Raw genomic sequence first — 144,179 nt, forward strand, 5'->3', positions numbered from 1 at the left:
TTGTGGCTTTATTTCATAGCCTTTTTGGCTGATTGGTGACTCTTATTATTATAAATTTAAAAAATGATTCAGTTTTAAAAGGAGCTGGCTAAACAGATTGTGTTGTTGTACAGTGCTTTTTCTTTTGCGGGTGGGGAGCAAAAGTAATATGTAATATAATATATTACTATTGATTCCAAGTAATAAGTAATATATTATTACTTTTTTAAGGAGTGATATGTAATAAGTAACATATTACTCTCCTGACTAATATTGCCCAACACTGGTCCTCAATAATGCTCATTATAAGATGGCACCATTTCTCTAATAAGCCCACAAAAGATAATTGGTTGTTTTCACTGGCTGGTGATCACGGCAGCCCTGGAAAGCAGCCAAGTAATCATGTGCCCGAAAAAGGTTGCCCACCCCTGCTTTAAGTAGAACGACGACCCCTAGATAGGCCTGTCACAATTATTACATAATTGTCTAATCGCAATTATTAGAGATAATTGCAATTATGTTTGCATAGTCATAATCGTTTCCATGTTGAAAGATGTTCACACATTTGCAAATATAAAAAAAAGCAGAAATAGCAGATCTACAAGCTTACAATGCGTCACGAGCTTGTAGATCATCTATTTCTGCTATTTTTACATGTATAAAATTATTGAATATGCCAATAATTTATTTGTATATTTAAGTTATTTATCATATCTGCCATGGGCCATTTCTTTTATTACGAAGCCTAAAAGGCAAACAGAATTTAAATTTGTACTCATTATGTTCCAAATGCTCAATGCCAAACACACAATTAAATCGTTAATCGCAATTATTTGAGTGACAATTAATCGTCAACTTAAATTTGTAATCGTGACAGCCCTACCCCTAGACCCAGAGGGCCGTCTAACGTACGGCATGCTTTTCAAGGTCACGGCCAAACCACCACCTCCCAGGCGACCTTCGACCCACGACCGCTGAATGAACCACTGAACTATGTAGCTCAAGAAGACACCTGCTTTAATAAGCCCTGCATTGCGTGCCAGTGTTGTGGAAGTCCAGCTAAGAAGTGGATCAAGACAGTTAGCGGAAGAGGGGGGGGGGGGGGGGGGACAGGCACAGAGATCAGTGTTGATTTCATTGACTAAAACTATGACGATAAACGTTCGTCGACCTTTTCACTGACGAAAACTAAACAAAAACGAAATAAAAACTAAGCTACTATGACTAAAACTAAGACTAAATATACTGACAATTTATACTGACTAAAATCTTAGTGAGGGACGAGTGGAGAAGAGATCCAGTAGAACTAAAAGACAAGTCATTTTATGTTTGGTTGCGCTTGGGTGTTGCACTCTGAAAATAGCAGATCTAAAAGCTCACAACGCGTCGCGCTGCGACGCGTTGTGAGCTTGTAGATCGGCTATTTTCAGAGTGCAACCAAGTGTAAAATCAGCCATTATGACGCCATCAAGGCACCGGCAAAATATGCCTTTACTAAATCAACTGTAGATTTAGTCGACTAAAATCTTACGATATTTAGTCGACTAAAACTAGACTGAAACTAAAGAAAATTCAGATGACTAAAAATATGACTGAAACTAAACAGAATTTTATTCAAAAAGACTATGACTAAAACTAAATCTAAATGTGCTGTCCAAATCAACACTGGCATGAAGGGGGAGGGGCTTCTCTGTCCACACAGCTGCTCTCTGCTACTGCTGCAGATGACAGCGGGGGAGCTGGCAATGTCATAGTCGGTTAGCGAGCGTGTCATTCTCTATTAGTAGCAAACGGCTCCATTCAACCCCTGTAAAAACTACAGTACTTAGCCTGCAGCACTCAAACTCTCAAAGTAGCATACCGTCGCTGTCGGGTGGAACCAGTTACTTTTCAGGAAATGAGGGGGGGTGGGGGGGAATCAAGTCAAATAAATGTTATTATAGCCAGGCCTGGAAGTGGGTCATTTCAGAGGCAAGGCCACTTGGCCTTTGGTGTTGTCCATTTTTTGAGGGCACAAAAGGCCAAATGCCAGGGCAGAAAGGCCATCAAATGAAACAAGATTTTAGTCCATTGAAAGAATTAACTGAATTTAGGGTTGAGGATTATTTCAATATGTAGACTATCTGCAGTGAAACAAATAGATTATGGTATTTACAATCTGATCCATTGCTCAGCCCTGCACCAATCAAAGTCACTGGATTGGTTTAAAGATGGGGATGATGCAGTCAATTTAAAAATAAAAAAGACTATGAGCTGGATGACTGTAATGTAGTGCTTTGTTCAGACTAGATGATGTCAAAGGCTGATGCAAAATAAAAGCCACCTACTGTCGTTTTATCTATTTGTGGGATGGTCAACAGACCGCCATTGCTTGATGATTGTAGGGAGCTAACTGGATCTGATGTAGTTATTATTTAATCACATGCTCTTGTTAAAGCTTTTCATTTGTTTAAATATTTATGAAGCCGACAGACAGAATGATCCAGATGCAGGTTTGGCATTGTAACGTAGAGGTGAGTTTTTCCAATTCAATGTTGAAACCTAATGGCTCTACAGCAGGGGTCTTTGACAGGGGGCACGGGACCCCCAGGGGGTCCTCAGAGTTACTACAGGGGGGCCGCCAAATCTGTGAGACAGAAATGTTTTTTTTGGCGTGTGTTTTGAACCCTAGCATCCCTATTTGGAGGGGAACATAGCCAAAAATAGCAGATCTACAAGCTCGTAGATCTGCTTAAAGAGGTTTGGTGTAGAGGGGGAAAAGGGCAGACCAAGTACAGTCAAAGGTCAAGTTTACTAAGTATTGAGGGTTTAAGTGGTTAAATGTCTGAAAATACACATTAACATGAATCCAACATATTAATAGAAAAGATAATGTGTAAACAAACAAACAAACAAAAAACATAATTTTACACAACACTGGAGATAATGCTGTCAAACAAGTCTATCAAGCTATCTATGAAATCTATGAAAAAGTTTAATCTGAAACTCAATTTGATACAATATGTAGTGGGGGTCCCTGCTTCATCTCTCTCTCAGCTAGGGGGTCCTTGGCCTGAAAAACGTTGAAGACCCCTGCTCTACCGTAAGGCTAGACATGCAGCGTCTACATGCAGTAAAATGGTTACTTTTCAGGAAACAGGGAAAAAAATAACCTGTGTTCCAATAAATCTATTATTTAGTAACAACTAACAAGAACTTTTCATTGGTTATGTTCATTTATAAAGCCGACAGGCAGACTGTACCACTTTCAACCTGGCATCCCCATTTTTCTATTCTATTCAAAAATATCAGATTTACAAGCTCACGTGTCACGACGTGATGCATCGTGAGCTTTTAGATTGGCTATTTTGCACAACACCTATCATAATGACAATGTATAAAATAATAGGGCATTCATTTATGAGAAAAAAAAAACATAAAAATATGAAATATGGAAATACAAGGTTTCTGCGGGATAGGGACCATTATGCACCCATACATTATGTGCCTATTATAATGCCAACCTCTTGACCACTGCCGCAGCACACAGAAAATGGCTGAGCTGTCAGTATGGAAATTTGCTGAATATCAATGTGAAAGAGGCGTGAAATACAGAGGTCAAAAACTGACGCAACGCAACCCCTTATAAAACACATTTTAAAAGAATAGTGAAATAAATTACATTAAAAGACACATTTTGACACTTCCAAGAGAGGAGAGCAGCCAATGCCATGGGGGGCCTTAAATACAGCCAGGACGTTACCTCTGACTTAACCACAATTGAGTCCTTAATTTCCCCCTATTCTGGGGGAAACGTTAACCAAAAATAGCCGATCTACAAGCTCACAAGAGTGAGTGGTGATGTGGTGTAGAGGGAAAAAAAAAAGAGCAGACCAAGTACATAGGCTACTCCATGTCCAGTTTACTAAGTATATAGAGGGTTTAACTGGTTAAATGACATGGATCCTCAAACTAATTTGAAGGAGAATGTAGCTCAGCTAAAAATAGCGATGGGGGGGGGGGGGGGGGGGCATGCTGTGGTCCCTGGTGTCTCAGCCAGTTAGTGCACAGACCATATGCTCCTTGTGAGTGGCCAGTGGCCAGGTTCAAATCAGATGTCTCCACTCTCTCAGCCCTAGGCTTCCTGTCTCTCTGCCCTCTGCTATCTAAATATAGCATCAAAATGGCAAACTGATTCTCTTTTAAATAAGGATTGGATAAACGATGTGTGAAGTGAAGTAGACGTGGGAACCAGAGTCTGGACTAACAATAAAGGGAGAAAAAGCCCAAAATACTATGAGATGCGTTGTGAGCTTGTAGATCTGCTAATTCAGCTCTTTTTGAAACTCTGTCCAAAACTATTACTTTTCAGGAATAAAAAAAAATCAAAATCAAAAGCAGCAGATCTACAAGCTCAAAACATGTCGCTGCGAGCCGCGTTTCAAGTTTGTAGATCTGCTACTTTTGTGTGACGCTGTAGTATGATCAAGTAGTGCATTCAAATACGATAATCCCCAAAAAGTTTAAATATAGAGATACTGTAGGAGGTTTCAGGCCGACAGCAACGATTAACTTCTTTCTCCTTCACGCTAATGTATCGGTAACATAGGACCACAATGGAAAAATGTCATACATTTGGACTAAAAGGATAACAATAAAGTATTCAATCAATCAATCAATTGGTGTGTACCTGCGCAGAGAACTGCTGGTATTCCTCCGGGAGGATCCAGGAGCGAGGGTAGAAGTTGTACTCCTCTGGGAACAGTTCCTGCATGGTCCTCACGGCACGGCTCAGCGTGATCTTCTTCAGCATGTCGATCATACCTGCAACACATCAAACCACAGTCACAGCAGGGGGTCATGAGTATGCCCATCATAATTACATATACATGCAGACCACAGCAGCCCGCCACTATAAACAAACCTGATACGCCCATATAAGCATATATGGACTGACAGATACATAGATCTCCATACTGTATATGGCCATAAAAGGAACAAGCAAGGACTGACAGATACACAGATCTCCAGTTATGGGCACAAAAGGGACAGAGACAGACGGGTACTCTGACAAAGCCCCCCCTCGATACAAAGCCTAAAAGCGAAACGGAAATGTAATCTTTATTTATACGTTCCAATGTTCAAACAACAATCAATGAAACAATGAAATTCTTTACCACGATTATTTGTATGACAATTAAGCGTCAACAAAAATGTCAACATCATGACAGCCCTAGGGGTGAGAGACAGGGTGGGGGGGGACACAGTCACATACATGTGGATGAGAGACAGGGGGACACAGTCACATAACAGGATATACTGTGCTGTATACAGATATAAAAAACATATTGTCTCCCAAACAAACATGTTTGAGTGCCATCCAACTGACTTCAGTAGATCAGGTCACATTTTAAAATTGGTTACAGTACAGTGAAGCTAGTTTTTTTTCTGGAAATAAATTAATATTCTGTACCTGTTTCTCCCTAGAATAAATCAAAACACAGACACTCATGAAGGGAGCTATAATCTGGGCCACAGTCTTCACAGTGGTGGTTGTGCGTGTGCATACAGAGGTCCACACTCCTTCTTAAAAATACAATAATCTCTGAGGTTACTCAACGCACTGCAGGGTTATTACGATGTCACAAGAAGGCTCGTCAAACAGCTATGCTTAGCAAGACTGACACCAATGCCGTCATATAACCTGAGGGGTACAAGGCAAACTCAAATCACCACCCCACTCAGTGGCGTAAATCTAGTAGGGGGGGGTGCAGAGGGGGCAAACACATGACAACAGTCTTTATAATCTTGTGATCATGCTAGAAGGTCAATAAACTTACATAGGAGCCACACAGTGGAACAACATCCAAACCAGTGTCAAACTGACAACCAATCTGAGGTCTTTTAAGCAGCAGACAGAAGCAGGTCTATTAGAAAAAGGTTCCCCTATAGAGGGTCAGCAGACTAGGGAAAGATAAGGGAGCACTTGTTCGTATGTATGTTCTGTATATTTTAATGTTATGTGTTTTGTAATGTATTGTAACTTGTATTGACTGTTAAATGTGAGAGGACCTCAACGGAAATAAGTCTCAGGACTTTGTGTAAGCCTCGAACCTGCTGTAACCATGTGGTTTTGCTTTTCAAGTAAATCAAATCAAATCAAACAAAAAAACAACAAGGGGTTTTCCAATATTCAACACAACTGAACACCTATGGGATATATTTAGGACTGACGTTTTAGAGAGCGCTCTACGCCACCATCACCAAAATTTAGATTCATCCAGAGTTCCAGAAACGTTGTAAATATCCTTGCCTTGGCAAGTAACACTTTTTGTTGCTTTTTTCTTTAATTTATGTCTGTGGGTGCGTGTGGAGTGGTTCTCAAAATGGGGTTCATGGAACCCCAGGGTTCCTTGAGCGGGTTCCAAATGGACCCTTGCAGGTCTGTAACTCTGAGAGTGTACAAATGGAACCAAATGGGCCCCTTACGGGTCCATTTGGTTTAATTTGTATACTCTCAGAGATATGGGTTTTCCTTAACCCATTCAATCCGAGAACGCATCTATCTGTGTCATTTTAGATTTCTTTGGCTATTCAAAAATAGCAGATATACAAGCTCATAGTGCGGCACAGAGCTTGTAGATCTGCTTTTTTTTTTAATCTTGAAAATGTGTGCAAATCTTTGAAAATATTTGAAAGCGAACATTTGTAGCTCAAATCTTTGTATCTGGGGGGGGGTCCCCTGGAACAAAATATTTTGAGATGGGGGTCGATGGCCAAATACCTATCATTTTGAGGGGTCCTGGACATTAATAAGTTTGAAGGAATTGGATTTAGAAGACATTTGTGGATGCGTTCCCGGATCGAATGGGTTAATCAAGTTTGAGAACCGCCGCTGTAGTGCATCACACTGTAGCAGCAGGTAAAATAATCTAAACACTTAGGGTACCTGGGAACTTGTTGACCTGCCCGGAAACAATGTTCTCGTTGTCATGGAAGGACACTCCGTGCCAGTAGATATCACAGGCTGAACGCCGTCCGAGAGGAAACTGCAGAGGAGTGGGAAACAAACACTTTCAGGACATATATATACAATGGTCATACAATGGTGTGAATAGAAGCAGGGCTCCTGGGCTGAAGGTAAATGGAATGTGTAATGAACCTAGCCACTTAAATCCTCTTATCCTTACCACTTTCCCCCCCCCCCCCCCATCTACTCCAAATATTTTTGCCAAAAATAGCCGATCCACAAGCTTGTAGATTTGCTATTTTTGGGAAAATGTTCTCCCCAGAATATGGATGCTGGGGTGACTACGTGGATAATTTCCTTCCGGTGGTGGCCTGATCGGGCTTATATATTTCAGAGATGTATTGAATCAACATGGCTATCACGCACTACGCTGAAACAACACACTAGTTCTTGTTTCTAAATAAAACCTGTTTAATACAACAACAACAACAAGCTAAATCACCTGATCAGATACATAGAAGAAAAGACATGTTTCAAATCTAATGGTCTGCACTGAGTGCACTCTGTTCCACTGTTACAAAAGCCTAACAGAAATTGTGGCCAGACGATATATGTTGCTCTACAATTTGAAATGAATATGGAATACAGACTCATGAATGACTCGTGTATTTAGCTGCAATTTTCTTGTGAATCATAGTATTTATTTAGTTCTTCTCTGTAATCATCACTGAGCAACAGCTAACCGTGGCTAACCTAAACGTAAACATACTGTAACTGCACTATCCCCACACAACCACCTTATTTACTATTAGTGGTGGAAAGAAACTACGTACATTTACTCAAGTACTGTACTTAAGTACAATTTTTAGGTTGTTTTGCTTTACTTGATTATTTCCAATGTTCAATACATTTACAACTCCACTTTTACTACTCCACTACATCTCAATGGCAAATATTGTACTTTTTACTCCACTGCAATTATTTGAAAACTTTAGTTACTAGTTACTTTGTAGATTTTTGTTATTACAGAACATATGTTAACCACTTCATTCCTTTTTAAACTTTGGCAAATATTTTCAAATATTTTAATACATTTTATACATGATACCCTGTGAAACGGGACATTCTGCATAATGAGTACTTTTACTTTTGGTACTTTAAGTACATTTTGATACCAATACTTTTGTACTTTTACTCAAGTACATTTTTAATTCCGGACTTTTACTTTTAACAGAGTATTTCTACATTGCACGGTTGATACTTGAGTACTTTTTCCACCACTGCTTACTATGCTTGACTTACTGTGACTCAGTGAATCTGAGGACATGGCCAGAGGGTCCTGCCCTCCCTGTGAACCCAGCAGGAGGGCAGTGAGTGTGAGAGAGTGTGTGTGTGTGTGTGTGTGTGTGTGTGTGTGTGTGTGTGTGTGTGTGTGTGTGTGTGTGTGTGTGTGTGTGTGTGTGTGTGTGTGTGTGTGTGTGTGTGTGTGTGTGTGTGTGTGTGTGTGTGTGTGTGTGTGTGTGTGTGTGTGTGTGTGTGTGTGTGCACGCTGCCATAACGAGTAAGAGTAGGGGTCAGTGATATTATAACAAGATTACCAAGAAAGGAAATCCCTGCACAAGTCATGGGATTAAACCACTTAAACTGTAGTTGACCGGAGTCCCACAGGGTACTACAGTAGGTCTGCTCCTTTTTTCCCTTCTCTTCCCTCTACACCAAAACTCTTTGCTGAAAATAGGCAATCTACAAGCTCACCAACACGTTTAGGGTTGGGATCCGGAACCCGAGGATATAACCATAACTCTGAGAGCGTACAAATTTGTGATGCGCGGGCCGACCCGTAGCCCGCAGGTCCCACGGGTTGAACCGTGGGGCGGGCGGACGGGTTATAGATTACGACGCAATTATCGCGGGGCGGGCAAAGCGGGTCAACCCACACCAAAACACACCTTCTCTCTCTTGCTCTCCCTCCCTCTGTCCCCCTCTCTGGAAAGCAATTGAATGGACTTGCTTGTGTGTTTTTTTTTTTTTTTGCGGCTTGCAGGACGGGCTGGGTCTTTGGTTTATATTCATTTTTGCGGGACAGGTTGGGGTGGGTCGGGCTCCCTTGCGGGGCGGGTTATGAAAAAACTTGACCCACGCATGACTAGTACAAATGGAACCAAATTGACCCGTTAGGGTCCATTAGGTTCCATTTGTACATTCTGAGTTACAGACCTGTAAGTGTCCATTCGGAACCCCCTCAAGAAACCCAGAGGATCCATCCCTGTACCTCATGTATTTTTTTGTGTCAATTCGTTGATATAGAAGAAAACTAAAAGTACAGTATATATCATATATCGTCTCTGTCGGGTGGAAACCTCATATGTCCAAAACTGTAACTTTTCAGGATTCAAATTGAAAAGCTTCAAAAGTAGCAGATCTACAAGGTGACGCTGTAAGTCGGGCGTTAATTCAGGAAAAAACACAGACAGTTAGAATATGGAGATAATAGGTTTCTACCCGACAGCAACGATAATATCGTTGTTTTATATATCATATACAAAAACACCTTTGTTTTATATATTATATAAAACACCTTGCTTCTCGATTATTAGGTTAAAAGTCGGTTATTGGTTCTAAACATATTGTGGGTGAGCCCTAGGACAGGACAGGACAGGACATTGCTCAGTATACCAGCACCAAGTTCTGCAGGAGGCGACTGGGTTTTGAATTTGATAGGATGATGATGATGGGGAATTTGAGGAGGGTGAAGACAGCCACGGCTGCAACATGGTGAATTAGTCATAGGAGCTGTAGTTCACCAGTTCAGTGTTCAGTGGGGGGGGGGGATAGGTTGCACCGTTGCAGGAGTCTTGACAAGATGATAACCTTGTACAAGTAACCGATCCATTGAGAGGAAGGGGTCTCTACGGTAATTTGGCCGCTAGTACCTTGTAAATGTTGAGAAGGGGATTATAGGCTTAAGAGCAAACCGTAGTTTAGGGCTGTCACGATTACACATTTAAAGTTGACGATTAATTGTAACACAAAATAATTGCAATTAACGATCTCATTGCGTTTTTGATATTGAACATATGAATACAACTTTAATTTCCGTTTGGTTTTTAGGCTTCATAATCACAAATTGCCCAGGGCAGATATGACAAATAACTTAAATATACAAAGAAATTACCAAGACATTTAAATAATTTTACATTTTAAAGATAATATAGAAATAACGGAAATAGCTGGTCTACAAGCTTTACATCGCTTCCCTACCCTCTGTATAAACCTACGTGCAATTATACAACATACAATATGCTATGCGTTTTTTACACCTTATTATGTGTTTTTTATGTTCTCTTTTCTGATGTGATGTATTGTTGCTTTTCTTTTCTTTTCTGCTTTTTACCTGTGCAGCACTTTGGTCAACTAACGTTGTGTAAAAATGTGCTATATAAATAAAGTTTGATTGATTGATTGATTGATTGATACAACACAGCACAACGTGTTATTTTCTGCTATTTTTGATTATTATTTTTTTCTCATTTTTCTACATGGAAACGATTGACAAATATTTGCGATTATGTAATAATTGTGACAGGCCTAAACCGTAGTAGTTATCTGCCAAATAGAAGGAATTAGGGATTGAGGAAGAATTATATACAGTACTATATTGTTTCTATGGTTGTTTATATCTAACCTTTATATTTTACCATCACTTATAGTACTTATATAATACATTATGATATGACATGATATTTGGTATAGCCTGTAGGAGCCAAGATGTCTCCGCTAGGCTATGGTTTTTAATAGTTTTGTACTTATAACATACTGTAGCCGTTCTGACAAGCTCATGATGCACATCGTCTCTGTAAGGTGGAAACCTCATATGTCCAAAACTGTTACTTCTCAGGATTAAAATTCTAAAATAGCAAAAGTAGCAGATCTACAAGCTCAAAATGCGCCGCTTCGCGCCGCGTTTCGAGCCGTGTTTCGAGCTTGTGGATCTACTACTGTACTTTTGATGCTTTTGTGAGACGCCGTAGAATGATCAAGTAGGGCTTTAATTAACAAAAAAACACAAACAGTTTGAATATGGAGATAAGAGGTTTCTGATATCCCGATATCTTGTGAGGCTGTAAGTGGTTAAAAGAGTGTACGACGTGGAAATAATGATGAAAATATGACTTTTCTGTTGATTTCATCAAAGCTCTTATTATCCAGATGAATGTAAATGATTCTAAAGGATTATGCAATTATAATTGCAATTAGCACAAATAATTGCGATCAGGCGATTATCTAATAACTGTGACAAGGCCTACAATTGAATGCATTTGTAATAAAAGGAAAGCCTGCTTGGCAACCGTTATCTGCTATAAAGATTTCAATGTATAACTGGCTAATCTGATCATGGAAGTATGTCAAATTAATTTAGTTATGCATCTAGGGAATGAAGGCAGGAATAGACCCTTTCATATTGGACATGGGCATTTGACTTCCACTCATTGAGGGGTATGTCAAATTAATTTTGTTAAGTATCTAGGGAATGAATCCAGGAATAGCCCTTTCATATTAGACATGAGCATTTAGACACACACTGAGGGACACACTGTCTTTTTATGCTTGACTGAAGCAGTGAATGCTAGAGGTGTGTGGATAGTTGAGCTGCATCAGCAGCTTTTGGTAGACTGGGTGACATACTGTATAAATTATACAATTTACGCATTTAGCAGACGTCCTTAATCCATTAAGACTGAACGGATCTGTGTCATTTTAAGATTTCTTTGGCAATTTTTTTAAAAATCGTGAACATTTTTGGCAAATCTTTGAATATACATACATGTGTTTCAAAGAGAACATTTTTAACTCTCATCTGTGCTTCTGGGGGTCCCTGGAACAACATATTTTGAGATGGGGTCTGCGGCCAAATACATATCATTGGTGGTCCTTGACATGGAAAGGTTGGAGCACCACTGATATAGCAACATACTGTTAGCTTTTAGAAAACATTTTTAGATATGCATTTGGCCGGACCCCCATCTCAAAATGTTTTGTTCCAGGGACCCTCACTGACGATCCAATTTTTTGTTGTCAAAAAGTGGTTGGCATCATTTAGATATGGTTTAGAATAGATTCAGAGCTTTAGTCGCAACGGGTGAACCTGTTCCCCACCCAACTCTTAGCATTGCTTGGATAAAGTCATGGGATTAGAGTTTTGAGAGTATGTTAATACAATATAACTTATACAATCGGGGTGGTTGTATTTAGTCTCCCTGCTCTTCTATTGAGACATTTAGATCGTGTCAAAGGTCATGTCTCACCTAGACACAGGATCTGACACAAATTTTTACCTGATGGTCAAGATGCATCCCCTGAGCAAGCAGGCAGGCTCTATAAGCTCAATGGTAAAAGATGTCATCACTTGCGCAGGAAACCGGGTTCAAATCCAGGGTAGAAGAGGAAAGTTACATAGTGCAGCTTCAATGGGTAATTTGGACCAGTTATTACATAGGCCAGTTAACATGTTTAAAATGATTTCTCAACAATACTTGGCCAATTCATCATTGCTAAATATACTGTAGTTTGCTTTTCTTAGCATCCTGGCCATTTCTGACAAGTGTGCCGTTGACCGATCTGGTGTTGGTTAGTCTTAGCCTAGATCTTTGGTAACATATGACGAGTTGAAAATCAATAATAAAAGGGATCTTAATTAGTCTCTGTGGGATACTAATTAAGACGCCCAAATTAGTATGTCTTTCCGTGTGTGATACAGATCCTGGATAGCCTCATTCCCTTTGCCCGAAAGACTAATAGACTAATAGCCTATTGGATTAGAGGAGATTATGTCCATTCATTTCCTACTGTTAAGAGAAGGCCATATGCTGAAAGTCAGCTGGCAGCAGATGTCTCTTAAGCTAAAAAGTGCTGTGCCACAGAATCAGCCTCACATTACTAAACTATTCTGGTGGTAAGATACGGAGAGCCACACACATTCTTATTGTTCCATGGGACAAACAAAATAAAATGTAAATCCACATGGACCACCAAATCAAAGATACAACACACTAATCATATTTTGGGTAAAACTATGCCTACAAAGTGGAAACTAGGGCTGGGTAATATGGACTAAGTCAATTTACTTTTACAAAATTTACTTTTTGAATGTCTGTTATAATAATCTGTGATTGTCACGGTGGCACACCAGTGTGCCTCTGCACACAGTTTCAGAACTACTGCCTTAGAGCATGGGTCTTCAACAGGGGGTCCGGGACCCCTAGGGGGTCCTCAGAGTTACTACAGGGGGGCCGCCAAATACTTCTGTGATAGTACTTCATTTTTTTTTTACATTAACCCTAATCCTTATTTTGCACCCTAATCCTTATTTTGAGGGGGAACATTAGCCAAGAAATGGCAGATCTACAAGCTCACAACTCCTCGCGCTAGATCTGCTATTTTCGGCAACGTGGTTTGGTGTAGAGGGAAAAAGGAGAAAACAAAGTACAGAGCCACGGCCAAATTTAGGGTTTAAGTGGTTAAATGTCTGAAATAAACAAAAAACATTCATTCACACAACACTGATAGTCAATGAAGTTGACATTTTATACAATATGTAGTGGGGGGGACCCTGCTTCATCTTTCTCAGCTAAGGGGTCCTTGGGCTGAAAAACGTTGAAGACCCCTGCCTTATAGCATCCAAGGCCTGGCCCTGCACCCTACGTACTAGAGTCAAACCGTTACAATTTGAGGGAGTCCGGCTGGCGTAGAGAGGTGCTGTAAAGCATCCTATCCTCTCACGACCAAGGAGACCGGGGTCCCATTCCTCCATGGTGCCTCCGGGCCTGGCCGGGCTCTCCAACGAACACGATAGACCTGTTTCACAGCAGCCATTTTGACATGAAAAAGTAGGGTAAACACGGGTGCTAGTACCAATGACACTAATTAAGGTTCTATTCCATTCAGGTCAGAGGGTCAGGGGTGCTGCTATGCACCCCTGACCACTTGCAGACCAAGTATGGTAAACACGGGTGCTACCAATGACACTAATTAAGGTTCCATTCCATTCAGGTCAGAGGGTCAGGGGTGCTGCTGCTATGCATGCACTCACTGTAAAGGATCTGCTACACAAAAAACTGGAACGGAAACTTAATTAGTATCATTGGTAATAATGCTGAATTCAAACCAGCAGCGCCGTTTCGCTGCCGTGTTCCCAGAAAGCGGCGAAGTTCAATGCAAAGTCTACGGAGAGAAGCGGCCGCCGCTTTCCCCATTCGCTCGTTGATACCTGTGTTGAGCCTGAAATTTTGAACATGGCTGTTGTGAAAAAAAGGTCTACTGGCTGTGTTCATGGGCCGGAAGCTGTCTGGGGAGGGTGTTCTCTGTCGCTGCACTGGTGACTGCTACAGATTGGTTGGCATGTCGCCTGGTGAACAGGAGCGGCTGGTGAATCCAGAGGATTCACGTGTCAGAGGAGACACGTTCCTCCCCAGGCCAACAGTGGGACAATGCCAGGTCTCTGCTCGACATGTTGAGACAACTTGCTGTGATTTGACACTTTAATACAATTTGAATTGAACAGAGGAGTTAGCAGCTGGAAGCGTTTTGTAGCATAGTTAATTGTTCAAGGGGAATTGGGAAAACAACTAAATAAGAGCGAAATTGTCATTAAAAAACTACTACTATTACTACTACTAATAATAATAATAATACTAATAATAATAATAATAATAATAAATTGTTACAACTTGTGAGAGTATTATCACTTTTCTTATATTATCAGAGAACAACAACATTATTAGTTAATACTTCTTAACCACATTGAATCTATTTTGGGCATATCATTAAAAGCAACCTGTAGAGCTTGTAGATCAGATATTGCCTTACAGCAAACTATGGCTATGGCGACGGCTTAAGTGGTTAAGGGAGCAATATATTCTAACTTGTTGCAGGTGTATCAGGAGGGACAAAGGTGGGTAATGTATAGGGCAGCCGTCTACAGGTCGTGATACAAGATCTGCTCCAATAGGAAGGGTTGGGTGTAAGTATCGCTGCATGGTCGCGGTGATAAAGAGAGGCTTCTTCACAAGTCTCATTGCCTTGCCCTTGAGTATGCCTCATTCATAATGGAGAAGCCCTGTTGATAATGAACGATGGGCAGGTATTAATTGCATCACATTCAAGCTTGCTTTGGGACTGTCCAGATGGCGCTCGCCTTGGCTCAGTTCAGAAAGGGCCCGTATCAATTAGTCAAAGTCTCATGCATGTTTTAAAGCAGTTGCTTTCCATTTAGGGTTAACACAACTTTCAGCCACACGCGGCGGTAATCTTATACATTTTACACCGGGGACTTAACAGTTTAAAGTGACAAGGTTAAAAGTGATTGGGTCAATGTATTTATATGATGCTGGTACAATGGCACCAACATCCTTGGTGTCAGTTTAGTCTATGCAATCTTTCACAAGGGGTCTAGAAGTTGATTTTGACTACCAGCAACACCTGGACATAACCTCGTCTAACCCATTTAAACCGGGAAAGCTTCTGTGTCATATTAGATTTTAGCTTTATATAATATCATTATCAACACACGTTTTTTAGAAAACTCATAGGATTTAGAATAGTGGTTTAGAACAGCGGTTCTCAAGAAATAGCAGATATACAAGTCACTTGCAAGCTTGTACATATGCTATTTTTGACAAATCTTTAAAGTGTTTGAAAACTTTTGAATAATTTAGTTGGGGGGGTCCACGGCCAAATACATATCAATTTGGGGGTCCTTGGCCTGTTTTCGAAGGCATTTGTAGAATCGGCTTCAGGTCTTGTCTTAATGGGGCTTGTTGTGACTTGTAGATCAGCTATTTTCAGCAGAGAGATATGGTATAGAGAGAGAGAAGTAGGGGGACCCAATATAGACCCTTGGGGGACACCGGCCATCAAAGTATATAGGGATTAAGTGGTTGAATAATCTTTATGAAGTGAAAGTCAAAAGTTGTTTAGCGTATAACATAACAGTCTTACAGTTTTACCTCTTTCCATCTCAGCTGCTTGAGGCTAAGCTTCAGCGCCTCCAACGATGTTTTGGCTTTCGAGGTGTCCACCGTCACGGGTCGTCTCCTTCTCGCCAGTTTTGACCCGTCGTCTCGGTGGCCGTCCTTGGCGTCTTTGGGTCTGTGGTAGGGCGCGATGTTCCCATTGGTCTCCGTCTTCCCCTGCAGTATCTTGCCGGTCCCTTTGATGTGCAGCGTCTGCTCATGATGCGTCCCAGATCTGTTCAGATTCTTGCCCACATCCACGTGTGCGGCCTCGGAACCGTGGTGCAAGGCTTGATCGGTTGAGCAGTGTTGTTGTTTGACACAAGCGTTCTTTTCGTCTTTAACTAGTTTGCTACGACTCTTACAGCGCTGCCGGTACGTGATGGAGGCCTTGGAGGCGTCCCTCCGTCCGCCGGCTGTGACGATGACGCCATCGCTCGGAGGGTCCGATGAGACGGATGAAGGCACCTGGTGGTCATCGTCCTCTGCGACCTCCTCTGCTGCATCCTTGCCAGATGATGATTTCATTTGCTCGAGCTGAACGCTGACTTTAACATAATGATCACTCATCATACTCTATGGGACGCACAATTAATCGTTCATCATATCGGTATCAGCCGATATTTTTACTTAGAAAAAATAAAATGCAATATCAGTTAACGTAAACAAGTTGGGAAAAATGTCAAGTAAAAAAATAGACTACATCTTTTACATCTAACCCGTACATTGGAGTTGTTTGAACTAAAGTGCACCAGTAGGCCTAACAAAGCAGGTTAATATGAATGCACTGTTTTTTTAGAAGTCTGCATCTGCATCCAGAATCATGGTTACTGTATAACAGGTGTAAGGTATAAAAAAAAAACAAGCCCTTAGGGCTTTTTGTGTTATCCTTTTAGCACCATTGTATAGTCGTACCATTGGACTATTTGCAAACTGTTAATAAAGTATTTAATCAATCAATCACTGGATTGCAATATCGGTATCAATCGATTTGACCATGCAATTAATCGGTTATTATCAGATATATCGGTCAAAAATGTCAACAATATTTTGCATCCCTACTTCATCATGAATGAAGATCACTGACAGATTGTCACACTAACTCTCTCAGTACTTGTCACTGGGTCCCAGTACTTGTCACTGGGTCTCAGTACTTGTCACTGGGTGCCACTTGTCACTGGGTCTCAGTACTTGTTACTAGGTCTCAGTACTTGTCACTGAGTCTCAGTACTTGTCACTCTCACTCAGTAATCCCAATCCGACGGTGGCAACAAGCCAACATTATCCAGGGAATACTTATCTTGCATTGCCATGCAACAACAAGGTTCTGTTTCTGTTGCTGTAAAAAAACGCGAACAAACAGGTCAGTTCATCATCCCTAAAAACACTGTCAGTGCTGAATGATGACAGGGTGTGGATGGCTGTGCACAGCAGCTACAGTACACACCGGTTGGCATCAATCAAGGCATCATCGAAATAATAAGCAGAGACCAGAGTAGCCTTTAGCGGCTAACTAACTAAACAAGACAGGAGTCGGTCTCAAAGCAAGCAAGAAGCTACTGTCATCATTAGCGCTGTTTGTATTTATTCTCCATTAAAGTTCTTGGAACAATAAGATAGATATCCGTTATGCTACCTGTATGCCAGGGCGTTGTGATGGATGCTGGGTGGTGGTGGTGGTGCTATGGTGGTGTATATCTGCATTGTGTTGATGTGTAGCCAAGAACACACGGCTGAGGAGACGCTCCCCAAAGCCGGCTCTGCGTCGTCGTACGACGGCGTCGCGCGCCGGAAAACAGCAGATCTACAAGCTCACAACGCGTCGCGAGCGCGACGCCTTGTGAGCTTGTAGGTCTGCTGTTTTCTCCCATCGTAAATTAGCCTAGGCATATGCACGCAGCCAATGACAGCCGGGTCTGTCGCTTCACGTCACGGAGGGGACGCCCAATGGGGGACGCCCTGCCTGCCTGCTTCCTTCTTCTTTAATGTTGCTTTACACAACCATAGATATACACAACCACTGAGGAGGTGCATACCGCCACCTACTGTACCCTGTAGGCCCATGCTGGGTTCTATATCAGCTTACCAGTGCAAACTACAGTGTACAATGTGCAGTACAGTGTACAAAATGTGACTACCAGGAAAGTAATTTATTTACTGTAACATACTTTCCCCAGTGTGTGTGTGTGTGTGTGTGTGTGTGTGTGTGTGTGTGTGTGTGTGTGTGTGTGTGTGTGTGTGTGTGTGTGTGTGTGTGTGTGTGTGTGTGTGTGTGTGTGTGTATGTGTTTGATTGATGTAGTTTATTTAGAAAGACATGAGAATAGTACATGACAGTACATAACAGTACAGTACATGGAAGTACAAATTCACAATACAAGGTCTACTAAACTGGAAACTCTCATTAAGCACTAAGCTTGTTTAAGATGAGAACCCCATGCACACAAATCATGATGTCATATAAGAGGCAGACAGATATACACACTATTATACAGAATGTCATACAATCAGCTTTCAGGTTACTGGTATGACGAGAGAAAAAAATATATACACAAAAGAGGAAAATGAAGGAGGGGGGGGGGGTAGGGGGGGGTAGGTTAAGACTTAGACAGGGGCCATTTTCGAATTGCAGTTTTGAAAGTGAGTAGGGTGTGCGTGCGTGCGTGTGTGTGTGATCCCTTTCAAGACATTGTCCATTCTAGCACCCAGACCTTGGGTGCAAATCCTTCTCTCAGTGTATTATCAATGGTCCTCTTCTCTCTTCTCCTTATGACCATTGAAGAATCTCCTGGCCGTGTCCAACACATTCTCCATTCTTTCCCTCTTCCCCTGGAGCCTATTTCCAGTGTTTATAACCATAGCAATGAATCAATGCCAAACAAACATATACCATTCCTTTTTCTCCCCTGGTTCCTGTTGTATAGGCCTACTGCCAACCTTTCATTTCCCCACCTCCAGTATCCAGTGGTGGAAAAAGTACTCACATTTTAATCGTGTAGAATGTAGAAATACTCTGTTACAAGTAAAAGTCTGGAATTCAAATTTTACTTGAGTAAAAGTACAAAAGTATTGGCATCAAAATGTACTCATTATGCAGAATGTCCCATTTCACAAGTTTTTAAATGTCTAAAATGTATACAAATCTTTTGAAAATAGAAGATCTACAAGCTCACGTTGCACCGCAAAGGCGTTGTGAGCTTGTAGATCGGCAATTTTCAAATAGCCAAAGTATATATATAGGGCTGAAGTGGTTAATGTATGTTTTGTAATAATAATCAACAAAGTAACTAAATTTAGTAACTACAGTTTTCAAATAATTGTAGTGGAGTAAAAAGTGCAATATTTGCCTCTGAGATGTACTGGAGTAGTAGTACAAGTATCGAAAAAACTGAGCTACTTTCCACCACTGCCAGGTGCCAGTATCCCCCTATGAAATCAGAAGGCATGTTCACACGTTGGAGGATTGGAGTTTTTTTTGTTTTTTTGTGAATGTGTTTTTTTGTTTTTTGTTTTCTTTCCGGCCTCGTGCCTGTAGCCAAGAGGTCCTCATTCATGGACGTCAGGAACAACTGAGAAAGTTTTTGTTCCAAACAAAACAACCTTGTGATTGCACTAATTAGATCCTTGCTGTACTCTGGCATCATTCTCATTAGTGTAATAATAGGTTGTAGTGTTGTACACCAGTGGTTCTCAAAGTGGGGTCCAAAGCGCTTTACATAGATTGTGCATTACATTCACCCATTCACACACACATTCACACACCGATGGCAGAGGAAACCATGCACTAACCTGCTCATCGGGAGCAATTAGGGGTTCAGCATCTTGCTCAAGGACACTTCGATCACTAACTCTGGGGGAGCCCAGGATCGACCTGGGGCCGCTCTACCGGCCACTCTACCCCTGAGACACTGCCGCCTGTGTCTTGTTTCATCCTGTCCTGTCCTGTCCTGTCCTGTCCTGTCCTGTCCTGTCCTGTCCTGTCCTGTCCTGTCCTGTCCTGTCCTGTCCTGTCCTGTCCTGTCCTGTCCTGTCCTGTCCTGTCCTGTCCTGTCATGTCCTTTCCCGTCCCGTCCCGTCCAGTCCCGTCCCGTCCCGTCCCGTCCCGTCCCGTCCCGTCCCGTCCCGTCCCGTCCCGTCCCGTCCCGTCGTCCTGTCCTGTCCTGTCCTGTCCTGTCCTGTCCTGTCCTGTCCTGTCCTGTCCTGTCATGTCCTTTCCCGTCCCGTCCAGTCCCGTCCCGTCGTCCCGTCCTGTCCTGTCCTGTCCAGACAGTTAAATAATGGTCAAGTCATTGATCTTAAGCTGACTATGAGTTAATTAACTTAATGAACTGAATAATGACATGGGTAGCTGTTGAAATTAATTAACATGTATGCCAAAAGGATGGCAGGCCTGTAGCCTACTTTGCTGGCATGATTAATGGCATGATGATGACACCAATAATGTTCTAAATAGACAATTAGGGCAGCAAACACAATCAAACATGCACACCAACAAACTAACAGAGACATAAATATCTAGAACATATTGACATTCAATCAATAAGCAAAACTATTAAGAGTAACTGCAAATGGATAGTTTAAATTCAAACATGTGCATTGATATGCCATGTCACATCATTTTATTTCTGCCAGAATAACATTGGCATTGTCTTGAAAGATCACAAGAGCCTACTGACAGACAGGAATAATTCTGAATTAGGCCTACAGTAATAAGAAAAGTAATGTTATTGTTAAAGCTTACATTTGTATCAAAGTTTTTTTTAATTATCTACAATGACAGAAAATAACAAAATAAGGAAAAGTTAATTAATTATTGTCCAATTCTAGCAGTCTGTCATTGTCTCCGCCAGGCCGAAAGGCATGGCGAGAGAGTATGTTTTACCCCCTGTCCGTCCGTCCGTGTGTGTGTCCGTGTGTCTGTGTGTCCGTCAGTCCATCTGTCTGTGAGCAGCTAATCTCAGGCACCGTTGGCCCGGTCGCTGCGAAACTGTGCACACACACTCCCTGGATGCCACATGGGCCTGTTATAGCGCCACCAGGAGGCCAATTTGTACAAAACCCATTTACTCCTACAGATGTTATCCAAACGTCATGCAAATCGGTACACAGTATCTCTATAGTCATGTGATCAACACGGATCTGTCCGATTTTCCATATTCCATCCTCATTGGCTAAGGTTGGCTTCCAAAATTTGCAGAATTGGTCAGTTTTGAACAAAATGCCTCAAATCATGAACGCAGCTTGCGCTTTCCGTGCAATTTCACACGCACATTCCCACTAAGCCGAGGAAGAAATGCCACCCTTTTCACATTGGCCTGTTATAGCGCCACCAGCAGGTATAAGTTAGCAAAACACATTTTTGGAACAAAATGCCTCAAATCATGAATGCAAGGTCCGATTGCCGTGAAAGGCCCAAGAAGAAATGGTCCCCTTTTCACTTTGGCCTATTATAGCGCCACCAGGAGGCCACAATAACCTACTGTAACCTGGCGGAGACCTGTGCTCCGAGGAACACTTTTTCTAGTTTAGCCTAATATGGGCTTCATGCATCCTTTAGGCAAAGTCAGAAATATTAATGTGCGCTTTAGATTAATCTAATTAATCGTTCAAGCATCACAAGTAGGATGATAGTCATTGGAGCCTGTGCGCATTAGCCTGGCTTGTCTCTCTACTGGAAATGTTATGTTTTCCTTTAGCCTTCATGATTGTCTCCACCAGACCATGTTTTGCACCCTGTCCGTCCATCCGTGTGTCTGTCTGTGAGCAGCTAATCTCCGGCACCGTTGGCCCGATCGCAGCGAAACTGTGCACACACACTCCCTAGATGCACATTTTTCAGATCGGCCTGTCATAGCGCCACCAGGAGGCCGATTTTTGCTAAACACATTTTTTTATATCACTCCCACAGATTTTGTCCAAACATCACTCAAATTGGTACACAGTATCTCTATAGTTATGTGATCAAGACGGATCTGTCCAATTTTTCATATTCCATCCTGATTGGCTAACATTGCTTTCCAAAGTTTACAGGATTGGTCCGTTTTGAACAAAATGAATGAAATCATAAACGCAGCGTGCGATTTCCGTGAATTGAAAAAGTTCAAATCAGCCTCATGATGGTGCTATAACAGACCGATTCACGTTTTTACCTATAACTGGACCGATCTACGTGAAACTTTGCACGCACACTCCCTAGAGGCCAAGGAAAAATCTCTGCCCTGCATTTTCACATCTGCCTTTTATAGTGCCATATTCCATCCTGATTGGCTAAGATTGCCATCTAAAGTTTGCACGGGTGGCTCGTTTTGACCAAAATGCCACAAGACAGAGGAAGACATGCCACTCTTTTCACAATGCCCTGTTATAGCGCCACCAGCAGGCCAATTTTTGCTAAATATTCTTTTTTGTTGTGTGCCTCCAAATGCCTCAAATCATGAACACACTCAACACAGCGTCTGATTGCCATGAAAGGCTGAGGAAGAAATTCCACCATTTTCACATTGGTCAATTATAGCGCCACCAGGAGGCCACAATAACCTACCTGACCTGGCGGAGGCCTGTGCTCCGAAGAGCACTTTTTCTAGTTCTGCAATCGTTCTATTTGCTATAGGCAGCACTTTCGCTTCATTTGCATTCCAGTGAAAAGGACAGGAAACGGAGGCGACAGAAAGATACTAGATAGGCTATTTACGTCGGCGGTGTAAAAGCAGAGCGCATCTGCGAGGACGCAGGCGAGCCCCGTAACGATCTGCTCCCTTTAACCAAACACGCTCCGATGAACCGCTGTTAACACGGACTGGATGGATGGAGGCTGCGGCCACAGGGCATCTGATCTGGCACGGATTCATTTGACCATTTTACTGCACGGATCTCTGATGATGACACAGTGAAGAAGAAATGGCTTTACATCGGATGCGTCGGTCGACGACGCGGTGCCTGCTGCAACAGCTGGACACTGATGGTCTATTATAACAACAATAGCCTAGTGTTTGAATTAAATCCAAAGCTTTAACATCGATTGTGTTGTGCGTAATTATTAGGCTGGCTGAGATCGGCAAGGACGCGGATTTCTTGTTGATTTCTTTTCCCCGACACCCCACAATGAATGGTGTGAAACTGGATCTCCACCAAACAGATGGTGTGTCCTTTTGATTGCTCACCACCACCATCGATGTAAGTGTGAACGTCTTTCTAAAATTGCCTAGTGACTGTCTGGCTAGGCCTTGATAAATAAGACTTATTTGTTACGCATTGTGCAGGTTGCTATGAGGATGTGATTGTGCAGGGATACGGACTGCTGATTCCTACAGCATCATCCTAAACGGATAGAGGCTCATGATGCCCAGGGCTTTGAGGAGACTGGTCCATTTGGTGGTGTTCTGCCCTCTGTCTAAGGGCTTCCAGGTATGTATATATATGTACTGTATGTATGTAGGCTATATATGGCCATCATCATCTGCTCTTACGTTAATTATATTGGATACAAGGAGAGTGGACGGCACTGGAAGAGTGGGCACCTCGACGCAAAATTGGCTATTTTGTCCAAAATGTAAAAAAAAAAATCATTTTCCTGTTACCATTATATTTGGTCCAGAGAAAGACTGCTAATCTGTCTGTCTGTCTGTCTGTCTGTCTGTCTGTCTGTCTGTCTCTTTTCGTGCGTGTGTGAGTGAGTGTGTGTTTGCCAATAGTGTTAACTGCGCAAGTACAATGATAAAGGCCGTCTACCGTTCTGTGGGAACTAGTAGGCAATCCTATTATGTAGAATACATAAACAAAATTCCTGAGTCTATAAGAGAACGTGTTGACCTTGCATACCCTTTCACTATTTTTTTTTATTTTTTATTTTTTATCTGGTACAAGAGAAAGTCAATTGACTTACGGGCCATTCACACTGATCACTATGACTATAAAAATATAGTCAAAAAAATGTTTTAAGTCAAGTGGATGGAGTTCACACTATATGAAAAAAAATATGACATGTGAATGTCACTTTATGTTGGTGTGTTGCCACATCAAAGACTCCAGTTAGATGTGGTAACACAATGTGACACAATGTGGCCAGCAAGTTGATGTGGTGGTGGTCACCAGCAAAACCAACTCTGCTGGTCTATGCAGGGTTACTTGCAACAGTATATCCTCATGACTTGATCTTATAGTCTTTTTCTCTGTGGATCCATCTATCTGGAGCTGTGGAGCATGAGAAGGAGCTCCACTGATCTCGTTCAACCCAGATTTGGCATCTATTAACATGGGGTTAAATTCGTTCTACTACTATGCCACCAAAATGTGGAATGCCCTACCAACAGCCATCAAAAAGTGTGACTCCCTACCCTTAAGTCTTCTAAGCTTGACACCAGAAATGACCCCCCCCCCCCCCCACTGCCCCAATTGTTTTCTGTACATATTGTTATACTAGTGTAATTGTATTGTAGCCTTTGTTTTTAAATGTCTTGATGAATTGAATACATAGGACCACAATTGAAACAAGCCCTTAGGGCTTTTTTTGTTATCCTTTTAGCATCATTGTATAATCGTACCACTGTACTATTTGCAAACTGTTCAATCAATCAAAACTCTTTATCCTTCTAACGCTCTCTCTCTCTCTCTCTCTCTCTCTCTCTCTCTCTCTCTCTCTCTCTCTCTCTCTCTCTCTCTCTCTCTCTCTCTCTCTCTTCCACCCTGAAGAGCCGTCTGCCAGCTATAAAGGTGAAGTACCTGCTCCTGGCATGGCTGGGCATCCTGGTTGCCAGCTGGGTCGTCTACATGCAGTATGCCTCGTATTCTGAACTCTGTCGTGGGCATGTCTGCCACATGGTCATTGTGAGTTCACACTCTGTTTCACCATCTTCGCAGGAACACCATATGCAGCAGGAGAATGTTCATGAGTTTCCCACCCCGTGTGTATGGTGTCAAAAGCTTCCTGATTCATAAGTATCAGGAAGAAAGTTAATCAGCTGAAAATATATTGTACAATATATTTTCTGCTGATTAGTGAGGTTACACTAATACAGAGAGTTTGAAAATGACTGACTGACTGAGATTACTAGATGCTCAAGCACCTCCTTGTCCTGACAATGGGGATTTCCTGTTTCCTGTTTCAGTGCGATCACTACAGGAGGGGGATCATCTCTGGCTCGGCCTGCAAGGCGTTGTGTGACCAGAGGAGCCTCACTCTGCAGCACTGCATGTCCACCTCCTCCACCCACCAGGTAAAGCAAACACCTTCACCTACACACCAGTGGTTCTCAACCTTTTCAGGCCGCGACCCCCCCAAAAGAATCATATTTGAACTGGGGACCCCCCCACCCTGACAACCACTTGGTAGTTGTAGGCATTACATTTAGTTTGACTCGGTTCCACAGATAAATATTGTGAAAATAGCCGAACTGCAAGTAGATCGGCTATTTTCACAATGTTTGCCTCATACGTAATATTTGACAATTTGGCCAATTTGGTAAATTAAAAAGGTCCTAAAAGTAATTCAATTGTAACTTTAGAAATGTGCAGATACCCTGTATACACATATTGTATGTTGGTTTGTTTACTGTTGAGCAGTGGCGTTCCCAGAAATTACATTTAGGGCAAATCTCGGGGGAAACAAGTTAGCAACAACACTACACTGACTACAAAACTGAAAAACGTTAATAAAAACAATATGCAAGTATAATCAATCAATCAATTATTCAGCGGTGGTCTCTTCATGTTGTAGTTTAATGGCTCAAGCTGCTCTCAGACTCAGAGCCCCTTTTATGCCAGGTGAGTACAGGTGATGGCCCAGACCCTGGCACTCCTGGCACCCCATGAAGATAAAGGCATACATTTGCATCACTATAGGCGACGTCGCTCTGCTAAATGGATACGGTAGTGATTGGTTGCCTGCCCGCGTGAATGGACGAGGAGGTCCGACGGCCACTATTCTCTTTGGAGTTTTTTCACTGCCTGTTTTTCAGTCTTTTGCTTTATTTTCTAGGGGAGGCTTTTAGTTGGGCAGGCGGCCGCCTGCCCTGCCTCTATGGTGGGTACGCCACTGCTGTTGAGTGAGAAAACTCAAAACTCAAATCATCTGGAGACCCCCAAAAATAATTCACAGTTTGGGAACCACTGACCTACACTACACAGTACTATGCCATGCGAGAGTGCGGACTAGTAGCCGAGACCAACTCGGGACTCGCCGGCCTCCACTCCCTCCTGTCCAGCGTTGTGGTGCTAGCTCCACGGTCACCCTGCAGTGTGTCTAGTGTCATAGTGTGTGTAGGTGGTGCTCCTCTTTCCCCTCCTAGCTGTGCCTTGGGTTGGCTCTCACAATGTCAGTTCACTCGCCATCAGTTCCTGACCCAGCGCCCAGCCAACCTCGTCCCTCTATCCCTACCTTGTCAGTGACCCGGCGACCGCGGGAGGCCCCTGTAGAGGTCTATAGGTAGCTCTCGCAAGTTGTAAGGAAGCATCTTTCGACCGTCGGATAGCAGCGGGCTTGTTGTTGAAAAAGACATCAAGCCATAGGCTATTTTTAGCCGTCTGTCGGTGTCGGCTCTCAGGTGCATTCAGTCTGTTAGGTGGAGAGCTATATTATGTTTCTGATATGGCTCGAGTCCAACTGTTGCTTACCGCTATATCTCCACCATCTTGAGCCTTTTTACTTTAATAGCAGGGTGCTAAGCCCAGAAAAAAAACGACAAAGTTTCAGATTACATCTTCGTCAGGTCAGGTCAAGTCAAACTCAAGATGTAATCATTGAAACGTTGTCTTTTTTTCCTGTGCGTTGCACTCTGCTATTAAAGTAAAAAGGCGTTGCTCCAGCGCCTTCTTTATTCAATTAGGTGTGTCCGCTCCTGAGACGCACTGGTTCAGCCTGATTTCGGCTTGAGGCGAGGTGGAATGTCCCTTTAATCTCCACCCTCTTCTCAGAAACACCATAGGCCCAGAGAATGCCCCCGGTGTGTGGTATCAAAAGCTTTTTGGAAGTCAATGAAGGTGATCACTGCTGACAGGTTCCGCATCGTGACGTGACACCTTCCAGTGTCCTCCATCGCAAAGGGTATCCACCGCGCCTCAAGCCAAATTTAGGCTGGTCCGGTGCATCTCAGGACTGGCAAACAGAGTGACAATGTTTCGATCTAAATGTCAGAGCCACTACCCAGAGCCACTACCTGCTCGACTGTTGTTCGGTCAGGGTGAAAGCTATGCTGTGAGTTTCTCAGCAGAAGGTCTAAAGACGGTCTAAGGTGGTGGAGGATCATCCAGTTAGCTGTCTTGAGACAAGTGAGATCTGTACAATTCTCAGAGCTAATTTTAATTCTGAGTGTACAAATGTAACCAAATGGACCCGGGATCATGAATTTAATTGAAATATGATGAATGAATATAAAATGAGTAATGCGTTTATTTGGTTAAGTGAAGAATGGATCTGCTTTTAGGTACTCTGAGGGAACACACTACAGCTTCCTTGCCAAACACAGGAGGCCTTCTGAATCCAGCTTTGCCTTGACTCATGCCGCAGCATGAGTCAACACAGAAAACAAGCAAATAAGCGATGCAAACTTCTTCATTTAAATGGGTGCTCCGTTAGTGAAGTGTGTATGTGATTGGTTGAGAATAGAAACGTGGAGCTGAGATCGACCAATGGTCGGCTGCCAGCAACTGCAAAAACTTTTCCTGACTGATGTAGCTCTGCGCATTTCATGCATGACACTCATCTGTAGATTAGGAGATTATACAAATGACTCTGTGATTGACTCTCTAGAGAGTGTGCAAATGAATCTTGGATCGTTCAAGCTATTTAGGGCAGAGAGAAAGCGTGACCTACTGTACCAGCCTTCAATGTAATATTTGACAAACAATAAAAAGGCCACCAACACCACACAGGTATTTTAGAAGAAATGTATGCTTCATATAAGACATCTATATGCAAATGTAGGAACAGTGACAATGATTTTAGTTTATTGTGAATATGTATTGTTGAGGCTTTAAAGAAAAGAATATTTTACTAGAAACATTTGGTTTCTCTTCTTCCAAACACCTGATGGCATTTTTCAACCATAATCCAAAAACGTAGAAACGCAGTGCGAAGCCTTGAGCTTTTTTTAAATTTATTTGAATCCTGAAAATTAACAGTTTTGTACATATGAGGTTCCCATCCGACAGAAACGATATTAAGTAGTTAAGAAAATGTCTCCCCGTTTGGTTCACAAATGGACCCCTGTCCTTCATGCTTGCAGGTGTACAGTGGGCTGTGGAAGGAGAGACCAGTGGTGATTAAGTGTGGGATTGAGGAGCCAGTGAAGGCAGACGGAGCTCCAGACTCTCTGCTCCGGCAGGAGATGAGCCTGTTTGACAAACCCACGCGTGGAACCTCCATGGACGAGTTCAGAGAGATGCTGCACAGCTTCTTTAAGGTCTGCTTTCACCACATGGCACCACAGTGACACAACAACACAAATGCACAAATGTTCACGTTATTTAAAAAATATTTTTCAATTGCCAAAGAAATCTAAAATGACCGAAATGCGTTCCTGGATTGAATGGGTTAATATTAGTGATGAGCGGGTCGACCCGTAACCCGCGGGTCCCGCGGGTCAACCCGCGGCGCGGGTGGTCGAGTCAGGATTTCAGAGGCAATTATGCGGGCTGCGGGTGAGCGGGTCAGCCTCTCACACGAAAAAAAAAAAAAAAGCCTATTTTGAACAACAATAGGTTTTTTATTTAGCCCATGACAATTTTGTGCTACAAGACATTTAAAGCGACTTTGGGTACTTAAAAGAGCGCTATATAATATATATATATATTCCCACCGCGGGTCGCGGGCGGGTTGAGCCATAGATTTATATATGGGTTCGCGGGGCGGGTTGGGTTCCGTGGCGGGTTGGGGCGGGGCGGGTCATGAAAAAACCCGACCCGCACATCACTAGTTAATATATTATAGTACATGCAATACAGTCCAGTACCTGCAGTATAGCTACATAGCCATGTTTGTCTTGTGTACTTTACACTGCAAGGAAACATTTATAAAAGCAGTGATTCACATCTTTATACAGTATATGTTTGAATAGCATCCCCTGTTTCCTGTTTGAAGCTGTTTTGACTCTCAGTCAGTTCTCCACCCACACACATCGTCACTACTACAGCACAATACCTTTCTTTTTTCTATTCCAGATGTGTCAACATTTGCCAATATACGAGCTCATCTTTGAACAAATTGGAAAGATCTGGAAAATCTTTGCCTAGAATGACAGGGACTGTCTGTCCGTGGGTTTTATAAATAAAACTTGTATACATCTTTTATCTCCCGTCATCTTTTTTTTCTTTTTTCATAAATGAATGCCCTGTTTTATACTGTAGGCTACTTGCATGCAAAAGTAGCGAAAATACCTGATCTACAAGCTCACAAGGTGTCTCGATGCAACGCGTTGTGAGCTTTTAGATCTGCTTCTTTTCGTTGCTTTTGCATAAAGCATAAAGCATTCATTTATGAAAAGAATAAAACATAAAAAGATGAAATATGGAGATACAAGGTTTCTGGCCAACGGTGATGATATCGTCTCTGTCGGGTGGAAACCTCATATGTCTAAAACTGTTACTTTTATGGATTCAAATTCAAAGATAGCAAAAGTAGCAGATCTACAAGCTCAGCGTTTCAGGCTTGTAGATCTACAAGTTGATGCTTTTGTGTGACGCTGTAGTATGATCAAGTAGGGCATTAATTTACGAAAAAAACACAAAAAGTTAGAATATGGAGATGAGAGGTTTCTGCTCGACAGCAACGATATAGTACTGTATATTATAGTACTTACTGTATGTGGGTACAGGTCATGACAGTGTGATCTTATTATCATGAGAGTGTTCTGTCCTGCAGAGAACAGCAGGAGGGCATTAACCCAGTAAGACCTGAGGCCGATTCTAAAAATATCTTTCTGAAAAACGTCAGTGGTGCTCAAACTTTTTGGTAACACATGCTCATAAGGTACCCGTAATTATTGCTTAATTTATGATTACTTAATACATTATTTAAGCTTTAATTAAGCATTAATTAATCATTAATTCATTATGAATTTCTTGTAACTCATCATTAATCTATGTATTAAATAGCTTTGCTTAACTAATGATTAACTAATGTATAACTAATGATGTTAATTAATGCTTAATTAAGGCTTAATTAACGCTTAATTAACGCTTAATTAACGCTTAAATAATGTATTAAGTAATCATAAATTAAGCGTTAATTACGGGTACCTTATGAGGAAGTGTTACCAACTTTTTCATGTCAAGGACCGCCAAAATCATATGTATTTGGCTGCGGACCCCCATCTCAAAATATTTTGTTCCAGGGACCCCCCGAAGCAAAGATTTGAGTTAAAAATGTTCGCTATAATTTTTTTTATATATTCAAAGATTTGCACCACGCTTTAAAAAAAAATAGCAGATCTACAAAGTCGCGCTGTGAGCTCGTCGATCTGCTATGTTTGAATAGCCAACGCTAAAATCTAAAATGACACACAGATGCTTTCCCGGTTTTGATGGGTTAGAAGAAGAATGTCAATATGAGGAGAACCCTGAGAAGAAGCGAAAGAAACGACAGGAAGGAAGCTGTCACACGCTTCCAAATATAGTTGGCATGTCAACAGTCACTGTCACCACAATGACTCTTAACATAGAAGAGGGGGAGGACTGAGTAGAATATACTATGGCCTCGGGTCAGTTTCATAACGGACAGCGCGCTGGAACAAGTACTCTGATATTTCACTTACGTAACAGTAGCAATGCCCACGATGTAGAAATACTCGGTTACAAGTGAAAGTCTTGTGTTCAGATGTTTTTATTTGAGTAAAAGGTACAAAAAGTATTGGCATCAAAATATACTTGCAGTACCAAACGTAATAGTACTCAGCATTATGCAGAATCATCACAATCACAGTCATATTATTGGATTTTTTATTGGTAATACATTAAGGGTTCATCACTTTAATATTGCAGCTTGCTCATTTTTAATGACTTGACTTGGCTTGGCTTAACCTATTATAATAAATAAAACAAATATATTTATCAGTTAATGTATTAAATTAATAATAAAAATCTGCAAAGTAACTAGTAATAAAGATATAAAATAATTGTAGTGGATTAAAAATTACAATATTTGCCTCTGAGGTGTAATAGAAGGAGAAGAAGAGGAGAAAAAAAAGAATAAAAGTAAAACATGGAAACGCTCAAGTAAATATACTACTAAATATACTTTCCATCATCGATAATGGAGAATTAATTGCAGGGAGAGAAAGAAATGGCTGACTGCTGCCATGTAAAGCTCTCTCTCCAAAGTGAACTGTTTGTGGTCTGCAATTTACAGAAAGTTTATCAATGTGTTGAATGTTGTTGAACAAACATGTTGTCTTTTAAAGGCTGTTTAAAATGTTTATTTTCCAATCTGAAATGTTTTTCACTACTATAAACATATTTCCTGATAGATTCACTATACCAATTCATTGGTTATACTGTATATCGTCACTGTCGGCCAGAAACCTTGTATCTCCAGATGTCACCTTTTTATGTTTTTTAATTGAATATGTGTCGTGAATGCCCTACTTACTTCATCATACAAGAGTCTCACACAAAAGCAGTGCAACTAACAGATCTATGAGCTTGTAGATCGGCTATTTCAATACCGGGAAAGCATCTGTGTAATTTTTGATTTTTGTGTTGGCTATTCAAAAATAGCAGATCTACAAGCTCACACCGTGCTATTTTTGAACATTTTTGAAAAATCTTGAAAGTGTCAGAAATACTGATTTAGAAGGCATTTGTAGAATCGGCCTCAGGTCTTAATGGGTTAATAAAAAAATAATTTAAAAAAGATCATAAGGAACATAGTGAGGTCATAGAGAGGTTTCCAGCCGACAGCGATGATATCTGCTATGGTCCCATTCCAAACGCAGCAATACTAACCAGAATGTGTCTAAACTCTCCTTTTTTTGCAGTCTAACCTGGGTGACCAGCCCTCTCTGGGTGCCCTGGTGGGGCGGGTCATCACCCTGGCTGACGTCAACCAGGACGGCAAGGTGTCCCTGGCAGAGGCCAAGTCTGTGTGGGCCCTGCTCCAGATCAACGAGTTCCTCCTGATGGTGGCCCTTCAGGAGAAGGAGCACACCCCCAAGCTGCTGGGCTTCTGTGGAGATCTATACGTGACCGAGCGCGTGGGCCACAGCTCCCTCTACAGGCTGGAAGTTCCCAGCTACTTGCAGGTATAAATTTGCTGTCACGATCATGAAATTGTACTTTGACGATTAAGTGTTGTACACATGTTTGCGATAAACGATTTAATTGTTTTTTGGCACGGATTTTTTTTTCACAGAGCAGATATGACAAATAATTTCAATATATACAAAGAAATGACTGATACCAATAATGATAATTATAGGTTCTTTGTAGGCTCTTTGCGCAGCGTTTCGAACTTGCAGATCGGCTACTTTTGATACTCTTGTGTGGTGCTGTAGTATGATCAAGTAGGGAATTAATTTACCAAAAAAACACAAGAAGAATATGGCGATAAGAGGTTTCTGCCCGACAACAACGATATGAATCTCTGCAGATGATTCCGATTCCGCTCAAATAATTTCGATAATCATCTCAAATAACTGCGATCAGGCGACGATGTAGTAATTGTGACATGCCTATACACTTTGCAGGCTCTGGTGCCGGACGCCCTCAGCTCCAGCGTGAACCGCTGGCTGGCTCCGGCGTGGCCCCGCCGGGCGCGCATCACCATCGGCCTCCTGGAGTTCGTGGAGGAGGTCTTCCACGGCTCCTACGGCAGCTTCCTCATGTGCGACGCCAGCCCGCGCCACGTGGGCTACAACGCCAAGTACGACTGCAAGATGGCCGACCTGCGCAGCGTGGCGTCCGAGGCGGCCGTGCGCGGGTTCCTGCGCGGGCGCCGCTGCGAGACGAACGCCGACTGCACGTACGGCAGGGACTGCACGGCCACGTGCGACCGGCTGGTCAAGCAGTGCAACACGGAGGTGGTGCAGCCGAACCTCGCCAAGGTGTGCGTCCTGCTGCAGAGTTTCCTGCTGTTCGGGGCTCCGTCGGACCTCCGCGGTGACCTGGAGAAGCAGCTGCGTACCTGCGTGACACTCAGTGGCCTGGCCAGCCAGATCGAGGTGCATCACTCGCTGGTGCTCAACAACCTCAAGACTCTACTGTGGAAGAAGATCTCTAACACGCAGTACTCATGAGAACTGCCACGAGTGGTTCTCAAACATTTTTTTATGTCAAGGACCGCTAAAGTACAGGGTAAACTGTTGCGCCCCTTCTTTGTCCTTTGTTCAGGGTTGACTGCAGGTGCGGTGGTCTCAAACACATAAAGGAAAACTGGCAGAAAAAAAAAAGAAGAGAAAAAGGACCGCCAAATTGAAAATGTATTTGAGCCGTAGACCACCCATTTGAAATGACTTTTGTGGCAGGGACCCCCTATAAGAGAAGATTTGTCAACATTTTTAAGGATTTTTATTTAAAAATATAATAAATATAGCTTTTTTTTTTTCTTATTTTGCTGGGGACCCCCTGGAACCCCCTCCAAGGAAGCCCGGACCCCACCTAACGATCCAGTGAACTACACAGCTGAGAACGCAGTTTTAGGATTCACCAGTAAACACTTAATCCTCGTGGTACACATTTTTACAGGAGCAATTGTCTCAACTGAGCGTTTTCTTTCTCCTGGTGATGCTTTTGCCAAAATGTTTCAGGAATGGGCTGCCTACGTGACAACAATGACTGACTAATATAAAACTGTGATTTAAATGATACCATCTATAACAGCAGCCTGGTTTTCTGGGAGCTTCATGTTTTTGTTTAGTTTTTCAAATTATTATTATTTTATGTAGCTCATTGATCTGTGTAGACATAGATATTCTCAGGGGTTTCCCTGTGATTTTATTTTGTCATATCCCATCAGAAAGCAAGTACTCTTTCAAAATGAATACTAGAAAACTTTACCGAATGATTTCGAGGACACACTTTAGAACTGTAGTCCTTTGCCAGCAGGGATAAGAGTGATACAATTAGAGAGGATGTGTGCGATATTGAGCGCATGTGCATTGTATACTATTTGTGTGAATATAAACCCATTTTAAGAATTAATTCAGATTCAAATGGCGTATATTGTGTATCATTCACACTGATATTAATTATTAAATCCATTTTAGATGATTGGAACAAGTACAATTATAGACTAGACTCAAACAGTAAACCGTTTTCACTGCCTCTGAAATATTAATATGATGAGGTTCCTTTTCAGGAGTCATGGTGTTGCGAGGTGAAAATAGGCGCATTGCGACGTGTTGTGAGCTTGTAGATCGGATATATTTGCCACATGGCACCGACAAAGAATGGAGTATAAATTAATTAAACTATAACCCCCACCTCCCAAATAGTGACGCCAGATTGAAAGTGGCTTAGTGATAATGTGCTTACTTCTAATTTCTGGAAAATGAGTGAAATCATGGCTCTCAAGAATTTGTAAGCAGCAAACCCAGTTTATTCTTCAAAATGTTCAGGTGTATTCAAAGATTGAAAATCTAAATGTTGTGGCTTTCCAAGATATGTTGGAACCCCGATAAATGTTGACAAAATCCAAAATGCTTACCACTTTTATTACTATATACTTATTTGAACAGAATCCTCACCGCTTTCCTATTCCTACTATTGTATCTTTGCCGAAAATAGCTGATCTACAAGCTCACAACGTGCGTTGCGAGCTTGTAGATCGGCTATTTTCAAGACCGTGGCCCCGGAATAGGGATGGTACGGTACAAGTGGTTAAGTGATTCAGATGAAATAATATTCGTAGCAGCTACCTTTTTTGTATATCACCTTTCCAAGCGGACAGACATGTCAACAGCTCTATCTGGTTTGCTAGGGACTTGGCCTACACTGAAAGACACGTTCATGCCTCTGGAGATTTTAACATTCTTGCTGTAAGATTAAGGAAACCATCTAAAAAAGGAGTCCATTAAAAAACCTCACGAATACAGTACTTGATGTGTCTGTGGATCGATAAATGTGTAAAGTGACTATCCAGAGAACAAAATATAGATAAGGACTTTAAGGACCTTTAACCCATTAAGACCTGGAACGCATCTGTGTCACTTTAGATTTCTTTGGCTTTCTTTGGCTATTCAAAAATAGCAGATATACAAGCTCATAGCGCTATGAGCTTGTAGATCTGCTATTTTAGAAAAATCGTGAAAATTATTTTTTAATATGTTTTTCCGAAAAACTGTTGTTAGGATTTAGATTTTTTTTTTGAAGCGGCCTCAGGTCTTAATGGATAGATTTATTTTATTTGTGAAAGTCTGTTTGGGGTTTATAGATATTGAACCAATGAAAAAGTATTAAAAAAAAGGTACTAAATCATTACATAAAATCCATTGGAACGCAGGTTATTTTATTTAGTAGCATAAAGAATTTACATAATACACACTCATAAATGTTGAAGTTACAGGACTAATCAGGTTGAAGTGGGCGTAAGGCAAGAGATACCCTCACCCGTTGAATATCCACTATTTCACACAGAGGGATGGTCTTCCTGCTAGGCCTTGGGCCTGTCGCAGAGAATCTACCCACCAAGAAAGCTTTTATCCATGTTGAGTGTGATTGACAGGCAGAGATCCTATAGATACAATGGCACTTCCACCTATACCTTTGGCCGTTGCGCTAAAGTGGATAACAGACAGTACCATGCCAAGGACACACTTCCAATCCAATACCCCAAAGGACTGGGGAAACTTGTCTGGGCTGGGCTGCCAAAGGCAGTAGGTGCCCACTTTTCACTTCAATTATCGTAAGCCAAAGACCCCCTCAAAGCTAAATTACAGGTTAACTTGACACAGCCTGCTGCTTTCCTTATTCAACAAGTATAAGAGCCATCAAAATGATACGCAACCAGGCCCTAGAAGTGGACTGGACTGTTTGCTGAATCAGTCACACAGTAAATGATGATTATTTCCCCAATCTTTTTTTTATAATGTATAAGCAGATCTTAATAAGCATTTAAACTTCCGATCCAAGTGATGGAAGATAAGTAATTTTTTGGGTGACCTACTTTAGTGCACATTTTGAGTAGGGTTGACATTGATCATATTACAACCTAATAATATTCTCTGGTCTACCAAGTTAACATGGTGAGCTTCCAATATATCTGTTAGGGTGACCAAGTTAAAATCTCCGTCACCAGCAGCTCCGTCAAAATGTTGTTCATTTTGTGATTTATAGATTTTTCAGATTTTATAAGACAGTCAATACGACAGACAGAACTGAACACATCTTCCAGTCTCCTTCATGTTCAATTTCATAATTACATGATGATAAAAAGGAAGCACATAAAGGCATTAAATTCAATACATTTATTGTAATTGTACAATATACAATAACATTTAGCACGTAAATAGCTTACATGATAGTAAGCTATTTAAAATCGCTTTAATATCAGTGTAGGAAAACCTTTTGAGTGATTGTGAAGAGACATGGCTGATGGCTGGTGGTTATGTCCATCTGTAAAGACAATTGGAGAACATATAATTTGTGCTTTTCCAAAAGGCAACCAGGCATTAAAAAAAGGTTTCAAGTGTACTGTTGGCACTATTAATGACTCCAAGCACCCACTGGATTAAATACTTGGTGTAAACGATAGACCATTTTAGTCTCTGCCACCTTCTGACACAGGCTCGACACACTGTCGGACTGCAACGCCTAAGGGGCATGCTGGGAAAGAAAATATAAAATACACTTACCAAGAACGTTCAGTTTGCCAGGTTACTCTGCAGCCACTCAGTACCAGTGTATGGATAGCTCATCAATATGTCTGCACACATGAGAAACAATCAAGGCAAAATAGGTTGAAAATGTTGTCATTAAATATGTTTTCTGTTGCTGACTAAACAGGGCAGTTAGAGACATTGTAAGCCAGTTTCCATTCATGTCCATGTCAACCATATGAGTTTGCTTAGAATTCCATAATAAACAATAATTAACCACTTAAACCATATATACTTCATTGACTGGTTCAGCCAACCCAAATAAGAGTTTTAGATTATTGTTCTGTTGGCACTATTAATGACTCCAAGCACCCACTGGATTAAATACTTGGTGTAAACGATAGACCATTTAGTCTCTGCCACCTTCTGACACAGGCTCGACACACTGTCGGACTGCAACGCCTAAGGGGCATGCTGGGAAAGAAAATATAAAATACACTTACCAAGAACGTTCAGTTTGCCAGGTTACTCTGCAGTCACTCATTACCAGTATTTGGACAACAGCACATCACTACGTCTGCATGCTGCTTCTGAAGAACAAGTTGGTTTACATGAGAAACAATCAAGGCAAAATATGTCCCATGTAATGGCACAGCACTCAAAACTTTTCCACATGATTTCTGATGCTGACTGAACGGGGTAATTGAGCCATTGTAAGCCAGTTTCTATTCTGTCCATATTATCTGCCACACCAATATGCTAACAACTTCCATATTCAACAATAATTTAAGTATGAGTTTTTCATTATTGTTCTGTTGGCACTATTAATGACTCCAAGCACCCACTGGATTAGATACTTGGTGTAAACGATAGACCATTAGTCTCTGCCACCTTCTGACACAGGCTCGACACACTGTCGGACTGCAACGCCTAAGGGGCATGCTGGGAAAGAAAATATAAAATACACTTACCAAGAACGTTCAGTTTGCCAGGTTACTCTGCAGCCACTCCAGTACCAGTATTTGGCCAGCAGAACATCACTACGTCTGCAGGCTGCTTCTGAAAGACAAGTTGATCACCATGAGAAACAATCATGGCAAAATACGTGTTGCCATAATGTTTTCTGATGCCGGATGAACAGGGCAGTTTGAGACATTGTAAGTCAGTTTCTATTTCTGTCCATGTCAACCATATGAGGTTGCTTGTTACATCCATATTCAACAATAATTAACCACTTAAAACATAGTATACTTCATTGACTGGTTCAGCCACTCCAAATAAGAGTTTATATTATTGTTCTGTTGGCACTATTAATGACTCCAAGTACCCACTGGATTAAATACTTGGCGTAAACATAGACCATTTAGTCTCTGCCACCTTCTGACACAGGCTCGACACGCTGTCGGACTGCAACGCCTAAGGGGCATGCTGGGAAAGAATTATAATAAAATAAACTTACCAAGAACGTTCAGGTTGCCAGATTACTCTGCAGCCCATCAGTACCAGTATTTGGAAGCGCATCACTACGTCTGCACGCTGCTTCTGAAGAACAAGTTTGTCAACATGAGAAACAATTAAGACAAAATATGTTCTATGTAACGGTACAATACTCAATCTTTCCCACGTTTTTTTTTAATGCCGACTAAACAGGGTAATTGTTCCATGGTAAGCCAGTTTCTATTCCGTCTGTCAACCACAATCATTTGCTTACAAAATGCTTTTGCAGACTTAATTCTGTGACATCAAATTGTAATAGGAAACACATTTCTTGATCTTTGTTTCGTGATACCGTGTGTACACCTTGAATATTGAAATCGGTGATGATGATGGTGGGATGTACATGATCGGGCCGTTTTAAAACACCAGTGTGCAACTTAAAACAAAGCCTACATAAGAAAGATATCCCCTTTGTCTGAAATACACAATGTTTACTAGGTTCGACCCAACTCCTTCAGGTCAGCATTGAGACCATGTATGACTGGGCTGCAATGTCTTGTCTCAGTCTTAAGATTTATTATCACTGTAGAATCAGACAGATTCAGACATTTATATTTGATATCATCATTGACAAGACAATTGGCAGCAATTAGTCACATACAGTGTAGGTCAAAGATACAAATGCAATCATTTTCTCCTCTCGCCACAAACACTCACACTGTACTGGCATCAACTATAGAGTACAAACCTGAATCTGCATTTAGAAGACTTTCAGGTGTCTAAGACGGCCAGTGCCGGCGGTGTTCCTCCTCTTGGCAGTGGCACTCCAGTTGTCTGCAAGTCCAAAATAATGTCAGGTCAGTGAGGAGGAGGCATTTAAATTACATCTCTGATCTTCACATATTTCAATACGTTTTTAGCAGGCTGCAGTGTGCTTAAATGTTTTGTATTACAGGCATGAGCTGAGAAATAACCACACTAAATAAGACCATGTATGAATGTGCTGAAATGTCTTGTCTCAGTAATATAAAACAATTGAATCACTTAAAAATCATAAGTTCAGACATTTGTATTTGATAGCATCATTGACAAGACTATTGACAGCAATTACAAGGCACATACAGTGTTGGGCAACCAACCTAATTTAATAATGTAGCTACCTAAAACTATTATTTAGGCTACTCTTCATAAAACGTAGCTGAGCTCCACTAAACTAGCCTGGTAAACCCTCCCTCCGGAAAATCTCATTTCCATTTGATTTCAGGAAGGAGTCTGGCCTGAAGGCTTGTATGGGCGTTTCTAGCGCATTACCAAAAAGCCGAGCCTATCAGCGTCGTCGCTCATCGTTCTGTGATTGACAGCGAAAGTTGGCCAATCAGGTGGCGAGTTCGAGTGAGCCCGAATGGCACCGAGTGCAGCCTGAATGCAGCCGACAAAACACGAACGGCAGCCATCTTTTCTGTGCGCTATTTTCTCCGCTGTTTTAGAACTTCAAAAAGCTCTCAAACTTCTATTTTGAGGCACGGAATTTACTTATAAGATATCGTTTGGATAGAATTTAGTTGTTTAACTTCATATATGTGGTCAATTAATCATGACAGAGCCCATTTAAAAATAAAAATGTAGAGAACCGGCAGGGGCGGGCAGTGACATGCATGTATCCGAATAAGGCAACCTATTTTGGGCATGGCCGTCTCAAAAGTCCTGTTGCGTCACATTAGTCTGGAAGTGGTAAAAATGCACTGGCTGAAGTGGGATACTGCTGATTGGCTGAAGGGGTTGTCAGTCAACAGTATTACTCCCGCCCAACTCCAGCCCACAGCCAAAATTGCAGAATGGGCGATCATGCCAGACTCACTCCTGAAATAAATTACAAATGAGATTTCCGGAGGGAGGGTTTACCAAGCTACCACTAAACCCCTATTTCAAAATGAGCAGCTAGCTAAACTACAAGTTATTTAGTTAAAAGTAGCAAGCTAGATTGAAGCTCAAGTCCAGAATAATGTCAGGTCAGTAAGGACCAGGCATTTAAATTACATCTCTGATTTTCACAGTTCAAAGAATACAAGCTACATATATATTAGCAGACTGTGCTCAAACAAACATGCATTACAGGCATGAGCTGAGAAATAACTACACTAAATGCACTTTAAACATCCTATGCTTCATGGAAGTAGATCACAACCAGTACTTAACCCGTTTAAACTTTTCACAGTGCGAGCACACTCCTGGCAGATTTCCAAGACGTGCAATTATTGTCAAATTCAGTATCTGGAGTCATGACTCCAAGCACCCACTGGATTAAATACTTGACGTGAACTATAGACCATTTAGTCTCTGCCACCTTCTGACACAGGCTCGACACACTGTCGGACTGCAACGCCTGGGAAAGAATTACAATAAAATAAACTTACCAAGAACGTTCAGTTTGCCAGGTTACTCTGCAGTCACTCCAGTATTTGGCCAGCAGAACATCAGCACATCTGCTTCTGAAGAACAAGTTGATCACCATGAGAAACAATCAAGGCAAAATACATTGAATATGTTGTCATGATACGTTTTCTGATGCTAACTAAACAGGGCGGTTTGAGACCGTTTCAATTTCTCCATGTCAACAATACAAGTTTGCTTATAACATCCATATTCAACAATAATTAAACATTTATACACTTACTTCATTGACTGGTTCAGCCACCCCAAATAACAGTTTATATTATTGATCTGTTGGCACTATTAATGACTCCAAGTACCCACTGGATTAAATACTTGGTGTAAACGATAGACCATTTAGTCTCTGCCACCTTCTGACACAGGCTCGACACACTGTCGGACTGCAACGCCTAAGGGGCATGCTGGGAAAGAAAATATAAAATACACTTACCAAGAACGTTCAGTTTGCCACGGTTACTCTGCAGCCACACCAGTACCAGTATTTGGACAACAGCACATCACTAGCTCTGCATGCTGCATCTGAAGAACAAGTTGGTCAACATGAGAAACAATTAAGACAAAATATGGTCTATGTAACGGTACAACACTCAAACTTTCCCAAGATTTCTTTAATGCCGACTAAACAGAGTAATTGTTCCATGGTAAGCCAGTTTCTATTCCGTCTGTGTCAACCACAATCATTTGCTTACAACTTAATGCTTTTGCAAACTTAATTTTATCTCTGACATCAAATTGTAATAGGAAACAAATTTCCGTGTGTACACCTTGACTATTGAAATCGGTGATGACGGTGGGATGTACAAGACCGGGGGCGTTTTAAAACACCTGTGTGCAACTTAAAACAAAGCCTATATAAGAAAGATATCCCCTTCGTCTGAAATACACAATGTTTACTAGGTTCGACCCAACTGCTTCAGGTCAGCATTGAGACCATGTATGACTGGGCTGCAATGTCTTGTCTCAGTCTTAAGATTTATTATCACTGTAGAATCAGACAGATTCAGACATTTATATTTGATATCATCATTGACAAGACAATTGGCAGCAATTAGTCACATACAGTGTAGGTCAAAGATACAAATGCAATAATGTTCTCCTCTCGCCACAAACGCTCACACTGTACTGGCATCAACTACGTCGAGTACAAACCTGAATCTGCGATTAGAAGGCCTTCAGGTGTCTAAGACGGCGGTGTTCCTCCTCTTGGCCGTGGCACTCCAGTTGTCTGCAAGTCCAAAGTAATGTCAGGTCAGTGAGGAGGAGGCATTTAAATTACATCTCTGATCTTCACATATTTAAATACTTTTTAGCAGGCTGCAGTGTGCTTAAACGTTTTGTATTACAGGCATGAGCTGAGAAATAACCACACTAAATAAGACCATGTATGACTGTGCTGAAATGTCTTGTCTCAGTAAAATAAAACAATTGAATCACTTAAAAATCATAAGTTCAGACATTTGTATTTGATAGCATCATTGACAAGACTACTGACAGCAATTACAAGGCACATACAGTGTTGGGCAACCAACCTAATTTAATAATGTAGCTACCTAAAACTATTAGTTAGGCTACTCTTCATAAAACGTAACTGAGCTCCACTAAACCCCTATTTCAAAATGAGCAGCTAGCTAAACTACAAGTCATTTAGTTAAAAGTAGCAAGCTAGATTGAAGCTCAAGTCCAAAATAATGTCAGGTCAGTAAGGACCAGGCATTTAAATTACATCTCTGATTTTCACAGTTCAAAGAATACAAGCTACATATATTTACATAAATATTAGCAGACTGTGCTCAAACAAACAGCATTACAGGCATGAGCTGAGAAATAACCACACTAAATGCACTTTAAACATCCTATGCTTCATGAAAGTAGATCACAACCAGTACTTAACCCGTTTAAACTTTTCACAGTGCGAGCACACTCCTGGCAGATTTCCAAGACGTGCAATTATTGCCGAATTTAGTATCTGGAGTCATGACTCCAAGCACCCACTGGATTTAATACTTGGCGTGAACTATAGACCATTTAGTCTCTGCCACCTTCTGACAGAGGCTCGACACACTGTCGGACTGCAACGCCTGGGAAAGAATTACAATAAAATAAACTTACCAAGAACGTTCAGTTTGCCAGGTTACTCTGCAGTCACTCCAGTATTTGGCCAGAGAACATCAGCGCATCTGCATGCTGCTTCTGAAGAACAAGTTGATCACCATGAGAAACAATCAAGGCAAAATACATCGAATATGTTGTCATGATACGTTTTCTGATGCCGACTAAACAGGGCAGTTTGAGACGGTTTCAATTTCTCCATGTCAACAATACAAGTTTGCTTATAACATCCATATTCAACAATAATTAAACATTTATACACTTACTTCATTGACTGGTTCAGCCACCCCAAATAATAGTTTGTATTATTGATCTGTTGGCACTATTAATGACTCCAAGTACCCACTGGATTAAATACTTGGCGTAAACATAGACCATTTAGTCTCTGCCACCTTCTGACACAGGCTCGACACACTGTCGGACTGCAACGCCTAAGGGGCATGCTGGGAAAGAAAATATAAAATACACTTACCAAGAACGTTCAGGTTGCCAGGTTCCTCTGCAGCCACGCAGTACCAGTATTTGGACAACAGCACATCACTACGTCTGCATGCTGCTTCTGAAGAACAAGTTGGTTAGCATGAGAAAACAATAAGGCAAAAATACTGTCAAAGTGCAACACTCAACCTTTCCACATGATTTCTGATGCTGACTAAACAGGGTAATAGAGCCTTGGTAAGCCAGTTTCTGTTCTGTCCATGTCAACCACAATAATGTGTTTACAACTTCCATATTCAACAATAATTAACCACTTAAACCCTCTTAGTTATCTCCAGTTTACATATTGACTCTTGAACCTCTTTTTTCCACCTACACCAAATCTCTCCCACAAAAATAGCCCATCTACAAGCTCACAACGCTTGTAGATATGCTATTTCTGACTAATGTTCCTCCCAGAATATGGATGCTGGCCTTCAAGTGGTTAAAGTATGGGTTTTTCGTTATTGTTCTGTTGGCACTATTAATGACTCCAAGTACCCACTGGATTGAATACTTGGCGTAAACGATAGACCATTTTAGTCTCTGCCACCTTCTGACGCAGGCTCGACACACTGTCGGACTGCAACGCCTAAGGGGCATTCTGGGAAAGAATTATAATAAAATGAACTCACCAAGAATGTTCAGTTTGCCAGGTTACTCTGCAGTCACTCAGTACCAGTATTTGGAAGCACATCACTACGTCTGCGCGCTGCTTCTGAAGAACAAGTTTGTCAACATGAGAAACAATGAAGACAAAATATGTTCTATGTAACGGCACAACAATCAAACTTTTCCACGTCATTTTTTTCATGCCGACTAAACAGGGTAAAGACAGTTTCTATTCCGTCTGTGTCAACCACAATCATTTTCTTAAAACTTCCATATTCAATAATATTTAAAGTATGAGAGTTCCACTAGTGTTCTGTTGGCACTATTAATGACTCCAAGCACCCACTGGATTAAATACTTGGCGTAAACGATAGACCATTTAGTCTCTGCCACCTTCTGACACAGGCTCGACACGCTGTCGGACTGCAACGCCTAAGGGGCATGCTTAAAGAAAGGGAAAATAAACACTTTAAACTTCCTATAAGCTTCTTTCATGTCAGGTTATCCAGGTAGTACTCCTCAGCACCATAATGGGGCCAGCTTAACAAATTGGTCACAGACACAAATCAGGTTAAAATGTTTAGTAGATGTTAAACTTTGGCAGAACCGTGGGTTACATTGCTACCTGGACATGACATAAGCCCAAATATAGTAATCTTTGTCTATTGCTTCTATGCGACAATTTACAAGTATTGATTGCAAATGCTTTACGGTTGGGTGAAGAGAAATGCCTGTATTAAAGGTAATATTGCCCACAACATCGTTTCTCTAGTGCAACAAAAATGGATAGGGTCACACATTAATGCGAGTAGAGTGGGGAAAGCAGGCTAACAAAATTGTGTACCAGGATGCGTTTCATATATAGGCATAATCTGCCTTGTTTTCCTGTTTTTTGAGCCATACAATGAGTGAATGTAATGAATCCCTACTCATTTCTAAATGACGGAAAAATAGAACAATGTTTGATCTTGAATTATCATGCCAAGGTACAGGAGCAATACAACGCAAGGTTCTACCAAACATTTCCATTTTGTCCATTATTTCTTTTATATATATATATATATATATATATATATATATACACACACACACACACATAATATGCCATGCTGTCAGTAACCACAAATGTAGTAACAGCACTTGAGCCAAGGTAACGTCATGTGATTTATCTGGCCCGGTTCCGTACCCAAAGGCTACTGAACAAGACCTTCGGGCTATCGTGAGCCGGTTTCTGTATGCCCACGTTTTACATAGCAAGAGGCACTAAAGCCAGTGCTATGGTCGAAGGGGCAATGTCAACATACAGACTGCCACGTCTGCTATCCCAAAGAAATGTTCCCATGATGTTCAGCTATAAAGTCTTCATTTTATCAAGATCCGTTACCAATCTGAATACCCATTTTTATCAAGAGTTCTTGTTTTCCTGCTGGCAAGTGATTCATCTAAACGGTTTGTACCTTGACAAGTTCTTGGCAGCATATTAGTCACACCGCAAATTATGGAACCCATGGATCTGTAGGCATGTGGGATATGCTGTAGAGTAGGACACACCTAAGAGAAAGTAGAGTTTACTTAATTATAAAACAGTGACTCCACTGACAGCCTAAAATTAGTTAACATATAAAAAAACAGGAATTGAAAAAATCAATGCAGACCCCACACCCCCCGAAAATATTTTGATAAAAATAAAGATTTGTGTTTAAATGTTTTAAAAAATATCCCATATTTAAGATTATTTCATTTTTTAGCTGATGATGTGGTCTAATCGCTCGTCTATGAAGACAAGTGGGCTTGTTTTCCTAGACCTGGTTGCTTACTTCTTGCAAAATCTGGCAACACTGGTTATAAAACTGATGCGACCGCGACACAACCTAAAAGCCTAGTATGCAGACCAATCATAGTTAAAAAATAACCAATACGTTCAACCTGTTCTCTCCTTGTATTATTATTTGATGACGCTAAATTAAAAGTTCACCCATGATGTAAAAATGTAAATGTTTTATTTTGATACAAATATACTTCTCTTACTCCACTACAATTATTGGACAACTTTAGTTACTTTGTAGATTTTAAATATGATTAAAAAACACATTAACCACTGAAGCCCTTCCGCTATTTGAAAATAGCCGATCAGCCATTTTCTAATTATTTTATACATTTTGAAAACATGAAATGGAAGATGTCTTCATAATGAGTACTTTTACTTTTAAGTACATTTGGAGGCCAGTACTTTTGTACTTTTTTTTTACTCAAGTAAATTCTGAATACCAGACTCGTACCTGTAACAGAGTATTTCTACATTACAGTAATGATACTTTTACTTTAAGTAAAATAAATGTGAGTACTTGAGGCTGGGAACGAGGCTACACAGGATGTGGTTAATAATAGATGGTACTATTTTAGAGGAAGCCTGTTGATGACCAACCACGTGGTCACCGCATTCCTCGTCTTCAACGAAGCAACAGTTTAATCATATTGTTAAATACCATAAATAACCCTTAAGCCTTGCACTCATTGCTAAAATGACTCAGATTATGTGACATTACTTAATATCTGTGATATTTTAACGTTGTGTAACATTAACATAAAGAGGCTCATCATACCATGCATTCAGTGAATTCCTCTAGTCATAGAGGAATTATTAGAGTCTAATGACTCAATACATAATAAAATGAAGGTCAAAGGCTTTAATAAGCATGCTTTAAACGGACAGTCAAATAATGGCTTCTTTCTACGAACACAGAGTTTATAAACACTACGCACTTCATATTAAAACACTCACCATGTTCAGAGAAACCGCAAAATGGAGTTGGTTTGGAAAGTGAGTGTGTGCTCTATTCTTTCAGCCAGGTGTGCCAGGTTTTGGGAGAGAAATAAGCAATCATGGTGTAGGAAAACAAGCCCCAACAGGAGCGACTAGACTACTTGAGCACTTTAAACCTTGGATTGGCTATTTGAAAATAGCAGATCTACAAGCTCACAACGCGCCTCGGTGCGACGCGTTGTGAGCTTGGAGATCTGCTATTTTCAAAATAATCTTGGGGGAAAAAGAATGAAAAATGTGGAATATTTATAAATCTGGTACACAGGTCCCTGGCACAAAATATTTTCAGTCCGCAGACAAAATGCATACAATGTGGGGGTCCTTGACATGAACATGTTTGAGAACCACTGGTTTAAACAACATTTAGGAAACAAGCTGCCCAAATAAACAACTACAAGTTAGAAACAAACTCAAATAAGCAATTACACGTTAGAAACAAGCTCAAATAATCAACTACGCTTTATAAACAAGCCCAAATAAGCAACTACACTGTAGAAACAAGCCCAAAAAACCGCAACCCCTAACCAATAATTACAACTTTACAGAAAAACAAGCCCAAAGTCGCTTATAATAAGCAGACGTGGCAACAATGCATCTGTCCTTTCAGCCAACCCACGACGGAAACTGCGAGGGGAGGGACCATTGGTTGTGCGACAGTGTCGCGTCGCGCAGCACAAACAGCAGATGTACAAGCTCACAACCTCGTCGCCACGCGTAGCTTTGTGAGCTTGTAGATCCGCTGTTTTCGCATGCTCGACATCGATTTAGAATGGGCTGTCACCAGATGGAAACCTTAGATCCGGTCTAGAGTACGCCTACCGTATCCGGTAATTTGTACGCACACATTAATGCCACACATCGTTTCCGTATCCGCTCTAGACCCAAACCGGATCAGCAAACCTGTACAGTCAAATGACACTGGTCTAAGGAATAGCGCGTGCATAGGGCAGAAATACAAAAACTGTTTCACGAGATTATGTGCAGTGGTGGAAAAATGATTTTTTTGTTGTCATTCCTATATCCTATGACTAGAACTATTTTATAAAACAGGACTGTGCAAATTAAGGTTTAAACTTTTAACAATGGCTCCACCCTGGAGAAAAATAGAACACGACAAATAGTAGCACACAATATTTTATTCACTGCTTAGCATTTATATTTTAATATTATGCACACATATTATTGCTCAAATAAATTAAGGGAACACTTGAATCACTCATTTATTTTAATAAATATACACACAAACTTAAGGGGACAAAATTTGTATTTAATTCCTTGAATTGTTTTTGGGCAGCGTATACTGTGTGCCATCAGTGAGGGCTTATAAGCACTGCAACAAGCCAAGCAAATGTTACAGTATAGGCCACTTTACAAATCAAGCCTTCATAATTGCATTTACAGTAATGCTCAACTCATTTTTCTCACCTTAAAGATACTCTGTACTGTGCCAAAGGAAAACTGGTCATTCAGACAGATGGAAGAGTACTACTCATCACAAAGTGTAGTGGAAATCAAATGTAATATTTTTGCACCAAATTTTAAATAAGCTATATATATATTATGTATGTATTATGCTGTATGTGTGGATCAACGAATCGTGTCGTGAAGAACCTCTTCTTGGAAAGGAAATAGGATGCTCTCTGAATTTGCACCAGTTGACTTGTCCAATTACATCTCTCTCCTCCATGCTCCTGACTTTCTCCTGGCCTGTTTTTAACAAGTGTACGGCCGTCTCTCTTTCCATCACCACTGACTTCAGCCTTGCCATTGACCGCTCAATCTTCTTTTTTTATTTCATTTTCAATTTCTTCACAAAACAAAGTACACAGACATACAACCGCCCCAAATCCCTTCCCCAGACCCACATACGTAAAGGACAGACACAGATATACAATAACAAACAACCAGAAATAAAATGAAAGGTACAAAAAAAGAAAAAGAACACGCTTCTTATTCTACATCTTATTTAAACGTTCTGAGCTGGGCATCGAGACTCTCTGCAGTTTTGACTCCTGCTCAATGGTGGGGAGCATGTTCTTTTCTTTCAAGAGTATAAACCAGAGTTCATCTAAGTCTTCATTGCTTGTAGATTGGCTATTTTCAGCTAAATGTTCGCCCCCAGAAAAGAGGACTTCACCATGTACTTTTCAACGAGGTCAGCTTGTTCACGAGCTTGGCGTTGTCGGGGACGCCGATAGACCATGCAGGATCTCCATGTGCTTCCTCTTGTCCTTGGCGCGGTTGATGGTCATCTTAAACAAGCGACAGTACAGCTCCATGGCGGCCGGAGTGTCGTCGTTCCCCGGCACGGGGTACGTCACCAGGCTGGGGTTGCAGTTGGAGTCCATGATGCCCACGGTGGGGATGTTCATCTTCGCCGCGTCCCTGATCCCCACGTGCTGCTGAAACACGTTGTTGAGGGTGGAGAGGAAGACGATGAGGTCCGGCAGGCGGACCCCCGGGCCGTACTGGATGGGACCGTTGGTGAGGATGCCGCCCTGCCAGTAGCGCGTGTGGGCGTATTCCCCGCAGTCCCGCGCCGTGCACTCCACGAGGTGGCTGAACTGGCGCCGGCGGCTGACGAACAGTATGATGCCACCCCGGTACGCCACGTGGGCAGTGACGTTCAGGGCTGCTTGAAGGTTCTCCACGGTCTGATCCAGGTCAATTATGTCTTGGTCCAGACGACAGCCAAATAAGTAAGACTCCATAAGCCTAAAAAAAGTGAGAATTAAGAGTGGTACATTAGTAGAACTCATAATAAGGACTATTGTGGTCCTTAACCCATTAAAACCAGGAAAGCATATGTCATTTTAGATTTTAGCTATACATAGCAACATACGTTTTTCAAAAAACTCTTGGGATTTACAATAGTGGTTTAGAACAGTGGTTCTCAAAAATAGCAGACATACAAGCTAACAGCGAGTCACTTCGTGCCACGAGCTTGTACATCTGCTATTTCTTACATTTTCAGAAATATTTCAGGTGGTGGGTTCGCGAGGCCAAATATATATCATTGTGGGGGTCCTTGGCATGAAAAAGTTTGAGAACTACTGATTTAGAAGGCATTTGTAGAATCCGCCTCAGGTCGATATATATAGTTCTAACTCAAGTTGATTGTGGAGTCTGCATCACAAACATAACGGCGACGACAGTGGTGAACAATATCATTGGGATCACTTTCACAGCAATTTGATGAACGATAGAAACACTTTAAATCTCTTTTTTTTATGCAACAATCTGGCTGGTACATGTTGGTTATACATTTGCCTCTTTGGGTGTGAGATTAAAAAAAGTCCCCTACCCACAAATTTGCACATAACATTTGAAATAAACTGTAACATTAAGAATTGATGAAGCAGCACACCAACCTGTGTCGACAGCCCTTCTTATGGCCAAGATGCACCCTGGCATCAAAAAGGTCTTTCAGGGAGAAGAGCTCTGACAGACGGAAAAAATCTGCCGTCTCCAGAGGCTGGTTCAGAAGCTTGTTGTCTGTAATCTCTGTATCAGATATGACATAAAAGGTAATAATCAGAAAGCGCCGTCATTTGTGGTGAAGCAATTTAAGAAATGCTGTTGAAAACCAGGAAAGCATCTGTGTCATTTTAGATTTTTGCATTGGCTATTCAGAAATAGCAGATCTACAAGTTCACAGCACGTCACTTTGTGCCACACTGCGAGCTTGTACATCTGCTATTTTAGATTATTATTATCTTTAAATTCTAAGTGTGAAATCTAATTATTTAGAAGGCATTTGAAGAATCAGTGTCAGGTCTTAAAGGGTTAATCTTGGACAGGTCATGTCACCATTCTCAACACGGTGGGGTCCTTGAGGTGGTCCCGAGCTAAATGATTGATAAGTCAGGAACCAAATTGGGCCCTTTTGGGTCCTTCCTTAACTCTAATGAAAATGAAGTTACATTTACACTGAAGATGGGGAACTCATATATATATATATATTAAAAAAGTATCTAATAGGGGTCCATGGCCTAATGCATATCAAACTGGGGGTCCTTCAAATGAAAGAGTTTGAGAATCACTGGGTTATGTTATTCATGCACAAAGAAAGAGCAGTCTCACCTGTAGCATTGCTTTCTATGTTACTCTGTAGTGGTTTTAGAGCTGCTGCAGTGGCCTGCAGTTGTCCACTGCATAAATGCAGCAGTCCACTGCATACGTATGGTACCTTAATGGACCGTGAGTTGCGTAGCAACAAAAGTCCTACAGAATAAAGCAGGAAAAAAAAACATATACATCATCTGAATTCAATGTGTTGGCAACTCATGTTAGTTATTAGCTCAGTTGCTCGCAAAGTGTGGGCCAGGGAATCCACTCCGGTCAACCACTTAAGCCAGTGGGTCTCAAAGTGTGGTCCAGGGACCCTCATCATGGTTCCTTGAGGGGGTTCCAAATGTCCCCTTACGGGTGTGTGACTCACATGGAACCAAATGGACCCATGGGTAGTGTACACTCTCAAAGTTATAGGGGTCCTTGAAATTGAAACGTCTGGAGAACCCCTGACTTAATGTATAATGTTCTAGCTGGTTAGAATGTAATCAGCTAGGCTCTAACCAGCTAGACTTTAAGAGTCTAGCTGGTTAGTGGTTGAAGTCATGGTCATGATTGAAAAGTGGCGAAGCCATCCTTTAACTGGTTAGAATACCAGCTAGACTCTGACTCTATAAACTGGTTATAATGTAATACGATGAGAGAATAATGCTTGTGTATGTTTCTATCTCCAGTCCACACACACACACACACACACACACACACACACACACACACACACACTTGTAGAATTCTGTACTTCTAATCCAAAAACCAAGATCTTCTCTCTTATAGGGGGTCCCTGGAACCAAATCTGTTCAAATGGGGGTCCACGGCTTAATAATACGTATCAATTTGGGGGTCCTTGACTGACACTGTTTGACAACCACTGAGCTAGCCAACGGTTGCATAATGTGAGCGAGGCTGTAGGCTGTAAACAAGGTAACGTTACGGCTGCACAATAATATTATCTACATAAAATAATGACACATCATTAAAGACTGCATTATTTTCCTCAAATATCAAAACTAAGATATAAATGTTATAGTATGAAGTCTTCCTTTTACCTTTCGTTAGAACCCTGGCAGCCATGCTTGTTGCTATATCCCCTCCCACACATAGAAGGTCAAAGAAGCGTGACTGGTAAATGTAGTCCAATAGGCGCTATCTACTACGTGATCCACTTCCATGTGGACTACAACTCCCATTGCCTCACAAATAAGACGTCAAAAATGAAGCAATACAAACTTAAATGACTTTATTGAAAACGGAACAATAACAAAATAGCACTGTTAAAACCGCAGTTCAGACATAAAAAAAAACTTCAATGTCATCTTATATTAAAACAATTGCTTTAAGTTGTCATGCTCATGTCACAATGACTCAGCATTAAAGGAGTAGTTCATGGAAAATGACTTATTTTCTTTCAATTACACACCCCATGAAGCCTTGAATTCATGCAGATTTTCTTGTTTTTGTTGCATTACTGTGCCAATAATGTGATGACTGGGTCATCAGTCAGTAGGAGACTCAGTAGCAGACAAGTCATCAAATGATTGGCTTCGTAATGTGACAATCTCCATGAATTCAAGGCTTCATGGGGTGTGTATAGAAAATAAGTCATTTTTTAGGTGAACTACTCCTTTAACCATATAATATAAGGAGTTCCCAATGCACCTACGCCCACATATGGAGTGTGTTCACTGTTGTCTGACCTCAATGTGTTGTCATGGCATCAGCAGGCCAAATAAATCAAGTCAGCTCCATATATCGGCACAAAAGGGGGCATGCCCATATATGGGCATATACCGATGACATCAGCGAACTCCAAATAAGGCATGTTGGTTGGATCGGAAGTAGGTGTGAGAGCCGCATAGTGGGCTGAACCTCTAGTTATTTAAAATGTGACAACACAAATTAGATATAAAAAAAACCCATAAATGGCATTATTATTTAACATTATATAGCATTATATAAACACAAATAGCACCGTTATAGCTGCCAAACTTGAAAGTGCAACACTAACAATAAAATAATCTTAAACAGCAAAAATATAAAACTTCAAACAATATAAATCATGGCAACAAAACAATCTCACATTAACTGGTAACACCATTCAAGTATATAGTTAGTTGTAAACTTGTGAATTCCTGTTCCTTCCAGTGTAGCTAGCCCTTATAAAACATTGTTGGTTTAATTTATACATTACAGTTTACATATCACACATTACAATCGTGTCTTGGGAATAGAATTTGAATAGTACCTTTGGTTCAATGGTCATTACATTTAGCCTAATGAGAATGTTGCTTCTTTTAATCTCATCCTTGTTTAAGCCAAGGGCTACTTGGCCACGAGGCTGCAGATGTTAAACTAAGGGCTACTTGAAAGATAAGAATGTTTATGGAACTAGTAGCCTGAATAAAATAAAATAAACCAACCTCTAGCCATGAGGCTGCAGATGTTAATGGACATTTAACAATCAAAATAAGAAAACAAAGTGCATTTAGGCTTATAACAAGTGCATAACATTGTGACCCTGACACGTGAAGTCACTAGTTATCCTTTTCAAAAAGTGCCTTCACTAGGACATCACTTACAAATAAACAATTATTTAGGTTTAGAAATATTTCACAAAACAATAGAATATGCCTGACGATATATGTATCTGATCTAGGCATTTCAAAAACTGTTGGGATCAATAAGAAAAGAAAATAGAAAAGAAAATCTGTTTTGTGTTCTACAGCCTGACTCCTTCACGTATCCTGAAAAATAGATAAACTTGGTTATAAATTTCAATTTACTAGTCATTCATGTTATGTCCGATTTATACTTAGTTGCATGCTGGTGTCCCGCACCAAATTAAGCCAATCTACAAACTAGGCTATTTTTGGCACAAGAGACACTTGGTCCAACCAAGTATAAATCAAGACTTTAATTTTAATTTCTTTGCACAGCCAGAGGTGCAGGTGTGTACCTAGCAGATGCTGGAACAAACTGGAGAGCTCTTTTGACACCTTTCACCCTCTTCTGTCCAGGAACGGAAAGTCGGATCCCCTGCAAGCATTATTTGATCAACTTTTGACTCTGGAGTGGCAACCGGAACGCTCGCTCCAAAACACACTCGCCCCCCATTTTTTTCGAGGATTTTAGGAACAAGGTTATGTTTAGGTATAGTTTTACTGAGGTTACGTTTAGGAATACCTGGTGGTGACCGTTCCTAGGTAGCTGGATTTGACCCAGGGCGAGTGTTTTGGGGCGAGCGTTCTTGTATTCTCTGGAGTCATCCATGGGGATGAATTCAGAGATGCAAACATGAAGATGGTTTCCATTTTTCCAAAATTAACAACTTTAACCCTGGCATCTCAATTGTGGGTATGGCATTATAGGCAAAAATAAACACAAAAACGAACATTAAAAAAAAAAAAAAGCAACACGTTGAGCTTGTAGCGCGGCCATTTATCAATACTTAAGATTTTTTAGTTGTGTTTGTTAAGTGGTTAAAGTTCATTAAGAACAATATATGGTTTCCCAGGCATGGCATTGTATTATATTCCCATTGTACCAATAAGGCATGCAAAGGAATGTAGGCTATTGAGGAAAACAAGTCAGCTGTACACTGCTCAACCTTATGTCTCTGTAGCCTGGTAAACCATCCCGGAATTCACATTTCACATGTCTTCTGCAGGCGGAGTTTACGCGACCGGGATGGTTTACCAGGCTAATGTTTCTGTGGAATGGTACCTTCTTAGGACTCTGTGCTCTCCTGTGGAACATCCTGTGCCTCTCCACTGTGTTCAGAGCTATGTAAGGCCTGAGGGAGATGCCATGGTCAATGCTACTGGACAGACACCTGAGTAAGGGAGAGTAGGAGACGCATCAGAGTACAGATCCTCCATTATGTAACGCTACAATATATACAGGGCTAGATTTGTGGGGGCGGGGGGAACAGCGCTATACTATATGTAGGCTAAAGTATACTTCATCGTACGACAAATAGTGAAAAAAAATGCCGTTCAAGCTTACAACACGTCGCCTTGGCAACTCGTGGTGAGCATCCTCCCCCAGCAAATCGAACCCTGAATATATTTAATAAGTAACCAACCATACAACTACACAGGAACAGAAACCTGTAGAGCAAGTAAGGTGAACAAATATTAAAGGTGGTGGTTATGGTTGAATTGTAAATGTGTAGAATTTACATTGACGTGTGTTGGTGTGTTTGCATGTAACAATTAAGAGACGGTTTTGTTTGCAATTCACTCTTTATTACACAGTTGCACTTAAAAGATACAGCAAAAGTTTCTTTCTTAAACGGGTATGGGGGGGAAAAAAATCACTTTCTGCAAAATATTTACGAAAACTGGCAATGCACAGCATGTTCAGTAAGTCTTTTGTTTCTTCATAAACAAAAATAAATAACTTTCTCACATAGGAAATTCAAGAAAAAAACAAAACTATATGACAAAAACAACACGTTTGAAATGGCAAATCTAGTAAGATGAGAGGAGTAATTGTGGGGATTTTGTGGATTCTGGACATTTTAGGCCTGTGTCCACCAAAGCATTTCCCCCCCAGCTGAAAACACAAGGCGCTCTTCTAAATCACTCCTCCAAACATGTTTGGTTTCTTGGTTGTTTTTCCAACTCTCTGCGACCAGTTAAAAACACCAGATGTACACGTCGGCGGCACAGCGCAGAATAGACGCTCAGCGCCTAGTTCACGCTGCTAGCATTTCCAGCATATCGTTGCTGTCGGGGCAGAAACCTCTCACCTCCATCTCTTTTACTTTTTGTGTTTTTTCGTAAATTAATGCCCTTCTGGATCATACTACAGCGTCGCATAAAAGTATCAAAAGTAGCAGATCTGCAAGCTCGAAACGAGGCCTTTTTTTTAGCTCGTCGATTTGCTACTGTTAACTGTTTTGGACATATGAGGTTTTCACCCGACAGACGATATTGTAAATACACTCCCATTGAAAAGAATCGTAAACATACTCATTAAAAAAACACTTCGGTGGACACATGTAGAAAATAAGTCTGTTTGCCATTATCAATCATGTCATTGGTTATGGCATTTCTGTCCTTATATAAGCAACAGGCAGTGAATGGAGGGGAATGTATTCAAAGAAGAAAGAGATATATTATGTAAGTGTACGGTGACACCTTATCTCCAGTTCAGTTGAGAAAGGATAACGGTGTGTCTTTGCTTTAGTTTTGAATGTCACATTTTGAAATTGTGACCAAAAAGGTTCCCTTTGGAATTCAAAGCAAGGTGTTTTGAAAGAAAATTCTTCTATGACACTCTTCACTCTGCATAAAATGTGTCATGGTATTTGTCGAATCTGTCGGGCAGAAACCTTGTTTAAATGTTTTTCCCTTCTTTCTTTTATTTAATAAATGAATGCCCTACTACTTTATACTCCGTCGTATGACAGTTTTAGATAGATGATCTACAAGTTGTTTGCCTGCAGATGTGGTATTTTTTAAGAATTGTGAAAATGTTCGCCTATAATGACATGTTGTCTGTGGGTTTTATAAATGTTTAACCTATGAAAAGTAGTAAGAAGAGCTTGCTAATAACTACATTGGATCCATTGGGACACGGGTTCTTCTGTCCATTTCCTGAAAAGTAACGGTTTTGGACATACAAGATTTTTGCGCGACGATATAACGATATGCTTAAAATCTTCTTTATTTCTATGGCTATACTACCTGTGTTGGCTAAGACTCCCGTTTCAGTTTACACCTGGAATGAATGTGTCTTGTATCAAACACATACAATTAGGGCTTGGAAATGAACCTAAAATAAGCTGAAACCGATATTTAGAACCAATAACCAACTTAATCTTGCTCATGTGCGTTAATCGATACGTTTTTTCCAACACTGTTTTACTGCGTTTTACAATGGTGGCGTACAAAAAGTTTGAAAATAGCCAATCTACATACAAGCTCACAACGCGTCGCAATGTGAGCTTGTTGTGAGCCATTTTCACTATTTGGGATTTAATTGTTTAGAAACATTGATTAATCGGAATTGAAGCAAATGCTAAGAATAACCGGGATATTATTGATTTGAAGTGAAGTGATATCGCCCAGCCATATATAAAATCCAACTGTAAAGACACCCAAGACAGACTGTATACCCTGTCACCGAAATCCTATCTTGAGGTGATCCAACACACTTTGACATTAGTAACAAAGGGTAAATTCACTGCATATTTAATCCACATAAATCCCTGGGTAAAAATAAATACAAAATTCATGGAAATAAGCATGTATGCATGGGGTCCAATTAGTGCACCAAAAAGTTTAAAAAGCAGGCAGCTCACATTATAACTTTAAACGTATATTAACCAAGATCATTTATTTGTTTGACCCATTCTGCAATAGGAGGTCTGCAGCCAGAGGCTATTGTCTACTTGGGGGTTCTAGGCATGGTAATGTATGGGAACCCCATGTCTGGTAGAGTAGGCCAATTAGCTACATTCCAAAATTCACAGTGAGGAAGAAAGATAACTGTATTGGACATTAAGGCAGATCTTCCAACACATGTAGGGTAAACAATAATAAAGTGTGACTTGTTCTAAAATAACTGCATTGATGTTTCTTAACCCATAAAGACCGGGAACACATCTGTGTCAGTTTTAGATTTCTTTGGCTATGAAAAAAGCAGCAGATCTACAAGCTCATAGCGTGGCTATAAGCTTGTAGATCAGCTATTTTTCGAAAAATCGTGAACATTTGTGCAAATCTTTGAATATATACTTTTTAAAGCAAACATTTGTAACTCAAATCTTTGCTTCTGGGGGTCCCTTGAACAAAACATTTTACAAATGTTCGCTTTAAAAAATACATATTCAAAGATTTGCACAAATTTTCACGATCTTTAAAAAAATAGCAGATATACAAGCTCATTGTGCGGCACCGAGTGCCGCGTTATGAGCTCGTAGATCTACTATTTTTTCTAAAGTAGCCAAAGAAATCTTAAAATGACACAGATGCGTTCCCGGTCTTAATGGGTTAAATTATGAGGTCAGGAGATAAATTGTGAAAAAAGGTCTGATATTGATGTTCGTCCAATTTTTTACAGTTAAACTTAATCAGGTCATTCAGGTCAGAAATCTGATGAGTGATAAATCCTACTTTAAAGTATAGTGCATTTGGGTGGTGCCAAAACTTAAGTAGTTGCTTGTTGTACAAAATGGTGGTTGTATTGCTTGGCAGGGGTCTGGTGATATGGACTGATTACACAGCAGAAATAAGAAATATATATCGACTATTCTTTGTGGTGCCAAATGTGTTAAACAGCTGTATAAACGTACAAACATATATAAAAAAAAGAAAACAATGTTCATTTTTGTATCGTTATCAACAAACATTTCTTTCAAGCCTACAATTAAAAGGACTCAACATAGCGTTAAAAATATCCATTAGGAGGGCACGATCCAGGAAATGAATTCATGAAACTTGTTTATTATGCTAGGTGACTGCACAAACGAGAATAAAAGCCTATACTTACAATGTGGAAAATCCCTGCTTCTTCTCTGGACTTCCTCTTTCATCTGACTCACAATCTGTCTCATCTACAAAATGCTCCCCTCTTCTGGCTAGCTGCAATCCTTTCTCATCTGTCTCGGTGCTCTCCCTTTCTTTCTTTTGCTCCTTTCCTTCACTCGTGTCTCTGCTTCGGACCTGGACATGGTTGGTCTTATTTGAGGACAGCTCCACAAACACACTTTGGTCCTTGGGCATGTGCACCATGCTGCTCTCAGTCTGTGGCAATAAGCGCTGTGCCCTGTGGCCTCCTGGTGCAAGACCCAGCATAAAGGACTTAACGGGGAGCTGTCTGGTAGCAGATGAGGGATCGGAAAACGGGGAGCGAGACACGACATTCACCGGCGTGTCTGGAGGACGATGGAAAGGCACAATCGATGTGCTGCTTCTCGCAGAGGACCATACAGTGGCAGGTGTCTGTGGTTTGGGATAGCTCCCCTTTTGATGCGGTGGACTTGTCACCTCACTGGTTTCAGTTGAAGTGATGTGGAATGGGGTTTGATTAAGACACAGGCTCCTTGTTCCAGTCGTGGGGAGTCCAAGACACTGACGCCATTTCATTGAGTCCGAGCGAGACTGGGCAGTACTGGGACTCGCACGCTGCTGGGGTCTCGCCAACTCAGAGAAGACATTCTGGACATCACTGCTCCCAGTACTTGGTCTTATCTTCTCAGTTCGAGCAGCACCAGCCCCATCTGCTGGCTCTATGAGACTAGGGCTGTTAGAGTGGGGTGTGGAGAGGCATGATTTAATGACAGTTTTGAGTGCAGAGCTGGAGTCGTCTAGTAAGACTGTCTCCCTTGTTGGAAGTGCCTCCTTATCCTGAGAAGCTTTGGGTTCTGGACTAGTTGGCAGGGATTCTTCTGGGAGGTGAATAGCACCTTGTACTGGAATTTCAGCCAGCTGATCTTCCAATTTAATATCTTTATCTTGAAAAGAGGTACAAGCCTCAACATTGCCATTCCTTGGTGCATCTCCCGTTTTCTCTGTGGTGGAAACCTTGGCCTTTTCTTTTTCTGCCAGAAACTTTCTGATCTCCAGCTCAATGCTATCATCACTGTCTACACAGCTGCTTTCTTCTTTAATCTGAACAATATCCTGTTCTATATTGACCACTGATGGGATGTCTGCACCACCATTCCCTTTCAAGTTGTCTGTTTCAATTGCCTGGATATTGTGTTCTTTTCTCTTATTACATTGTTTGCTCTTCTTACTTAATTTATTCTGGTCTCTGATATCAACTTTCTTCAAAATGCCACCTTTGGCAATGGTATCAGCTTTCGGTCTTTTTGCCTGTAAAATGTTCTCAGATACAGGTTCCTTGTCTTGGAAACACTTCTTTGATTTCAGTTTCATGTCCCTTGTCCTTTTCGTTAACTTCTTCTTTGTTTTGAGCAAGTCTTTTATTGCGGTGTCGAGATCCTCATCGCTGTCCAGGGAGCTACTTTTGTCTCCACTCCTCTCTGTCTTTTCTAGTCCATAAAATGATAGCGGATTGATGATTGTGGAAACAAATGGCCTTGATCCGTTTCCAGCGACATCATCAGTGTTGTTATCCGTCACTTCAGAGAGTTGCTTTTGCTCTGCCTCTCGATGCTTTCTCTTTTGGGTCAAAGATAGCCTCAGAGTTTTCTTCTGGGCTGTAACTTCATTTACCTTAACAAGCTCATCCGCACTCTGTGGTCCTGTAGTACATGGAGCAGAGCTGGGTGGCTGGATGTGCATTTGGGCCTTCTGCTCAAGGAATTTCCTGATTTCTTGCTCGATGCCATCTTCGCTATCGATGGAGCTGTCATCACTCTGATCATGCGGGAGGTCAGAAGGAATGAGGGGAGTTGATGATTGATTTGGGGTATTGCTGGTAACGCCAACGTTGTGACTAAACACTTCAGGCATGACAGCTTTTGAAATGTCCAGTATTGCCTCCGCACACATGAGCTCTACGGGTGTGGTTGTATTGACCTTTGAAGTAGCAGGAGCGTGTTCCTCTGTAAACGCCTCTGCCTTAGATGAAAATACCCCATTTCCTTTACCTTTAGAGCTGCTTAGAAGTCTATTTTTCAGAGTGCAAACAGGTGTCGGGGGAGGCAGGCGGAATTTCACATGTTTCTCAGTTCGTTTCTTTTTCTTTCTGGATTTGATTTTTTTTATGCTTTCTGCACTTGTACTCTCGATAGGCTTAGGTGATGACTTAATTTCAGGCTTTTCTAACGATGGTTTCAGCACAGTCTTTTCTTTTAGTTGTTCAAGCTGGAAGCAGCGAATGGCCTCTTCAATCCCGTCATCACTGCTGGAGTCAGACTCCTCTTTGATTGTGAGGGGCTCAAAAGCTTCTGTGTCCGTTTTCTGTTTCTCCTTTTTCTCCAACTGGAACATTTGAATGGCCTCCTCAATTCCGTCATCACTACTTGAGTCCATTGAGTCTTCCTCAACCTTTATCTCATTTATCTCTTTAAAGATGCAATGTGTTGTAGAAGAGCTTTTGATCTGCTCTTTGATAGACATACTTTTGCCTGTTGTACCTTTGCTTATATCCATCGTCTTAAGTGGATTCTCTTTGAGGGTGGCCTTGTTTTTGCTAAACATCTTTTTGGGCGGAGAAGCAGGGGTCTCAATTTGGACAAACTTTGGAAACTGGTTGCTGGCAGTTAAAACCTTATTGCTGTCGGAATGTTGTTTGGAAATCTCAGGAACAGGTGGGTCTTTCCTGGGTACTTTTGATGGCTGTGTAACCTCGGCGTCCGGTTCTGCCTTGCGTTTGTGATCATCCTTTTCTTTCAGGTATTCCATTATGGCCTCCTCAATCCCTCTGTCGACAGAATCATCACTGTCAGAATCTTGCATCTCAGAGCCGACCACGAAGGATACATCATCATCTTGCCGGTGTTCAGCGGGAGACATGTGTTTGGATTTGGGTCCTGTGACAGGAACCACCCCTGCCTTGCATACTTGGGGTTGGCCCTCCTGTCCTGGTGGTAGCACATTATTCTCAGTCTCATCTCCCATGTCAAGCGAGGACTGACTGCTCCTCAGGCTCTCTATGATCATCTGGACCTTGTCTGAGATAGGTGTCTCTTTGGTGGACAACTCGATGTCACTGAAACTGAGGGGAAGGCTAAAGCCTGGGGGTGGGCCACAGTTTCTCCATTTTGTGTGAGACGCTGCAACTGGAGGTACATTCATCAAGTACATTCTAGTGAGCTAGGGGTGGGCCACTGGACCATGGGAGTGCTACTGACTCCAATTAGGATCGCATCGTTGAATCTGAAAAGAGAAGGGGGAAAACATGTTAGAATAACTTCATATATCTGAAATGGAATGCATTACAAATCATCATAGCCTAATTGATGGTTAGATTACTTGGATATTTGTAGAAGTGATTGGCAAGAAAACTATTGTTGCCATAATTATATAATGTATATACACAATAGACTACAGGCCTGAAACCTTAGGCCAATAGCACAAAGACGTTTTTAAACTGGAAAGAGAGGGTGTTAAATCTCACACTCTCAAATTCACATTCAAATGACTTTTTGTTGCACTCCCTCATGGAGCTACATGTGGATTATACTAGGGTCAGTCCACTCTAGGTGGACACGCACTGACCTTTTGCACCTTAATCCCTTGTATAACGCACTGACTTTTTTTGGGTCTTTTTTTATTGTGCTCCTTTTCCTCTAAGCACCTTAACGTCCATTGTCTATCATGCACAGTATAAGTATAACATGCACAGTATACAATACATTGCTGCTATGCTCAGGCACCTTAGTTTAGTTTTTTTTAGTTTTTTTACTATCTCAGGTAATTTGTAAATATGTAGATAACTTGTCTGGCCTTCTGTTGCTCTCTTGTTTTGATCTCCTTCCCACCTGCCCCCCACCCTCTTCTTCTCCCCCCCCCTCTTCTTTCTATGGAAACTAACGTTGCGATGGGAACGATGTACAAAAAAGAATTTCACCCACTTTTTTACCTTGTAAACCTGTGATGTGACAATAAAACTGATTCTGATTCTGATTCTGATTCACTTTACCAGCAATTAATTATATGCATGCACATAATTCAATTCACTTTGTCTGCCATCTGCTTTAAATACATTAAGCCCTAGATCAGGGGTCTTCAACAGGGGGTCCGGGACCCCTAGGGGGTCCTCAGAGTTACTACAGGGGGTCCGCCAAATCTTTGTGTGATATGTTTTTTTTTTTTACCTTAACCACTTGAACCCTAGCATCCCTATTCTGAGGAGAACTTTAGCCAAAAAAAATGCAGATCTACAAGCTCACAACGCCTCGCAGCGCGAGGCGTTGTGAGCTTGTAGATCGGCTATTTTTGGCGAGGTGTTTGGTGTAGAGGGAAACAAGAGCAGACCAAGTAAACAAAAAAAGTTGAATCTGAAACACAATTTAATATGCAATATAGAGGTGGTCCCTGCTTCATCTCTCTCTCAGCTAGGGGGGCTTGGCCTGAAAACGTTGAAGACCCCTGCCCTAGATGGATGGCAATGTTTTGGGCACAGGTTGCATCTTGCAATCAGTACACCCCCACCCCCGCCCATCTCTCTCTCTCTCTCTCTCTCTCACACTGCTCCCTCCCCCCTCAATCGCTGAACTATTATTTATAAACTTTAATACAACAAATGAGTAATATTGAATAATTAGGCAAAACATTACAATATACATATACTTGGTTCAAAGTGTCGCTTTCGATATATTTTTGGTATATTGTAGAGTTGTTTCGATACTGATACCAGTATCGGAAGAGCTGCCGATACTGCTTTAAATACTGGTATCGGAGAGTATGACAGTCTATGCCATATGCCATTTCCAATACCACATCATTAATTCACTAATCATTAATTTATCAACTTAGAATAAGGATTAAACACTGTGTAAATGAGACTTATTAATAGTTTATTAATCAGTTAATCTTTCTGCCAGGTAACTTTATGTAGCAGCAAACTGATATTAGCTTTGCTTAATGTTTGTTTACAACTAGTGCAGTATACAGTTATCAGAGTACTGGAGGCCAGTCTATGATGACAGTCATCTATGTCTGATCAGTACTATTTTGTTAGTCATCATCTCCATATTTGGGCAAAAAACAAATACATAATGTTCTCAGACTAGAAGGAAAACAGACTCAGATCCCACAAGAGGTCATTTGTATGGTGGGGATTTTTTATTTGCCACCTGTGCGGCATTCGCATACTTATAGAACACCTCCCGCTCCCTGTCTTTTTATCAGTTTAAATGACTAAACATGTTTGCAATAAGAACAGCCAAGATTCCACACTAATTAGTTATAACATCTTTAAGTAACAACTAAATATGCAAGCCCTAAGGCAGCACCAACATCTCCTGCAATTGCAGACTGCTTTGACTACAACTAATTAACACCCACTTGAACCCTAGCATCCCAACTCTGGAGGAACATTTGCAGAAAAAAGCAGATCTACTGTACGAATTCATAACGCATTCAGCTTGTGGATCGGCTATTTTCGGCTAAGAGATCTTTCTTATCTAGAGGGAAGTCTAGAGCCGAGTCAACTACAGTAAGTATACAGGTTTTAAGTGGTTAATTGAATGTAACGAACGACCCCATCCTGGCAAGGATGGGGTCACTCTGCGAGAGAGATTACATTGCAGTGATCCATTGCATATAATGATTATGCTGACATTTACGTGAGACAACTCAACATAGTCAGTGCTGGGGGATAGGATAGTGAATTATATAATTCTATAATTCACAATTAATGGCCCATTCCTCTGCTTTTGAAGACAATAGGTAGTACAGGCTATTGTTTATCATTGTCGAATGAGTGTGTAAAACGCCTGCATCTGTGTTTATACTCTTCTGTGTTTACAGTTAAACCAGTGTCCATTGGATTGGATGGATTATGTCATTAAATGCGACTACATTACATTACATTACAGTCTATGCACTACATTTTAAATGATGCCATAAATTGGGCACTCGGGTAGTGCAGGAGTAAAACATTTCCAGCCAACCACTGCAGAGACAAGGGTTTTGAATCCTACACAGTGCATCCGGCTTGCCCCGGGATGCCCCCAACAATCACAACTGTTGTCCCAGGTTTCCAGACGGAGCCATACCCATGTCCTGCTCCGGCTCAGTGTCCCCTAGCGTCGTTTGATTGGCTCAGCAGCAGATTTGAATGGGAAACACAAAGGACACCTTTATGCGTTTCCCATTCAAATCTGCTGCTGAGCCCAATCAAATGAAGCTATTGGAAAATGAAACGTGAAAAGGAAACAGGTATGCATGGATTAAAGCAAAAATAAAATCTCACGACTGAAATGTTTTGAATTGACCAAGTCCTAATTTGTGAAAACAGTGTGAAAGGAACCCCCCCCACACACACACACACACTAGCACTGATTCCTAAACAATTAACACAATATGTAAAATTATGATGTTTAAACTTTTCTTTTACATGAAATATCCGAGACCATTCAGATTTCATGGAAGATGCTTCTGAATATATTGCTAGTTTGATCACTTCAAATGCTCTAATCTTAAAATAACTGAAAAATAGCCTATCTACAAGCCCTCAATGCGACTACGACGCATTGAGAGCTTGTAGATCGGTGCTGGCTTATGTGGAATCCAAATGACTGAAATCAGTTGAAAACTTGAATCCATGGGGTATGCCTATCTTCTGGAAACGTGGGACAATCATGCGCAGGGCCTGTTGGCCGTGTTCGTGGGGGAGAAGCCTGGGGGGCAGGGCGGGTCGATCTGTCCCTGGCACTGCACTGACGACTCCTACAGGGTTGGTCAAGTTGCCTGTTCAGTCAGTGTAGGTGTAGATTGAAGAATAGCGTGTAGCCTACCTCTTGTATGTGTTACGCCCTCCTGGCGAAACTCCTCACCGTCAGGTGAAAAAGGAGCAGTCTTGGTGTCATGCGTGTCAGAGGAGACTCAGACACGTGGTTGGTTGTCTGTGCTCTACCTAGGAGGACCAACCGCAGGAGTCAGCGGTGACACGGCGCTGGGATACACAGGTCATCAGGAATTGGCATAGTGACTAAATTGGGAGAAAAGAAAAAAGGGGGTGAAAAAAAGGATTATAAAACAAGTTATGCTATGCCAAGTTAATAACTCACTAGTTGCTAACTTAACTAGTAGCTAAGCCTCTGGTAGGGACTAGGGCTGTCACGATTACAGATTTAAGTTGACGATTAATTTATTGTCACACAAATAATTGTGATTAACGATTAAATTGTGTTTTTGGCATCGAACATTGGAACATATGAATAAAAGCGTAATCTCTGTTTGACTTTGACAAATAACTTAAATATACAAAGAAATTACTTATGATTTAATAATTTCATACTTTGAAAAACATTTAAAAAATAGCGGAAACAGCTGATCTACAAGCTTGCAACGCGTCACAAAGTGACGTGTCGTAAGCTTCTAGATCTGCTATTTCTGCTTTTTTACATTTTGACGATTATGACGATTATGCTAAATAATTGCGATTAGACGATTATGCAATAATTATTAGGGGCTTAGGGACTTTAGGCCCTAATTTAGGACTTAACCACTTAAACCTTATACATATACCCAATATAGTTGACTGGGATCCCACTGGGCTCTACACTAGAGCTGATTTATTCCCGATACCGATTCCCATAACTTGAGCATCGGTCGATACCAATGTGTAAGACAAAGAAATCTAATACAGTGGGGTGAGGTCCAGGGAGTCTCAGGGTTCCTTGAGGGGGTTCCAAATGGACCCTTACAGGTCTGTCATTCTGAAAGTGTACAGATGGAACCAAATGGACCCCTACAGGTTCCATCTGTACACTCTCAGAGTTATGGGAGGGTCCTTGAAAACCACTGATCCAGGAATAAATAAAACTGCCATTAATAATTGTTTAAGTGCAGTTAGTAAAATAATGTAAATGGTGCAGTATGAAACGGCATTCAAAATACTAAATAATTGATGACACATCATCATGTGATAAATTATGTGGCATCGGAATGGCAGACTGGCATACTCGTCAATACCGATACCAGTAGGCTATTTTAGGAAGTATCGTGTTTTTTGTTTTGTTTTACTGGTCTCGGTATCGGAACAACTCTACTACTGCTCTTTACTAGGCACACTCCATTCCGCCCCCGAAAACAGCTGATCACTACACCCACACTATTTTAACCCAGAATGGGGATTATAATTAGTGTTCATGTGATGACATTTCGTTCAGCTTGGGTGGCAGTGGATAATGTGAACACAGGTTTTCTGACCTCCAATGGCACGTAAACTTGTGTAGTACATGTGGCCAATGGCATTCAATTAGTGACTACACATCACTGGCAAATGTCAACACAGCTGTTAGCAGGTGTTAAAGAAGACAAATGGCGTGTTGATTGAGCCCCCCCCCCACCCCCCATGCTCATAGTGGCCATCCTGAATAGTGCTGTATGCAAGCCACTAAACAGTACCTGCCTATTAACAGTGGTGGAAGTACTACTCAGATATTTTACTTAAGTAAAATTAGAAATAGCACTGTTGTAGAAATACTCAGTTAGAAGTAAAAGGCCTGTCTTCAAAATGTTACTTGAGTAAATGTACAAAAGTATTGGCATCGAAATACAACACGTCGCATCGAGCTTGTAGATCTGCTATTTTCAAGCATTTTTGTACTTTTACTTTTGGTACTTTAAGTACTATACAATAGGGCTGAAGTGGTTAATGTATATTTTATAATATGATAATTTATATCTGCAAAGTAACTAGTAAAAGTTTTCAAATAATTGTAGTAGAGTAAAAGTACAATATTTGACTCTGAGATGCAGTGGAGTAGAAGTAAAACATTTTTATTTTTATTTTTTTATTCGTGTTAAAATGAAAGTTCAAACTGGATAATTTTAACATGTTCTGACTGTATGACATAACGAGGTGTCGTTGTGTTGCTAGTGTTTAGTGGTGTAAAGTAACTAAGTACATGTACTCAGCTCAAGTAGCATTAACCATTTCAGCCCTATTTCATACTTTTACTATCTCACAATGCAATGTAGATCTGCTATTTTTTCTTTTTTAAATGCATTTTTACTTTTGATACTTTAAGTATATTTTGATGCCAATACTTTGGTACTTTTACTCAAATGACATTTTGAACACAGGACTTTTGCTTGTAACAGAGTATTTCTATATTGTGGTATTGCTACTTTTACTTGAGTGAAATATCTGAGTACTTCTTCCACCACTGGTGTTTTCCACCCTCCGACAACAACAACCACCGCGGGGCTGCTGAGCCTGTCGGCCCGGCTCTGGCCGCTCCACAGCCCGGGGTGAGGCACTAGGAGAATCCCCTGCTCAGAGTGCTCCAATGCCCGGTGTGAGGCACTAGGAGACTCCCCGGCTCCTAGTGCTTCCGCTGCTCTGACCGCTCCGCTCTGGTCCATAGCGTCCAAAGGAGTTCTCCTTATTAACGCTAAGTTACTTTTCGGCCATTGCCTGCATACAGCCACAGTACAGCCTCTCGTCTGTAGACAAAATAAAGAATATACTTTCGCTACTCACCAAAACAAAGACGGGTTTAAGATGTTGAAAGCCTACTTTCCTTAGTGGGAACGCTCTGAGCCCCCCACCTTCCGTGTAAAATACACTTTATGGACAGAAAATAAAATATTTCACCGGAAGGAATTTTTTTTTAGTTGCTCCACTGCGTCCCCTACAGATCTTCTCAACAGAAAAATCCCAGCGACCAAATCTGTAGGGGGCGCAGTAGAGCAACTAAATTGTTTTTCTTTCCGGTGAAATGTTTTATTTTCTGTCCAAAAAGTGTATTTTAGACGTGAGGTGGTGGGCTCCGAGTGTTCCCACTAAGGAAAGTACGCTTTCAACATCTTAAAACCATCTTTGTTTTGATGAGTGGCAAAAGTGTATTTTTTTTATTTTTTACTAGAGACGAGAGGTCCGATGCCCGGCGTGAGGCTCTAGGAGACTCCCCGGCTCTGACCGCTCTGATGCCCGGTGTGAGGCTCTAGGAGACTCCGCAGAGGCAACCATGTTTCTCCGTAACCCGGGCCGTGGATGTCAAAATACCGACATCACGGCCAGAAATGAACTAACATGGCCCTAAACATTTCCCCATTCACACTAACACGACACAGTGTATCTGAAGAAAGCGACACAAATGTCTCCAGTAGCGGCAGGAATGGATACAATTGTTTCTACTTGCGTGACTTCAAAGAAGACGCTGTCTGGCGGCCCTCGGCTCGCTGCTGCTGCAGCCCCGGCATTTTAGTTTTTCCGGGGCGAAGAGAAGACACGACAGCCTCTTTGTATTCTTGTTTTTAATCGTTATTATTACACCGCAGACGACCGTAAACCCGGGTTTTTTTCTTTTCAAAGAACACTTACACATAGAGTCAGCATTCACGCACATGGAAGTTGAACTTACCCGAGTTATTGTTGGTCCGTGGTAAAGATCTGTACAGCTCCAGCCAGTCGGTGTGCTGCTGCTGCTGCGGCCGGTGGGTGAGGTGGTTGTCTGCGGATCTTCAGCCTCCACACACTGCTCAGCACCGCGGACACGGACACGCGCCTAGGGCTGGCTGGATGCCTCCTGTCTGTCGAGTCCACTGTCCCCCCCCTCTTTGACTGTCGTCAGGCTTGGTTAAGCTAGCTGGGCTGCTGGGGGTCCTAGTGGATACAGGATAGGTGGGCACTAGTAGGGACATCTGGGCACCTCGATGTAAAATTGGCTATTTTGTCCAAAATTTAAATGTATTTGAAAAATGGTCTTAGTAATGTAAAAATAGTCAATTTAACACAGAGGTGCTGACTCTGCCTTGGTGCCCACCTATCATGTTACCCTCCTAGTGATTCTGGACCCCCTTCATTTTTGAAGAACTCCCAGTTTGATAATGCATTTACATGGCGTAAATAATAACCCCATGTAATTATAATAAATTATAATTATTTTTCTCTGTGGGACCCCAATCTTTACTGTAAGGTCCCCAGTGATAATTTAAAGGTGCTTTAAGTTTAATTTAACACACACACACACACACACACACACACACACACACACACACACACACACACACACACACACACACACACACACACACACACACACACACACACACACACACACACACACACACACACAGTGTTTATTGGGTGAAAAGGAGCTGGAGAGATGGGGAGACCCCTGTTACTGAACACTGTTGTAATTATTATCAGAATAGAGCTTTAACTTATTTAAAAAAGTTTTGTTGTAAGTTAACACAAAATATCACACATTAAGTCAATTTGGTTAACTAGTGATTTAGCTCATGTTTTGCTGTTTGAGCACAATAACCAATAACATTTGACAATTCAATTCAGTGCATGTTTTGCCTATATGACAATTTAGGGAATAGCCATTAGTTGTATTGCTCATCTGTTGTGGTTGTCCAATTCCAAGTTATTCTGTCTTGTATATTTTATTGTATAATCAATTTATTTTCCTACACAGTTCAATACTACCAGGCTATACTTTCTATACAGTACACTGGAATGAATGAGTGAAAAACATACTACTGCATTTAATTGAATGTGTCCCACTGTTTGGTTGTGGGCAGGTGATGATTACAATGTGTGTGACTGGGCACTGGACGAACTGCCACACCCCAAGTGGTCAAGGTTGGCAGTCAGTCACACACACCTATACCACCCTCACCCTGAACACTGGAGCCCAGCAAAGTTGCATACAGAGTCCTCTGCTGTACCCAGAAAGTCACAATTTGGCATTAACAAACCACCTATAGGTATTTAATCAACTACACACATTAGCTTGAACTGTGTCGGTGAAGCCATACGAACTCAGTCTGACCCTTTATTCCCTCTTCTTTTTATATATCGTTGCTGTCGGGCAGAAACCTCTTATCTCCATATTTTAACCTTTTGTGTTTTTTCTTAAATGAATGCCCCTACTTGATCATGCTACATTGCTTCAGCGTCACACAAAAGCATCAAAAGTTGCAGATCCACAACCTTGAAATGCAGCACGAAGCTGCTACTTTTTTATTTGAATTTGAATCCTGAAGAGTAACAGTTATGGACATATGAGGTTTACACCCGACAGAGACCATAATATATATATTTTTTACTTCAATCACAGTATGCCATACTGTATGCAACCAAACCTTGCTGATGATGGTCGGCAAGCATATAAAGCAAATATATCAATGGTTATGAAAGCGGCAGGAGGTAGAGCGGCCGCCTTGGAATCTGAAGGGTCCAGGTTTGATCCAACGGCTCCTCCTGGCTATGTGTCGAAGTGTCCTTGAGCAAGGCACTGAACCCCTAGCTGCTCCCGATGAGCAGGTTGGTGCCTTGCATGGTTTCCTCTGCCAGGGGTGTGTGAATGGATGAATGTGAAAAACATTGTAAAGCGCTTTGGAGAAAAGCACTATATAAACATGTGTTTATAACATAATAGTGAGTATAAAACAAAATAGCATGGCCTAAAGTCTATAACCATGGCCGATGGGACGGAGTGTGAATGAGGAAGCAGCCAGTCACATTGTTGTAAAGTATAACAACGGTGTGTGTGGGAGTATTATGTCTTGAGGTAATAGTGCACATAATGATATCCAACCATTAAAAAAGAGTTCTTCTTTTTGCCTTTTTTGATAGAATACAGTAGACTGACAGGAAATGGGGAGAGAGAGAGATAGGTAGTCACACGCAGCAAAGGTCTTCGGGATTGGGAGCCGAACCCACGACACGCTGTCAGACTGCATTAGCAGCCTAGGTGCCGGACCGCTACGCCAGCCGTCCAGGGCAGGCCACCCAGAGTTCTTCTGATGAGTGGGCCAATGAGGTACGTAGCTTCCAGTATTCCAGTGTGAAGATAAGCATGATCTTGTCGTTGTCAGGTTAGCAAACGTTTACCTCTGAGATGTAGTGGAGTAGAAGTAAAACAAGGGAACCAGGGGACCTGGTACTGCCAGACCCCTGGTGGTTGAAATCTGAATGGCCGGAAATCTTTCTAAACTACGTCACGCTAAGCTTGGCCAAACAAAAAGAGGGACATGTAAGAAAACGTTTTCGTCCATATATGGACGAAAACGATAGCAAAAGGGGACCGACACTAGGGGTACTGCCAGACCCCTAGTGATTGAAAGATCAGAGCACTACGTCACGCTAAGCTTGGCCAATCAAAAAGAGGACAGAAGACAGACCTCTTTTATGCCCATGTATGGACGAAAATGTTTGGAGAGGGGGACCGACAAAGCCTCATGTAGGCCCGACCCCCTGGGTCTGGCAATTATAAGAGAATTTGAAATACTCCAGTAAGTAAAAGTACCTCAGAATTGTACTTAAGTGCAGTACTTGAAAAGTGGAAGCGCTCTGTGGCACGAGGCACAAAGTGGATAGGTAACAACAGGTGACTGACTGACAGAGATCAAGCCCATGATAGCCTATGGGCTGGGATTGCTATTCTATCTAACTTCCATCTACATGCATACTGATATCTAAATTCCAGGAATCTCTTTGAATCTGTCTCTTAATATGGAGAGACTGACGTCACAGTAGTTATTGTCATAGTAGGCTACTGATGTGATAGACTGGCCTCCAAATACTCTGACATCAAGATTTATATCATCACTCGTCACACATACTGTAGGCTATAAACAAGTGAAATGGTGGTGTGTCATGTCCACAAGACAGCAGCGTGATATACAAAAAAGATAATGCTGGGTTTCCAAGACACGAAAACACGAGAAAAACAAGACAAGGAGGAGGGATGAGAGGTACATTGGGAGAATGAAGCATGAAGATGGAGCTGCCAGGCTAGTGGACAATAGGAAGGCCAAAAAGGAGGTTTATGGGTGCGGTGAGAGAGGACCTGCAGGTGGCCAGAGTGACCAAGGAAGATGCAGAAAACAGAAGCAGATGGAAACAGATGATCCGCTGTGGTGACCCCTTGTGGTGGAAAAAGTACTACATTTCTTTAGTTAAAGGGCAAGACCACTTTGGTAGAGGTTTAGGTTGTGTATTTACCTTGCCATGATGTAACTCCAAAGGTGGACAAGAAATAAAAAATAATCGCTCCATTGATTAGAAATTGATAATTCAAAATATGCTCCTCATTGACTTACATTGTACAGTAAAACAGCTCTCAAAGTCACTTTTTAGCACATAAACAAACACAAACAAAGTTGATTCAGACAATATAGAACATCACTAAACCCAGTACTGTTTTCTTTTAAATAAAAATGTTAACTTCCTGTTGATTTTGCTATTTTTATTAAGAAGAAAACCTGGACTGGATTTGCGGATCCGGATCCGGATCTTCAAATAGTAAAATCAGCAGGAAGTTAACATTTTTATTAAAAAAACAAACAGTACTGGGTTTGGTGATGTTCTATATTGTCTCAATCAGCTTTGTTCGTGTTCGTTTACGTGCTTATAGAGTGACTTTGAGAGCTGTTTCACCGTACAATGTAAGTCAATGAGGAGCAAATTTAGAATTATCAATTTCTAATCAATGGAGCAATTATTTTTGATTTCTTGTCCGCCTTTGGAGTTACATCATGGCAAGGTAAATACACAACCCAAACCTCTACCAAAGTGGTCTTGCCCTTTAAGTAAAAATGTCAATACTGCAATGTAGATATACTCTGTTACAAGTAAAAGTCCGGTATAAAAAGTACATAAAAGTACTCATTATGCAGAATGTCCCGTTTCACAAGGTATCATATGTATACCTTGTGAAATGGGATTCGACGCATTGTGAGCTTGTAGATCTGCTATTTTCAAATAGCCAAAGTTTAAATAGGGCTGAAGTGGTTAATGTATGTTTTGTAATAATAATTCAAATCTACAAAGTAAAGTAAGTTTTCAAAGAATTGTAGTGGAGTGAAAGTACAAAATGTGCCTCTGAGATGTAGTGGAGTAGTAAAATAATTGAAAATTGGAAATACTCAAGTAAAGTAACTCAAAATGGTACTTAAGTACAGTACTTGAGTAAACGTAATTAGTTACTTTCCACCAGAAAGAAGATATCGAAATAGAAGGCATCTTTACATTTGCTCCATATATAGCATCCAAGTACTCTGGCAACATGTACTGCACTAGTTGCGATCAGCCATATTAGGGAGATCAAAAGTAATAGGCTTCACTGATTGGCCATCCCAACCCATGGGCTTTGCGGATTGGTCAAGCATTGCGTGACATTTATTCTGCTGTACCAATAAAGTGTTAGCACGCACAGTACTTCTCCATTCTTTTACCGAGCATGAATTTATGAATCCACTTATAACAGAATTATAGTCCAATTCCAAAGAGAACCCATAGAATGTGCTTGAAGTCCCGGGTGGTGGATTTTGACAAGACGTGGAACAACCTACTGAAGACAATCAAGCAAGTTGTGATTCAGGACTACGTAGAGAGATCTACATGGAATGAGCGCTTCTTTGACATTTACGCATTGTGTGTTGCGGACCCAGAGCCCCTTGGTAAAAAGTTATACACAAAGACTAAGGTGTTTCTGGAAAATCACGTCCGTCAGTTGTACAAGAAGGTTCGAGAGTCAGAGCAGGTTTTGCTGACGTACCACAGATACTGGGAAGAGTTCAGCAAGGGCGCTGACTTCTTGGACTGCTTATACAGGTATCTCAACATGATTGAACCACTCATGAAGATCAGAGAGCTCGCATTAGACATGTGGAGGAAGCTGATGATCGAACCCCTGCAGGCCATGCTGATTCGGATGCTACTCAATGAAATAAAAAATGACAGTGTTGGCACGGACCCCAACCAGAAAGCAGTTCACGGGGTCATCAACTCCTTTGTTCATGTTGAACAGTACAAGAAGTTCCCGCTGAAGTTTTATCAGCAAATCTTCGAGGAGCCATTTTTGACAAAAATGGCGGAGTATTACAAACAGGAAGCCTCCAATCTATTGCAAGAGTCCAACTGTTCACAGTATATGGAAAAGGTCTTGTTGCGGTTGAAAGAGGAGGAGGTTCGTTGTAAGACGTACCTGCACCCAAGTTCCTATGTCAAGGTCATCCACGAATGCCAGCAGAGGATGGTGGCCGACCACCTGCAGTTTCTCCATGGGGAATGTCAGAACATCATCCAGCAAGAGAAGAGAGAAGACATGGCCAACATGTACACCTTACTGCGGACTGTGTCCGGTGGCTTACCTCACATGATCCAGGAGCTGCAGGACCACATCCACAACGAGGGTCTCAGAGCCACTAGTAAATTATCTCGGGAAAATATGCCAACACAGTTCGTCGAGTCTGTCCTAGAGGTTCACAGTAAATTCTTTCAGCTCATTAACACAGTTCTGAACGGGGATCAGCATTTCATGATTGCACTCGATGAAACCTTGACAGCTTTGACGGGGGAGTATTACAAACAGGAAGCCTCCAATCTACTGCAACAGTCCAACTGTTCACAGTATATGGAAAAGGTCGTAGTGCGGCTGAAAGACGAGGAGATGCGATGTCAGAAGTACCTGCACTCCGACTTCTACGACAAAGTCCTCCACGAATGCCGGCAAAGGATGGTGGCCGACCACCTGCAGTTCCTCCATGGGGAGTGTCAGAACATCATCCGGCAAGAGAGGATTGGCGACATGGCTAACATGTACACCCTGCTGCGGGTGGTGAACAGTGGCTTACCTCACATGATCCAGGAGCTGCAGATCCATATCTACAACAAGGGTCTCCGAGCCACAACTAACCTCTTTCGGGACAATATGCCAACCCAGTTTGTCGAGTCTGTGCTGGAGGTTCACAGAAAGTATGTCCAGCTCATTAACATGGTTCTGAACGGGGATCTGCATTTCATGAGTGCACTTGATAAGGCTTTGACGTCTGTGGTTAACTACCGGGAACCCATGTCCATCTGCAAAGCCCCTGTACTGCTGGCCAGGTACTGTAACAATCTGCTGAGGAAGTCTGCAAAGGGAATGACGGAGAACGAAGTGGTGGACAAACTGACCAGCTTCAAAACAGTGCTCAAGTACATCGACGACAAGAGTGCACTTGATAGCGCTTTGACAGCTTTGACGGGGGAGTATTACAAACAGGAAGCTTTCAGTCTGCTGCAAGAGTCCAACTGTTCACAGTATATGGAAAAGGTTGTAGCGTGGTTGAAAGACGAGGAGGTGCGATGCCGGAAGTACCTGCACCCCAGCTTCTACTATAAAGTCCTCCATGAATGCCAGCAGAGGATGGTGGCTGACCACCTGCAGTTCCTCAAAAGGGAGTGTCGGAACATCGTCCGGCAAGAGAAGAGAGACGACATGGCCAACATGTACACCTTGCTGCGGGCCGTGTCTGGTGGATTACCTCACATGATCCAGGAGCTGCATGATCATATCCAAAACGAGGGCCTCCGAGCCACTAGTAACTTCTCTCAGGAAAATATGCAGACACAGTTTGTCGAGTCTGTGCTGGAGATTCACAGTAAATTTGTTCAGCTTATCAGCACAGTTCTGAACGGGGATCATCATTTCATGAGTGCCTTTGATAAGGCTTTGACGTCTGTGGTTAACTACAGGGAACCCATGTCTATCTGCAAAGCCCCTAAACTGCTGTCCAGGTACTGTGACAATCTTCTGAAGAAAAGTGCAAAGGGAATGACAGAGAACGAGGCGGAGGACAAACTGACCAGCTTCAACACAGTGTTCAAGTACATCGACGACAAGGACGTCTTTCAGAAGTTTTACGCTGGAATGCTAGCAAAGCGGTTAATACATGACCAGTCATTGTCAATGGACTCGGAGGAAGCCATGATCAACAAACTAAAGCAATCGTGCGGCTACATGTTCACAAGTAAGCTGCACAGAATGTACACGGACATGAGCATAAGCGCTGATCTCAACAACAAGTTCATCAACTTTATCAAATCCCATGAAACTGTGGTAGACCTGGGCATCGGCTTCCAAATCTCTGTATTACAGGCAGGAGCCTGGCCCTTCACACATGTCCCCTCCTCCACCTTCGCCATCCCTCAGGAATTAGAGAAGAGTGTGCAGATGTTTGCGTTGTTCTATAATCAACACTTCAGCGGTAGAAAGTTGACCTGGCTGCAGTATCTGTGCACAGGTGAGGTCAAGATGAACTACCTGTCCAAGCCCTACGTGGCCATGGTGACCACATACCAAATGGCTGTGCTGCTGGCCTTCAACAACAGCAAAACGGTGGCCTACAAGGAGCTGCAAGACAGCACCCAGATGAACGAGAAGGAGCTGCAGAGGACTATCAAGTCCCTGTTGGATGTCAGGATTCTCAACCACGACTTGCAAGAGGAGGGAATAGGGGCTGAGTCCACATTTTCGTTAAATATGGGCTTCACCAGTAAAAGGACCAAGTTCAAGATCACGATGATGCATAAAGACACGCCACAGGAGATGGAGCCGACGAGGATCACGGTAGAAGATGACCGTAAAATGTATTTACAAGCTGCTATAGTGAGAATCATGAAGGTCCGCAAGGTTCTGCGACACAACCCCCTCATCCAAGAGGTCATCAACCACTCTAAAGCCAGATTCAACCCCAGCATCAGCATCATCAAGAAGTGCATTGAGGTGCTCATCGACCAGCAGTACATCGAGCGCAACCAGAGCTCGATAGATGAGTACAGCTATGTACCGTGAAAAGAAGGAAAAGAAACAAAAAAGAAAAACACAAAAACAGAGAAGACAGGATGAAGGCTGAAGAGAACATGGGATGGAGAGTAATTAAGTGGGGGGAAGACTTTTGGGAAGGGGTGTGAATGGAAGAAAATGGAGGAATGGGAGACGAAGGTGGAGCAGCAGAAGTTTACGAGGGTGACAAAGTGGGAAAGGAGGTGGCTAGAGGGTAAGCTTAGTGAGGCATGGTAAGGTCTAGAAGAGGGTATATAGAGATATTTAACTTTACTTTGATAATAGAAGTTTAATGACAGTCGGATCGGCCTGAAACCTTGACCAGATATAGGGAATATACGTGTAGATCCACATGAAGCCACACTCTTATTGGACCCCGTTTCGTTAAAGGTTTAGATTTTATTTCAGATTTTATTTTTGAAATATATGTACAATGTACATAATTGTCACGGGTAAGAAGAATTAAGTAGTTCAGATTCAGAATATCAGAATCTCAATAAACATGCAGTATGCACCAACAGCTCATGCTTGTGTTGACAAATCAGACTAAAACTAGACATTTTCTGTATATTAACATTTTATTTTTTCTAAGGTCAACGTTTTATTTTTTATTCAGTTAAAGCACAATTAAACTGTGGTCGAGGTTTGGGTTGTGTAGTTACAGTAACTTGCTGTGATGTTCTGTGACTCCAATCTAAATGAGCACAGTCACTATTTAAGACGTAACTAGCGTCCTTGGTGCACTGGAGGGTAACCGTCCCAAAAACACCGGTTCTTGTATTCTAGCTTGCATTCGTTTTTACTGAGGTTAAGGTTAGGAATACGTTTTACTGAGGTTAACGTTTAGGAATAAGCTTAGGTTTAGGCATAGTTTTACTGAGGATAGGTTTAGGACTAAGGTTAGGTTTAGGCATAGTTTTTACTGAGGTTAGGTTTAGGAATAAGGTTAGGTTTCGGCATAGTTTTACTGAGGTTAGGTTTAGGATTAAGGTTAGGTTTAAGCATAGTTTTACTGAGGTTTCCGTTTAGGAATAAGTCCGGCGACCGTTCCGAGGTAGCCGGATTTGACCCGGGGCGAGTGTGTTTTGGGGGCGAGCATCCTTGTATTTCACTTGAGCACCACATCCCTGGTTGGTTGCAGTCAGAGACCTCAGAGAACACAGTTAAACAAACTAGTTGGAAGAGGAAAGTGAGGGATGAGTGTGTGAAATTATTTTTTTATGTTCAACTATTCTGTTATGTGATGTATTCCATATACTGCATGTCTATAGGCCTATATTTTTTCCCAGATATTATTTTTGTTAATTGTAGCATAATATATCGTCGCTGTCGGGCAGAAACCTCTTATCTCCGTATTCTAACTTTTTGTGCGAAAATTTACGTCCTATTTGATCATACTACAGCATCACACAAAAGCATCAAAAGTAGCAGATCCACAAGCTCGAAACACGGCGTGAATCAGCGCCTTTTGAGTTTGTAGATCTGCTACTTTTGCTACTTTTGAATTTGAATCGTAAAATGTAACAGTTTTGGACATATGAGGTTTCCACCCGACAGACGGTATAGGCCTACTGTACTATGTCTTTGTATAGGCCTATTTTTTTCCCTTCCAGATTATAGCCTGTATGTATATTTGCTGCATTACTGATTCATTACTGTGAAACCTGAAATAAAGTTATGTTTACTGAATGATTTGAGCAGTGGTTCTGAAAGTGGGGTGGGGGGGGGGGGGGGTTCCAGGGGGTCCTCTAGGAAAAGTATTTAATATAGCATCACAATCAGTTTATCCATTTAAATGTTGGTTATTCAAAAATAGCAGATCTACAAGATCACAGCAAGCGGCAAGCTTGTACATCTACTAAATATCGAAAATGTTGGAAACTTTTAATAATCTTTAATATTTTAACACAAATCTTCTCTTCTGGGGTTTTTTTCAGATGGGGGTCCGTGGCCAAATACATATCAATTTGGGGGTCCTTGACATGAAAAAGTTTGAGAAGCACCACGGATTTGAGAGTGCAGAGAGAGGAGTCTGATTCGAACATGATGTGACTCAAGTGGCAGCACTGTCTGTGTGACACTGGTAGGCACCCCTGTGACCCCTTCTGAAAATGGGTCATCATACATACCAGTTTGAGATCATAAACTGACAGACAAGATGTAATTATGTACTTTTTGATGACAGTGATTATCATTTTCACCACTAGATGGCATTATGGCACAATAAATGATAGCACTGCTGCTATGAATTGAGAGGAGAGCTGCTAGATTTCTACTCCAATGGAACTTTGCAGGGTCCTGAGTTTTTACTTGAGTAGCAATACCATAGCATAAAAATACTATGTTACAACTAAAAGGCCTCTATTCTAAAGTATTGGCATCAGAATATAAACTTACACTGCCAACGTAAAAATACTCAAATGTTCCAATATTTGTCAAACTTTTTGGAAAATAGCAGATTAAGCTTGTAGATGGGCTATTTCCAAATAGACATATGTTTACTATACGTTTCTGTAATAATAATCTAAATCTACAAAGGAACTACTAATAAATAATTGTAGTGGAATAAATTGTACAATATTGGTCTCTCAGGTGTGTCTTCTCTTATATTGCAATGATACTCATAATGGCCTTGTTTATTCCATCAGTTTAATCCGTTTATTATTAACAATAACATTATACCTGTTGTATGGATGGTGAGCATGATTTGTAAAGTTAAACATTAATTTGACCATTCTTTTCACCCAATAACACGGTTCAATAAATCAAAATATACTGGTACTCTTTGCTATATACTGTCCAGGCCAGCAGATGGTGTGTGAAGACTTTCACAGCATTAAGAGTTTGTTTTAGTTAAATGGATCGAAATAAATAAATAACTAACTAAGAGAAAATAGTTAGGTATATGCAATGTTCCCCACATTCATAGCTGAACATTTATCCACTCATATACATTTTTATATGAATATATGTCTATCCATGGCTGATAGACATACAGTATACAGTATGAATAGTTAATAGACTGTTAATGCATTACTTATTCAGGCACTTATTTAGACTATAGCTACATAATTCCTTCATATATTCATTGTTAGTAGCATAGCATCATTCATATAAAACCTTCATCTCGGTCATGGACCTTCCTCAGATGCCTGAGGAGGATCCATGATGACCGAAACGACTTTTTAATAATAATACAAGTTTTCTCTATTGAGCAAGTGAAGACGGTGTGTGGGTTCTTCGTCTTTTATAATGGTTTTGATTGAATTACAGTAAATTTATGAAAACCCCCAAGGAGGATAAACTCAGAATTTCTAGCAATGATTAAAGCTTTCCTGTACCAAAATGTCACAGCTAATGGAGAGCTGACACTTCCGTCTTGAAACAGCCCACTTAGCAGTTCAGCATCGAGTCGTAGCCTATCTGCAATAAATACCATCCACAGGCAGCTTATGGCTATGCATTTTTGCTGCTCTTAATGAGATCATATGAACTGAATTTAATCATGATGATAGATTTCTATTTCCATTTCTGGAATTGTCTCCTCTTCTGCCAGAATGAGTGGTATTTAGTCTTGTAATTAAATAAATATGCTACCTAAGACAATATTTCCATGGCAGAAAACAATATCTAACCCCCTACACCGGCTGCTGTTTTCAGTTGCTTTAGAGAACTAAGTGCCTTTGTGGCCGGATGAAGGGGCTGGCCATGAATCCCCAACACCCTGAATGCAGTGGTGGACAAAGTACTCCATCTACCCTACTTGAGTCAAAGTACAGATACTCCTGGTCAAATATTACTCAACTACAAGTGGAAGTTACTCAGTCACATGTGTAGCCTACTAGAGCTAAAGTATTGGAGTATACTTGCTTTTAAAAAATAATTAAAGGGTCATTTTCACATCTACTCTGGCTTTTGTTGTGTGCACCCCTCCTAACTTTTGCCATCATGCACAATGGAAAAAGAACATATTCATCAAATAAAGATCACTACAAATACCGAATCTACGACCTATATACTGTTATAGTGTCAGATGAGTGTCAGATGAACCCATTCATGTGAGCTAATCATGTGAGCTAATCATTCAGCTACACCACCCTCTTACTCATTAAACTTATGTTTTGCTTTGTTTCGTTCCTCACCTTTCTAGAGGGATTGACTTTTAACAGCGGAGTTAGTATGTCCCTCAAGTAATTAATCACTCTCTGAAGCTGTCTGACATTACTGTACATTAATTGCAACATGCGTGAACAGACTAGCACTCGATGGTTTTCGCTCTACAGCCCTCAGGAGAAATTCTGCCTTACGAAGAATAACCGCTGAAAAAACAGCACAGGTATTTCAACTTTGCAACGACCCAGGTGTGAAATTTAGCCTTAATGATAATAATAATAATCATAACTCCATTGATAAAGCACTTACCAAAACAAGGTTATATATAGTGCTTTACGTATAACTAAAAGACCTGTTAGATATTTTAAAGAGAAGAAGAAGGAATAGATAAAAGATAAATAAAGAAGGCGCTGGACCAACGATTTGAGCCTTTTTATTTTGATCACAAGGTGCAAAGCTTTGCACCCTGTGATCAAAATAAAAAGCTATATGTGTCCGCTCCTGAGACGCACCGGATCAGCCTTATTTCGGCTTGAGGCACGGTGGAATATCCCTTTAATCCTACAGATAAAAGATAGTTTGTGACTAAGCACTGTCTGAACTCTGGTGCTATGAAAATCCTGATTGAAAATGTTCTAGTATTAGTATAGCCTCTCATCACGTTGGGGCTCAGATTGATAAAAACATATTGCTACTCTTATTGTGCTTGGCCCTTTCCGGGAGTAGATTCAAAAATGCTTTTAGGAACCTGACACAAAACCCAAAACTACAGTAGGATGTGTGGATACTTCTTATTCAGCAGAGTGAATTGCAGCATCAAGATGCGCCGTCAGCATCGGCACTCATTATCAGTGGTGGAAGAAGTAGTCACATTTTTAACTTAAGTAAAAAGTACCAATTCCACAATGTAGAAATACTCTGTTACAAGTAAAAGCTCTGTATTCACATTTTACTCGAGTAAAAGTACAAAAGTATTGGCATCAAATTGTGCTCAAAGTACCAAAAGTAAAAGTAGGCCTACTCATTATGCAGAAAGTCCCATTTCAGGTTAAAAAATGTATACAAATCTTTTGAAAATAGCCGATCTACAAGCTCATAACGCGTCGCCGAGCGATGCGTTGTGAGCTTGTAGATCGGCTATTTTCAAATAAGTACGAAATAGGCCGGTTAATGTATGTTTTGTCTTGATAATCCAAATCTGCAAAAATGACCAGTAACTAAAGCTGTCAAATAATTGTAGTGGAGTAAAAAGTACAATATTTGACTCTGAGATGTAGTTGAGTAGAAGTATAAGTATCAAAAAATTTAAATACTAAAGGAAAGTGAAAATAGCAAAAAATTATACTTAAGTACAGTACTTGAGTAAAGTAGTTACTTTCCACCACTGCTCATTAAACATTTTCCAATGTTCACTCGACTACAAACTAAAATCCTCAGTATATTTTCCCTAAAATTCGAACTCCACTTCAAAGCTTATAATGTATCAGAGGAGGCATACAGCATTATAATGGTCTGCGATGTTACTATACTGTATACTGCACAAGGTACACAGCTTTAAATGCAGTTAATGGCATTTGATTGAGTGAAAGGTATTCCAGTGACAGTTCTTGATGAATTATTCCTTAACCACTTGTCTTTAACCCTATGTAGGCCTACTTCATTGACTGGTTTCCCCCAGGGGTCTGTACTTGGCCCCCTCCCTTTCTCCATCTATAGAGCACCGAATTCTGACGTATTTGTGTGTGTGTGTGTGTGTGTGTGTGTGTGTGTGTGTGTGTGTGTGTGTGTGTGTGTGTGTGTGTGTGTGTGTGTGTGTGTGTGTGTGTGTGTGTGTGTGTGTGTGTGTGTGAGAGAGAGAGATCATTGTGAGGGTGATTACATGAAGGTGAATGGCCAGAGATAGACTGAAAATAGAAGGCTTGAAGTCAGGGTCAACTGCATAAGGCAAGACTCCAGCTGTTCCCCAACTCAGGGGTGTGTACTGCGGCGCACGACGACTATAATATAATAAAATAATAAATACGATACGTGTGTGTTGGTAAGGACATGCTTGTGCGTGCAGCAGTACTGGGAGTTGACGGTAGGTGTCGCTCTCCACCTCAGAAATCCATCTCCCAGGGGTCTAGCTGCTCTAGCACACTGAAAGGGGGATAGACACCCTCATTCTTGGCTGATACAGACAATAAGCCACTCCAACCTACTTATCTAATTACTTATGATAGTAACACTGTTGGATTTATGCCATATCACACATTTCACTATCATTGCTGTTATTTGGCATATTGGTAATCTTATTGAAGAAGCTTTTTACTCATTATAGATGCCTTTTGAAGAGACTATGGTAAAACATTTCCTGTATGATCAATAATGATTTAAATGGCTCCTCTGCTATCACCATAAGCTTTGTTTTTTACTCTAAAACACTTTATTTATTATCATCAATGAAAAAGCATTGATTTTATAGTGTTCATACAACTCATGTGAACTCTAAACCTTTTGTGGAGTTTCATTGTATTATAGAACAGTATCTACTACTGTTTTTACTGAAATAAGAAAAGCATAATCAGTCTCCAGAGGTTTTCCAGACGAAAGTTACATATATCGTTGCTATCGGGCAGAAACCTCCCATCTCCATATTTCACTTCTTTTTTTTTTGGTAAATGAATGCCCTGTACTTCATCATCCTACAAGTGTGTCACTGTCACACAAAAGCAGTGAACACAGCAGATCTACAAGCTCATTGAACCAAAATCATCATGCTTGAGCCACTACAAGGTTGGTTAGGGTACAGATGTCAGATAAAAAAATATTCTGCAGACAAAATTTAGGTGAACATTTCTTCACCTTTTCATCATGCTACATTGTTCCATCCACTTAATCCAATAAACCAACTCCAAGCTGTGCATGGTGACGATTAATTGGTCTCTCTGTTCAAATTTTGGGAGGAACATTGTCCAAGGTCAAGGGAAGCAGACTTCATTGGTATTACTTTTTTTTATAATTAGGGATTTGATTAACCACTCATACCCAATATACTTAGTTGGCTGGAGTCCCCCAGGGGTCTATACTAGGCCCCCTCCTTCTTTCCCCTCTACACTAAATCTCTCTTGTAATCTCTACAAGCTCGCAACGCGTCGCAAGCTTATAGATCAGCTATTTTCGCAACATGTTCTCCCCAGAATAAGGGCGCTGGGGTTCACGCTGTTCCAAGTTTTATTAATTCATTCTTTTGCCCCAGATTCATACAGCTCTATGTCCTCTGGGGGTTTGACAGTTGACACGCATGTTTGTGAATATCAAAGCATGTGTGTGTGTGTGTGTGTCTCCCAAAGGGACAGTAGCGTCCCCATATGTTCCTTCTGTGTCCCTGCTAAGCCCTCTCCTGGGGGGTTACCCTGCCAGAGCTGTCCTCATTAGAGCACCCATTACATCATACACATACTGTACATGGTCATCTCTCGTCCTGAGGGACCAGGGTGGAGCTGTGTTGTTAGGAACTGTGGAGGACACTCGGGTGTTGGGATCAGAGACATCCTGTTGTTCATATCTGCTGCTACTGGTGAATGCATTGAGTATGCCCGTATATGGGCATATCGGACATACTGGCGGTCTTGGACGGTATGGGAATATCGGTTGGATTGGCGCCAGCGGTTCTGGACAACCGCCTATCTGACCCGACTCTGTGCCGGGCACTCGGGTCCTCAGTGACGCACAGAGCGAGTTTGAAGTCGATTGCTTGGACGGTTCTTGAGATATGTGAATTATAGATACACATGCAAGAATACATATGAAATTCATTGTAGGATAATAATATCATGTTACTACCTACAATATTTACGAGAAAGTTGTCTTATAGGGTTAAATGTGACTAAATGGAGTCTTCAACTTGAAGGTGATTCATTGTAACTAGTCCATACTCGGGGATGCATGCTGGCCAACTATGCAGATGTCTGGGGATACGCTTGGCACAAGTCTGTGTGCAGACTTGGCAAAAAAGCTTATAATAAACAGAGTAAGTTTGGGAGAATTTAAACATTTACTATGTGTCAGTCCCTACCTATGCCAATGCTCAATGCCCATGTGCAATTTCAGATTGATTGGCCAGCCCTCTAAGGAGGAAAATGCATGAGATTGGCCACGTACTGTAACTAGGTATAAAAGTCCCCATCAACCAGTTGGTTGTAATGTTACCCTAATAACCAACCAATAACCAATAAAACAGCAGTATGGTCATCCTCCCGGGCTATGGGACTGTTACTACAGATCCCGTAGACCAGCTGTTCTCAAACTTAAAAATGTCAAGGACCGCCACAACTCTGAGAGTATACACATTAAATCAAATGGATCTGTAAGGGTCCATTTGGTTCCGTTTGTATCAGAGTTATAGACCTGTAAATGTCCATTTAACCCCCTCAAGGAACCCTGAGGGCCCCAGGACCGCACTTTGAGAACCACTGCCATAGCCCATGGAAAAAATGCTTGTATTGTAAACAGCTTAAATTTGCATTCATGCATAATGTACAGTCTTAAGTGAGTGACAGAGTTAATAAAAACAGCTTAAATATGGGAAAAGTCAGCTTTGTCAGCTTGCCTTCCTCAGTCCCTGCATAACTGCCACTGATCGATGCACACGTTCAAGTTCACATCGATTGGTCATCCCACTGAGGAGAAACCTGGACGAGGACAGAATGACTGACAGAGTTGTCTCTTTCAAGATTTATAGTAGGCTGTGTACCCAAACTTTTCCCATCCAATGTCAATATTTAAAGGACAACTGAATCTAACATTTGAAAAATATTTTGGGTTGCCTAAAACCCACAAAAAAACAACAACGCACAAAACCTTCCATATTACAACCATGACCTCTTATGTGAAAACTGTGGCATTGATTTTTCGTATTTCACACCTGGTTGGTCAATATTTAATACCATTTTATGTTTTATTTGGAGTTTCAGGTTTCTTTTGGGGTGACCTTTCGGGCATAGGACTCATTCAGTCAGTGGTTCTCAAACTTTTTCGTGCCAAGGACTCCCAAATTGATATGCATTTGTCCGCGGACCCCATCTGAAAAGGACCCCCAGAAGAGAAGATTTGTGTTAAGATAAATTCTAAATTATATATATTTTTCCAATACTTAAGATTTTATTTTATTTCTTTAAAAAATAGTAGATGTACACACTCGCAGTGTGGCACGAAGTGACGCACTGTGAGCTTGTATATCTGTTATTTTTGAATAGCCAATGTATAAAATATGGATAAAGTGGCTCAAATGATGGTGATGCTGTATTAACACATTTTGCTGGGGACCCCCATGGGAGCCCCCAAGGACCCCTGGGGTTTGAGAACCCCTGACTTAAGTTATCACTGAAGCCATTCATAGTTGTACTACAGACAGTGTCGCATACTAAAATTGACCTACAGCGCGTCGCAGATGCAAGACATTGTAAGCTTGTAGCCTACATCCGTTATTTTAATTTTCTTCGGTCGACTGTAGCATAAATTAGGCAACACCCTGGTGAGTTGTTGGTAGTCTGGAGGAAAATGTTTGCACAGTCGATGTGACTTTTAGCCAGAATACCCCCTTGGGTTAAGGGCTGGGATTGGAGCGAAAGGTTGTCTATAAAATATGCATGTCACACTAGGGGCGGCGGTTGAGTAACAGGGTGTGCGTGTGCATGTGTGTGTGTGTGTGTGTGTGTGTGTGTGTGTGTGTGTGTGTGTGTGTGTGTGTGTGTGTGTGTGTGTGTGTGCGTGTGTGTGTGTGTGTGTGTGTGTGTGTGTGTGTGTGTGTGTGTGTGTGTGTGGGGTGGGCTGCGGTGGTTAAAGCCTGATTTATACTTCGTTGTATATGGCGGTGTCACATGTCGGAAATATGTTGTTGTACTACAGTAGCTCTACCCCGATCTACAATGACGCATTGACAATGACAGATTGGCTGTTTTGGCACACAACACCTGGCCTTATTGATGGTTATGGGTGCTTCCTGTGGTCATTTAATGTTCATCATGTAATTCTTGTGTGTGAATAACCTGTTATTTTGTCCAATCTGTGTTGTATCTGTGTTAATACAATATCACTTATACAACTGGGGTGTTTCTCCCCTGAGCAAGCAGGCAGGCTCCATTAGCTTAACATTTCAGCACTTGCACAGGAGACCGGAGTTCAAATACAGGGTAGAACATAGAAAGTCTATAGAATATTGGCTTAGGATCACCTATGCCATTTTTTACATTAGGTCGGTAAATATTTCAAGATAGTCATAAAAAATAAATAAAAAATCCTTCTGTAGGCAAAATTATTTCACTGAAAAACGTAATCTAATGAAAAGGAAAAATGAGGGTGAGAGAAAAAACAAAACAATGAATAGGTAAACAATCTAAGCAGAGCAAACCCAGAGGCCAGCTGCATACATACAGACAGACAGACAGACAGACAGACAGACAGTCAGCCAGCACTCGATCAGCAGCCTGTTCTGGTACTGCTTGAATGTCGGACTTCAATACACGGAACAGAGCTGTTTATTTTGTTAAGCCCTCTTAGTCCAAGAGAAAACACAGCACAAAGGAAGAAGCTTCCATAGCCTATACCCAGGGTTCGATGAAAACAAAGAACAGGGGAATGGAATATCCGCACACTGTTCTTGCTGCTCCCAAATTGACTTTCATACGCTTTGATTGGTGTGGTCTTCGTCGTCAGGTACATAAAATGTTCATTTTATGTCACGTACATCAAATGAATATGTTATGTATCTGAAGACCACACAGGTCAAAGCATTGTACGAATGAAAGTGACTTTGGGAGCAGCAAGAACAGCAGCAAGATATTCAGTTCTGTCTCTGTACTATTATTTAGTTTTTTATCTTGCACCCACTGAAATTCACTTTTGAATGTGCGTGTACTAGCTGGGACATTGTCTTACCTATTTAAGCACTATACTATATACTTTGTTGTATGACCAAAATTGAAAATGAGGGCACTATCAAAGGCAGAGGTATGCATTCCCCCCCCCCCCAGCACGTGGATCCCTGCCTACACTGAACGAGCATCTGAATCTGAGGCAGTGTGGTTGGAATGCCAGTCCAGTTCCCTGTTGGATTTGCAGCAACATCCATAATGACTACGCAGGGAATTCATACTCATACAATGTCATATCTGGGCTACAAGAAAAGGGTTGTCCCGCTCATCTTCTGGAATAATCAGTTTCTGAACTGCTGAGCAGGCCTGTTTCAAATCAGCAGGGTCAGCTTTGCCTTAACGTACTCTATCGATTGTTGGTTAACTTACATTTATGAACTGCTAAATGAACAATTTCATGCCAGCAGGTTCAGCCACCTAAGAAGTTTGTTGCATTGATTAATGGTAAGGTCATTAGGTGAGATGCTGCAAAGTCTAAAGCCTGATTTATACTTTGTAGCTTGCCGAAAATAGCCTGACTTTGTCCTACGACAGACTATAAATCTGTCTAAGTGGAGGCCAAATATGCTGCATACTGTATACAGTACAGTAACAATACATTTCATCTCTGTGCAGCAGTTGGTTCTGGGATATCAGAATTCATGCTGCAGTCTTCTGGTGGATATTGTGGCTCTAATTTGGTGATTCCGAAGCTTTTTAATATCAAGGATCCCACAGTTTCAAACCACCCCACAACTAATTAGTTGTGTAGAATGAGACTGCAGCCCCTCACTGCCGAATGGCCCACTGGCCTTGTCTGTGCTCTTCCTCTAGACATTTTGAGGAGGTAACATATTTGGGGGCTCGTCCGAGAATATTTACATATACATTTTTGCGTTGTCATAGTCTTCTGTATGTAGTTATAACCAGCATGTCTGCTCCAAAAAAAAGAAGAGAGACTTATGCGCCTCTGAAAAGGAATCGTTTCAGGTCAATACTGCAGGGAATGTTCAAGAGGCCTCAGGACTACTGGGCTGTAAAGATGTCACCTGCTTGGGTGAGTAAATGGAATGACAACTCCCTTGCATGCTGCCCATAAGGGAAAGGCAGACACGTGTAAACTGGTCCTGCAACTTGGATGAACTGCAATGAACATGAGCATGGAATGAATACACACAGCGCTGATGCTCACTGGTCTATGAGGGAAAACTGACATCTAGTGTAGGCCTACTGGTTCTCAAAATGAGGTCCAGGGAGCACCAGGGGTCCAAATGGACCCTTACGGGTTAATTTTGCTTCTCTCAGAGTTCAATTAAAGGATTACTTGACCCATTTTCAACCTCTCTTCATATAATTGGTCCTCCCTAATGCTTGTTCTAATATAGTCCCATTTTTGTCTACTCGGTCTGTGTCTCAGAGTAGGGCTGTGGACAGTTCAGAAACCTGCCTACCAGTGACATCATCGATGGGGAATCCAAGCTAATGGAAACTGCTGGCTTTCTGTTCCTGGAACGTTAGCATGCTATGGAATGGAATGGAAGCCATTGTTCTTGCGTTAATACAAAAAAAAAGTGAAATCTTGTTTGAATAGAAAAACCTGCTTAATGATGATGTCACTGGTACGCGGGTTTCTGAAGTGTCCCCAGCCCTCGTCTGAGACACAGACCGAGTAGACAAAAATTGTACGATATTATAATGAGCATTAGTGAGGACCAATTATATGAAGATACGTTGAAAATGGGTGAAGTCGTCCTTTAACACTGAGGATTGTACAGTGTGTAGATTGGGGTCCCAGAGAGAAAAGGAAATTGGTAGCAAAAGGGGGGTCTGTGGCCAGATGCATTTCAAACTGTGTTTCCCTGAAATGAAAAAGGCTTGTAGATCTGCTATTTATGCCGTTTTTGAGAGTTTTTGAAAAATCTTGTGAAATATTTCGGACTATTTTTGATATCATCCAAAAAATTGAAGTTATGATTTTGTGCAACACAATTTACAATCACCTCTAAAAAGACAAGGCCTCATGCTGAGTGATCTTCTCACCCCAGAAATAGACCCCAGGTTGGGAAACACTGAACTAGGACTATACTATTACACCAAGTCCCAGGGGCTGGAGAAAGAGCCCAAGCTGCCTCCACAAATGTGTTGCTTCGTGCCGCGTTTCGAGCTTACAGATCTGCTACTTTTGATGCTTTTGTGTAACGCTGTAGTATGACCAAGCAGGGCATCCATTTTCGGAAAAAATATTGGTTTCTACCCGACAGCAACAAATGAATAGTGTGGTAATGCTGTAACGTTTGGACAGTCAGTCCTGATGAGCAGATGTGAAAAACAACTCAGAATCACCTTGAGTCTGAGCAAGGACTGCAGCCTCCCACTGACAAACAGCCCACTGGACCTGTCAGTGCTCTTTTTCACACTTTTAACAGCCAAGCCCTGATGAGTAGATTGAACACTGGTGGGTTCAATCCACGCACTCTCTGCAGCTTACAGAGGAGGAAGAAGGAGGGTGGTACTCTGGAGAGAGAAGGAGAGGACGCGCAAGAAAACACTCACTATACAGCCATAACACCACCTACAATACATCAACCGCATGAACCCTATAGCGTCCCTATTCTGGGGGCGAGCATTCGCCAAAAATAGCAGATCTACAAGCTCAATGCCTTGTGAGCTTGTAGAAGATCGGCTATTTTAACTAAACTATAGTAAAAACAAAGCAATACACACATTTAAACCCTGCCTAGATGGAATATTGATTACAAATGAAAATACACAGCCAGAGAAAATTATACACGCACGCACGCACGCACGCACGCACGCACGCACGCAGCTATGATAGGGCTGGACAATATATCGATATTATGTTGATATTATGATATGAGACTAGATATCGTCTCGGATTTTGAATATCATCAAAGTATAATACTGTAGGGTTTAGGCCTACCCTATTTTATACTTTCATCTTTGTTTTGAAAAAAAAAAAATACAATATTAGCGATATAGAAGTACTTGGTAAGAAAATATGGTGATATAGGTATTTGATTTTGTCCGATATCAGCCATCTATCCATCCCGACTCAACCATCCAGATGAAATCACTGGCTGTTGTTTTGGGATGGTGTCACTGCAAACCCTCTCTCTGGTTGCTAGGAGACCGCATTATCATGCCTCGGGGAGCACAATGTATTGTTATTTGGTGGCAGTGGCACATTTTTGCAAGAATATCATAAGAAGAATATTACAAGAATACGATAAGAATTTTATAATCTTATATTAATATAATATATTACAATACAAGATTCTCAGTTAAAATAAGTTTTCTTTGTTGAATGTACCTGCACATGAGGATGCTGCTAATAACAGCTGTGTAAGCGTTTATCGGAGGCATTACTCAGCAAAAGTGCTGAGAGGTACGATTACAGTAAATGTCAGAAAACCAGACATTAAAATAAAACATAAACTGCAATGACTGTACTATCATAAAGTCAAGTCAAACGGTGTAAGATTCTCTTTCACCTGCGGTGGTCATAAATGTTTTCTAGACTTCCAACCAGATGGGGGCAGTGGTGCATCACCACGGGTCTACCCCATCACTACGCTCCTCTCCTCTGCCTTTGTCAGTCTCATGTCCTTGTGAGCTTGGAGATTGGCTATCTTTGGCACGCGTCACCGTCGTATGACGAAGTATACATCAGGCAGTATTTGCCTCTTCCCACTCCAAGACAAGTTCCTCCCACATGAATGTCAATACATGTCATGTAACATTTGTGAAAGCTGTTTATCAGATCACTACACCCATTTGAACAGATAACATCCCACAGCACCCTTCCCAAAAACGGAATCCATAAAGTGTTTCAATTCCTGTAATGGACAAAATGCCCTTCAGATCGACAAAATGAGCCTCTTGCCAAGACAAGAAACAGGGTTTTTACGAGTCTGTTGTTTGTTTGATGTCATCAGCACAAAGAAAAGACCTGGAGCTGCTCCATTAGTAGTGAATAGGAACATTTACTTTAAGCCTATGTACTACAAGTAGTAGCTACTGCATCTACAGGGATTTTGGAGTTTGGGTGCATCATCTTGTTCATGTCTTTTATTACTACAATTTAAAGGGTGATGAAAAACCCTAGGCTGATTGTGTAGTTTGTTTTTCCACTTCAGGTTGAACACTACAGCAGACTGACCTTATAGTACACCGTGATGTATACAGCTGCTGCTAAACAAATTACTAATGGGTGTGTTCGATTTTGGCGTGTCAATGTGCATTGGACAATATTACTGCCTATGCTTGCACATTGGCACACACACAGCTCTGGGTCTGGGCACATCTAAATCTAATACACCCGTAATTAATTTGATTAACAGCTGTGTTGCTGATTAGCCTGCCATGTACAGTAGCCTATGTATGGAATACTGTAGTTTGTAACCTGAATTGGAAAACAAACGACAAAATCAGCATAGTAGGCTTTCATGCCCTGGCCCATAACCCATTAAGACCCGAGGCCGATTCTACAAATGACTTCTAAACCAGTAGACCTATAGTTCTCAAACTATTTTGTGCCAAGGACCCCTAATTTGATTGCCTATATATATGGCCGCGGACCCCCATCTGAAAATGTTTTGTGCCAGGGACCCCCAGCAGAGGAAACTTGTGTTTCATTTTTTTGACACCTTTAAAACTTCACGATTTTAAAAAAATTTGAAAAAATAGCAGATGTACAAGCTCGCAGTGCTGCGCCGTGAGCTTGTAGATCTGCTAGTTTTGAATAGCCAACGCTAAAATCTAAAATGACACAAATAAATACAGGGAACTTACTTGTAATCCTGCAAAGGCCTGACCACCTGGGCAAGGTAGATGGATTAATTAATAATCTGTGTAGAAGACCCTCTGCATTTATAAAACAGACATCTGATACAGTGAAAGTGGACACAGGCTGAGCATACTGTGGTGTCTCTGCAGGCTGTGTTGTCTCGTGTCAAGGTTCCTGTGGTCATTAGGAGGGCTAGTGAAAGATGTACGGTATGTCCTTGAACGAGTGTATGAGGTACTGTGTGGTGTCGATTTGAGCAGTGCCATATCCATTACTTATCACATATAATACCCAGCCTTTTTTTGCCCTGGGTAATGGGCAGTAATAAAAGTACAGAGAGGGTGATAATCTTGAGCTGATTGGTCTGCTGCCGTATCTTCCCTAGGGTTTATACAGCAGCCGACTAATCAGCATGTTGTGTTGTGTCAAGGCTACTGTGGTCATTAGGAGGGCTAGTGAAAGAGGTACGGTATGTCCTTGAATGAGGTACTGTGTGGTGTCGATTTGAGCAGTGCCATATCCATTATTTATCACATATATAATACCCAGCCTTTATTTGCCCTGGGTAATGGGGAGTAATAAAAGTATAGAGGGTGATAATCTTGAGCTGATTGGTCTGCTGCTGTATCTTCCCTAGGGTTTATACAGCAGCCGACTAATCAGCACGGCTGATTCCACCGTTCCACGTGCGTTGAAGTGGCACCATGAGTGGCCTTATCATGTCAACCACGAACAGAAATTGTTTGCCAAACACGGTTGCTGTGGATGCTTTGGTATAACAGTGGTTTATTTATTCATCTATTTATTTGAAGAAATCTAATATCATTGGGGTCATCAGGTGGGCACCCAGCGTCATTGACGTTTCGTCAACGAGCCCACAACGTCTCCAGAAGGCTCAACGGTGATACCAGGCCTCCCAGGTACGCCCTAGTCCCCCTCTATATCCCTCATTGGACTATGCATGGCAGGTGTGTCCTTTTCCGTGAGTCAGGTCTAAGCCTGACCACGTATACTAAATCAGAGAAAATAATACCTGGGCACTTCAGGAGAGACTACCCGAATAAAATATACTGGAGCACTCGACTGGTCTGCATGTGTTTTATTGTTTTGCAGGGGTGACTCTGATTGTATTTATTTCGGTAGTCTCTCCTGAAGTGCCCATGGGTATTATTATTCTCTCTGATGCAAGTTATCCCTGTTGAGCACCGACGAGCCCTTACCTTCTTCTGGCTGAAGCGTGCAGGACTGCTCTTTATCCGCATATCCTAATGTCTTTATCTTGCTGCCCAGCTGCTGTCTTTTCTTTTAATCAACTTTTTCCTGCCGCTGTTTGACTGTTGGACCCTCATTTTCTTCCACAGAGTCGTCGTAGATGTTGCAGCGAATCTTATGAATTTAATTTGAAACGAAATTGCATTTTCTCTATATAAATAATATTATTATTTTCTTTCCAATTCCCTAGGGGTCGTGACCCCCACTTTGGAAAACCACTGTGTTAGAATTCAGAGCTGAGGGTACACAATATAGTTCATCTGGGTGCAAAGGAACCAAAACACAGAGCAACGGAGACCTTTGACTCTTCACATAATGGCTGCATACCAACCAGGGTATGGTTTCCATGCCAGCAGCAACTTCTACGTTCTGAGCCAACTCTTCTTAACCATCACTGTCGGGGAATGATTTGTACGCCAGGGGGGTTGCTTGTTGATACTAATGACAATTTATTAACTTAAAAAGTGTTGATCAAATGCTACTTTCTCATTATTTTTTATTGTGAATAAATAAGAGTATGTGATAAACTAATTACTGCACTAGTGATAGTGGTGGCTTTCATATCATCCAACCTTGGGCAGGAACATTAGTTTATGTAACTCAGCCAAGTATCACAGGACAATGTGCTATAAGATACTGCAGCAATTAAGCCTCTAATATCAAGAGTCTTTTACGTTTTTTCAGCCCAAGGACCCCCTAGCTGAGAGAGAGATGAAGCAGGGACCCCCCACTACATATTGTATAAAATGGTTTTATAATCCTGCAAAGGCCTGACCACCTGGGCAAGGTAGATGGATTCATTAATAATCTGTGTAGAAGACCCTCTGCAATTATAAAACAGACATCTGACACAGTGACACATACTGTAGGTAGTGTCTCTGCAGGCTGTGTTGTGTTGTGTCAAGGCTACTGTGGTCATTAAGAGGGCTAGTGAAAGAGGTACGGTATGTCCTTGAATGAGGTACTGTGTGGTGTCGATAATACCCAGCCTTTATTCGCCCTGGGTAATGGGGAGTAATAAAAGGACGAGAGGGTGATAATCTTGAGCTGATTGGTCTGCTGCCGTATCTTCCCAAGGGGTTATACAGCAGCCGACTAATCAGCACATAGCTGAAGTTCCACCGTGCGCTAAAGTGGCACCATGAGTGACCTTATCATGTCAAATATGATTTTTTTTTTTTGCTAAACGCGGTTGCTTTGGATGTTTTGGTATAACAGTGGTTTATTTGTTTATCTATTTATTTAAAGAAATGGAATTAAAAAAAGACAATAATTACATGCCCAAAAAGGGATGCCAATTAGTGCAGGAGTGGAGTGGTGAAAGGGAGGGTAGGTACGTCATTGGGGTCATCAGGTGGGCACCCAGTGTCATTGACGTTTCGTTGAAGAGCCCACAACGTCTCCAGAAGGCTCAACGGTGATACCTGGCGTCCCAGATACACCCCAGTCCCCCTCTACAGATGTGTCCTTTTCCGTGAGTCAGACTAAATCAGAGAAAATAATACCTGGGCACTTCAGGAGAGACTACCCAAATAAAATATACTGGAGCACTTGACTGGTCTGCACGTGTTTTATTTTGCAGGGGTGCCCATTATTATTCTCTTTGATGCAAGTTGTCCCTGTTGAGCACCGACGAGCCCTACCTTCTGCTGGCTGATGCGCGCAGGACTTCTCTTTATCCGCATATAATAATGTCTTTATCTTGCTGCCCAGTTTCTGTCTGTTGGACCCTCATTTTCTTCCACAGAGTCGTCGTAGATGTTGCAGCGAAACTTATGAATTGAATTTGAAACGAAATTGCATTTTCCGTTTATATAAATAATATTATTCCCTTTCTTTCCAATTCCCTAGGGGCCAAGACCCCCACTTTGAAAAACCACTGTGTTAGAATTCAGAGCTGAGGGTACACGATATAGTTCATCTGGGTGCAAAGGAACCAAAACACAGAGCAACGGTGACCTTTGACAGCTCACATAATGGCTGCATACCAACCAGGGCGCCCCATGCCAGCAGCAACTTCTACGTTCTGAGCCAACTCTTCTTAACCAACACTGTCGGGGAATGATTTGTACGCTAGGGGAGTTCCTTGTTGACACTAATGACAATTGATTAACTTAAAAAGTGTTGATCAAATGCTATTTTCTCATTATTTTTAATTGTGAATAAACAAGGGTATGTGATAAACTAATTACTGCACTAGTGATAGTCGTTGCTTTCGTATTATCCAACCTTGGGGGCAGGAACATTAGTTTCTGTAGCTCAGCCAAGTATCACAGGACAATTTGCTATAAGATACTGCAGCGATTATGCCTCTATATCTGGGGTCTTCAACATTTTTCAGCCCAAGGACCCCTTAGCTAAGAGAGAAATGAAGCAGGGACCCCTACTTTATACTGTTTAAAATTGTGTTGCAGATTAAACTTTCTCATAGATTTCATAGATAGCTCCATAGACTTGTTTGATAGCACTATCTTGTTGTATTCATGTGTATTTTCAGACATTTCACCACTTTTTCTGAAAAACTTCAAATATTTATTCAAAAATTACAAAAAAAAAATATGTTGCTATATACTGTACATAGCAACAGGAACCCCAAAAGGGGTTCCCGTCCTGAAAGGTATAGTTACAAAAAGGGGTTCCCGCCCAAAATGGGTTAAACCGTCAATACTTTCCCCTCTACACAAAACCTCTTTGCCGAAAATAGCCGATCTACAAGATGTAGATCTGCTATTTCTGGCCAAAGTTCTCCTCAGAATAGGGATGCTAGGGTTCAAGTGTTTAATGTAAAAAACAATATCCTATACAGTAACTCAAAGATTTGGCGGCGCCCCTGTAGTAACTCTGAGGACCCCCTAGGGATCACGGACCCCCTGTTGAAGACCCATGCTCCATATATCATTGCTGCCGGGTGGAAACCTTGTATGTTCAAAAACAATATTTTGTGTACATTTACATCATAGGGTTTAGTTCCTAATCCTTCCCCAGTTTAGGAATAATGAGAGAGCACGTGTGGTTAAATGTCTTACTCAAGGACACATGGGCCTTAATAGATATATTGATTTTTGTGGAAACAACAAAAAGCCTTTCGGCTCTGGCTGATAAGCCTGCCCTTGATTGGATAAGAAGAACGCCCTACAGTACATGTATGATCTATATCAGTGTCTATCAACCTTTTTTGTGCCAAGGCACACCTGGCATAGCCAAAAAATCCCAGGGCACACCTAGATATACGGTATCTATAATTATATATATATATACGGTATATCTATATACCGTATATATAGATATATACGGTATATAGCCGATTTTCACATTTCACGAAACGATACGATACGATATTGGGCACACAACTTCGATACGATTTCGATACGATACGCACTTTTTTATCATGAAAATATATGGGGGAGAAAAAAAGCAAATGCAAACAAATATTTCTGTTTTTGCATTATTCAGACATGCAAACTTGTAGCTTTTCAGCTTCCACTAGCCGTTTTGAATCCAAATAGGGCAATAGTGTGACACCTGACCCGAAAAAAAACAGCATGTTGTCACCATTTTCACCTTGGGGCTGTTTGCATGCCTGATTATTATTATTGTTTAAAAAAAAAAAAAAAAAAAAAACTTTTTTTTGTTTTTTTTGTTTTTTAAATATTTTTTTTTTCAAACCTCCTTCAAACGGCGCGGCACACCTCAGCAGTAGCCCCGGCCCAAAATTGGGACGTTTGCCAGGGTTGATATACACTGATCTATATCACTGTTTCTCAACCAGTGGTGCACAGACAACTACTGGTCCATGGCATAATTACAGGTGGTCCATGGGGAAAAACAATAATATGTTAAATGTATTGTACCTTTGTTAAATGTGTCAAAATGTTTTGACATTTTTTCCAAAGTTTCAATATAATTTCATAAGTCTTTGAAATGTAAGAATTATTCTTTCCACTATAGTGTGGGAAAGAATTAGGCCTACCGCTAAGGGCTTGACATACTAAGTTGTGTGTTGTTTCGCGCACTGCAACGCGTCACGTTGTATAAAAATATAAATCCGTCTTTAAGATCATTAATGTTAAATACAGAACTTTTTAAAAAAAAATAAAATACAAATGACTGCTGTTATGTTATTATGCCATGAAATATGCTAGCAGTCTAGAGCTCAGAAAAGAAAGGGAAAAAAAACATTGATTACCAATGATATATATGCATCGATATCGTACCTGAGACTTGTTTCATTACTGTAACGGGTCATAATTCCACTGTACAGACCTGTTTTGGGCTGACTGTGTATTGATAAAGTGTCTAAAGTGAGCCAAAGCTGCTCACCATGGCAGAGTGCTGATGAAGGCGGTCAGGGGATGGGCGAGCTGTCAGACCCAGCAGTATGTTATCGGCCCGCACCTGTCATCAGTGTGTCAGAGTATTCGGTCCACAACAGAGGAGAAGGGGAGCCGGGGAGGGGGGTGAAAATGTATTTTAAAGAACAATCCTCGTGCAACGGGGAAAGTCACCGAACTCTGACCGCCCTGTGAAGGATATCAAGGCGGAATGAGCGACCGCAGCAGTTATTTTTGCTGCTCTATCGCACCTTTCCGCAGAAGCTGAAAGAATTGATGGACATACCACTACGGGCTGGCGAACGTTTAAAATGTTGTTGCACTTGGTGCAGTGGTAAAGTGCCTGCCCACCACTGCGGAGGTTGTGGGTTTGAATCCACCGTGGTGCGTCCAGCTTTGTCGAGTGTCTACACGAAACACAATTGGCCCGTGTTCGGGTGAGGGAAGCCGGGGCGGGGAGGGTGATAATTGTCACTGCAGGTATTCCTACGGGCTGGCGTGGCACCTGTCAGCAGGGAGTGTTGGCCGGTAAGAGTAGGACGAAAGGCTCTACGTCCTCCCGGTGGGGGCTCCTCACTGGCAGGTGAGTCTGTAGGATACAACAGGAGTGACAACACAGAAATATGTGTGGGGAGGAATCAAAGGGCATAAGAACTAAATTGGGGAGAAAAAAAGGGGTAAAAACCTTCTATTTTTTTCCCCTTCTGAATAATAATAAGTAATGGACATGAATTTATAGTTCCTAAATCAATCCTTTCCCCATGGACTATTTTAAGCTAGACTTTTCAAAGTAATTCATTCTTTAAAATGCATTAAACTGCAAAGATAACATAGCAAAAAAAGGAATAGCGCAATAAAATGTATCTCAAGCAAGTTTCGAGTCTCTTTTCATACAGTTTCGAAAAGAATGCTATGGCAAAGAACATGTAAAAATCTGACATATAACTTTCCAATGCGTTCTTTGTCATGAGAGCTCGCCTTCAAAGCCTGTGGAATAACTCTGCCAGCCTATGTGCTTCTGCTCTCCACCGAATGGCATGTTTTATGTAGCCTGACAGGGCTTCTCCGGAACCTTTTGAAAGTGAGCTCTCAAGACAGAACAAATTTGGAAGTGTTATGTCAGATTTTCACGTGTCGTCCTCAAAATATAATGATAGGATTCAGGGTAAAAATAGGCAAAGTAACTAACCGCTAAAGGCAGGCTTTCAACCCTGAATCTGTCAGATGAATGGCCTGAAAAAAAAAAGTAACACTAGAAATCTAGGCCTACTTTATTTCCTGTGGATTATTATATTTACATGAACTGGTGGTCGGTGAGGATATTGCAATGGGCCCCCCAATAAGTAATAAACACTAAAGAAAGTATTTAATAACGTAATGTGAATATAAAAACAAATATATAGCCTATGATATAGCCTATGTTTTTTTTAATTTAAAGCAGTTTTCATTGTGACACAGAAATAGGAACATTTTTGTGTGAATAAAATGTTATTTTGGCCAAACTGTATGAATATAACTTAAATACAATTGGGGTGGTTGTATTTAGTCTCCCTGCTCTTCTATTGAGACATTTAGATCGTGTGTCTAGGTTTGACACAAAATAAAATTGCAAAGTGAATTGAAAAGTGACACGACCTTTGACATCATCCCTGTTTCTGGTGTGACACAAATTTCAATTTCTCCCCTGAGCAGGCAGGCAGGCTCTATTAGCTCAGTGGTAAAAAAGTCAGCACTTGCGCAGGAGACCTGGGTTTAAATCTGGGGAGTAAAGTTACACAGTGCAGCTTTAAAGTATATACAACGTTACAGTAGTTCCATAACTGGTAGTGTGTACAAGAAATTTGGTACCGATGGGTCCAGCGGTTTGCGAGAATAGCTGCGGACACACAGACTGACAGGGTCCAGGCAAATAACGTGACAACGTTTCGATGTCAATACATCTTCATCAGGTCATGACCTGTGCCTTCCTATACATATCAGTCCCGCTCCTGAGATGCACCGGAACCAGCCAGAACTTGGCTTGAGGCTTGTTCCAGACTGACAGACACATTTGCAGACAGCTTTCGTCCTTCAGAGCCGTGCCATGGAAAGCATAATGTGCTTCGTCCTTGGTACATCTGTCATTTATAATGTTTGACAATGTGTCACGTTGTCACATCTTCTCTTACATCCACTCAGATCTAGTTCTTCTTCTTCTCCTTCTCACCTTCGCCGAGCTCTTCTAAGCTTCACATACTCTCTCCATCTCATTCACTTCATTTCTTCTCTCTTTTTCTCGCTTCTCTCCTTCCCCCAGGCTACTGTAGCCTGTAGGGGCCTTGGATTCAGCAGATGGAGTGATGACGATGTATTCTCTCTCTATGTCTCTCTATCCCTCTCTCTCTCTCTCTCTCATTCCTCCCCTCCACACTGTTGCCCTTGATTTATAATTTGTTGTATGCCGTATATATCGTGCCCAGAAAGTAGCAGATCTACAAGCTCACAACGTGTCGCACCGTGACTCGTTGGGAGCTTGTAGATCTCCTATTTTCTGGTGCGTGACACGACACCACACAACCAAATCAGGCATAAATGAGGGAGGCGGGGGAGAGGATTTTCTTGATGGGTTGCTGGACGGGTTGTACCCTGCAGCATGGTTGTGAAGTGCGTGCCCATGGGTTTCCAGGAAAAGAAGTGGGGATGGCCCATGTGGATTTCAGTACTTTTCGCAGCACGCATCCATTGTGTTTTCTTTACTTGTCAGTAGTGAGCAGAGAACCGCTGAGACGTGACTTCATTCATTTAATATTTAATGGGCCTAGATGCCAGCTATATAACATGGACGATGAATTACGTGTGGGGGGAATCATTGTCGTTCATGTCACAATGTTTTGACCCTTTATACTTTAAAGGATTTAGAATGTTGGAGGCTAAATTGATTTGACATAGAGTTGCTTTGGAAACGGTGTTTGGATTTTTCATGCTGATGTTTCGTGTTCCATGGTCCTTAGCCCCGGGCTATGTAGCCCAAGGATAACCTGGATTACAGAGCCAATCTTTTAAGGCCAAGTACAAGGTGGATTTTTTTCACACACGAGGTCCACAGAGGTAGGTCATGGAAAACAGAAATCTTGGACACAATTCACCTGCAGATGTGTGCTATTGTGTGTTGTGTCCCGGGGTAAGTCTATCTTACAATGCAACCGTATCAACTGTTGGCCAAAAGCTAGCAAGTGATAGATTTGGGAAATGGAGAGGGTGCACCTTGAAAGACAGACAGTACATAATCCACTGCCATTAAGACCAGGAATGCATCTGTGTCATTTTAAGACTTCTTTGGCTATTAAAAAATAGCAGATATACGAGTGCCGCGCTATAAGCTTGTAGATCTGCTATTTCTTTTTTAATCGTGGAAAATTTGTGTAAATCTTTGAATATATATATATATGTTTTAAAGGCAACATTTTTAACCATTTTTGAGATGGGGGGTCCGCGGCCAAATATATATAATTTTGGGGGTCCTTGACATGGAAAAGTTGGAGCAACATACTGTTATGGATTTAGAAAACATTTTTAGATATGTATTTGGCCGCAGACCCCTATCTCAAAATGTTTAGTTCCAGGGACCCCTCAGAAGCAAAGATCTGAGTTACAAATGTTGAGTTTCAAAAAAATAAATATTCAAACTCAAAGATTTGCACAAATCACAAAGATTAAAAAAAATAAATAGCAGATCTACAAGCTCATAGCGTGGCACTTGGTTGTATATCTGCTATTTTTGAATAGCCAAAGAAATATTAAGATGACACAGATGCGTTCCCAGTCTTAATGGATTCATCTTCAGCGATATTAGGTCCATGTTAATTTTCAAATCATGCCCCAAAACCCCCAGTGTTAAATCTATCACTTATTGATCTATAGATAGGTGATTGCACCGATGTTGATTTCCCTCTTGCCCTAGCCTCTCTGATTTGAGTTCCATCTTCTCATACATAATTGGATTTCATATTTCAAAGACAGTTGTAACAACTTCAGGAAGAAACCATGTCTTTTTCGACCGTAAAAAATAAATAAATGGCGCCTTCATCCAAAGCGCTTTACAATGTCCATTACATAACATTCACACACAGATGGTGGAGGAAACCATGCAAGGCACCAACCTGCTCCCAGGGAGCAGCTAGGGTTTCAGTGTCTTGCTCAATGTCACCTCGACACTAACCCATGGGGAGCCAGGGATTAAATCCAGACGTTCCAGCCTGGAGACTGGGGTTGCAGGGTTCGAACCAGGAGCCTTCCGATTCCCAAGCAGCCGACTCTACAGTATGTCCTGAGGCCACTGCCGCCCCATTCTTTCACTCCGAGTTAAATGAACGCTCAGGATTATTTACTGTATACCTTTGATATAGACTAGTATACCGAGCTCTGTAACATTGCATTAAATGCAGCAGAGAGAAATAACGCATTTTCATGACAACTGTAGATTCTCCTAGATTCCCAATAGGGGAAAAAAACATTTTTTTCTCTCTCGCTAATGTAACTGTACACAGTATGCTCTTAATTACTTTAGCCTGAGGCTCCATGTGTTGCTTCCCTTATAAGTGGTATCTTCATTATAGGGAGGAGACAGATATCACCCCCCCCCCACTACCTCCCAACTTCACCACACTGGTTCTCAACGTCGACCACCATGGTTGGGGTGTGGTCCTCTCCAAAACGCTCCCCTACAAGTCTGTAACTCTGAGATTGTACAAATGTATTTGCACACTCTCAGCGTTCAATCGACACTGATTTCACAGCGTAGATTGGGGTGTCAGAAACATAAAAATTGTGTCAAATGCTGGTCCTGTTGCATATCAAGCGGGGTCCTTGAAATTCAAACGGTTGAGAATCACTGCTGTAATGAACACACAGCTCCTTTTAATCTCTTTCTCGTCTGGGATGCTATTCTGGGGTTATCGTCGTGATGCCCCGCATAGAGGCTCCGTGCCCTCGTCGTCACTCAGCACTTGGTCCCGGGCCACAAGTGCCGTCCCGTGTCATTCCTACAGGTTCCCCAGCTGCATGGTGCCACAGTATACCTCCACCAGTAATGGAAACATACTGGCACACCTCCCTCCCGTCATTCTCCATTGGCTCCGGGCTTCATTAAGAGGCTCAGGGCTCAATGGCCTGTCACACCGCATCTCTCAGCCCATTAATCTGGCGACGACACAGCGTGTCTGTGCGTGCGCGCGTGTGTGTGTGCGTGTGTCTTTCTTTAAGCCTGCGACGCATTGTGAGCTTGTAGATGGGCTATTTTCGGTGTGTATTTGTTATAAATTAAGTATTGGAGTGGGTATGCCGCATGTTACGTGTGTAACCTTTATTGAAACGGGATTTAAGTGATTTTCTTCTTTGTTAAAATAAGTTTTGAATAGCTCTATATTCTGAGAGTAATCATTGCTAGAGCAGGGTGTTTCTGGCCAAGGAAGCTGAGAGAGAGAGAGATGATGCAGGGACCCCCACTTACATATTGTATAACATTTTGTTGCAGATTAAACTTTTTCATAGATTTCATAGATAGCTTCATAGACTTGTTTGACAGCACTGTCATTGTGTAGCGTTGTGTTGGATTCATGTTAATGTGTATTTTCAGACGGTTAACCACTTAAACCTTCAATACTTAGAACACTTGTACTTGGTCTGCTCTTTTCCCCCTCTACATCAAGGGCCCTATCTTGCACACCGCCTTACCCCTTAAACTTTATAGGCTTTTTTTTTTTTACTATTTTGAAAAACATAAAAAAAAAAAAGATCTACAAGCTCACAATGTGTCGATGTACATCGGCTATTTTCACAATTTCCCCTGTTGAAGACCCCTGCTATAGAGCGTTTGTTCCGTACCAGGGGTCTCCCCGTCTCTCCAGCTCAATTAGTAAATACATTTTCAGGTCAGGATACCAATTTTATCCCATCAGGACTCAGGAGAGAGAACCCCACAACGATCGATAATTCATCAGCTCAATTTTTTTTTTGTGTTCCAGTAAAAATCGTGTCTGCTCATTATTTTTGTCTCATCACTTCCAATTTGACTTGTTTATCCTGGACCGGTGTCCTGTATGATTTTTCTCATACGGAACATTTGTGAAAATGTCCAAAAATTTGATTTGGCAGATTTTCAGAAGTTGACTTTTTTTCACCTATATAAGACTGTTTCATTGAATACTTTATTTACATTTGGGGTGGCAATGTGAGCTTGTAGATCTGCTACTTTCAAAATATGTTTTATACACACACACACACACACACACACACACACACACACACACACACACACACACAGTCGCACAAGATGTACTTTGTAGATGTTACAATCTATCTTTAATAATACTAATTAGATGTGGTGTAAAGTAAGTTATTTTACTCCACTACAATTATTTGAAAACGAACTAAGCACATAGTTTGATGCCAATACTTTGTATCTGTATAGGAGTAATATACTTTAATGAATCAATGTATTTACTTACTTGTAACAGAGTATTTTTATATTGTGGTAAAAAACGGGACATTCTGCAATAGATTAATATTACATATTACTTTTTAGTTACTTAAAAAAATAAAATAATTGAACAATTAAATAATCTAGATTTTGTATTATTATTATTATTATTATTATTATTATTATTATTATTATTATTATTATTATTATTATTATTATTAGCCCACAGATTATTTTTGGGACAGAGATGGCAGATGAGCAGGCATTTAAATTATAAGATTTAAGGATTGTGAATTACATTAATGTATCAATGTATTTACTTAAATTAATCAATTCACAAATAGACATATACCTTAATGTAATGTAATCTAGAGTAATTTCTTTCCTCTGCAAACATTTTAGCTCTCTTATGCCACCTACTGTCCACCTACTGTATTACAGCGCAAGACACACCTCCAAGCCATAGCCACACCCCCAACCTTTCACAACCTAGGGTTAGGTGAGTCCTGGTAGGTACCTTTCAGAGACTGGGGCGTATAGGTCAGCAGGTAACCACTGTATAGTATAATGGGATGCCCAAATTTAAAGTAGAAAACGGTACTACGAAGGTAACTGTGCAATTTTTTACTCAGGATTTCTTAGATAAAAAACAAACAAATGTAACTGTCTACGTATGGCTAGAGAAGGCCATTCCATCAATTTATGTAAAATTACAATAATGGGTGGATGATCTGGCATTTGTGATGAAATGCAACGGTGCATGGTAGACACAATCTAGTTTTCCTAGCAGGGACGATTGACTGCTTGGTTGACGTTTTTATTGGAGAAAAAAAAGCATATACATGAACATTTTGGTAATGTGTGTGTAAAGTGAGTGCCAGATGTTGGGGTGGGTGTGGATCAATGAATAATACATACGTTCATACAATTTCAACGTACTAGACAAGTAAAATGGCAAAGAACAACATGGGGTACAGTAAAAGGAACCTGCTACAACACAACTAACTGATGGTTATAATTAGGTCAAGCTGCTATTCAGCCTGCTCCTTATGGAGTTAACAATGGAGCTAATCGACTTTAGGCTTGCAGGTAACCCATTCCACACCCGCAGAGCATAAAAACGAATCCTTTCCCATGCAGCTTTTGGTATGATGCCGCGTGGATGTACCCGTATAACGAATCCCCATAGACAATCACAGATAAAAAGGTGAATTGAATAGCATGTGAGATGCATTGATTTACGGCTTTCAATTCCACACAAGCACCTTGTTTCAGATAGTGTTTTGCGAAACCATTTGTCTCCACACCACACATGTACTGCATGCGTATGCACTCTCTTGCACGCAGACATCATGCACGTGTCCAGGTTTATAAAGACTTTAGCAGTTTTTGACAGAGGACAAATCCTAATACTTTGAAAACGCTCGGAAAAGCTGGTCACAGTTTATTCTGTGGAACAGTTATAAGTACAAAAAAAAAAAAAAAGCTTAAAAGATAAAGACATCAAAACAGGAGGCTCCTGGGGCACGTATGCACACATGCACACACACACACACACACACACACACACACACACACACACACACACACACACACACACACACACACACACACACACACACACACACACACACACACACACACACACACACACACACACACACACACACACACACACACAGGATAGAGAGAACAGTCGACACCCACAATATGTGGTAATTTATGGCCTGGACAAAATGGGTGTCGGCTTTTTGTTTTTGCCCGTCATCTTTTCCGAGCCTGTCTGAAAGTCCTTGCACTTTTGGCACTTTACAGCTCATTAATATTCCCTGCGAGGCAGGAGCCAAGGACGCCCCTGTTCTCCAGGTGGATCATTTCAGCTGTCAGCCGCACATCTCTGACTGCAGCATTGTGTAAACAACACGTGAGGAGATGACGTGACGCAGAGAAATGTGGCACCGCAACGCAATCTCTCAATCTCCCATGCCCATGACGTGTGTGAGTGATGTGTGTGGACATCCAGGCAAGGTAACATTCAACATTTTGCTGTAGGTCAGTGTTTCCCAACCTGTGGTCCTTGCCAGTCTGGCCATGCCAGGCTAGCCTGGCATGGCCAGACTGATATAGCGTGAGGCCATGTCTGTTTGAAAGTCAATTAGTCTAAATCAGGGGTCTTCAACCTTTTCAGGCCAAGGACCCCCTAACTGAGAGAGAGATGAAGCAGGGACCCCCACTATATATTACATAAAAATGTGTTGCAGATTAAAGCTTTTCATAGATGTTGGATTCATATTAATGTGTATTTTCAGACATTTAACGACTTAAACCATCAATACTTAGTGAACTTTCACTCTGTACTTGGTCTGCTCTTTTTCCCCCTCTTTGCCGAAAATAGCAGATCTACAAGCTCACAACGCCTCGCCCTGCGAGGCGTTGTGAGCTTGTAGATCGGCTATTTTCGGCTAAAGTTGTCCTTAGAATAGGGATGCTAGGGTTCAAGTGGTTAATGTAAAAAACAATGATCCTATCACACAGAGATTTGGCGGACCCCCTGTAGCAACTCTGAGGACCCCTTAGGGGTCCCGGACCCCCTGTTGAGGACCCCTGGTCTAAATGAATCGACATTTGAAATATTTACATTCAAGATCTCAAAATGTTTCAACAAAGCTTACAGCGTGTTGCAATGCAACACCTTTTGAGCTTGTAGTGTGTGTAGGTGTATTTGTATATCTGTATCTGTGTGTGTGCGTGTATGTGTGCAGTATGTGTGCATGCATGCGTGCGTGCTTGCGTGCATGTGAGCATGCGTGTGTGCGTGCATGCGTGTTTGTGTGTGCGTGGGTCTCCGCTTTGTGTCAGATGTAAGAAGGGGAGGCTCCAAGGAACAACGTTTGGGAACTACTGCTGTAGGCTATAGTTTATTTTCCCCAAATTTTCCAAGTACAGAGTGCATTACTAGAGATGTTTCTTCAACTTAGCCAACTTTATTGCAGTAAACATTACATGTCTGTGCATCTATGCTGAAAATGATGTGTCTTGCCCAGAAAGATTTATTCACACAGCTATGATACAGATTAAATATTGAAATCAATTGTAAGAGAGTGTACATTTTGATATGGACTGGAAATGAAAAACATCAAACCTAGCATCCCTATCGTGGTCATGTATGGCGAACATTAGGCAAAAATAGGCTAACGTGTTCGGGGGAGGGAAGGGTGACAATAGTCACTGCATTTAATCCTACAGGCTGGGGCAGTGGCTGTCAGCAGGGAGTGTTGGGCGGGAGGAGTAGGACGAAGGCTCTACGTCCTCCCAGTGGGGGCTCCTCACTGGTGGGTCAGAGTCAGTAGGATACAACAGCAGCGACAACAGAGAAATGTGTGTGCGGAGGAATCAATTAGCATAACGACTAAATTGGGGAGAGAAACGGGGTAAAAAATAATTGGATACTCTAAATAAAATTAAATAAAATGTATATAGGCTAACATTCGCAAAATAGCTGAAAGTTCACAACTCGTCACAGGGCAGATGACAAATAACTTAAATATACAAAGAAAATACTGACATTTATACTAAAAAAAATGCTTACAACGCACCACGAAGTGACGTGTTGTAAGCTTGTAGTTCTGCTATTTCTGCTATTTTTTTATTTTTTTATTTTTTTAAGTATAACATTTTTCAACATGGAAACAATTTAGACGATTAGGACGGTATTAATGTATTATGCCACCATCTGAAAACCTGTGACTACAGTTTATGCCCAGAGCCTATTAGTGGCACACGTTGGCTGGTGAGCAAAATGAAAGAGTACGGAATTGTCGAGTTACAGTAGGGGCAGTGCATCTATAAGAACTTGATACTGATGAAAGAATATGACCATATATTTTTTTAAAGACAAGAAACCACTGAAGTTGCATTGACTCATACTGTATAGTAGGGTTGTAGTACCGGTCTCGAGACCGGTCTCGAGACCGCTTTTTGATTTACTCGGTCTTGTCTCGGTCTCGCCCATAATTTGACTCGGTCTTGTCTCGGTCTCGCCCATAATTTCACTCGGTCTTGACTCGGACTCGGACTAAGGGACTCGGGACTCTGCCCCCACCGAGTCCACTCGAGTCCAAGACCAAGTCACTACAATGCAATGAAATAATTTTATTATACCCATATTATGAGGAGCCTATTCACATTAACATTCTAAGAGAGCTGTCTGGCGCTTATGGACAGCTGTCTTGGAGCGCATCATCTCGTGGTTGACAGTGCAGCAGCAGCAGAACACACTCTGCCATGTCCCTCTAGTTTATATTATTTTTTAATTATTTCCATTAACAGCGCAAGCTTTCCAGGTGTTTATTTATTTATTTATTGTGTGTTCACTGTGTAGCCTGTGGTTGTTTTAATAAACGAGATTCTCTAAAGATGGTTAGAGAGGGCTTTCAGTAAGGTTTCCTTGCGCACATTATTGATTGCCAGTGGCTGACAGCGCGTGTGCGCATCTAATCACAAAACCCGACACTTGATTAACAGAAAAATATAGATTAATACATTTGACAAAATACAGCGAAATCCCAAAATTATTAGAGTCTTAATATCCAGTAAGCAATAGAAATGAACTGCAAACAAATTCAAAGTTATAGGCTATCAATATCACACAAAAGTAGAGAGAAGCTGTGATCTCACCTCACAAACAAATGGACAAGAAATAAATAATCCTTTTGCAAACAACATCCATGTTCTGTTTGTTTGTCAACAATGATCTAAATGGTTCTAAGTTTATTTCAGCTATGTGACAGTTTGACATAGTTTGAGCCATTTTTGCTGTGCAGTACAGTCCTGTTTAAGTTCATTGCCTTCACCTGTTGTTCTGCTGTGCGCAACAGGGCATATGTCCGCCAGGCCAGGTTTACCTACCCAGGCCATGAAATTCATAGGCAGTCATAGTAGCCAATTAGAATGAAATATTCTAAAACTGACTCATGTACTGATACAGAAAAAACTGTCAAAAACTGGTGAAAATAGCCAATCTACAAGCTTCAATTATTAATAATTAAGAAATATTATATTTTAAATAGTGCAAAATCAACTAAAGTCATTGCTAGTGCAAGTTCAATCACATTTAATTTGAATGAAAATAATTTGTGGGAAAATACATCTGTGAATCTAATGTGATTCATATGACCCCTACTTCAGTCAGTGAAGTCCAGGGCTGAATGTGACAAATATTGAGACCAATATAACTTAGTGCAAATATTGGTCATTTGCCAATATGGGTTATATTACACAGATAGTTATACTATTCTTGTACTATATTAAAATAAAATCCTTAACATTCAAATTAAATTCATTATGTCCGTGGCATTTGACCTTTGTGCCCTAAAAAATGACAAAAGGCCAATTGGCCTTGCCCCTGGCCTAAAATGATGAAATTCAAGGCCTGGTCTGCTCACAATGCGTCATGGGACGCATTGTGAGCTTGTAGATCTGCTTTTTTTTAAATATATATATATAACTACTGTAGCCTGTTATTATGACGTTTACATATTTTAAAACTGAAGATGCAAACGCATATTGAATGACAGTGTGTTTAAATTGAATGTCTCACCAGTGTTTGAAACACTGATTCATTGCTGGGGTGTGACTTAGTCATTGATTGGTCAATAACTTTACCATTCACATGTAATTCAGTCATTAAAGTAGCACATATCGATGTGCTATGTAATGATGACTCCTTGTCATTAAAGGGGAGTAGTTTTCATTGTTCTGTCTGTAAGGAACATTAATGTGTAATGATGATAATGGCTCATTGGTCAATTTGGTCATTGTTGTTTGGTCTAGGTTTACCATTGAGATGTAATTAATTCAGTAAAAATAACTAAATAGCTAATTGCTCTGCCATTCATTAAAAGATGCAAAGATTTTTTTAAATGTCAAAATAAAAACAAAACAAAACTAGAAAAAGTGCTCCTCGGAGCACAGGTCTCCGCCAGGTCAGGTAGGTTATTGTGGCTTCCTGGTGGCACTATAACAGGCCAATGTGAAAAGGGCGGCATTTCTTCCTCTCTAGTGGGAATGTGTGTCACGGAAATCGCACGCTGCGTTCATGATTTGAGGCATTTTGTTCCAAATTGACCTATCCTGAAAACTTTGGAAGCTAATGTTAGCAAATTAGGATGCAATATGAAATATCGGTCAGTGATGTTAGGTTTTCAATGTAGTTAGTGCAGTGTCAGGACCCAGGAGTGGTCATTTGAATGGGTCCCAGCCCAGGGACATTTTATGAGTCCTAATAAAATAAGGGCGCATGCATTGTTTTTAAGGCAAAAAACTAAGCATGTCACTCTTTGCCTTTCAAGAATATTCAAGGCAAAAAAGTACATATGTCACTGCTATGTGCTAAATACTAGTGCTAGCCTAAACTCCAGTGAGATTTATAGTTTTAAACTCTAAAGGGATCTAAAATGTTGTGCTTACCTCGACAACAAGCGTTGTCCCTATCTACTTCAATGGACTACTTTGTTTGGGCTGTTTGCTGGATTCTCTTTTTTTAAACAAGGCAATATTGGACTAGGCCTGACCTCGACTAAGTCGACTAGTCGACTGGTTAGTCGCGGGGGGTCCGAGTCGACTGCGTGTCTCTTAGTCGACTCTAGTCGGATTGTTTTTCTTTTTTTTTTTAATGGCCAAAAATGTTTTAAATTGTTTTTTGGCCAAGTCTAGGGTCCTGGCTGCACTGACACAGACTGAGTGGTTGTTTTTTTCTGTGCGCGACAGATTTCAGCAGGGATTCTTTTCATCGTTCGGACGTGTGCGCGCACGGGCGCATGCTGCTACAGGGAACATTGGATAGGGTTCCTTCTTTGACGAATACAACATGTGGCCCATTGCATTTTAGGGGGAAAAAACAACAACCAGCAAACTTAAAGGTAGGGTAAGTGATATTTTTTGGTTAAAACAAAAAGTATTTTGTTAAAAGGTTAAAGCACTATATTCTGATAGTAATCATTGCTATAGAGTGTTTGTTCAGTAACAGGAGTCTCCCCGCCTCTCCAGCTCTTTAATAAACAGAAAATACATTTTCCGGTAGGTGTCAAAATCTCAGCCAATCAGGAGAAAGTACCCATTTTTAAGCTTCAGTTTTATAGTGTTCCAGTTCCAATTTTGCTTGCTGATTTCTTAGTGTCATCACTTCCAATTTCACTTGTTTAATCTATATCCTGATTGAGTTCTCTATCCTGATTGGATAAAATTGGAAATGAAACTGAAACTGAAACGAAAATGCATTTTCTGTTTTATAAAGAGCTGGAGAGACAAGGAGACTCATTTTACTGAACAAACACTCTATAGCAATGAGTACTATCAGAATATAGAGCTATTTAACACTTATTTTAACCAAAGAAAATCACGTACCCTACCTTTAAAAGTAAATTGTACTTTTCAGCCTTCCTTGAAATCTACTTGAGTAAAAGTAAAATATTTGTCTTGAAAATGTACTCAAGTAAGAAAAAAAAAGAAATCTAATACTCAAGCAAAGTAAAGATCCTTAGAATATGTACTTAAGTACAGTACTCAAGTAAATTTACTCCGTTACTGTCCACCTCTGCCTGGCACCAGATAATTTTTAGTATAATAATAAATGGCCTGTTAAAACAAAGCATTAACCTTTGTTTTGTTATTTTAGGTGGACGATGGAGATAATGACCACAACTGCTGTGTCTGGTGGAAACGGGTCTTTCAGGGAAGACTACGTGAAAAATGCTGAACTTCAAAAATCCCTCAAGATCGTGTACCTCGTCATTTTCAATCTGGTCTTTGTGCTCGGCGTCTTGGGGAACGGCGTCGTCATCTGGGCGACGGGCTTCAAAATGAAGAAAACCGTCAACACCGTGTGGTACCTCAACCTCGCTGTGGCCGACTTCCTGGTTACGGCGTTCCTGCCCCTGAGAATCGCATACGCGGCTCTGGACGGCCACTGGCCTTTTGGCAGATTCATGTGCAAAATGAATGCTACTGCATTCTTCATGAACATGTATGCCAGCATCTACACCCTGGTGGTCATCAGCGTTGACAGATGTGTATGTGTGGTGTGGCCAGTGTGGGCCAAGAACCACCGCAGTGTCAGAAAGGCGTCTTGGGTGAGTCTGGGTGTCTGGGTGTTGGCCTTGGCTCTCAGCTCCCCTTACATGATCTTTAGGGAAACAAAGCCCTCCTACCGCGGCGGTAAGGACATCATCTCCTGCTACAACATCTCTGCACCCACCGGACACTACATCGCTTGCTTTCTCATGGGGTTCGTGGTCCCTCTCACCGTCATCGTCTCCTGCTATTCTGTCATCATCTACCGGCTCAGGAATAGTCGCTCGATGGCCGGCCAATCAGGTCGGCGCCCCTTCAAAATCATAGCATCTGTTATCACTGCATTTTTCCTGTGCTGGGCTCCCTTTCACATCGCGTCTCTGATTAAGTTTGTGACAGAGCACAGTGAAACACTGGATCGCGTGGTCACCATTTACGGGTTTCCCATAGCCACCTGCCTGGCACTTCTCAACAGCTGCCTGAACCCGCTGCTGTACGTGTTCATGGGTCAGGATTTCAAGGATGTATTTCGCAGCTCTGTCCTAAAGGTGCTAGAGAAAGCCTTCACTGAAGAGCTGCCTCAGACCAACACTTCAACAAACCCAGGAAGCACCCGTCAAGAGACTGCCTCGTCTGAGACACAGGTTTAGTTAGGGCTGTCTTTGAATGTACTCCAATATGTAAATGGCTTTTCTTCTCAGTACGTGCTCCAAGTTTGAAACGATGATGAAAAATATCCAAAATAATATGTTTAAGTAACAGTTGAAAAAAAAACAGTATTGTTTGGAGGTTCTCTTTGACATGCATCTCTAATGTTTGAGTTTTTATTTTTCTCCCTGCTCTCCCTCTCCCCGTGCTCCCTCCTGTTATTTCTTCTCCTTTTTCTGAATAATAACAAAATGAACAAGATGCAGCTTATATGAAATATAATATTTCACCCACTTCTTTACACATGTTAACCAGTGATCTGACAATAAAGTTGATTCTTGATTCAGGTTTCAGAGTTTGTAATTGTAAACACAGTCATCACTGATTTTGAGCCGATCTTCAATGCCACTTGGTAACAATCCCTCCCCCACCGGCTGAAAGATGACAGTTGATAACTGCGCTGTCGGGCAGAAACCTTATCTCCATATTACAACTTGTTGTTGTGTTTCTTCATAAATTAACGCTCTACTTGATCATACTACGGCATCACAAAAAAACATCAACAATAGCAGATCTACAAGCTCGAAGCGCGTGTTTTTTCGAGCTTGTAGATCTGCTACTTTTTGTGGTCGGGCTTTAGCCAACACACTTTAAAAAAAAAAAGCTACCATCAAAGCGGCCGTCTATAGAGGTAGGTGTATTTTTAACATTCTTGCACATCCATCTGACACTCCACAAATAGTGTTGCTTTATACTTTGGCGTTTTCAAAGATAGCAGATATGCAAGCTCACAGCGCGTCACTTGCAAATCTTTGCATAATTATATATATATATATTTTTTAAACTAAAATCTTTGCTTCTGGGGGTCCCTGGAACAAAACATTTTCAGATCAATTTGAGGGTCCTTGACGTGCATGGAAAGTTTGAGCACCGCTGATGTAGCAACATGAGTATTTTCAGAAAACTGTTTAAAAAAGGATTTAGAACAGGGGTCTTCAACAGGGGGTCCGGGACACTTAGGGGGTCCTCAGAGTTACTGCAGGGGGTCCGCCAAATCTTTGTATGATATGATTTTTTTTCTTACATTAACCACTTGAACCCTAGCATTCCTATTCTGAGGGGAACATTAGCCTGTATCTTGGTTGAATTAAGTGAATTTGGGGATATTTTTCTGTCTGTGCCAGGCACCTTAGAATTGAGGACGCGGAGATAGAGCTTGGGGGTCTGTTGTCTTATCAGAAAATCTGCCTTTTCATACATATATTTGTATTATTGCTAAAAGCCTGTATTAGCTTGAGTGTTAAATAAAAACCCTTTTCTACGAGAGAAGTCTTAAGAGGATTTCTTCATATGAGCCCTTTGATCTTATCAGTGGACACTTTGGTGAGTGAGAGAATATTTAACAGAGGTTACTATAAATAGAAATAGGTGTGTTTCCTGTGCAGAGTAGTTTATAGTTTCATAGCTACATTTGGTCTGAAAACTTCTGGGCGTGGGGCATGCGTTATTCAGGGTGCAACAGCACAACCACACTTATTGGGTTTAAATTCATAGGATTTATAGGTCTTTGCTGAAACTATTGAGGGTAGTAGAAATTAGGAGTGTTTTAATTTCTTCTATTTTCGTCAGGCCATTACAGTTGCTCTGAGCTCCTCAGTGTTCAACGACCACAGTTAGAACAAGACAGTTCTCTGACGGATGCTCTTCAACACTTTGAAACAGGTATCTTTTATTCTACTTTTATTTTGCTATCTAGGATATAGAGCTTTTTAAAACTTATTTGAACATAAATAAATATATCACTTACAAAATGTTGATGTGTAAAATTTCATCAGCTGTATTTAGCAACGACAGGCCTATCTACGATAGGTTTTATATTTTATTTATTTATTTGTTTGATCCAGTAACAAAGGGAGCTACTGTATGAGCGTTTGGCAGCGATCATGTGTGCAGGGTATTCATTTTAACAATACAAATCTTGTATGGGGGTCCCTGGCACCAAATAATTTTAGTATAATAATAAATGGCCTGTCAAAACAAAGCAATAACCTTTGTTTTGTTATTTTAGGTTTTAGAACGATGGAGATTATGACCACAACTGCTGGTGGAAACGGGTCTTTCAGGGAAGACTATGGGAAGAATGTTGAACTTCAAAAATCCCTCAAGATCGTGTACCTCGTCATTTTCAACCTGGTCTTTGTGCTCGGTGTGTTGGGGAATGGCGTCGTCATCTGGGCGACGGGCTTCAAAATGAAGAAAACCGTCAACACCGTGTGGTACCTCAACCTCGCTGTGGCCGACTTCCTGGTTACGGCGTTCCTGCCCCTGCCCATCACATACGCGGCTCTGGACGGCCACTGGCCTTTTGGCAAATTCATGTGCAAAATGAACGCTATTGCATTCTTCATGAACATGTACGCCAGCATCTACACCCTGGTGGTCATCAGCGTTGACAGATGTGTATGCGTGGTGTGTCCAGTGTGGGCCAAGAACCACCGCTGTGTGAGGAAGGCGTCTTGGGTGAGTCTGGGTGTCTGGGTTTTGGCCTTGGCTCTCAGCTCCCCTTACATGATCTTTAGGGACACAAAGCCCTCCTACCGCAGCGGTAGGGACATCATCTTGTGCTCCAACAACTTTGCACCCACCGGACACTACATCGCTCGCTTTCTCATGGGGTTCGTAGTCCCTTTCACCGTCATCGTCTCCTGCTATTCTGTCATCATCTACCGGCTCAGGAATAATCGCTCGCTGGCCAGCCAATCAAGTCGCCCCTTCAAAATCATAGCAACTGTTATCACTGCATTTTTCCTGTGCTGGGCTCCCTTTCACATCGCGTCTCTGATTAAGTTTGTGACAGAGCACAGTGTAACACTGGATCATGTGGTCACCATTTACGGGTTTCCCATAGCTGCCTGCCTGGCACTTCTCAACAGCTGCCTGAACCCGCTGCTGTACGTGTTCATGGGTCAGGATTTAAAGGATGTATTTCGCAGCTCTGTCCTAAAGGTGCTGGAGAAAGCCTTCACTGAAGAGCTGCCTCAGACCAACACTTCAACAAACCCAAGGAGCATCCGTCAAGAGACTGCCTCGTCTGAGACACAGGTTTAGGGTTGTCTTTGAATGTACTTCAATATGTAAATGGTTTTCTTCTCAGTACGTGCTCCAAGATTGAAACAATGATGAAAAATATCCAAAATAATATGTTGAAGTAACAGTTTTTTAAAAAACAGTATTGTTTGGAGGTTCTCTTTGACATTGAGTTTTTATTTTTCTCCCTGCTCTCCTTCTCCCTGTGCTCCCTCCTTTTATTTATTTTCCTTTTTCTGAATAATAACAAAATGATGCAACTTATATGAAATATAATATTTCACCCACTTCTTTACACGTCACCCACTTCTTTACATGTTAAAGGTTTCATAACATTCAGTTTTACAACACATTAAAAGTCTTTGACATGGTCCTTCAAACGTGTATAGAAAGTGAAAGTAGAAACTGAAAATTCCACTCTAGTGATCCATTGCAGGTGTTTTTCTCTCACATTTCTAAAGCCTTTTCAACTGCAATGAAAAAAGAAATCTTTGCCTGCGGGTGTCGCTGTTGAGGGATTTTGCCTGTCAATCATCACCTCTGCTCCCCCCCAAAGGAAAGGATAGGGGAGGGGCGAGGAGGGGAGGGGAGTGGGCGGGATTAATGGCCTGCGACTTCACTATCGAAGGGTCAATCTCAGATTACTTTTCAGCCTAATTATTCAGAAAACCCCAGACCACAGAAAATCCACTGAATGTTCAAAGTTCAGGTTTTTTTGGTGTAATTGAGGTCATAAAACCCCCCAAAAAACATTTAAAAAAAAAAAAGTCAAAATGAATGTCATAGGACCTTTAACCAGTGATGTGACAATAAAGTTGATTCTTGATTCAGGTTTCAGAGTTTGTGATTGTAAACACAGTCATCACTGATTTTGAGCCGATCTACGATGCCACTTATCGGACACATCCGTCTTGATCACATGACTATAGAGATACTGTGTACTGATTTGCGTGATTTTTGGACAGAATCTGAAGGAGTAATAGCAACAAATTTGTTTTACAAAAGTCAGCCTCCTGGTGGCGCTCTAACAGGCAGATGTGAAAAATGCAGGGCAAAGGTTTTTCCTTGGCCTCTAGGGAGTGTGCAAAGTTTCCTGTGGCCTGTCATAGCGCCACCATGAGGCTGATTTGAACATTTTCTAAAAAAAAAAAAAGAAAAAAAAAAAAATCTGGTCTCGGTCTCGACTCGGTCTCGCCTCCGGTCGGTCTCGGCCTCGACTCGGTCTCGCCTCCCGTCGGTCTCGGTCTTGACTCGGACTCGACCCCCTCCCTGGCCTCTCGGACTCGCCCCCCCTCGGACTTGGTCTTGACTTGGACTCGCTTTAGGTGGTCTCGACTACAACCCTACTGTATAGGTTACTGTAGGCCCGGGAGCCCAGGGGTAAATGAGGCTATAGTTGGGAATATGGGTTTTTAAGAGTCTGGATTGCAGTTGCATTGGTGCAGTGTAGAGCCATTATTTTTGACAACAGTGAGCATGAGGTAGTTAAGATGCAGGCCCCAGTGCACGCTCTATTATGATGGGTAACGCTAGTTACTATGAAGCTTTTCACACACACACACACACACACACACACACACACACACACACACACACACACACACACACACACACACACACACACACACACACACACACACACACACACACACACACACACACACACACACACACACACACAAGCATGTCTTGTACTTGTTCTCATCTAAATGGCATTCAACGAGCTTTGTGTTGAGCAAAATCCCAGATGTCCTTAATGTTCAACACCTGCTGTGGCGTAATATCAAACCAGGAGTATCTATACTTTGACTCAAGTACTGTGGTTGAGTACTTTGTCCACCACAGCTTTCTGCTACACCACTGAGGACAGCCATGCTGATGCCAGCTATACTCCTGCAATGCTGCTTAGGAGGGAGTGGTGGTGACCTTTTATTTTAAAAAAGGGGGAAAAAAGAAAGGAATCTAATAATTGTAACAAATAACATCTTGAATCTCTTAGATAGCATGTTAGTTAGACAGATGCATTTGTTGACCTGGCATCATATAGTTTGTATAGTTTCAATGTACAGATTTTTAGTTTTTTTAGTATTCTACTGTTTATACTGATGATTGGTTCTTGGTTTGTCTATGATCCTAGATTACGTGTGTGTGTGTGTGTGTGTGTGTGTGTGTGTGTGTGTGTGTGTGTGTGTGTGTGTGTGTGTGTGTGTGTGTGTGTGTGTGTGTGTGTGTGTGTGTGCGTGCGTGCGTGCGTGCGTGAGTGTGTGCGTGTCTGTGCTTTTTTAGGTATTTAACTTTTGACATTTGCCGCTCTATTCTGTGCCAGTTTTCCCAGCCGCAACGCTACCCTTAACCTGATAATGGAGCTGCGCCGCCCCAATAGGTTATTCTAGCACCTGCTCTACCCGTCACCATTATGCCGACGCCGTTATTTGCGCGTGGAGGTGTGCCCGTGGGCGTGTTGTTGCTATATCCCCCACATTGCAATTCTACAGACACACATGGGTACGGCTTGGGGACGGGGGATAGTGGATTCTAGAAGCACCCGCTGGTTTATAAAATCACCCGTCAAGTGCACACAGACACTACAATGGCTTTGTGCGTTGGACCATGAGCCGTGTTGCCAGCCTTGGAGAGAAATAAGCAACCGCAGTCCGCAGGTCTATGAAAACAAAAAGAAGCAACTCTAAGGCCACATGAGCACTTCAAACTACTAACTAGAGCTTTCATATCCCCTAAATATTTCAGCCCGGCTCGACTAATAATTGACAAATTAGACCCAGCCCAGCCCGTCAGTCATTTTTCTAAAGAAGCCTTATTTCTCATTAAATCTTGGTAATTCGTTAAGAACAGGAGTCATTCTACCCTAACAGTCTATATTTTATTTAAAAAACAGCTTGGAGCAAATAGGGCTATATAAATATATACACTGCCCCATAACCATTTTAAAAATGATTATGGTTATTCTATGAAATATATGTTTCATAGAATAACCGTAATCATTTTTGCAATGGAGAAATCACATCAAATGTTACCTTCTGGCCGCTGCCTGTGCTTTAATTTGAAGAAATAATCCAACATTTATTTTGAGGTGAAAAAGACATGAAGAAAGTTCTGAAGATCCATTATTTATGTCATGTTATGGTTTAAACTTTAAAGGGAGCTCTCTACTGCTGCGTCATGACAAGACAGTGATTGATTTGACCTAGGCTACTTTAGCGTTGCGCTGCCCTGTTGATTAATTATTTGGCATCAGCTGTGTAGGAATATATAACTATTTTAAATGGCTTTCATATACTCTTGGGGATCTGACTAATATGGCAAGTTGCTTATTGTGAACACAATAGCCTACGCTACAAATTAATTAATATGTGAATTTATTTGGATGTAAAAAAAACTTAGACCCGGCTCAGCCGGTGCCGACGGGCCGGGTCGGGTCCCGTTGGGTTTGGGCTAAAATCTTAAGCACTTACATTTTTTATAAGATGATTGGATCATAGTGTGATTTTCATTTTGGCTGCTGTCTCATTAAACCCATGCTGCGGGACGTGCGGGTGAATATTATATTATAGCCTATATTATATATATTAGCCTATATTATTATTATATTCCCCGCGTAAACGCTACGTTCATGACCCCCCAAAATAACCATATTTGAACTGGGGACCCCCCCATTTTGTTTGACTCGGTTCCACAGATAAATATTGTGAAAATAGCAGATCTACAAGCTTGCCAGGCGTTGGGTGCTCCATTGTGGTCTCGACCCACAGGTTGAGAACCACTGCATTAAAAGCTCCAAGCAAGTTACATGTCTAGTATGTTGTTGACCACGTAATGTAATGTTTTTGGTTAGTGATAGGCTACTCCGTGGCGCGCGCGCGCCTCATTGTATGCTGTCCAAAATAACAGATCTGTAAGCTGTCGACACGACATGACGCAGCGCCGTTGATAGCTTGTATGTCTGTTATTTTGGGTAGGCGACGCACATACGCATCGCAGCAATGTGTCTGGGTTTGAGAGGCTTTGATTGATGTAAACTTAAAGTTTAGCTCTGTTCGGGATTACTGAACAAAGGTGGATGATGAAAGATAACGGGGACAATATGGATGTAAGTTAACTTTAACTGCGTCACTTCAGAGGAAACTATGGAGCAACTTCAGAGATGTTTACACACCCCTGGAATCCATTAGAACGGTGGAAATAGAACGATAACAGCCAACGTGAGTACATAGGCTATAGACCTTTCCTAAAACTGTCCAATTTATTATACCCATGTGCTACTGTTTGTCTGTGTACCACGTAGGAGCGTTGTCGCAACATGATGTAATTAATTATTTGGGAGCAGCCAGTGTGTACCAATAGTATACATATTTTAAATGGCTTTCATATACTATTCCGGATCTGACTAATATGACAAGCTTATTGTGAACACAATAGGCTACAAATTAATATAAAAATGTATTTGGATTTAAAAAAAAAAAAGAAGGAAAACAAGCCCAATGTGGCTTATAATAATCAGACCAGGCAACAGTGCAGACAGGTAGATAGGCTAGAGCATATATTGGATCGGGATGACGGCTAGCGCAGTCTTCTCTTAAAGGCAATGGCTTCTGGCACGGTGATTGGTTTTATCATTGTAACGCCCAAACCACACCTATGCATAATGTAACGGGTAGCTCAGGTGTTTGGCGGGTGAGGGGGGTGCCATAGAATACCGAATTTTGCGGGGAAACGCCTCTTGCCTAGTCCGAAATCCCTAATTAGTGGTTTGTTCAAATTCCCCCGTGAATAGGGCCCTTGGGGCTCTATTCAGAGCCAGATTTGAACAAACCACTAATTAGGGATTTCGGACTAGGCAAGAGGCGTTTCCCCGCAAAATTCGGTATTCTATGGCACCCCCCTCACCCGCCAAACACCTGAGCTACCCGTTACATTATGCATAGGTGTGGTTTGGGCGTTACAATGATAAAACCAATCACCGTGCCAGAAGCCATTGCCTTTAAGAGAAGACTGCGCTAGCCGTCATCCCGATCCAATATATGCTCTAGCCTATCTACCTGTCTGCACTGTTGCCTGGTCTGATTATTATAAGCCACATTGGGCTTGTTTTCCTTCTTCTTTTTTTTTTTATCCAAATACATTTTTATATTAATTTGTAGCCTATTGTGTTCACAATAAGCTTGTCATATTAGTCAGATCCGGAATAGTATATGAAAGCCATTTAAAATATGTATACTATTGGTACACACTGGCTGCTCCCAAATAATTAATTACATCATGTTGCGACAACGCTCCTACGTGGTACACAGACAAACAGTAGCACATGGGTATAATAAATTGGACAGTTTTAGGAAAGGTCTATAGCCTATGTACTCACGTTGGCTGTTATCGTTCTATTTCCACCGTTCTAATGGATTCCAGGGGTGTGTAAACATCTCTGAAGTTGCTCCATAGTTTCCTCTGAAGTGACGCAAAGTTAACTTACATCCATATTGTCCCCGTTATCTTTCATCATCCACCTTTGTTCAGTAATCCCGAACAGAGCTAAACTTTAAGTTTACATCAATCAAAGCCTCTCAAACCCAGACACATTGCTGCGATGCGTATGTGCGTCGCCTACCCAAAATAACAGACATACAAGCTATCAACGGCGCTGCGTCATGTCGTGTCGACAGTTACAGATCTGTTATTTTGGGCAGCATACAATGAGGCGCGCGCGCGCCACGGAGTAGCCTATCACTAAACCAAAAACATTACATTACGTGGTCAACAACATACTAGACATGTAACTTGCTTGGAGCTTTTAATGCAGTGGTTCTCAACCTGTGGGTCGAGACCACAATGGAGCACCCAACGCCTGGCGAGCTTGTAGATCTGCTATTTTCACAATATTTATCTGTGGAACCGAGTCAAACAAAATGGGGGGGTCCCCAGTTCAAATATGGTTATTTTGGGGGGTCATGAACGTAGCGTTTGCATGGGAGGCGTTGTGAGCTTGTAGATCTGCTATTTTCAAATAGCTGATGTATATGTTAGAGTGCTCATGTGGCCCATAGTCGCTTGACTCGCTTCTTTTGGGCTGGTTTTCCTAGACCTGGTTGCTTGTTAATTGTTTTTCCTCACAACACTGGCACTGATGATAACTAGACGGCAGCCGTCATAGAATCAAAATGACCCCGCTGGGAGTGGTGGTGGCGTTTGTGGTAGAGTGACCATGGGTTTGTATGAAGAGAGATAGCGCATTTGCGGTAGAGTGAGCATCGGTTTGTATGAAGAGAGATAGCGCATTTGCGGTAGAGTGAGCATGGGGTTGTATAGAGAGAGATAGCGCATATGCGGTAGAGTGACCATGGGTTTATATGAAGAGAGAGAGCACATTTGCGGTAGAGTGAGCATGGGGTTGTACAAAGAGAGAGAGGCATTTGCGGTAGAGTGAGCGAGCATGGGTTTGTATAAAGAAAGAGCGCATTTCACACACAGATCATTCATATATTACCAAGATTTAATGAGAAATAAGGCTTCTTTAGAAAAATGACTGACGGGCTGGGCTGGGTCTAATTTGTCAATTATTAGTCGAGCCGGGCTGAAATATTTAGGGGATATGAAAGCTCTAGTTAGTAGTTTGAAGTGCTCATGTGGCCTTAGAGTTGCTTCTTTTTGTTTTCATAGACCTGCGGACTGCGTTGCTTATTTCTCTCCAAGGCTGGCAACACAGCTCATGGTCCAACGCACAAAGCCATTGTAGTGTCTGTGTGCACTTGACGGGTGATTTTATAAACCAGCGGGTGCTTCTAGAATCCACTATCCCCCGTCCCCAAGCCGTACCCATGTGTGTCTGTAGAATTGCAATGTGGGGGATATAGCAACAACACGCCCACGGGCACACCTCCACGCGCAAATAACGGCGTCGGCATAATGGTGACGGGTAGAGCAGGTGCTAGAATAACCTATTGGGGCGGCGCAGGTCCATTATCCCGATTTAACGGGGAATTTTTGGCCTGAGAATGGGGCCCTTGGTCTTTGTGTTGTCGTATGGGAGTGAATCTCTTGCATTATATGAATTAGTCATGGGACGGGTCATTCTCGCAGATAGAAAAGTGCTGGCTAGGAGCTAAAGAAACAGGACTGGGTCAAAACCCGGGATTGTGGGCAATTTGTTAGAGGGATATAGTCAGTACGTAGCAGTGTATTGTATGAGCTGATGGTAATTCCTGGATACGTAATGTTCCAGCTAGTAAAGCCAGAGAAAATATCTTGTTGTTTGGCCACATTACCTTAATCCAAGTGATTCCCAACATGTGGGCCAGGGCCAGGATATTTATTGCCAGTGGGACCCCAAATAATTGGCAAAACACTTAAGATTGTAATGAGAATATACAATGAATATATATTAAATAAATTACGTAAAACAAATGTCATGGGATTTCTTTCTTTAAAACCTTGAAAAGTGTGTTTAAATTTTGATACCGATAAATAGGAACTCAAAGTACACGATGTTGGTTTCATTGATCCAAGCCACAACACAATCGATTCACTGATCCTTAAAGTAAACATGCTCTGAAAGTGCATGCGGCCCACCCATCTGACCACTTAACACGGCAGCCGTGTTAAGTGGTCAGATGGGTGGGCCGCGAACAATTAGGCCCCTGATCCAGAAAACTATCCAGAAACGTGATTATGTTTTGTTTTACCAAATTAGGCACAAAGGCGTCGTGACGATGGGGTTTTCCTACTCCATATCGTTTTCCTGTAATTAGATTCGTAAAAATGTGGGCCCCCACAGGTTTGGGAATATAACTGGTCTACACAGTGAGTTCCACTGAAAGACGAACCATCGTTAGCAATGTTGGTGTTTGTGAACTGTAGTTGGAATAAGAATACCATGAAACATTTCGTGGTTGAGACTACAGCTCTTGAGCTGTTGTTAGAAGTACCATTCCATGTTCTTCATTTTTGTATACAGCGTCATATTTATGACGTTTTGCTTGTTTATGACCATTTTTATGTTCAGTTACAGTCTTTGCCTCCATTTAAGTGTAAGTTAGCCTTGGTGCTGATTTGTGATGTATGGGTTTGGCGAACCGTTGTGACTGGTTTCTCTAACGATCCAGTTTGCGATTATGAATCCACAAAAATAACAGTCGTCATTGATGTATTGCAAAAATATTCGGGTCTTGAGTTCCTTGGCCTACTGGCAGCATGAAAGGAAATTTGACACAGATGATCATGTGTAGTACTTAGTGAGATTACAGGCCACATTGTTCCATTTATTTTGGTGTAATAAAGCTATACAATCCATTCTCCTCAATACTGTGAATGCAGCTACTTCCCAGATATTTCCAACAATTAATTTTGTGTTTCATGGCTAGTTGAGTTAAAGGAGGAAATCGACCGTGAATGGAACACCCGTTCATGCTTGAAATACCATTTACACAAATAGTTTCCAGTTTGCTAAACTTTCCCTTTCATTGTGCCCTCCCAGGCAAAGCCCAATTGTTTGCCAAGAATAAAGCAGCATATGAACAATTGTGGTCGCACTATTCTCTGTTGCATTGCACATTGGCCCAATGAGAGACACTCAACAGTGCATTAACTGAAGCAATGGCTTTCAATTTCAAATAACAATACCACTTCTAAACGTACTGCAGATGCGATGCACAATCAGCATGTTTCTTGAACTTTTGCTTTGAAAAGTTTGCGATCTAGACTCAAGGCTACCAGGTGGAGCCTAGGTGTGACAGGCCAGCATAACAGTTCAGAATAAACAGAAAAGGCTGACAAAAAATGTTGAGGCTCTTGGGATAGAAAATAAAAAAAAGGGTGGACATTTGGTACCTCAGACCATTGGACTCCCTCTTTCTTTGGTGTTTCGCCCAGGTGGGTGGGGTTTTATGCCTAAACCCTAACCTTTAACCTCACAAAACTATGCCTAAAACTAACCTTAACCCTAACCCTAACCTCACAAACACCATTTGTACACTCTCAGACTTAAATCAACACTATTTTACAGTGTCGATTGGAGTCCCAGAGATAAAACATTTATCAAATTGGGGTCTGTGGCCTAATGCATAAAACCGCAGGTCCTTGAAACTCAAAAGGTTGAGAATTACTGTGTCAACCAAAAAACGGACTTTGGGTATTCAGGCAGGATGGGCTGAGGTGGGCCATTTTCTTTGTCTCCCAAGTCAATCATTTTAGGAGGCCTTTTTATCGTCATCACTTCCCCTCAGCTTATCTCTCCATCCCGAAACGGCACTGGTGCCGGTGATTCGCTGATGTTAGCAGCAATTCAAGGTGAAAGCAGGTGAAAGTTTATAGAAACAGTTACATCCAGAAGTGGATAAAGCCTTTTTTAATTTGACTATATGGAGTCGATATTTGAAACACAGAATTTGTGAAAATATTAAAATCTCAACAACTAAACGGAATCTACTCTATCTGCAATATTCTTTCTCGGTTTGTGCTTGCATCTACTACTAGCCTACTAAACCTTGCAAACCTGACTTATTATTTCAAATATCACAATCAGATCATGCCAAAAATATGCTGCACTTTTAGAACCAAATTAATTCTCCCTAGTTGTAACAATTATGCACTTTTGATAAAGATACAAGTTGGTCATCAAATCAGGCTCATAGTGTTCTTTAGTTCATAGTTCCTCAAGCAAATAATTTTCAATACAGAGGGATTTTAGTCATTTCAGCGCCATTCTCCAAAAACGACCTAAAATTACTTAATCACATGAACTGTATAGCATCCCCATTCTTGGGCAGAGATTGGGGAAAATGGCAGATCAACAAGCTTGTAGATCGGCTATTTTTGGTGATGAGACTGGTGCAGAAGGAAAAAGGAGTAGGCCTATTATAGAGCCCTGGGGGACCCAGGGTACACTAAGTATAATATGGTTTAAGTGGTTAAAATGACCATGCTGATCTCTCTCAGAGACTTAATTAGGCAGCAGTGAGCCCAATGAATCCCACTAGCTTAGGAAGGTCACCGGTTCGCCCGCTGGTTCGCCCGCCGGTTCGCCCGCCGGTTTGCCCAGTCAATGTGTCGAAGTGTCCCTGAGAAAGACACTTAACCCCTAACTACCCTCCCCCTGGTGCACTCACCATCTGAGCATCATCTTCATTAGCCTATTAAAACCGGGAAAGCATCTGTGTCATTTTAGATGTTTGCCGTTAGCTATTCAACAATAGCAGATACAAGCTTGTACACCTCTAATTTTGAAAATGTTTGAAAAAGTTGAAAGTGTTTTGATTAATTTGAATTTAATTACAAAAATCTTCTCTTCTGGAGGGTACCTGGCACAAAACATTTTCATATGGGGTGTCCGCGGCCAAAGCAATCAATTTGGGGGTCCTTGCCACAAAAAAAGTTTGAGAACTACTGATTAAGAAGCCATTTGTAGAACCGACACAAAGACTAATCTAGAAACTTCTTCAAAGCTGAGTCACTGTCAAACTCCGCTTTGCTCTGGTTGTTGACAACAGAGTGCAACAACAAAGAGTCTAGACACGGTGCCATAGGAGTTCACCGCTGTCTGCTTCAGGAAGCAATAAACATCTGCTATGCTACTGACTGAGACTATATACTTCACTAATAAGCCTGTAAGCAGAATGTAATCAATATAATGAGCCAATTTGGATGCCAAAAACAACGAAGTAGCCGCACACATCCTCTATGTCACTATATGAGATGACAACCCAATCTATTACCTCACAAATCTAATGCACAGACACAATTTATGTGACCTGCAAATAGATACAGGAGAGTTCAAAAACGTGTAGTCAGATATTTGGTGAAAACTTAGTTCAACACAGATTCAGAATTTTCAAATGCTTGTCTATCATTCCCCTTAAAAGTCAGAACAGAAATTGGAGTGTAAATACGAAAATGCAGCAAAAATGTCAAGTCGGTCCATTGTTTCACACCGTTCAAGTAGTACTCTAGCAGCTGTCATGAACACTTAGGTGTCACACTGACCTTAATTCAGATTTATTACTCAAATCAGATTTATTTGTTTAGCAGTTCATGTTAATCAGAATCAGAATCATAGCAGTAATTATTCGGGTAGATGAGCAAATAACAAAATAATATTTTGATGACACAGGTCCCCAACATATTATGTCGGGGACCTGTGTCATCCCTCTTCACGCTGCCCTTGCTTTCCTGTCATTCTTCATTGTGCTCTAAAATGAAAATTAAATTACCTTTATATACAACTTTGAAATAGCTACAGTAAGTCTGGGAAGGCTCCTTTGATCTTGTCAGCATATTATTAAATAGATAATGAAGGGGCCTTTAGTCAGTAAATCACAATCTTTGTATCACCTATGTACTGTATCACCTCAAGTGTTTAATAGTTTGGTGACATGAAATCATTGGTGACAGAGGGGAATGTGGTTTGCAGCACACCTGCCTGCTTTGACCAGATACTGGTACTGTATATTTATTTGCACGCAAGAAGCACGCTCGTGTTTGGTGTTATCAGTAATGGAAGAAGTACTCCGATTTTTTACGTGTAAAAGTAGTAGACATTCTCGGTTACAACTAAAAGTCCTGTATTCAAAAGTTTACTTGAGTAAAAGTACAAAAGTATTGACATACATACAAAATATACTTACAAAACTCATCATTCAGAATGTCCCATTTCACAACTTTTTCAGAAATGTATAAAAGTATAAAATAGGGTAATCTAATCTAATCTATGTAATCTAAATCTGCAAAGTCACTTGTAATTACAGTTTTCAAATAATTGTAGTATTGAATTGTATTGTATTGTATTGTATTGTATTGTATTGTAAAATGTAAAAAAATTAAAAATACCTCAAAATTGTACTTGGGTACAGTACTTGATTAAACCTATTTAATTACTTTCCACCACTTGTGGCGTTACTTTCACTTTTTTATATGTCCTTACCCACATAAGGCAAAGGTTAAATGCTTTTATCCAACAAAACAAAAAGGTTTCTTCTTCTTAAAAGGCTTATTGATTGGTCAACTAGGATAGATGGTGATGCTAAATTGTATTTGGCTAGTCACACTGGTCATCATTGATCGGTTTCTTACACTGAAACATTTCTCCCAGGACCAGCGCCAGACATATTAAACTGCATTTGTTATTTCCCCCAAAGATAATTCCCCATCATCTGCTCTAGGCTGTCTGTTTGAGACGCTGTAGATTTGCTGTTTATGACTCTGCACTTCACGCTCTTGGGAGAAATTATGGTTCCTCCTGTATAGGCTCCTCTTCCATGAAAATACCAGTATGCCGTTGCAGACTAGTGCACTGCTCTGAACTCCCTCTCAAACATTTGCATAACAAGGACCCCAAAATTGTTATGTAATTAGAACCCATCTAAGATTTTGTGCCAGGGACCCCCATAAGAGAATTATGTTGTTAAAAATTGTCAAAATGAGTGATATGTTTTCCAAAAGTTTTCAAGATTTTAAAAATAATATTTGGGAAATAGCAGATCTGCAAAGCGACCCGTTGTGAGCTTTTTGATTTACTACTTTCAAGTATATAAGTATAAGTATAAAAAGGCGTTAAAGTTGTTCAAACTGTTCCTCATTTTGCTGGGGACCCCCTAGACCCCCCTGAAGGACCCCTGGGGGTCCCAAAACAGACCCCACTTTGAGAACCACTGTCTTAAACCCTATGCTGTACTTTGTTGACCGGGATATATAAACATAGATATATAAACATAGATATGATGAGTGACATCATATGATGTGTCACAGCAGAGGTGCATAATACTGGAACACATGTCAAGACAAATGACACCTCCTGACAGCGATACACTTCTTGAGCAGGATGGTGATCCCACCGTCCCCCGGCTCTCCTGTTTTCAGATGTCTACTCCATCAGCTGAAGCTGGCCAGCCACAGAGCTTGATCCACAGCAGACATTTTGTTCTGTTTTGTTTTAGTTTAGGACACCGGATAAAAATCCCCATTGCCTATCCCCATAACAGTAGCTACTTCCAAGGATTTTTTATTACCCATGTATAAACTCCTTACTCCTTGTTTCTTATTTAGTGTGGCTTGTGGATGTTTTTATCCAATAAATGCATGTTATATACAGTAGGACCACAATGGAAACAAGTCCCCAGGACGTTATCTTTTTAGCCCAAACGTACAAATGTACCTCGTGCTGTTTGCATTTCTGTCTAATAAAGTATTCAATCGATCAATGTTGCGACATGGAACTGAGAGCAGAGCATATGATTGCTTTCTCGTGCTATAACCACCTTCCTCTTCCTTTTCAGAGTAATCCTCATCCTTTCTTCTATACTAAAAGAAAGAAGGAGTCTGTGCTGGAGAACTGGTGATTTAATAACCAAACATTGATTCAATAAATCCATGTGAACAGCCAGGGTTCTAACTTGTATCATCCATATAGTAACAATAAAATATCCCTTCCTCTGTTTTAGCGCAACCGTTTTCCCTCTACACCAGAACCTAATAAGAACAATCCCATAATACTCCTTGCCGGCGCGCTCAGCCCGCCAACCACTTAAAGGAACATACCCCTGTGTATAGCATAGGGTTACAGTGCTACCTATTGCTCAGCCTCTCTCAGTAGGCTATCAGTGTTGCGTGTACCCCGTATCAGGCCAGCTATTTGAAATGATGGACAGGGGGAAGACATCATTTTCCAAAGTGGCCCCCCTTAATCACACCCACATTAGTCTGCCTAGCCTACCACCTTCAGCTTCTTCTGGTGCTCTTTTTATTGCCAGACACTGGTCATTGCCTCTCTACTCCTTTAATTTCCTTTAATTTTCATTTTATTTAGATTAGCCAATTATTACTACCGTATTTATTTCTCCCAATTTAGTTGTTATGCCAAGTAATTCCCCCCACTGCTTGTCACTGCTGTTGTATCCTACTGGCTCACCTGTCAGTGAGGAGCCTCCACCGGGATGATGACGCAGCACCTTCGTTCCTACTCCTCCTGTTCAACCCCTCACAGCTCGCAGGAGCACTAACCCGCCTGGCTTCCCTCTCCCCTGAACACGGCCAATTGTGTTCGTATAGACGCTTGGCTAAACTAGATGCACTGAGGTGGATTCTAACCCCTAGATGGGTCCTGACTCCTGCTACTTTCATTTTCTTGCTCTCTCTCTGAACCCTGGCATATAATGGCATATTGGTCCTTAGGCAAGCAATGTTGTTTATCATTATGCTATTATTAAAGGTCACATAATTATATTCCTTTTCTACAAGTTAATAATGTAGGTCTCTGAAGTCCCCCAAAAACATGGCTTTGAAGTTGTTTGCTGAAAATAGCACTTCTAGCATGCCTCTGCCCTCGGTTTGAATGCTTTTCTGTGCCATTAGCTTAAAATGTAAATGAGCAGCATTCTCCCCACACCTACAGTACAGTAGTCTCTCGAGACAGTTGGCTCACACCATTTTCAAATGCTTCCGCCTAAAAGTCTGTGCAACATAAGCAGTGAAACTGCGTAGATTGTAAAGCCACTTCTGTTTCGCTTCTGCTAAAGTTGTGTAAATAAATTCTGCTGTAAATCAAATTAGATGAAGCCTATCTAGCTCAATTGTTGCTTAGGAAAAATGCTAAATCTGTAAAGATGTTTTAAATATATATTTTTCGAGAACAGATGACAGTTTCCATTCACAGCTTTCAGGAGGCATAGTTACAGACTCTGTGATAGCATTCAAATATTGTGGAAGAGTTGTCTGGTTTGAGAGACTATACCTCCATAGCCTACGTTAGAACTGGTTGTTTCCTCACCGTTCTCATCCACCCCTGGTCATCATGGTGCTTTTTCAATGCATCAACAACTCTACTCGACTTTAGACTCACTTACAACTTTAGAACCTTGACTGAGAAGATGAAAAAACAGGACGGGGTCGTCTGATAACACCATGGCTTCCATGTGGATCTCAGATGTCATGTGGATGTGGCCATTCTATGATGTATTGTCAGTATAACGTTAGTTCAGTCCTCCTACCTCCATTGATTACCAAGTATAAAATTGGGGTCCGTACGTTTTTTTCCTGAGCGCAGCGTATGTTTTTAATTGTTTACAACAGGAGTGCTGCGTTTTTAGAAACCTCAGCAGCGTGGCTATAGGCACTGCCCCTGAATATCTGTTTTGCACTTGAGCATTCACGTGTACAGTTTTTAACTTCTTGCCGAGAGCTGAAATATTTTCAACTCAGGCGTTTGGAAGTGCTTTTAGGCGAGCGCCTTGTGTTTTCAGCCAGGTAGAAATGCTTTGGTGGAATCACATCCTTAAAATTATGTTGAAAAATATGCTGGATTTACTTCCTTGGCCTTCTGGCAGCGTGCACAAGCTTACACATGTGTGCACCAGAAATTAATTCTAGTTCAATTCTGAACTAGAAGTGAAACCTTGGAATTTATTGTGGATAATGAATTTATGTAATTTCTTTTCACAAATTCTGTTATTAATGTGGATGCAAAAAATATGAAAGAGTCAGCGCACACTTGTAGCTTCCAGTGCAAAATAATTTATTTAGAACATAGAGAACAAAACAAACAAACCAAAAAGGTTTCTGCGCCCTGCTGTGGGTTCAGTTCTTCTGCGGAAACATAGTTTTTTGTTTGTTTTTACATCATAAATACATATGTGCAGTGTGCAGCTACAATTCTTTTTACTTTTATTGCCTGACACCTCAGTACAACAGGTGTGTGTCGCATCTCTTTGAACTTTGCATAAATGTGGAGGATGCACCACAAGTTATTCCCACCGGTATGCTCTGCATAGTCTCCAGAGTTTTATGGTGCGTTAGGAAGTTGGAGAATGGAGAATGATTTAATGTACCATTCCACTTTAGTGTCATTCCACTGTCACTATATCCAGCTTCAGCAAAAGGGCAACCTGCTAGATCCCTGATGTGCTTTATAATAGTCTTGGTGTAAAGTAACAAAGTTACCGTTCTCGCCCTGATGAAGACCTTAACTGGTCGAAACATGTTGGCAATGTTTATAGAATAACATTTGTGTTAACTTTACTTACTCTCCTCCACATTTTTGGAGTGCTCAGATCTCCTCTTCCTTTTTAACATTAAAGCAATCGACAAAAACATAACAAATCACAAATGACAGCTAGTACATGACACACAGCAGCTACAGTCACAAAGCATCTAAGGAAACGCTTGGATAAAAAGGTAAGTCTTTGGCAGCTTTGGTCACATCTCTTATGTCCAGGGGGGAGAGCAAAAGAAATGTGTCACTCTGGATTCAGTGCAGTAAGGCGTGATTCATACTTGGTTGCACACCCACTCTGGCACGGCCGCTTTGTGAGTTTGTAGATCAGCTATTTTAGGGTGCGTGATACCTGCGTGCAAATGACTACTGTAACTCAGGCGTAAGTGCATTTGGTCAGCCTCGCTTTATGCTCACTGAATCACTCATCTTTCTCCCTCAGTGCACTTCATTCAGCCTGCTGTTTTCACTGTCCCAATTTCAAAGACCCTCGTCGACCTCGCTGTTATTATCTCCTTCCAGGGCTAAAGCAAGGTAAGGAAGGAGATCGTGTTTTCACCCCTGTGTGTCAGTCTGTCTGTCTACAGTATGTGGTTGTCCGGGCTAATCCGGCAAACTGCTGGATCAGCGCCAAATGTCTTAGGCCAATATAGTACCACAACACATTTCTTTTTCACATATTGTATAAATGTTTTCAAATATTGGTAGAGCTCTCGCCTCATGGGTTCGATCCCGAGGGCACTGCCAGCTCAGCGTATGAGTATAGCACGGCTTGGGTGCGGCAAGTCGTGGGGTAAGTACTGGGAGCTGATGGTACGTGTTGCGCTCTCCCAGGGCTCTAGAGCATTGGAAGAGTCTCCCGCGTTCTCGGCTGATACCGACAACAGGCCCCTCCGACCTATACCTACTTACTTAATATTTAATTATAATGGAAATCAATGGCAGTTGGATCAGGCTGAAATACTGTAAATGGTGCATTTATATAGTGCTTTTATCCAAAGCACTTTACATAGATTGTGCATTACATTCACACACACATTCATACACCGATGGCGAAGGAAACCATGCAAGGCCCCAGCCCAGGATCGAACTGGGAACCTTGCGGTTTCCAGGTCACTCTACCCGGCCACTCTATCCTTGAGCCAGTACTGCCCTGTATCTATGTCATGATGGATACGTCATAGATCACTGACATCATAGACTGAATTTAGTCTGTCCCTCTCTGACAAAAACACCAAGCACCAGACCATCATGAGATGTGTACATCATGTATGTGAGATATATGAGATGCATCTCTGAGAAAGGTACAGTAGGACTAAAGGCCAAATAAGATGTATTATTGCTATTACAATAAAATGCTACTTTGCAGGATAACTACAAGTTGAGCTTGAGCTGTTTACTAAGTCCTTACATTTGCCCATTATTTCACATACTTAAGTTCACAATATGTTATTTATTTCAATGTAGGACATTAATATACAGTATGAAACAATACATTGTGTCCCGCTCTCACACTCGAGGATGAAAGAGTAGGACCCAAAGCACAGAAAACTAAAACTCTTTACTGGTAGATTGGAAACCAAGGTACACCTCTCACAGAGAGGAAGATGTCAACTCAGATGACTTCTACTAACAGGCAACGATAACAAGAAAACCAGAACACAACTGAGGATAAGAATCCAGCAACCTATACAAAACACATTTCTTATATACTCAGACAGTCTCATCAACACAGAGACGCAGCACAGCTGGGTGCCCAGGTGGAAGCTGTCTCTCAATTAAGTCCACATCAGAGTTGCCATGTCTGCTTGTAAAAGTTGCTTGTAAATTATTGGTAGTTGTGGGTCGCGGTTTTTGGGGCCTTTTTGGGTAAAATTGTGTTGATTATTTGGGCTTGTTTCCTAATGATGTTTAAACCAGTGGTTCTCAAAAATATTCATGTCAAGGACCCCCAAATTAATAATGTAATTGTCCACGTGTCCCCATCTGAAAATATTTTGTGCCAGATTTGTGTTGCTAAAATGTTTCAATTGTTTTTTTCCAATTTTTTCCCCCGAAAATAGCAGAACTACAAGCTCATAAAGCGTCGCATCGCAGAGGTGGGCGGACCTCTGATGTCACGCTCATGTCACTATGTCGTCACGCTCATGTCACCATGACTCAGCCATAACCATAGAAGGAGTTCCCAATGCAGCTACGCCCAAATATGGAGTGTATTGCTGTCTAACCTCAATGTGTTGTTATGGCGTCAGGCGCAAACAAATCAGTCAGCTCCATATATGGACACAAAAGGGGGCATGCCCATACAATATATGGGCATACTGATGGCATAAAAGGGTCAAGGATCTCCATATATGGGCATATCAGTCGGATGGCAGTGCGGCCCGAACCTCTAGTATTTTAAACTTTACATCTTTTGTAGCATAGTCAAAGACCTAAAAGTCCTGAGAAACTGAAGGAAGAACCGAAAAACATTCACTTTGAAGATGCCACAAGGCAGAAACTATGATGATACCTTTGATGTGAGTGTTTATCCCCTCAGTTTATCTATAGGACTTTAGAAGAGCTGAGTGTACTCCATGCAATATGGGCCCTTCAGCTCTTATCTGTGGGGAATAAAGGCAAGTTGAAAACAACAGCATTGGAAGCTGTCTATATGCCCCCAATCCCTCACGAAGATCCCATTATGTTATCCACCCCTGATCTGTCTGAATGGGTCCAATCAATCACACTATAGCATTATAACACTTGACTGTGTGCTCCTGTAATATCGTCGCTGTCGGGTGGAAACCTTGTATGTCCTAAAGGGTTATTTTTCAGTAAAAAAACAAACAAAAAACAAACAAGAACCTGCATCCAATGGATCCAATGTTATTATTTAGCCGCAAGCTTTTATTTAAAGGATCCCTGGCTAATAAGCATTATATGCTTAAATATATTATAATTGCCGCCCCTCTATAACAAAAAATATAAATACAAAATGTAATATTTTATTTATTTTAGAAATAGTTCATCGTTTACTCAAGGGGGACAACGCCTGTCACAAGTTGATGATGTCATTTGTCCATGTGTGATTTCTAAAATGAATAAAATATTTAATTGTTTTTAATGTTACATTTTAGTTATAGAGGGCAAGGGCAATTATAATATAATTTATAAACAGCTCAATAATTTCCCCCAAAAAACAAAAAAAACAGTTGAAATATGGAGAAATAAGCTTTCTTCCCGACAGCAACGATAATATTTCAGTGCTAGGCTTTAACTGGGACGAGTGAGATTCCTTTCCTGTCAGTGCCCAGGGGCCCAATGTCTCATAATCTGCCTATGCTCACCCCACAGGCTCATAAAACTATCTCATACTGTATGTTGAAACTGCTTGCACTTTTGAACTCTAGCCCATTAAGACCTGAGGCCGATTCTACAAATCAATTCTAAGACCATAGTTCTCACACTTTCAAGATTTGTCAAAACATTTCAAAAATAGCAGGAAAAAAATAAAGCTTACAGCTCGTGACGTGCTGTGAGCTTTTTATAGCCAACACAAAAATCTAAAATGACACAGATTCTTTCCCGGTTTTATTGGGCATGGGGAGATAATTGATGACTAAAAGATAAAAGAAAGACCAGGTTACAGAAGCTGTCAATTTCATCATCAACTTCATGTTGAAATGTTGTTGTCCAGGAGATCATGTGACAAAAAGTGGCAAAAATAATCATCATCCAAGTTGTGCAGTAATTCTAAAAGAGCTGCTCATGCAAAATAATTGGAAACCACCAACCACCTTAAAAAGTCATTAGATTTAACTAGTGTTTAACTGTGTGTGTGTGTGTGTGTGTGTGTGTGTGTGTGTGTGTGTGCGTGTGTGTGTGTGTGTGTGTGTGTGTGTGTGTGTGTGCGCGCGCATGTGCGTGGGTGTGTGTGTAATGAGTCCCTACTTGACATAGGAGGGGTGGGCAAATCTGAATGGCTGGTTGAATTACATATTAAGAAACTGGCTGCGTTGCCTATGTTAACACAATAAAAACTGGTGGCATTCTACAAAAATAGCCAACCTACAAGCTCATAATAGCACGTCACACCACGTGTAACCACACGCGTTGTGAGATTGTAGATTGGCTATTTTCAACAAAGATATTTGGTGTGGAGGGAAAAAAAGAGGAGGCTAGTATAGATCATCATCATCACCCAAATGTACAGTACAGTGCATAAGCATGGGACCTTAAGTGCTCAGAAAATACTGTAGTGTAGATTGATGAGTAATGGTGGCTTTAAGTAGAAACATAACTTAGGAAATGATGGTTTACAATTATTTGTGAGACGTTTTCAGGATGAATCCTAACTATTACTCGGGCTATAGCTCTCGAGTCTTGAAAACTTTGAGCCACACTCAAAGCCAAAAAACAAAACAAAACAAAACACTTGCATTGACACTGGTAAGAACTGAACAATTGTAAACACAGTAAAGCTAGCAACCATTTTTCTTAAATCTGGAAACAATTACTGGACTGCAAACTTGAAGGAATAAATCATTGTTTCTTTCCACTCATTTGTGCACCTTCAGGTGAGATAGATATATTTTGAAGTCTGGCTGACCTAGAATTGAACCATTAATTTATTGTCAATAGTTCATCTGTGGCTTGTAAAAACGTTTCACAGATTCTGACATCAATTTGAATGCAACAACTATAAAAGAGTCACTGCACAGTACACTCATAGCTTCTTATGTGAAATTATTCATTTTAGAACATAGAGAACAAAACAAACAAAAAATGTTGGCAGTGGCACCCTGCAGTCTTCAGTGTTTAGCTCTGCTGTTGAAATTGAATGTTGATATTTTGTTTTTGCTTGTTTGTTTGTTTGTTCTCTATGTTCTAAATAACTATTTCTGGAAACTAGTGTGTGGCGGCGGCTCTTTCATATTTTGTTGTTTACTTTCGGCACCTCGGCACTACAGGTATGTGTTGCATTTCTTTGAACTTCGCATAAATGTGGAGGATGCACCACAAGTTATGCTCTGCATAGTCTCCAGAGTTTTATGGTTGTGTTAGAAGAAAGTTGGAAGAATGGAGAATAATTTAATGTACCATTCCACTTTAGTTTCATTCCTCTGTCTCTGTATCCAGCTTCAACAAAGGGCAAACTTGTTGGAAGATCCCCGATGTGCTTTATAGCCTCGGTGTGAAGAAATGTGTCACTTTGGATTCAGTGCAGTAAGGCGTGATCTGTACTTGGTCGCACGCCGATCTGCAAGCTCAAAACACGTCGCGCTGCGTCACGCCGTGAGCTTGTAGACCGGCTATTTTCGGTTTGCACGACACCCGGGTGGAAATAACTACAACTCGGGCTTAAGTGCATCGGTCAGCCTCGTGTTATGCTCAGTGAATCACTCATCCATCTCCCTCGGCACGCAGCAGCCTGCCGTTTTCGCTGTCCCAATTTCGGAGACCCTCGTCGACCCCGTGTCTCTGTTTGCTGTGCCTCCCCTCCGCCTTTGAGGGCACAGAGGCACCGGTAGAAAGTCTTCAAAGCGGCAGACAAAATTGCACAAACAAATCAAAAAGAACAAATAACTGTCAAGTTCGATACTGAACCTCCGGGTGGTGCATACAGGCTGAAATTGAGTCTCTCTTGTAACCTACAAACACAAAATCGGGTTTGTTGACTACACCTGACTGCAATGTGCCCTATGCTCATTTGTTCACCTTACCCCACAGTCGCTCGAGTTGGAGTCGGAGGCTGCTATGTCAACAAAACTGTGCAAGAAAAAGGGCAATTCCTAAGTTTATATCTCAAGCACAGGGAAGTCAGCTCCCATTAAGACATTACTGAATTCAGGCTTGCACTGTAAGTGCTACTTTATGGACCCCCCTCTATAATGATGTAATGTCCTAAACAGATTTCAGTATTGCTGACTACGCTGAAAATAACCTGGATAATTATGCTGGGAGCTGTGAGGAACCTGTACACGAGGTGCAATATCTGGGTTATTCCATATTCCATACAATATGGAACTATATGGGATTCATATTCCATACAACTGTATATGGCAATGGTTCTCAACCTGTGGGTCGAGACCCCCGATATGACAGTGAAATTACAATTTAAGGACTTTTAATACAAAAAAAAAACATTATCGTGCAGTGATTCGCATCGAGCTTGGATCAAACCCCAGTCTCCAACTCTGCAAACCGACGCACAACCTACCGTGCAAATAGAGCTGAGCCAGATAGGCAGAGTTGTTTTGGCCGGGTCTTGTCTGGGGCACTACATCGGTGTAGTGTGAAGCGAGAGGACGCTCTCCCAAAAAACTGAGGGGGTAGATGTACTGTAGTGCCCCAGACAAGTAAACTGACTCCGCCAAATGGAAAAGCTTGCGACACACATTTTGTTTCACAGCCTACTTCCATCTGAGCCGCTGATTGGTTCGTACACGCAGCGACCGGGTAGCTTTACTCCCCGAGCGATCCCAGATGCAGGGTGTATTGTGAAACTCAATATCGCCACCATCTGGCTGAGTCAGGTTACCAGACAAGACCCGGCCACAACAATTCTGCCAATCGGGCTCAGCTCTATTGGCACGGTTGTGCGTCGGTTTGCCGAGTGGGAGGCTGTGGTTCGATCCCAGCTTGGCGTGAATCACTATAATTGCATCAAAGGTAACCTACAAACTATACTAAAAAAACTGGTTTAAATAAAACTGGTTAAACATTGGCCAAATTGTCAAATAATATAAGAATGAGGCAAAAAAATAAAATAAAATATTGTCACAATATTGATCTGTGGCAGAGAGTCAAACTAAATCGAATGCCTCAACTCCTACATTCCAGGGGGGGGGCCCCCCAAAATAATATTATTATTTTGGGGCCGGGGGTCACGCCCTGAAAAGATTGAGAACCACTGATATATGGGACAATGAAACATGCACACACTTTATCCCAATCACTACTAAGGGTTGTCATTTATGTTACATACTCCTCACCCTGCACTTTCATCCATACTGTATGTGCAGCTTACATTAGCTAAATAATTCATAGGATTTGGAGGGAATATTACTTTGATGGAAGTTCTATGTTGTTTTAACTAGCTTACTGTACACAGTTAGCTGTCGTGTCAGAGAGGAGACCGGTAACTGATCTGAGTTGTGTCCTGGGGGATCTAATTTTAAATTGCGCAGAAACACAAAAATGAAGGTCCAATACGCATTAACCACTTAAACCCTTTATACTTCATTGACGGGGGTTCCCCAGGGGTCTATACTTGGTCTCCTCCCTTTTCCCCTCTACACCAAATCTCTTTGCCAATAATATCTGATCTATAAGCTCACAACGCGGGTGTGAGCTTATAGATCGGCCTGACGTGTTGTGAGCTTATAGAGTGTTGGCCTATTTTGGCCTGCCTATCATGACATGCCCAGAATAGGGACGCTTTGGGGTTCATGTGGGTAAAGAACCCGTCACCCAAAGTGTAAATGTAATGTATCTCGAATTGCTACTACTGTACGTGAAAGGGAATACAACCACAACTAGGAAGTACAAAAAGTTACAGGCAGCAAGGATTGTAATTTAAACCAGCAGGGATTTTTCGGTAATCTATTAAACATGACTCAGACATGAATTATGAAACACTATAGTGTAAGTTATTGCCCTCTTTCTAAAGAATGAAAATATTCCAAGGATCTGACGGCCACAGAAATCTGCATTTTGAGTGGGAAAGAGAGAATGGATTATATCAAAGCACATTTTAATGCCAAGTGTAAATGTAATCCAATGAAATATTATACAATATTGGGTTACATTATTGCACAATCTGGATGTGAGATGCATGATAATTTAAGGGCCCTAAACCTAATGATGAAGGCAGGGAACATGACAGCTAGAACGCAGGGAGAAAGCAGAAGGCGTGTGTGTGTGTGTGTGTGTGCGTGTGCGTGTGCGTGTGCGTGTGTGTGTGTGTGTGTGTGTGTGTGTGTGTGTGTGTGTGTGTGTGTGTGTGTGTGTTTTACCAAGGTGTGTACAAGTATGAATAATTGATAAAGTGTTGGTTGCCTGTGAGCGTGGGATGTCTTTAAATAATAAGTCCTTAATAAATTAACAGTTTGCTTCCATGCTTGTGTGTTTAATCCATTAAAACTGGGAAAGCATCTGTGTCATTTTAGATTTCAGAGTTGTACATCTGCTATTTTTGAACATTTTAGAAAAATCGGGAAGTGTTTGAAAAAAGTTGAATAATTTTGAAATTTTGAAGCTTGTAGATCTGCTATTTTCAAAATATTTGAATACATTTTATACATAATGATACCTTGTGAAACGGGACATTCTGCATAATGAGTTGGTTCTTTAAGTAGGCTACACTTTGATATCAATGCTTTTGTACTTTTACTCAAGTACATTTTGAATGCCAGACTTTTACTTATATACTTATATACGTATTTTTACATTGCAGTATTGATACTTTTACTTAAGTAAAATATACTTTTTCCACCACTGCCCTTTTGCCCGTCTGCAAAAAGTGCCCTCTCCAGACCATGAATGAATTCAGCATTTACAATGCAAATGCCCCCTAAGGCAGCATTCAAGAAAATTGCCTTTTCTAAACTCTTTCTTTGATGCAGCATTTTATGTTGAAAGAATTTCTCTCTGTGTAGAAATCCATGCTGTACACCACATCTCCAGTAAAGGCTTTATTATACTTTGGTCAAGCACCGTGTCGCACAGCGAAAATAGCTGATCTTCAAGCTCACAACGCGTCCTGCTGCGATGCATTGTGAGCTTGTAGATCGGCTATTTTCAGGCTAGAAAATTCCGGCCAAAAGTGCCCTTTCATAAATGTTTGCCCCTGCCCCTCTAATAGTCTCTGCACATCCCTGACTCCATACATGCCGAACTGCTTCAGCCAACTGAAGGGAAAGAGGTTTTCCACCAACATGGCCTGTACCTGTACCAGTACTGTGTAATTGATGCAAAGCCAAATATGTATTTGTTTGTTCTGAAGTGTAAGACTTGCAGCTTCGTTGATACTTGGTTTTCTTTAGTTTACTCTTGGTTCCTTTTTTCTATTGTGACAATTAATTTTAAATAGTAACAAGGTGGACATAATAAGCTTCGGCTTCAGCCCATATCTTTTTGGCCAATTATCTTGTTGCCTTTATTGTTCTGTATGTTCAACTGTTATGTTAAATCATGACCAAAATAAATACACTAAACTAAACACAAACTAAACAGTCAATGATCAGCTCCTTGGTCTTGTTGACGTTGAGAAAGAGGTTTCTCTCCTGGCACCACATTGTCAGGTTGTTGACCTCACTGTCCTGTCACTATAGTGGCCTTAATCACCATTTTGGAGCTGTGCTTATAGCCACGTGTAGCCTATACCATTACATTACAGTCATTTAGCAGACGCTTTTATCCAAAGCGACTTACAATAAGTGCATTCAACATAGGTAGGGAACGAAAACTACTAATCACCAGAAGTCCTTAGTGCATTATCTGCAAAAACAAGCAACCAAGAGTATACCTAGCGCTAAGGTAAAAGTGCAATATATCAGCTACCTATTTCCTTAAACAGATGAGACAAAATAGCTAAATCAAATGAGCATGAGCTAAAACAAATAAGTGAATCGACTAAACAAGGTCCAATAAACAATCCAATAATCCAATAAACAATACAGCAATAGAAAACAAGCGTTCGTACAACTAGTTAACAACAAGTAGGTCAGGCAGAGAGGAAGGGTAGTGTTTCCTGAAGAGGTGAGTTTTCAGCCTGCGGCGAAATATGGGCAGTGACTCTGCTGTCCTAACATCAGTGGGAAGTTCATTCCACCACTGTGGGGCCAGAACAGAAAAGAGTCGTGACCGTGTGGATCGGCCAGAAGGACCCTTGAGTGACGAGGCAATCAGTCGCCCCGAGGTGGCAGACCGAAGTGGTCGGGCAGGGGTGTAGGCATCGACCATAGCCCGGAGGTAGGAAGGAGCTGTTCCTTTCACTGCCCTATAGGCTAGCACCAGGGTTTTGAACTGGATGCGAGCCGCTACGGGGAGCCAGTGTAGAGAGCGGAGAAGGATGGTTGTGTGGGAGAACTTGGGGCGGTTGAACACCAGACGAGCCGCAGCTTTCTGAACAAGCTCCAGGGGTTTGATGGCAGATGCCGGAGCACCAGCAAGGAGGGAGTTGCAGTAGTCCAGGCGGGAGATGACGAGAGCCTGGATGAGCACCTGGGCTGCCTTCTCCGTGAGGAAGGGGCGAATCCTCCTGATGTTGTAGAGCAGGAATCTGCAGGACCTCGTCACTGATGCGATGTTTGCCGAGAACGTCAGTTGATCGTCCAGGGTCACACCCAGATTCTTCGCAGTCCGAGTTGAGGTCACCACAGCATTATCAATGGTGATGGCCATGTCTCGGTGCGGACAGCCCTTCCCCGGGAGGAACATCAGCTCGGTCTTGTCCAGGTTGAGCTTCAGGTGGTTTGTCGACATCCACTCCGAGATGTCAGCCAGACAAGCAGCAATGCGTGTCTCCACCTGGGTATCAGAGGGGGGGAATGAGAGGATTAGCTGGGTGTCATCGGCATAGCAGTGGTAGGAAAAGCCATGGGAGTGGATGACAGCACCCAGAGATGTAGTGTAGAGAGAGAAAAGAAGAGGACCCAGAACCGAGCCTTGGGGAACCCCAGTTGTGAGCCTGTGTGGTTCTGACACAGACCCTCTCAGCATCACCTGGTAGGAGCGACCCGTCAGGTAGGATGCAAACAGGGAGAGTGCAGAGCCTGAGACACCCATCCCCTCGAGGGTGGAGAGGAGGATCTGATGGTTCACCGTGTCGAACGCTGCAGACAGGTCCAGGAGTATCAGAACGGAGGAGAGAGAGTTCGCTCTAGCGGCATGGAGCGACTCCGTCACTGCCAGGAGGGCAGTCTCTGTCGAGTGACCCACTTTGAACCCAGACTGGTTGGAGTCCAGGAGGTCGTTCTGGTGGAGATAGGAGGACAGTTGTTTAAAGACAGCACGTTCGAGAGTTTTAGATAGGAAGGATAGAAGGGAAACCGGTCTGTAGTTCTTGATCTCAGAGGGGTCAAGTGTCGGTTTCTTCAGGAGGGGGGTGACTCTGGCAGTCTTGAAAGTAGAGGGAAAGTAGCCAGATGTCAGAGAGGTGTTAATAAGGTGGGTTAAGAAGGGAAGAAGTTCAGGTGCAATAGACTGCAACAGAGTGGATGGGACCGGGTCCAGAGAGCATGAGGTGGGGCGACTAGAGGTAATAAGGAGAAGGACCTCGTTAGGGGAGAGGGGAGAGAAGTGGGATAGAGAGGGGATGGGGGGGGGAGAGGAGTAGATGAGGGTAGAGAGGGGGGGGTGGCAGGCAGACGGGTGTGGGTAGTGCGCAGGGCACCAGCCGGGGGAGGAGGGAAGGAGGATCGGATATCGTTCACCTTCTTGTCAAAGAAGTTGGCGAAATCGTCGGGGAGGAGGGACGAGGAGGGAGGAGGGGGTGGAGGTTGCAGGAGAGAGGAGAAAGTTTCAAAGAGTTTTTTAGGGTTGGAAGCAGAAGCCTGAATTTTAGTGCAGAAAAAAGCAGCTTTAGCAGCTGATAGAGAGGAGGAAAAAGTAGAAATGAGAGATTGAAAGGTGAGAAGGTCCTCCAGGAGGTTGCCATTTCTCCATTTGCGCTCAGCCGCTCTCAGGCTCCGTCTCTCAGTCC

General features: G+C 41.5%; 7 protein-coding genes and 1 long non-coding RNA gene across 17 annotated transcripts in view; 4 read left to right on the forward strand and 4 right to left on the reverse strand.

Moving 5' to 3' along the window:
• ttll11 (tubulin tyrosine ligase-like family, member 11) overlaps positions 1–17,632 on the reverse strand; it is a 28,428-nt gene extending 10,796 nt beyond the window's left edge. The window contains exons 1-4 of one of the 2 annotated variants that reach the window (XM_080419609.1): positions 17,576–17,632; positions 15,934–17,278; positions 6,908–7,007; positions 4,649–4,782 (exon numbers count right to left, since the gene is read on the reverse strand). In XM_080419609.1, coding sequence (XP_080275735.1) covers positions 4,649–4,782; positions 6,908–7,007; positions 15,934–16,512 — 813 coding nt within the window. In that variant the 5' untranslated portion in view covers positions 16,513–17,278; positions 17,576–17,632. Of the gene's footprint in view, positions 1–4,648; positions 4,783–6,907; positions 7,008–15,925; positions 17,279–17,575 lie in introns of those variants that run through there. The other variant, XM_080419610.1, reaches the window with a different exon arrangement.
• A 5,012-nt stretch (positions 17,633–22,644) lies between these two features.
• On the forward strand, positions 22,645–34,874 carry dipk1b (divergent protein kinase domain 1B). The gene is made up of 7 exons (XM_080419645.1): positions 22,645–23,111; positions 23,198–23,342; positions 24,627–24,761; positions 25,043–25,150; positions 28,157–28,333; positions 31,904–32,167; positions 32,612–34,874. Exons 2-7 carry the CDS (start codon positions 23,274–23,276, stop codon positions 33,158–33,160), a joined length of 1,302 nt encoding a protein of 433 aa, XP_080275771.1. The 5' UTR covers positions 22,645–23,111; positions 23,198–23,273; the 3' UTR covers positions 33,161–34,874.
• A 1,197-nt stretch (positions 34,875–36,071) lies between these two features.
• On the reverse strand, positions 36,072–45,317 carry LOC308077876. 9 transcript variants are annotated; one of them, XR_013932458.1, is made up of 13 exons: positions 45,223–45,317; positions 43,789–43,871; positions 43,149–43,229; positions 42,677–42,757; positions 41,717–41,792; positions 40,998–41,086; positions 40,531–40,605; positions 38,865–38,950; positions 38,139–38,221; positions 37,651–37,738; positions 37,183–37,269; positions 36,716–36,786; positions 36,072–36,476 (listed from the first exon to the last, which is right to left on the reverse strand). It is a non-coding gene; the product is annotated as an uncharacterized lncRNA (long non-coding RNA). The 9 variants fall into 9 exon arrangements; XR_013932459.1 differs by having other exon boundaries at positions 43,149–43,232; XR_013932460.1 differs by having other exon boundaries at positions 43,149–43,235.
• A 2,450-nt stretch (positions 45,318–47,767) lies between these two features.
• On the reverse strand, positions 47,768–51,758 carry mrps2 (mitochondrial ribosomal protein S2). Its single transcript, XM_080419017.1, has 4 exons — positions 51,707–51,758; positions 50,673–50,813; positions 49,961–50,093; positions 47,768–49,304 (listed from the first exon to the last, which is right to left on the reverse strand). Exons 1-4 carry the CDS (start codon positions 51,729–51,731, stop codon positions 48,755–48,757), a joined length of 849 nt encoding a protein of 282 aa, XP_080275143.1. The 5' UTR covers positions 51,732–51,758; the 3' UTR covers positions 47,768–48,754.
• A 509-nt stretch (positions 51,759–52,267) lies between these two features.
• Positions 52,268–68,765, reverse strand: ppp1r26 (protein phosphatase 1, regulatory subunit 26). Its single transcript, XM_080419901.1, has 6 exons — positions 68,623–68,765; positions 65,044–65,237; positions 58,158–61,456; positions 54,381–54,489; positions 53,614–53,693; positions 52,268–53,401 (listed from the first exon to the last, which is right to left on the reverse strand). The coding sequence occupies exons 3-6, from the start codon at positions 61,382–61,384 to the stop codon at positions 53,377–53,379; spliced, it is 3,441 nt and encodes a 1,146-aa protein (XP_080276027.1). The 5' UTR covers positions 61,385–61,456; positions 65,044–65,237; positions 68,623–68,765; the 3' UTR covers positions 52,268–53,376.
• Positions 68,766–73,515: 4,750 nt separating this feature from the next.
• Positions 73,516–76,833, forward strand: LOC308078975 (cullin-2-like; the record flags this gene model as incomplete). Its single annotated transcript, XM_080420315.1, has 2 exons — positions 73,516–75,194; positions 75,849–76,833. The coding sequence occupies 2 exons, from the start codon at positions 73,516–73,518 to the stop codon at positions 76,831–76,833; spliced, it is 2,664 nt and encodes an 887-aa protein (XP_080276441.1).
• A 119-nt stretch (positions 76,834–76,952) lies between these two features.
• Positions 76,953–113,417, forward strand: LOC308078976 (chemerin-like receptor 1; the record flags this gene model as incomplete). The annotated part of the gene is made up of 2 exons (XM_080420316.1): positions 76,953–77,038; positions 112,373–113,417. The coding sequence occupies 2 exons, from the start codon at positions 76,953–76,955 to the stop codon at positions 113,415–113,417; spliced, it is 1,131 nt and encodes a 376-aa protein (XP_080276442.1).
• Positions 113,418–115,494: 2,077 nt separating this feature from the next.
• LOC308078977 (chemerin-like receptor 1) lies at positions 115,495–116,523 on the forward strand (the record flags this gene model as incomplete). Its single annotated transcript, XM_080420317.1, has 1 exon — positions 115,495–116,523. One exon carries the CDS (start codon positions 115,495–115,497, stop codon positions 116,521–116,523), a length of 1,029 nt encoding a protein of 342 aa, XP_080276443.1.
• Positions 116,524–144,179: the final 27,656 nt, after the last annotated feature.

The sequence above is a fragment of the Gymnoscopelus braueri genome, assembly GCF_963280865.1.
Source record: "Gymnoscopelus braueri genome assembly, chromosome: 22".
NCBI classification, from domain to species: domain Eukaryota; kingdom Metazoa; phylum Chordata; class Actinopteri; order Myctophiformes; family Myctophidae; genus Gymnoscopelus; species Gymnoscopelus braueri.

What these genes read in the sequence shown, in the direction of transcription:
- mrps2 (XM_080419017.1), bottom strand. Translation starts at nt 51,731, where the DNA reads ATGGCTGCCAGGGTTCTAACGAAAG. An exon ending in TGCCAGGGTTCTAACGAAAG is followed by an intron (nt 50,814 to 51,706) that starts GTAAAAGGAAGA and finishes TTTATTCTGTAG; the next exon opens with GACTTTTGTTGCTACGCAAC. An exon ending in CATAGAAAGCAATGCTACAG is followed by an intron (nt 50,094 to 50,672) that starts GTGAGACTGCTC and finishes TATCTGATACAG; the next exon opens with AGATTACAGACAACAAGCTT.
- ppp1r26 (XM_080419901.1), bottom strand. Translation starts at nt 61,384, where the DNA reads ATGTACTTGATGAATGTACCTCCAGTTGCAGCGTCTCACACAAAATGG. An exon ending in AAGCAGGGATTTTCCACATT is followed by an intron (nt 54,490 to 58,157) that starts GTAAGTATAGGC and finishes TCCCTTACTCAG; the next exon opens with GTGTCTGTCCAGTAGCATTG. An exon ending in TTTGTTCCAGCATCTGCTAG is followed by an intron (nt 53,402 to 53,613) that starts GTACACACCTGC and finishes TCTATTTTTCAG; the next exon opens with GATACGTGAAGGAGTCAGGC.
- dipk1b (XM_080419645.1), top strand. Translation starts at nt 23,274, where the DNA reads ATGATGCCCAGGGCTTTGAGGAGACTGGTCCATTTGGTGGTGTTCTGC. An exon ending in CTCTGTCTAAGGGCTTCCAG is followed by an intron (nt 23,343 to 24,626) that starts GTATGTATATAT and finishes TCCACCCTGAAG; the next exon opens with AGCCGTCTGCCAGCTATAAA. An exon ending in AAGTTCCCAGCTACTTGCAG is followed by an intron (nt 32,168 to 32,611) that starts GTATAAATTTGC and finishes TACACTTTGCAG; the next exon opens with GCTCTGGTGCCGGACGCCCT.